A 120,216-nucleotide genomic window follows, 5' to 3' on the forward strand; every position below is an offset into this window, starting at 1 on the left:
GAGTGTGCACAGAAAGGAAATGTCAAAGCCTGTTATTTCAGAGGTGCAGAAGCAGGGAAATGGCCACAGCCTCAGAAGAATTGTGCTACTACACATACATAAAACAACCAGATTGCTCTTTACAAAGGTGGTGCTTAACCTCTAGCAGCATTCACAAGACAGGTTCTCTGCATGCCAACTGCACTCACCGAGCTTGTGTAACAGGGCACAGCAAGGTTCGTTTTGCATTGCTCGTAGTACCTACATGAAACCAGATGATGTTTACTGCAGCTCTTTGCATTGCAGCGTGTTAGGTAAGAAACCTGGTCTCTTTGTGCTGGCTGCAGTACAAAAAGCTAAAATCCTTGTGAGCAGCCTATTTCCAGTGGATGGAGTTACTTTTGTTTCCACTCCCCCCAAAGCCAGGGAGGCATAAACACCTTCCCTATAGCCAAGCACCAAACTGCTGCGGACCGGGACCCTGCTGGGGTCTGCACAAACAGCGTTCCTCTCAGACAGTTAAGGCTGGTTTTCAGTCAATTCTTTCTCCCTTCAAATCCTTTTAGTTTTTTCCTCCCTGGGAGCAAGGACCCCCCAAGCCACAGTCCTGCCTCGGGGCCCCTGGCTGCGGAGCCATCAGAGGGGGTCCTGCGTGGGTGCTGGGACCTTGGCGGGGGGGCTGCCAGAGACACCCAGCGCCCGGAGGGTCTCCAACACATCCAGCTCCTAACGCTCCCTGCAGACCTGACCCTGCCGAACGCTTTGCCTCTCACAGTGCAAATATGGCTGCAACATACAGGGTTTTCTGATGCAGGGAAAGCCTTTGGGTCCAAACCCTCCACCCACCCACGCCGTGGGGAAGTGCCAGAGCTTGGCAGGAGACCCGCGGTTCGGCAGCACCGGGCTCCGACAGCGAGCGGCTGGGGAGGCAGCACGGTGCCAGCCGGTGCCTTGGCGGAGGTCTGCCGTTGGCGGGGCTCCCAGAGCGCCAGACCCTCCGTCCCCGGTGGATTTCTGCCCTAACGCAAAACTCACCGGTGCGCTGGTAACGCGGGCGTCGAGCCCAGACTCTGGCGAGGACTCGCCCTACCGCGGCCGTGGCTCCCAGCCCCGCGCCTGCTGCTCGGCAAGGGCGGCTCCGGGGGCACGCGACCGTCGGCCTCGGTGTCCTGAAACCAGCCTCCGCAGGCCGCCTCGCCACCAGCCCCATCGCCGGTCCCCAACGCCTCTTCCTGCGGGCGCGCGGGTAACCCGCTCGCAGCCGGCGCGACCCGCGCGGGACGGCCCGGCAAGCTCAGCTGCTGCCGCCGGTCCGGAGCCGCCGTCCTTCCCGCAGCTCCCCGGAGGGCTGCCTGCACCCAGGAACATGCGGGCAGAGCAGCCTCTGGCTTCGGTTTTGCACCAGCAAAGTCGATAAAGCAAATGGCTTCTGTCTAGCCTGTAGGAATCCTACCGGCAGGAAAAGGATTTTACGCTTTCATTTTAGTTTTCTTTGCTCAGCGAACCATTTGTTTCTCTGAAGACCAAGAGGAAAGGAAAAAATTCATCCGTTATACAATCCCCGTGACTCATTTTTTGCTGCTCTTTATGTGTTGACACAAACCATGCTGGAGAAGGTGAAGAAAGTATGTTTATTTCTGGTTGAAGACTGATTACATCACTATCATGGATAATGTAACAGAATAATTTTATACTCTTGGGAGAAATCTAAGAATAAATATGAAAAAGTAAAATATTTTGTTTCCACTGTCTCTGAAGATGAGTGATGATTAAGTGCTGTATTTACAGGATAGTTATCATACTCTAGACTCTGTGCTGAATAAATATTATCTTGAAAGGGTAAAAAAATCCATTGAAATATTTTAACTCACCACAAAATTGAAAAAAAAAAAAATCCATGTATTTGTCCAAAGTGAAGGTTTAGTTACATGTTAATTATCGAATCCACACAGGATCATTGTCCAAGAAAGCATCCTCTCCTTGCTGACCAGTTCCTCTCCGCAGAAGCAGCCTCGGTGGTTTTCCTCGTCTCAGCTGACGCACTACTACTGGTTCTTCAGGCTGCAAGACAGAAACGAAGCAGAAGTCGCCCCCCGCCCTGCCGCCCCGGGGCCGGAGCTGGCTCCTGGGCACTCCCGAGGTCTGCCCACGCCTCTCTGCTTCCACCCGAGCCCGGGCAGCCCCAGCAGCACCTCGCTCCCCCGCCCCAGCGAACGGCACCCACTCCCCCCCCCGCCTTTAGCGGCCGAAGCTCCAGAGAGATCCAGCACTGAAAGCAGATCCTGGGCGAACTGGGGCAAACCTGCAGATTTTCTCCTAACGGCCCAAGAAATTTTCTATGTGAGCAATGAGGAAACTTCAGTTCTAAAGAATATATAAACAAACTCTTTCTACCCAAAACATATTTGCAATTTTAAGGACAGTTTTGTATTTTATGAAAGAAAATGGATGTAACAATTTGAAAAAGTATACTTTCTTTAGGTCTTCAGTTTAAACTTATTTAAGAGCCTAGCAAACCCTGCAAAACTTGCCTTGTTTTCAACCCAACACATTTTTGGCCGATGAATTTCTCATTCAGCAAGCGTTGGCGATCTCAGGTTTACACTTTGAGAAATCAGTTCAATGTTTATGCTTTACATTAGAATAATTAATCCGTACACCCGACATCACAATATGAAGCTGCACCAGCCATTCTGGGGCTTTCAAATTATGATCAAAACAGAAGATATCAGAGATATCTTTATTTTCACTTACGTTAAAAGGGAAGGGAGACAATTTAATCCTATAATGAGAGAAAGTATTACATGCTCTCTCTTCACAGGCAGTATAATTATTCAGCTGCTCTCTGGAACTGAAATAATGACAAATTAAAATGCCTTTCAATTCGATCTACCTTTTATAACTATTCATCTTCTGGAGTCATTATCACTCTAAAGGCTTCTTTATATTTTAGACATCAGCCACTACAGGTTACAGAAAGCACATGGAAATTGTTACTGCTACCAATAAAAGTTGCAGTCATCAAGGTAAGAACAAAACCATTTGGCTTTGTTGTAAAGTATATGGTACAACTCAAGTATTTAATGTAATTTCCTGAAATTTACTGGAACTCTTATATCAAAGGGTGCATTCATTCTGGGTGAGGATGCACAGGAGGGAGCTCAACCTCCGAGCGCCGGGGACGGGGGCTGGAAAAATCCGGGGGAAAGAGAAACAACATTTTGCATAAAATCTGACACAAACGAAGTCAGGCCAGGAACCGCCAAAGCCTTCCTCTAGTCCGGTCTCCTGCTTTTTGGCACAAACTTCCGCAGCCCCCCGAGCAGGGACAGCCGCAACTGGCGCCCGAGGAGGAGAGGCAGAGCACCCCCCAGCGACCCCCAGCACCCGCCCGCGGGGGGGGCACGGCGCTGCCCTGCCCTCGCTCCCGCTGCCGCGTCTGCTGCGTCGGGTACCGCAGCCAGCAACATCTCTCAGCCACAACAGGCTCTAAGTATTTGTTTACACTTTCTTAAATAGATTGAAAAAAATATGGAAATGCAATCATGCTGAAGGGTGACATTTCTCCAGGCACGATATTTACAGTATTTTGATTAGCTCCGATTTCTGAATAACCAAGCAGCTTATGTTAATAGATACCCTATTCCAATTAGACATCTGTGTTCTCAATCAGAAAAAAAAACCAAAAAAACCTCATAGGCACCAAGCCTGCTGTCATTTGCTCCTCAGCAGCCCATTAATCATCTGGGCTTTCACCGGGTGCAACCCAACGACGAGGTGAAGGGCTGTGCAGGACGGTCTTCAGAGCACACCTTCCAAACTAGCAATGACCGTTCTCAACCCCCAGACACTCATTTTGGCCGAATACTGCACTCCTTCAGTACGTTTAGATTTCTGTAGAATCGATTTTACCCCAACGACAGCTGCAGGATTGGGTTCCCTCTCTGCAAAAATCCTAAAATTAATCAGAAGGCATGAGTTTGAAAGGGAAACCTAGACATGTATTAGCATCTATGAACGTGTAAATGCGTGGTTATAAAACCCCAGAATACATTTGTGAGTTCTAGATGTGGCAGAGAGGTCTGGCTGATCAAAGAGACAAAATAAAGGCGAGAAGATAAAATTCTTCTTATTGGAAGTGGGAATCATTATCCCCATATAGTCAAACTTAATTACTAGGGCTGGATCTCAGCCTCCGATCGCTGACAGCCAGAACGGCAGAGGGCAGCTCACAGCTCTCGCGATCCAGCGCATTATTATAGCATTTGATGTATTTGCAACCGGCCCAGAGATGGCACTTACATCAAAAGTGGGTCTGGGCTCTGGTACTCTGCCAACAGCATCTTTGGTCCTGTCATCCGCAAGCCCCTGAGGAGCTACTTCAGACCTGGAACCGGGCCCTCCGCAGCATCTTCCCCAAACACAGCTATTTTCTCCCGGATGCAGCGATGAACACAGCACCCCGTCCCCAGTCCCAACTGCCCGCGGGTGCTGCTTAAGGGAGGGAAGCGATTTTGGAAAGCCCCAAGTTAATATTCCACACGAGCATTTCTTTGACCCAGAATCTGAATCTCCTCTGGCTTCTTTCACAACTCTTAATTCTCTGTTGTTTGTTGCAAATCATGTTTAGCAGCGATTCTTCATCTTTCCAGTTTACGTAAACCAGAAAAGAGGGAAGTTTTGCTTCTTTCAGCCTACAGTAAGCAGTAAGGAGCAAGGCTGGCACGTGATTCTCTCCCAATATTCCAGAGATAACGTGCCCTCATTCCTGCAGCTTCTCACCAGCCGGTGTTTCGGCTGCCACCGGTCCCCATAGAAACAGAGCTGCTGGTGCTGACCGCGGTCCAGCCGAAGCGGGCGCCGGCACCGCCGCCTGCCTTGCGCCTTGCTCGTCATTCTGCTGCTCTTCTGCTCCTTGCGGGGAGGAGGAAGGGAGAAGGGCAGATTACAAAAAAACCACTTCTATTTCTGGAAAGCAAGTCAAACAATGATTCAATCATCTCTACACAGTTCATAAATCCCTAATTAAAGGCTTAGTGCTCCTCCCCGCTGCAGATGTTCCAGAGTCCAGCCACATTTCAAGACCTGCTTCTGTGCCAGCGTGTGTGCATGCAGCCGCCAGCGTCGCTTATCAGAGCCCGAACTGGAGCTCCACTTTCCCAAGGCATTTAAAAGCAGCCCTTGCTCGGCTGCACTCGCGAATGCACGTTCCCGTCAGAGCTGTGATGAACACCGCCTGACCCCTGACGTAAACAGCCTGGATGCCACATTTGTGACGCCTTAAAAGAAATAGTCTCCTGTATCTGACTCTCGCCCCAATTCCTGACTTTATGACAGGATAAAAAAAGGATGCATTTTTCCTTTATTTTCAAACATACAGCTTAAAGTACCTGCACCCTGGAGAAAAAATGGGAGCTAGCAGACATTATCTTGCTTTGCATATTCATTGGCCAGGGGGATGAGGACTAGCTCAATATTAGCTACCTCCTCCCGCATCTTTTATTCAACACCAAAATACCAGCCAAGACACTTTCAGCTTTCCCGCCCAGCCCCCATTTTCCCCACCTTTTGGTCAAACAAATCCAGTCGGAAGCATTCAGGCAAGCCCCTGAAATTGCTGTAAATAACCAGCTAAGCTCTGCCCGCCAGACACCCCCGCAGGAAGAACGGGTCAGCTGCAGGGTACGCAGCCTTCAAGCCCTCCAGCACCATTAACGCCCGTGCTGAGAAGTGATGGAGGTCCAAATAACATGGCCTGCTAAGCAGTAGTTCAAGGGCTGCCTTACGGTGGGTTATTTAAAGCAAGTCTAGCAGTGGCTCGGTTGTGTGTTGCTCTCTGGAGAGCTCTCAAGAACTATAGTAAATATCCACAACTTGACTTATTCCTCCTAAAAGTTCTTCTCTCCTAAAGCAGCTTTTCAGAAGACTCATCTGCCTGGTATTTTTTGGGTGCTACCAGCTTCCAGCCTGCAATCACCTACAAACTGCTCCCCCTTTCTTTTTTTTTTTTAATTATGTGAAGTATGACAGCTACATAAAATGTTTTGTTGCCTTGGCAACTGCAATCCACTGGCTTCAGACTGAGTTACAAGGAAGAGGACGGTCTTGACACTAACCAACAATGACAACAGCAAAAGCCAGCGGGCAAAACACTCGCCAGGGTAGGCAGGAGGGCTGCAGGAGGGACGGCTTCCTCACCGCACCCCAGCGCGGAGCATGTTCACATCTGCTTCCCCCTGCACTTGAGAGCCAAGGGGCTGCGACGATCCAGCCTTGCCCTGGGACAACGCGGCAGTGGAAGCTTGGCAGAAGTACCAGGTCTGGATTTCAAAATTAACTTTCTTTGTATGGAAGAGGTAATCGCTTGCAGAAAGCTACAAAAACATTGATGCAGCCCTGTCAAAACCTGTTGTGCTTCTGCTGCCCTGCACGTCCCTTTGCGTTGGAAACAGGGTGAGCTGAGGGCACGTGTACCTTCAGTCCTCGTACAATAGTAAGACATGATGCAGAATAACTTTTCACAATGTATTCATTTACAACCCTAGAAATGAAGGTTTCTTCATCTTTGTCTGCACCATACATGATTTCTATAGTCAGGAACATGAGCCGTATGAACTGCTTTACCTTCCTGAATTCTTTTGCTACCTGCTGTTATCACAAGCACCCAACCTGTGCAGGCGGCTCTGTACAAACACCGTGTACAAGGTCATCTCTGTGTACGTGGCAAATAGAAGAACTACAGTCATGAGACCCCCTCGACTCATTCTGGGGCTGTATCTCTGGGTCCGGCCACATTTAGCAGTGTGCACGGCTGTTACAGACCCCTCAGACTGGGGGGGATAAAAGATATGGATAATTCATTCCCTCAGTCCCATATAGAGGACAATGAAGCTGCAAAAACAGCTTTAAACAAGGAGAGTAGAATCTGGTTACATACTAATTACAGGGTGGGAAGAGCTTTTGTTGTGCACAAGCCCAAGCTGCCAATCTATTGTCTCCCATGCTTCTGCACTTTCCTATAGGCGCTGGAGAGATCTGCGCTGTGCTCAGATACTTAGCCTCAAAGCAAATTGTGTAAGAATGAACAATGGATGGAGGAAATAGAATAATCAGAGCAATTTCCCATAGAAATTGGTCAGACGAATGTCTCTAATTGGCATTCCATTATTACATTTGTAACATACTTTCTTTGGAATTTATTACTTTCTTTCCTCTTGTACTGAATGCCCATGAAAATCTCTTGGGACCAGATTTAAGTCATTACGAATAAATGATAAGAAACTAAATTTAGGAAGTCTGATAAGAATATTAATTTGCAAAAGAGGAAGGACCTTAAAAAAAAAGCAGGAGTCCTGCAGGCCTCTGTGCCACTCTGGTGTTCCCTGCACAGGCTGGCACCGAGATGAAAGAGAAATGGGCCATCCCATCAATAATTCATGTGCTTTCAGAGCTCCGGAAAGCTCTGGGAACGCCTGCGAGTGCCACCGAGCCTTGACACTAACACAGTGCAATGCTGCGTGGCTCGCTGGCATCCCAGTGAGAAGGGCTGGGACACCGGGAGCCTCCACAAACCAAACCCAGCCCTCCCCGCTCCGCCTGCTGCTTCCTTCCCCGCGCCCCGGGCGTCTGTACCTGCTGCTGCATCACCACCCCCTGCTCCCTGGCATTTCTGCTCTGAGCAGTCGCTCTCGCGAGTTCGAGCGACTGCGGGAGGTTCTTCCGCCCAACAGCAGCAATGCCCCCGCCACGGAATGGGGATTCCTCATGTCCCCGCCCTACAGCCTGGCCTCCTGCCATGCACGCTCAATCGGCGAGTTGAGGGTCTTCTCCCCGACGGGCAGCAATAAAGGGATGTGAATTACTGTCTCAACTCCTGCTGATTCTTTACCCTGATATTCCCTTCAATCCCACGCTCTGCAGTGAATACACTCCCTGTTAGGCTCCTGCTCCAGCTACAGAAAGAGATGAGCAGAAAGATCCTTAGTCTTTGCCATTTTTGTCAGAGTATGTCAGAAGAAAACATTTGGGAAAGCAATAGATGCAGAATGAATTACCTTTCTGCAGAATTGTCTAAGTGTGGAGATGACAGTCTGCTAATTCAATCACCTCTGCAGGTGATTGAAAAACAAAAGCAGAAGGTGTGGGCATAAAACAGAGGATGTGAGGCGCCCTCCCGACACTGAAAAGAAGTAGCGCACCTTTTCTGCACATCTGTATTTCCCGTCCATAAGGCTGCTCTGATTTGAAATGAACTCCTTTATCCTTTGCAATAATACCAGCAGCAACAACAGCAATAATAACAGAAGGACTGGCAGGGGAAGGATAAATTACAGCTCTGTGCCCGGGCAGCACATCACAGCTGCTCTCATTCCAGGTTTCCGATGGGAAGCACTGTCAGCTCCGTTTTCCAGCAGTGGGAGTTTGTTGCACTGGGTACGGACACGGACCCCGTCAGCACCAGTACTCTGCTGGAGCCGGGGTGCACGGTCAGCTGGACGCGTTAAAGGAGAAAGGGAGATGAGGCAGGAAAGGACTTACTGAAGGTCCCAGATTGCTTGTGGCACAGCCTAAAACCACGTCTCGCTTGCCTGACCCCAGTCCTCTTCTCCACAAAACATCTAGACAGGTAGGTGTGCTGGATCCCTCCGGCCTCTCCTTCCACTTCACCCATCTTTGCAAAGGTGGGGGGGAGAATACCACCTCATTAGAAAGTCTGACACCATCAGTTCCTTCTGCTAATTGAGATCCTGAATATGACTACACACTCAGGTCCAGAAAGAGCAGCATTTGGAAGACATTCAAATGCTCCATGAATAAATAGGATAGAGCTAACGTGAGTAATACCGGGAATCTTTGAAGGTCTAACATCAGCTGGGGAAGGTCTGCATTCTTCCTTTGGTAGCTTAAGCAAAATTAGACATTAGTACTTACTGCTGGTTCTGATCATCCTGCCTCATCTTTCAGACTGCCCTTAAAGCTACCTGACTAATGACACCTTTCATATCCCTCTTCTAATCTGGGCAGTCCTTAGTGCTTCAGCCTGAAACGGTTCCCAAAGCTCACATGTAAGTGTATTAAGAGAGATTAGTTCATTAATCTACTCTCTGGTACCATGTATCTTTATCACTTCATTTTAATAATTTGTGCTAATTGACAGAGCAGACTCCCTCCAAGTCTCAAAGTTGGGTAATGCATAATTGCTCTAAATCACAGCATAAACACTTTCACTTGAGAACACCCAATCCCATTACACTCCCAGTGTCTCTTCTGAAAAAGAGACATGAAAGAAAGTGCAAACTCTGTATCATTGAGACAAATGCTTGTGGCATCAGGACCAGACATCGTTAATGTCTTGGGTCACTGCTGCCCACTTCTTCTTCTTCCGCCCCAAACCAGTAGGCACTGCTCAGTTTGAGAAGCGGATGGGCAGATATTTGGGTTCCCCAACATCCTCTGACATGTTTCAGTGGGGAGCAACAGCAAACCTATGACCTGGCTGAGGACACGGGGAAGAGATGTGCAAAGCTATAAGGTACTCTCTGCTGTAAATCCACATGGTGCTGTCACGAGCAGAAGTAAGGAGTGCTCCTGCCCAAGAGCCGACAAGCTATCAAGGACAAGCTAAGGACGAGGGGTGTCCCTGAGGACGTGCGGCATGACAGCCATATGGGGGGGTTTCCTGAGAAGGGGGGGGTTCCTGAGAAGGGGGGCTAGAGGAGGGGTCTGCAGGAGAGAAGGAAGATGTTCAGGAAAGCAGGACATCCCCGTAACACACTTCACCTCCCCAGGCAGGAGCCCCTGTCCCAGGACACCTGCAGGCTCATGACTCCCCAGCCCCGGCTGGGATTATCCCAGACCCTGCAGGCAAACCCTAGGAAACCAGGACAAACCTCCAGCAGCGAAATGCAGCAGGCTGCGTGGAAAGCGGGATGAGCTGACAGCAGGATTTCACTGGGGCATGCCGTGACTGGCAGGAAATTAAGAGCAAACAGCCCTCTGCTTCGGTGGGACTCCGGGAAGCCCACCTGGGCTCAGCCCTGCCTTTCTCAAGCTGGGGGTGCCTCTGACATCTGTGTTTGCAAAACACCCAGAGCTCCTCAGGTGACAGGGTTATCGGAGTGTAAAGCATTAGAATATATATATTCCTCTAGGCAGACACAGGCAGACAGGAGGCCACCGGGACAAGCACGAAGACACCCACTTGGTCTGATGTTTGGAGCCCTTCAGGTGCGCGTGGTACTGCTCTATCGAGTTCAGGGTGACGTTGCAGATGTTGCACGTGTAGCTGCGCTTCAGGCCTGCGAAGAAAACCCAGAGTCATTAATTGTGCACTGCCCTCAGCACCGGCTGCGCGTTTCGGTGTAGGCTGAGGGCAAGCTCAGGGCTGCACCGGAAGGAAAAACACCTTTGTGCCTGGGCTACAGACTGTTCAGAATCAAAATGGCAGCTGGAAAGTACAAATGAGTGAAAATGGCTGAAGAAAGGGGGGAAAAAAGGAAAAAAGAAGCATTAACCCTTGGGCCCAGCAAACTTCTAATTAATTAGACGGTACTCAGATCTCAAATTTCATTTCCAGTTTCCTAGACATTTCTCTTTACAGTAACCCATCTATTTACTTTTCCAGGCCAGGGTATCCAAGCATTAGCGAAGCCTAAAGGGATATTTTTAAGAGGCACAGACCGAGCAGGACCAAGCAGAGTTCAAAGGCAAATCCCTCCTGGAGACCACGGTCCCCGCAGCTCGTCAGTGCCGCACCCCTCTCCCACGGCTCTCTCACAAAGCATCACTGCACTCAGACTAACGAGCACGCGAGGCCCCGTTTATTCCTCTGTTTTTTTGGTAGCGAGCACAATTCAGGGCAATTCCTCGTTAGTGTATTTAGCAGCCAGATCACTTAGGAACCTTTTTTTTTTCCTCCAGAGGGATCAACTCTGATTTATCCACCAAAATGAACGGCCACGTTTGCTGAACAGACCCGCGGATCTCCGAGAGCCAGCGACTCGGCAGCCTTCCTCTGAAGGTCAAAGCTGGAAGCCTGGCGCAGGTACCAGCTGGCCATCCAAAAGCCGGCAGCCAGGAGCTCATTTGCCTGACGGATTTAGTCTTGGCTGCAATACCTGTCTACAGCCCCTGACCGCAAAGCAGCCCTTGCTTTACTAATTTTAGCCCTTCACAGATACAATAACAAACAACTATTTATAAAGCTATTGCTCTTGCTGCTGGCCAACTGAGTACACTGAACTAGAAATAACATTTCTACTGAGATGTTATTAGGAACTTTTGTTGTTGGTTTTGGTTTGTGGAGGCTTGGGGGGGTTTGTTTTGTTTGGGGTTTTTTTACCTTCTAACGAATCGCTTAGCTGCCTCTGCTACTTTCCATTTCATTGTTTATTTGATTGCCTCAGTTACAAGTGATTTTCCAAGTAAATATACTGCATTTTATTTTATTGCGACGCACATAGCAGAGAACATGATCTAAGCGCAGCAGAGCAGCTGGCTGAGCAAGTCAACGCCAGAGCCGACAGCGCCGGCTGTGCGGGACTCCAGAGGAGCGCACGGGTCACATGCACGGAAGGTTTATCCCCTGCTAGCAAACAGGAGACCAGTGGTGCCAGCAGCACCGAACCAAACCACACAAACACCCCCAGAGCGACAGAAATGGGGACTATGGCCCGTCCCGCTCCCTGGGTCGCAAAAGGGCAAAGCTGCCCCCTCAGCAGGGGCCACTGGACCCGCGGAAGACACCCCCGAGGAGCAGCACCCACGGCTCTTGCGCAGGAAAAGCGCTTGGTTTAAACAGCGTTTCTCTCCTAATTCACTGCTCTGCCTCTGGGCACAGATTGCAGGGAAGAAAAAACCCAGGCAATTAAGCAGATTCATGCACATCTCAGACAGAAGCTGCAAAGTAATTTATAAGCAAATTCACAGAAACAGTCTCTCGGCACATTCTGGAAAACACCCGACCTGAAGAACTAAACCCAACAAAATCAGCCTGTGCTTCGCCTATTCAGCTGAGATCAAACTTCACATCTCTGAGACATCCACTGCAGACAAGACGCTCGTTCACCCAAAGAGTGTGCATGCACAGAACAGGAACAGGAGACTGTAGGATTATAACGGCAGGCACTGCCGACGAGAGAACGATAATAAGAGATGAGCCACCTTTCTCTGTACGCAACTCAGAAATGTCTCCAAACTGTATTCCACTGATTGCCGTGTAAGGTGAAAAAAGCAAGAGACAGGAGATGATTTATGGATATAATAAAAATTACGTTGCTACCAAAGTTCAGTTTTTTACTGGAGATTGATACTCAGACTGGGACAGTTATTACGGCTTTTCTTCTGATACCATCCCTTCCACTCCATGTTATTTCAGACCTTCTAAAGTGAATTGTCCTGGGTGGGTCTCAGGCAAGGGGGAAGAAGGTCAGGGTTAAGGAAGAGGTCCAGCGTTACGGATGCAATCTCTGTACAGCACAGCCTGAGAAAAACAGTTGCCTGAGATGCCCAGAGAGATATAAAGAACGCTATTCTCAACACTATTTATTGTACTAAATAGGAAAATTATTTCTTGCTCATTTAACAGTTTGCATCTCGGAATTATAATTTAATGACTTAAGGCTGAGAGTATTTTCAGTGCTCAGCAGGACAAGGAAATCAAGACTTTGACGCCTCTGAAAAGCTGAAAATCTAAAAATAGGAACCCAGCAGACAGGCAGCAATCAGAATTAGAGGTGAAGGAGAAAAGGCCTTTTCCCAAGACAGAGTGCTGCCCAGTGGCTGCTGAAAATGGCCGATACTATTTTCGATTCGTGTCAGTTTTGCATTTCCTGGCAAAATGCAGAGTTTGGTCCATTTCTGAGGCATTTATTGTTAGTGCCCTGGTGCACTCCTCCCTCCCTCTGGAGAGGATATTAGCCTGCTTAGCACGTGATAGATCAAGCAATTATTTACACACTAATGTTCTATTTTGCCCTTCTAGACGGGTTTTCACCCAAAACATTCCCCAATGACTTTTGCAATCACAGAAGAACACGATGCTGCCGGGGAAGTTCCTCCACACCTGCAAAAGCTGCAAAAGCAGATTCAATTAGTTTCTTTCTCTCCCCCCACCCCACCCCCCCGCTTCTTTCTCCTTCCATAAGAAGTGACCTGGGCCAAGAGACAGCCGCTAGCTGGGTTCCAAATCTATTTTTTGTGGGAGAAACGAGAAGCCTCTTTTAGGAACTACGACAACAACAAAACCAGTTCCTTGCCCTTCTGCAACACCTGATGTTCCCAGTCCCCGTGCGGGGCAGCATCCCGGCCGCTGGCGTGCCCTCAGCCGGACCCTCGCCGGGCCAGAGGACCGGGCGGCACCCCAGCCCGAGGGACAGGGCCCAGACCCCAAACACACCGACCCGGCAGCAGGCGCTGGCGGCATCCCGGGGCTGGAGGAGCAGCCCACCCGTGCCGGCGCCGCGGTGGCAGAGGGTAAGGGGAGGGCTGCGTCCCCACGGCGCCCACGGAGGGCAGGAAAACAAAGCACTTTCTGGTTTCTACAAATGGAGCAAACCTGGCAACACGACAGGGAGGGTCGGTACAAACCCGAGCACGGCAGCGTCCCCGGGACAGGACGGGGCTCTCTTCTCTTCTCACTGCAGCGCAACTACAATTTAACTCCATTATTCTTCTACCTTGGGGAAAGAGTACAGCGGTTTCCGAGCAGGTTTACAGAAACAGTCGCTTCTCTCCTCATCTAACACGTCTTCACCGAAAAGACAGAGTGCGGCTGATGGTACATTAAAGGCTGCTCCCCTTCTGGACATCCCTGAGAGGGACAGCAATCTGAGGGCTCCTGCTCCTGGTACATAGGGCAAAACCTGACAGGAATTAAGCATATAAATGCAGACTTAAGTGTTTCCAGACCCTGATTCTGTTGTCTCCCTTACTATGCTGAGTGTCGGAGAGTGGTTTCTTCTCTCCTCCTCTTTTGTATTTTAACATCCTAATAATTCCCTTGGCATCACAGACTGCATTAGCATCGCTGACATTACACCTACAGTGGCATTACAGTAAACCGTGATGCTAAAGTAATTTCTGTCCTGTCCTCCTAGAAAAAAAGGGAATTGCAACTTTTAGAGTCTCTGCGGTCGGGTTTCTGCTTTGCACTGATTCACTTCCATGAAGATCTGAACAGAGCGCTTCAAGCTTAATTGAAGGGCTCAGCTTAAAAATACCACAGTTGTGGAATTCTTACCATGGGCTGCTGCGCTCTCAAGGAACAGTTTTAATGTACCATATAATAGCGTCTTTTGACTTCCCACAGCATTAGTTCTTTGCAGAAATTGTTAAAACAAGTCACATAGAACAAGTAACGTATGGCATTCTCAAATTTGATCACTTACCGTAATTAACTGCATAGGCGATATACACACTTACCATTCCCCAGCTGTATCTACAGACTCCCAAAAAATCACTTTGCCTTTTTTGAACTTCAGACACTAGCTATACTAACAGTCCCACTTTTCTCAAACACCTCATACATCTCTCACCTAGGAATTTGGTCCAACATGAAGTTAAACATCTTCTTTAAAAAAATATTTCAAAAATACTCAGATGAGCACTTGAAAACAGCAAGTAAGCAATAATGCAGAAGTATGTAAATAGGCACCTATATTTTTATGTGTCGTGATGTGGCATGAACAAAAATCAAATTGCAAATATGCTTATGGATGCTGTCCTTACTGAATTTATTCTTGATGCAGCAGCAATGGTTTTATAGTCAAACCCTCTCTCCACAGCTGGCAGCTCCTGTTTCCTTTATTAAGCCGACAGAAGTCAGAAACCACATACATTTGTGCCACAACATAGGGAAAAGGATGGAAAAGGCATTGCACGGCTGACATGGGCGGCATCTTGCTGCAGACCAAGCCCTCGGACCATGCCATGACCACCGCACGGCAGAGATCGGGACTGGGGAAGTAAGAAACTGGTAATACTTCAAATTAAGGCAATAAGGTTCTAATGCTCAGCAGCTAATTTAACAGCATACATTAACAGCAGCCTTATTGAATCTTAATTACTTGTGTAGGTGGAAACGCCATCAGCGATTACAGTTCCTAACTGGGGACACTGATTTCTTCCACCAGCACGTCAAGGCTGCTCATGACAATGAGCAAGGGGGAATCCTGTCCCTCCTCCCCGCGCCCAGCACGGGAGGGACTCGGCGCTGCTCCATCGCAGCGGCTCTTCCCGATGGCTGGAAAACGGCCGCAGAACGGGCCGATTCTGTGAACTCACTCGCGCTCAGCAGAATCACACGTCTGCCAGCACACACGGGAATGTTTTATTTGGATAGAAACATGCCGGGGCTGGACCGGCCGGTCGGGAAGGCAACAGAAGCCACACCGCGCCGTCCCAACACCGCGCCGCCCCAACACCGCGCCGCCCCAACACCGCACCGCCCCAGGGCGGCCGCACTCCCGCTCGCCTCGCGCCCGGGATCGTGGTTCCTGCGGCTGAAACCCGGCATCCTGAGATGGACTTGTACAGGAAAAGTCGTGAGTGTGACATGAACTCCACCAAAACGAGACATGGAGAAGGAAACGAGCCTCAGATAAACTGCAGGCTAAAACCACAGGCAACAATCACCTCCAGAGTATCAAAATTAACAGTATTTGATCTCACTGGAGCTTACTAAAGCTGCCAACTTGGCTGAAACTGTGGTTTCATAAAGTGCACCCAACCAAAGCTGGAGTTGAGTATTAGCTCCGCAGGCAGTCTGCAACAGGAAGGTGGTCCCAACCAGGGAGTCTGCGTTAGGCAGTGCTGTGCTCTGCCCGTATTCACATCTACTTTTGCATCCTCACGACACATCAGCATTCCCTACCCCGCATCATGACGTGCACTCATGTAAAATTGAATGTGCTCCTATATCCATTAAATAAAATATTAACAAGTAAAGTCAATAATGTCATTCTGCATAAAATGCATTAAAACACATTCCAGGGGAGTACTTGTTAAACCGCTTTTTACTAACCAAAAGTGACAGCACAGAACGCAAAGTATTTATAAGGCATACAAAGAAATTATGAGCTGAGAAGGAAAATGAAACTCAACTCTTTGCCTGATTTTTCAAGATAGCATCTGCAAGTGTGGCAATTTACCTGAAAATACAAAGGCTTCAGGTGACAACATCCCTGTGCAGCCATCCCGATTCTGCAGAGGCTGCCGTACTTTGTTTTAGGGATTCACAATGTAATCCCCTCGTGAGGCACCAGTCTCTGCTCCAGGGCCTGGTGCTTTTCTTGCTCCCCAGGGACCAAGTGCCCCGGGAAGACGAGCCACGCTCCTGCGGCTTACAGGGTCCCACCTCATCAGCTCCAGGTACACGCGGCTGGCCCTGAATCTGTCTCCATCGCAACGTAAAATTCAAGTTTCACTGGCAGGCATCAAAGGGAGCCCAAGGCGCCTTGGCAAGGCGTTTGTTGTCACGCAAAAGGCGCGGCAGCGCAGGGTATGAACACCGACGAGACGAAGGAGGGTCTGTCTCTACGTTAAGCCTTCTGCTCACTTCGTTCATTCAAAGGCGTGCGCGTAGGAAAGGAAAGGGCACACTGAATCCACTCAACGAAGCCCAGACTTTCAAACACTGCACCAGCCTTCAAAGAGAGAGCATTTTGCTGTGGGGTTTTGGCTCAGCACCAGCAATAAGCAGAGTCCGTTATTAATTAAATTCCCCATGAATGAGATCTGCCAGTCTCTGTCGCGAGGCCTCCGCCCCTGCAGAGCCCACCTGCGTTAGAGGAGGAACGAAAGAGCTCAGCGATGGATAATGCCAGATGTGAAGTAAAACTGGTGAAATGTGACCTGACGGCGCAGAAACGCAGGTCGCCTTCTGCCTGGCGCAGGCTGTGGGCAGGCGAGAGCCGCCAGACGGAGCCACACCGGGGCCTCCGACGGAGCAGCTTCTGCTCCCTGTTGCTGAACAGGCGCGAGCTGTCGGGGCAAGAGCCCAGGATTCAGGGTTTGTTACCGCCCCCACCGGTTTTTGCCTTTTTTTGATCTGCTCCAGGATCGGCTGGGGTGCAGCGGCAGCTGGAGGAGGCAGCTCTGCGGGAAGGAAACTCTTCGTTTCTTCCCCTCTCAGGGTATGTCCGCACGCTCTCCCAAGGAGTAAGCGCAGAGGGGTTTCCAGGCCGGTCCTCAGAGCGGGGAGTCCTGCACCGGCTGTGCTGGCAAGGCTGGAAAGCCGCACGAAGCTGCTCGGAGAGACCGGCTGGACCCTGCGCAGGGCAGCGGTGTGCGCTGCCAAAGAACCCGCACTGCGCCCTCCACGCGGCCACAGTGCGTGGACTGCATGGCTGTGCACCCGCATGGATTGCAACTTTAACCCAATACAGACTAGAGAAACGGTGCTGTTAGTGAGGTTTCTTTTTCCTTTTTCTCTGCTCTTTCTCATTTCTGAAACGAAAACAAGACTCCAAAATTGCAGGATGAGCACTTGGCAAGAAGAATCAATGCTTTTGTTTCCTATAAATATCAGTTGTCCAAAAATATATCTCTATTCTTATGTCTCCAAATACACATTCATATTTATCGATAAATATTTTATTATAGCCATTATCAAAACATCAAAGGCTGCTGGAATGTTTTACTTCAACCGGCACTGCTTGTTCCAGGCTCACACAATGCATCAAATGTTCGTCTCCTACAGTAGTCAAAATAGAATTAATATTTAAGTTGTGATGGGAGAAGCCACCAGGGGTAGCACGGAAAGGAAATGAGTTTGCATTCTAGCAAATACCGAGGTAGCAAAACAAGCGCAGAGCGAGGAGAGCACACAGCTGTAATCCCTGCCACGTCCTGTCGGACACCAAACCCGCTGGACACCAAAAGCGATGGTCAGACAAGACTTTGCTGACAAGCTGGGACAGAGCACCACTGCGTATCTCTGAACTGCCACTGTTATCATTTCTCTTGAGGTCAGATGTGACTTTATCTGCCAAGGTAAGGCTATTTTCTCAGACAGAAGGCAGATCTCGTTCTGTGTTGGCTACTGCAGAGATCTGCCTTCTGCATCTGTAGAGATCTGCTCAACGCATACAGAAGAGCACATCACATCCCCTACTTTAGAAAAAGTGTGAAAAAGAGGATTTCCCAGCCGTACTGCTACTCCAGCAGCAGCGGCAAGCTTTGCAGGACACCATCAGCAGCTCAAGGACATCTGCCGTGGCTCACCGAGCCTGGCTGCACAGCTCGTCGGCGTCAGAAAGCGCTGGGCACCCGTGAGCTGCAGACTCGGAAGCTGCAGACGGCCTGGAGGGTCCAAGCAGAGGACAGAGCTGGCTTCCCCGGTACCTGGGATGTGCACAGCCACGGCACAGCCCTGCAGTCCCCCTCCCCTGCGATCGATGGACGCTGGCAGGACCACACTAGATTCAGCTGCAAATCCCAACCATGCACAGAACCACCGTGAAGTTAAAAACCAACACGGGCTGATGAGTATGCAAAGCCCTCCAATTTCAACTCTCCTAGGCACAAGCTAAATGAATAAAACACTTCACAATTGATTTATTTACAGATAATGACATCCTCAGCCACTCTTGAGCTTGGCACAGTTCAAAGTACTAAACATTTCCATGTTATTGTCCCAGGTTTTATTTCCCTGCATATTTTCAACAGCGGGCAGTGACTCAGCCCCATGAATCATTTATGGCATTGTGAGTCACACTAGGTAGCACACGAAGGATCTGGATAACCATTACAAGGTTTATTTGAGATCAAGAAATGCACAGTATACTGCATAGTCGTTAGTATTTAACGGAAAATTATTTCATTTAGCAAGGGGAAAAAAAGGTATTTTAAAATGTTAATGCAATGTCTTGCTGGCAAACCAGACTTCTCTCCCCATGGTTTTGAAAATCAAACCTGCACTTTTTCCTCAGCCTACTTCAGTCAAACACACTGTGTGCGTACAGGATTATAATCAGGACCACAGAGAGAACTTTCAACAGGAGGCTCGTACCTCTCCTCCTGTAATTACACCTCTGTATTAAAAAGGCGCTTCCCTCACAGCTCGGTCTTGGCCGCATCCTCGGCCGGTGAAGTCAGCGCATCTCCACCAGCAGGCGCCGGGGGCCGGAGCCGCTGCCGGCGGGGCCACACGGACAGGCGGGCGGATGGACGGCTGCTCTCCCTTCCGCGGGAACATAGAAAACTTGTGTTTAACACACCCACAGCAAATGCCCGGTTCCTCTTCTCTGCTGCTGACCCAGGGCCATGGCAGTGTTTTACAAGCACTAATTAAATCACAACAGACAGCTAATGCCCGGCTCTCCATCAGGGAGGCATGGGGACTGCTCCGCCAGCCCCGTCCCCAGCTCCCTGCGGGGCTGAGCGCTTTATCGTGCCTCGGCTCACAGCGACAGCCCGCATTTGCTGGAGGACAGAAGCGTGCGCTAATGGAAGGGACTATTTTACCAAGAGGCAAAAGGAATACCTAGGACACGACTTTTGAAGGAGGCTGCTAAAACTGCAGACTGTCACCTTAGAGAAGGGGATTTTTTTTTACGGTAGCGGGAACCTCAAAGCAGTAAGAGCACCACGGTCTCCCCTGCACCACTTGACCAGAGCAACAGTGGCCGCAGCGGGCAAGGGCGGCGTCGCTGCGGTCACTAGATCCCGCAGGAGCAGGTCCTTGCTCTCCGCGTACCGGTGCTCTCACCTCTCAGCTCTCCCAGGTCCAGGGTCTTCCCCAGCTGCTCCAGGAGGTCGGCCCTGGCCGCGTTCTTCTTGTGCTTTTTGCCATCGTAGTGCTGCTGTGCCATCATGGGGTTGTTGAACCAGGCTGCGCAGAGCTGGCAGTATCTGTCCGAGTCTCTCCGCTGATGCGGTGACGGCACCGCGGGGGGACCATCCGCGTGCGGCTGCTTTAGGGAGCTCAGAGTGGTTTCTGTAAAAGGAAACGTTCAGACATGGGCTTTTCCAGGCTAGTGTTGCTGTCTGAGTAACAGCAGACCCTGAGGCAGCTCCCACATTAGACACGGGGAATAATTAGCAGCAGTTACAGGGTCCCACTGGATATTTTGGATGTACTGCTCGGAAATCTACCACTTCTCATAAAAAAAGCAGCATGAAAGGATAGCACAGGACTGTTCCTCAACTATCTGTGTTTCACTAGCAGGGAAAGGAGGATGCTCTCATTGCAGTTACACGTCTTATCACTGTTGTGACTAAACCTGCTGAACTTATCCTGCTTAAATTGCTACTTCCAGGAAAAATTGCCAGTGGAGAATAAACAAAACATGCAAAGCCATCTACTTCTCAAGATAGAGAGACAGATTTATCATTATCTCAGGATTCTTATTTTTCAATTTATTTGGTCTCGGAAAGAATAGGGAAAGCTGTAGTAATTGTAAATTGTCACAGACGAAAAAAATATTCAATAGTCAGTCCCCTCATTCAAATACCTTCACATTGGGAATTGACAGGTACCAGCAACCCACGACCTTCAACTAATTCCATCTCCCTTCAGATTCACCAAGAGGCCATTTGGGAACACAAACATGATCCCCAAATAATTTCAAAGGAAAATGGGTGATTAGTCTTTACATAATGGAGCTGCCCCCTGTTTGCCACAGCTTTCCTACTTTGTACAATATAAGTCACAAAGCCATGGAAAAACAGTTTAAAGTAAAATAAAGTTCAGATAACATTGGGATACAATAATATACAATGACTAGCACTTAATTATCACACCTCATTCAAAAATTCCCTTTTATGTGGTTTTCCTCTTCTTTTCCAGATGAAATGGCTGCTATCTAAATAATTAACAAACCACTCGCTCCGTGATACAAGAATAGGCAAATTTTAAGGTGGTGAAGAGGAGCTCGATCACTCGCCTTTGATCAAGCGGCTCCGTGCTATTGCAGCTGAGCCCTGATGAGAGCAGGGTTGGCAGGCGACGAACCCACCTCTGTCTGACACCGGGAATGGCAGCAGTGAGCAACACAGGGATATATTTAGATGTATAATTACGACTGAGGCCCACTGTGATTGACTCCATGGCTTAAGGAAGTTAATATTGTTATAAATCTTCTGCTGACCTGCTCGGGAAGGGATGTCTATTAACTTTCCGCAAGGAAATTGTATCTCCATATAACGTTACTTACAACCTTATCAATTTCCAGGGGTTTATAAGCTTCTATTGTTTTTGATGACAACTGCCAAGGTATCAGAGTTTCACGGCCTGGACGGTTGGTGGGGGCACCCCCCCCTCCTCGCCAGCCCGCCTCTGGAGAAACACCTGGAGAAGTGCGTCCGCGCTTCTGCTGCTGCCACCAGCGCGCTGCACGGCACGAGCAAAACGAGCTCTTTCGGGATTAGTTAATGAAGCGATCACACAATTGCCTCCTGCGGAAGATATTTCTTCTCCTCGTTCTGCTGTCTCGCGAACTGCCCGCCCGCTCGTTTGGATTCATTTCACCCCACCAGAGGATTCCGCTGCCTAATCTCTGCCCGCCCTCCATTTAACTAGCCCGGTTAGAAACCAAGCACAACGCCAGCAAAGAAAACCTTTTTCCTTTGCCCCGGGCCCCTGATGCCCCTGCAGTGCACCGGGGCCGGGGGCCACACTCGGACACGTCCCGGCTCCGCCGAGGCAGCCGAGGTCAGCGGCTGCTGTGCTCCCCCCGAAAAACTGCTCCTGGCAGCGCTGGCGGGCAGCAGGCAGGGCTCGGAAAGGACCCGGCTGTACGTCGCTCCTAAAACCAACATCTTTTCTAACACCTATGGTTCCAGCACACGAGACGCACCCCCAGCCCCTCCGAGGTGCCCGCAGCATAAACAAAAGCGCAAGTACACCGAAGAGCAGAGCCAGGGCCAACGATTTAAGACGAAAATTAGGAAATAACAATATCGTCTGTCCAAGCTAGGACTATGCAGACTTTGCATATGCTTGACTCATGAAAAGCAAGCGTAGCTTCCTATTCCTCACCCGCAGGCACTCCCAGGGAGCCTCCCTGCAGGGAGAGCCGGTGCCCAGAGCTGCCCGTGCGGGGATCGCCCAGCCCTGGGGACGCCGCGGGCACCCGGCGTGCGGCCACTCCCCGGGAAGGGCTGAGCAGCGCCAGGGCACGGCGAGGCACCGGGACTGGGCTGCAGAGATGTCTGGGCATCCGGACCAGTATAAATACCCAGTTATTAAGGCAGTCCGGGAGCTCTGAGATAGATTTGACTTGCTGCTCTCCAGGCCCCAGGCTATAAAGTTAAATCTATCAGATCTTTTGGTCAGCTTTCTCCTTGTTTATATGTTAGCTGCCGCCAGAGGGGAACCAGGGAGGCTGAAGTTCACGGAGCTCGTGGTGTCCGCAGGAATTATGTCTCCTGCTCGCTAAATACGACTGAAGCATCCTCTGCTGCTCAGCCATCAGCCAGACCGGTGGCCCCGCGGCTGCACGTCCGAGCCCCTCTTGATGAGGCTGGTGGCTTGTGCTCATCCAAATGCAGTGCAGGAGGGAGGGATCAGCAGGACCAGCTCTCCTGCTCCAGGGGATTGCACCAGAGCCCCCCATACCCACCGCAGCCCTGCGAGCCCACCACAACGCCTGGCTCCCGCCGACCCCGTGGGCTGCAGCCCCCACGGCAGAGACCCTGCACAGACCCAGCACCAGACCCTCTGCCCACGTCGCACGGGTGCTCCCCTGTGGGAGGGATTTCCTCTTAGCACACACAATTCAAAACATTTTCTTGTAAAGCCACATTCCTCAGGTTCCATTTACAACTACCACTAGTCCTAAGGCGTGCTGAACCCAGCCTGGCAATTAATGAAAACATCCCGTGTCTTCCAAATCCTCCTGAAAAGAAATAGATGAAAGTTGACTTCTCCGCAAATGTGGATTTATCATTTTGATATGCACTACGTAACTACTACAGAACAGAAAATATCATCATTCCCTGAGCAGCGACACGAAAATTAATAATAAACACTCACAAAACGTCAAATGTTAAAAATGTTTCTCTATCTAAAACACAAACATAAAAGCTGCTAGTTTGACTATTTCAAGTATTTCAAAATGCTAAATAGCTCATGACAGTCTGCCTTACGTTCCCTTTTGCTGTGGGAGGGAAGTGAGAAAGTCTTACTTTGCTGCAAGAAGCAAAATATAAAGTTAGAAACACTTTAGCACTCTGGCAATGAACTAATGTTTGACTTATTTCTTGCATGCAAAGCTTTTTATTCATAGCTGTATTTAAATGGCACCCAACTTTTTATCATTGCCACTCTCCAGGAGCTGAGCATGAGAACGGGAAAGTAACTGAGCCACGACAATGGGGCACTGGAGAAATTCAGTTTTCTTCACAAGACAAATCTGGGACTAAGGTAGACATCTCCTGCTGCTGGGCAGATCCTCGCACCCAAACCTGAAAGCCACTTACTCTGTCCCCTTCAGCACATCTGAAACGCAAACCCCACACAGGAACTAGAGAACAAGGAGGTAAAAAAGCCAAGGTAACTTTTCCTGCCGGCAAAATCACAGCCTTATTCCTCACCCCGAACGCAGGAGCCCGGTGCTGGCATCTCCCCTCGCGTGCTGGTGCACTCCAGCCCCAGCACCTCCCGGAGCCGGGACTCGGCGGCTGTGCGGCACTGCCAGTGCTGGGGGGCCCATCCCCACTTCCTGCAGCGACGCCCAAGGCACCCGCACCCCGATCAATGAAGGCAGCAGCTATTTCCCCCCGCGGTTCTCTGGTTTATAACTCATACTGATGACCGGGTGCAAGCTGTTGGAAATGACTAGAGAAATTCATCAGCAATAGTGGTGACATAAAGCCTCGGAGGGCTACAGCCTTGTACAGCAGGAGCAACAGAAAAGATCGCAAATATTTCACTGTACTGATGAGACATCGCTTCCCTGTTGTGAAAAACCCAACCGTTAAGGCACCGCTCCCTCTCCTCAAAACACCAGCAGAGAAATGAGAGATCTGTATTTCATTAAGGTGATAAAATTGAAAGGGAAGGTGTAACTCTGCAAGGGGACTGGGAATAGATGTAATTTTCTATGGGATTGGTGAGACAGAAAACCCAGAATATCAAGCAGCGGTCTGTTCGGAGGCAGAACGCAGTCGCCAACGCGTCCACATGCATCTGCAAAGCAAATCCGCGCCCTCCCGAAGGCAGGTGACGGATGCTGCAGCTTAAGGCGGCCAGAAAGCACATCTGGATTATCTGGTAGGAATGGGGGGAACAGAACTGTCAGGGCACAGAGTAGGATGTATGTTAATGTCTCGCACCACTTTATATACTGTGCAGAGCACGGCTTGCTTAGAGTTTAGGATTGATGTAACCTCCATGGTGACAAGAGGGAAGACTGTTCTTTACCAATTCAGCAGAACTGAGAAAAACATTTCACCTTGCGGCATGAAACTCATTGGGAAGCCCCTGAGCTGCTCTCAGGTACAATATTAAGCAGCGCTCTGGCACTACACTGCTTGCAGGGAAGAATGCTCCGCGCTCAGACACACGTTCGATGCCAGCAGCAGAGGAGGTACCTGCAGAAGTCCCTCCCTCTGCCGCTTTCCGGCTGGAAACGGACGCGAGTCCCGGGCGAAGCCGCAGGGCGCTGTGTTTGGAGAGGAGCTGCTCTGCAGAGGTGCAGCCCCAGGGAACTCCAGGTCCCATGGCAGCTTGCAGCACAGCGTGTTTCAGAGCCGATGCCTCCAGGAACAGAATTCCAGTTGCAGACATTTTTCAAATTTTCACCTTTGCTAAGAACATTACATATTTTTCAATGCTTTTTTTTTTTTACTGGAAAACACTGCTCTTCAAACAACTCAAGAATTCTTCCTAAATTTCCCCTGCAGTTTCAACTGCATTCATTAGTCTTCATTTTGTCCCCTAAATTCATTTTGTTACTATGCAATTTAAAGAGATGCTATGCTCCACAGAGGCAACTGTACGTCTGTGTGGATGAAATGACTCCTGCAAAGACAGTTGTGCAAAGAATTTCACAAATTCTTTCCTTCCTTCACACACAGACACACTAATTAAGTAAATGATCAACACAGAATTCCACAACAATTTAGGGTAGCAGAATAAATTTTTGTGCAAGGCTGAAAATCAGACATTGCAACCTGAAGGTTATTACCTATTTTTACTTGCCTATTGCCACTAAAATACCTTTTCAGATTAATTGTATATGCTTAGTCTCAGCCATAATAAGAGCAGTTGGAGAACTGAAAACATTTTAAGCTTTTTTTTTTTTTAATTAAAAGATTATGAGAGTTCAAATATTTGTATAGTCTTTCTCACTTTTTTTGATCACACATGAAAGTTAAAAAATACTCTTAAGAGCTTAGGGAAACACCAAATAACACATTCAACCCACTTAACCACCTAAAGGATTACCGCGTTACAAGCAGAATAGCAGCTTGATCTCTTTTGAAGACGCTAACCAGTTACACTGCAAGCATGAGCTCGTGCCTCCCGAACCACCAGCACCCGCTCCCCGGTCGCTGGGCTCAGCTTCCAGGCCCCCAGAACATCAGAAGCAGGGGGCCCTTCAGCGACACATTGGTGATTAGCAATACCTCTTAATTGCTGCAAGTTAGCAGCTTGCTTCTGAGCAGATTAATCCTATGTTAAATGTTATTTATCTCCCTTAAGAAAATCAAAGGGAAAACAAACCATGACTCGTCCCGCCAGGAGGTGACGGGGAAAGCGCCACGTCCCTGACCCGCAGCTCCGGCACTGTCAGAGGGGCTCTGGGACCGCGCACACCCCACAGCCACAGCAGGGAACAGCTCCACAGCAGCACCTCCAACCTCCATCACAGGGGTCTCAAAGCTGGCGCTGAAATGTTCACAGGCCTGCTGGCAATCGGGGCTTTGAGGACGACGTACAAGAGCCTCTGGAGTGCCCTTCCATGGAGCCGGGGAAGAAAAATGGCTGGATAATCTCAGTGATGAATTCCTACCGAAAACAGCACCGCCACCGCTCAAGCCCTGCCGCGCCGCAGCCAGGCCACGCTGCTGTCACAGACACACGTGAAGCCCCCGGGACGGGGCGCTCCTCCCCGGGAGCATCCAGCACGCTGAGGGCTGTGCGCGGTCGGCTCCCAGGACTCGTGGCACCGGAGCATCTGAAGCTCTGTCTGGGAGACTAAAAGCTCCCCAGTGCCAGCCCTGAAGGACTGGGAGAAAAATCCAGCAGAAAAGTGCTGGGCGGCTCCATAGGAAGCCCAGAAAAATGCTGTGTCCAAAGGCCACATTTCTGAGAACTACTGGAGAGCAAGGAGGTGCTTATTAATGTATTCCTGCAGCTTAGCTTCATCAGATCAAGTGTCTGGAAGAGTTGATGAGTCCTTGAGTTACTCTTCCCTAGTGATTACTACAGCTGAAGAGCCCATTACTCTCCAAGCACATGGTGCAGCTCACTTAGAGCCTCTGCGAGGCTGATCCAGATGATTAAAAAATCAGACAAAAACACGACGCCGTGTTGCAGCTCTTAGAAAGCCCTGCCTGGACAGGGCCCTAAGCCTCTGTATCCACAAGCAGCACGGCCCGGCTGGTCGCTGCACGGTCCAGCACAGACCTCACGGCAGGTCATCCTCGGCACCACTGCAGAGAGGTCTCTGACAAAGGAGAGGGTACGACTGGATCTCATCTACCTTTTGCCGGTCCACGCACATCTCCGATTTCATTAACAGAAACGTTGGTTCAGCAGAGTCCGAGATCTCCACCGGCACCTGCTGTGCCGAGATCAATTCCCTCCTGCCATCGACTGAGAACCACTGCCCACGGTTTGTGCGTCTGCCTTCGCACGCTCCAGCTCCGCAGGGAGACCCCGGGCTCCCGGCTGCTCCCCCTGACCTGCCCGAACAGCACCAGATCTGCAGGGTCCTGCCCGCGATGGTGGTCCCGCTGGTGAAAACAGCAACTCCTTCCCCGCTGGCGGGTGAATCCGAATTGTCAACTTACATGGGAATCAGTCCATGCACTATTCCCTGAAATCCAGCGCCCCTGTGACCCTCAGAAACTCACCTGGATTTGACCAGAAATTCCAGGGTTTGTGGCAGGTCCTTTGGTGCTGGAAGGCTGCACACAAGGGAGGGGGTTCTGAGCACTAATGCAAGCACTGAACAATTAAATACCATAAGCGAGTACATTACTTCTCTCGGTGCCCTTGTAATTATTTGCCAGCTGCAGAGAAGAGCCTGAGGAGTCCTAAAGTGAGTCAGCTGCAAATTATCACGTTACTTCATGTTAGATCCGTCCTGCTCGCTCGCTGCGGGGACGGTCAGGAGCTGCCAGCACCCCGCGGCTCCCGCGGGATTCACAGCCGGTACCCACAGCACCGGGCAGTTTCCAGATGACTCGTACCCACAGCACCTCAGTGACTCGTGCACCTTCACTCAATCAACCTTCCGAGAGCACGCTCGTTAGTTAGAAAAAGTAAGCCACCATCTAAAGTGTTTCCCCGTGTTCCCTCAGGCAAAGGCAATAACATTTCCCAAGCCAATCCTGGTAAAGGACAAGTGATATTCTATGCATCAGCATCCACAGTCTGTAAAGTTAAAAAAGCAACAAAAACACACGCAGAGAGCCAACCCCCCCTTATTTAATCACATCTAGGATTTATGCACATCGTGTTAGGCAGGATGTAAAATGCACAGCTCAATTTATATTCTGTTCTGACGGAAGTGCCGCTGGTAGTAATACTGAAATACATCTGTCTGCAGGACCACAGCCCAGTTATCCTCCCTGGTTAGCATGAAGAATATTTTGTTTGCGTATCCTCTGGCCAGACAAGCACAGTGGAAGTTTTGTTTCACAGTATATTAGTGGTTTGCAGGGACTTTATGGTTAAGCAAACAATAAGATGGGTAAATTATCCAATTCCAACATTTGACTTTTTCAATGTGAAAGTTAATAGGCTTGCATTATCAGAATCACGGTGAATGAAAGCATGAATACCCATCTGGGCAAAAATCAAAAGACAATCGATCCAACTGTTTTTAAAGACTAGATTTCCCTCTAAGGTAAAAGCAAATGCTATTCTGTTCTGTACAGTAACACGAAAGGTTTATTAAACATATTAGCTGAGCTGTTGAATAACTTCTGATAATTAAAGCGAGGCTCGGCTATTGGTGCCCAGAGGAGAGATTGTCTTCCACCAAGCAAAACGTTTCAGAAGCATGGAGCCAGAGACAGGACTCTCGTACAAAGGCCAGCCCTGGCTGATAAACCACTGATGTATGTGAACAAAGCAGACAATAATGAGCATCAGCAATTTTTAAAGGTTGTTATGACAGCAACACAAATGAGTAGCTGCTTCTGCTGGCCTTCATCACTCAGCTACTCATTTTCTGCCACGCAGGCACCGAGCCGGTGCCTCGGCCGTGCCTCCTCGGCACAGCGAGCCCACTCCGCCCCGTGCTGGACCCTCCTGCTCCGGCTCGCTGGCTCTGGACCTACCTGTGGCCTTTAATGCTGGTTGTTCACCTAGCAACAGTTTTAACCTTTTGGCATGGATTTTCCCTTGGTAATGCGATTCGGCCACCACTGCTGAGGTAAAGGACATGTTACATAGTGTGCAGCATTTGTTCTTATCCACTGAGTCACCATCACCGCCCTGGGTGGAGACAAAAACACAGACAAAAAAAGAGGTGTATAAGCCCACCAAGCAGAGTCACGGAGAAAGAAGAGAGAGGAATCCAGGTTGTTATGCCACGGCCATGGTTTCCAGTGGGTTTCCCTTCCTTGTCTCCCCCAGACTCGCTCCTGCCTGGCCCCAGCCCTGCTCAGCCTGGGGACGCCTCCGACCCCCGGGCGCTCACCAGCACCCAGCGCCTCCGCTTTCATTCGCGCGCTGGGAGCTCGTCCTGTCGCTTCGTGTTCCCCACGGCCGAGAGGCTCACCCTCCACATCCACCAGCCTGCCTCCCGACAGTCTTTATTCCTATTCTCTGGCTGAGGGAGTCATGCAAATCCGGTGCTTTCCCTGCCATCGGACACCAGCGTTTCCTCCTGCCACACTTCTGTAAGAGACCCCAAAGCAGGCAGGGCGGATGGGACGGGGGGTGGGCAGGCATCTCTGCAGGCGGGAGAAGCAAACGAACCAGTGGGACTCATGCGGGTCCCCCAGGAAGGATCGCACACCAGCCCCAGACACCTCCTGCCCCTCTGCCTTTGCTCTGCCATTCTCGAGCCCTTGGAGAAGACCCCCTTATCCCCCCGCCTCGTGCAGAGACCGCGACCGAGGGGGAGATCTGCCGGAGGGGCGGGGAGCCCCTGCTGCACCCCCTCTGCAGCCCGGGCGCCTGCTCCACCGGGCAGGAGCTCCCCGAGGCGCCTGGCCACCTGGGCTGCCCGTCTGCCGGCCCCTGCGGAGGAACCAGGCTCGTACCTCGCAGCAGGAACTTACCACCAGCTGCCACAAGAGAAACCTGAAGGCAAGAGCAGCCTCATGGCACACACGAAAGACCGGAATAACCGCTTGCTGCAGGGTTTGCATAAAAGGAAAAAAAGAGCAAAACACTTAAAAAACACATCTATGTTCTGCTCCTTTCCTAGAGGTGGATTCTGAGCTCTTGAACACTGCCAGATGAAAACAGGCAATCGTAAAAAGTCCAAGACGCTTTGCACACAATGGTAGAAAACATCCCAGAAACCATTGCTGCCTAAAACAAACTCGGAGCTGTGGCCCGTAGCCCTGTTTGAGGATCTGCGCAATGAAAGACCTTGGTGCGAAGGTGATGCTCCCTTGCGAGATCCTAGGTGTCAGCTAACAGGTGACTGGAAATTTTAAGAAGTTATGAATGTCACCATTCAGTATTTCAGTACCGGCAAGAGGCTCTTGTGGCTCTCAAGGGGCCGTTCTTCGCAGTTACTAATCACTGCATCTTTATTTTCTGAAGAAAATCCCCATTTAATGAGAATATTGTCTCCAACCTTCATTATGGTTATTTTTGTAGGAATAAAGGCCGGCGTGCCTCTGCCCAGCTGCGTAACTGAGCTTAGACCTTCTACTCTAAGCAAACCCCGTGAGGAGGAGTGGCTGTCGCTGAAGGCTGCCTGTTCCCACCGCAGCAGGAGCTGCACTGCTGCCCGTGCCGCCCCGCGTCCTGGATCCCGCAGCAGCTCCCGGCACGGCCCCGCGTCTCACCCAGGCACCCGTTACCCCGGGAGGCACCGAGCTTCCCAGCATTACCCTGATGCCTCCCAGCACTTCTCAGGCACGGGCACGTCTGCCGGGATTTCTCCCCGCTCCGACGGGGGGTTCGGCCCCTGCCCTGGGGGAGGCACAGGGAGGGCTGAGCAGCCAGGGAGGGTTTGGGAGAAGAGCTCACAAACAGCCCCTGGGCTGAATGTCTGTCAGAAAACACGACTGCTGCTGCCAGCAAGCGTTTACGAACAAACAGCTTCCACAGATACAAGGGTAAGTGTACAACCAACCAACAAGCAGGGGAAAAAGCACGTTTGCACCGTTAGTCACAATTAATTATTCAATCCATTCCACAAAGGAAATGGGAATCACATTTATGTGGTCATATATATGTGCCATATATATATGGCCTCGCTTTTCCAAAGATCTCAGTATGTTGTGTTGGCCACTGAGCACAATTTATAAATGATCTCTTTTGAAAATTCTCCTCTGTGCAGAGCAAGACCTTTCCAAAGCCGGAAAATGACCTGCTGCGTGCAGGTAGTTAGCATCCCGGTCCATTCCCTGGACAAGATGGTCAGATCTGGCACCGGTGCCAGGGTAAAACTCCCTCCAGTGACAAGCCATCTGCAGACAGTCGTGCACTTTTTCCTTTTTTTTGTTAAAGCAAGTATTCCAACTGCTGGTATGCAGTCAAAACAGAAAATAATCTGCTTTAGAAGCTGCCGTCTTCATTTCACAACAACTTCACAACAAGCTGTAAATGCATTCTGCAATTCATCCCTGTGCAAAGATTCAGGCACCGGTCTCGCGCTGGCTGTCCCCGCAGGACTGCGGGCCTGTGCGCACAAAGCACGTTGCACAGCTGGAAACGATGACACTGCTGAAGGGGCAGCGGGGGCCAAGGGAAAGCCAGATGCGGTCCAAAAGGCAGTTCTCCTTTTGCAAATGTCACGCTTACATTTGTACACAGAACGAAGGGCCCAGCTCTTCAACTCCCCCATGTAAATGGGTGAAGGAGCTCCGGCACGAGCACCCACCCCGCTGTTCTCCCAGCGAAGCCCGGCCCGAGCCCAGGCTACCGCAGCCGCCAGCCAGACGTCTCCAGCGCGCCCCGACCCCCCCGCCAGCGGCAGGCTCCCCCGGCAGCGCCCGACCCTGTGGCGGCAGCACCGGGCACACGGGCACCAGGGGAATCCGCGGGGCTGAGCCCCGAGACACGCCCGAGCCCCCAGCAGCTGCGGGGCAGGGGAGGGGATCTGCAAGACTTGGCAGAGCAAACTGACCACGCACTCCACACCCGACCCACTACTTAAGGTCATTTTCTCCCAAAAAATAAGCGCAATTAGAAAAAGGACTGATTTTCATCACTTTCTTCTGTTGTTGTTAACTATAAATCAACTTAAACATTAGGGAGAAATCTCAAGAGGTGATAAGTACTGTTCTGAGGGTAATTTGCACTTCTTTTAAATACGTTTCTCTCAAGATATTTTATATCTTCAAAGGGAAATCACTTGAAAGTTAAGAGCAGAGTAAAAAATGCCCAGACTCTATTGATCATCAGTGGTGGTAACATATAAAGAGCCTCCAACAGAGCTCATTCGAAAAGCTGTTACACTTCGGTGTTTACACACCAGGGTCTCTTCCTCTGGCTGGTCTGCTCTTCAGTGACATTTCTTCCTTTCCAACCTACTTTCACAGCCAGACTGCAGTTAAAAAAAAAAAAAAAATTAAACCCCCTCAGACACCTCATTTGGAGCCTAAGGTCCGGTTTATACCGATCCACAGCTCGCTGCACAGCTTATCCGAGTTCACCCAAGTCTCGGGGCGAGCGCCTCGAAGCCTGGATGGGGATTTGGCCACCCAAGCGGCACCCGCCTGCAGGAGAGGGGTGTCCCCAGTTTCCTGGTCGGTCCGAGAGTCCCAGCCTCTGCACAAAACACAACAGACCTTCGCTCTCTAACAGCCCGCCATTCTTCACACACTAAATGCTGCCCTTCGTTAGCAGGATGCAGGAGATATTTGGGCTCGAGTGTTATTAAGCATTTACCCAAGTCTGTAGCGTTCGCCAGCAGGACCGCGTCCCTTCCCTCCTCCATCACCCAAGCTCCCTGCACCGAGCCACCCACTCGCTGGAGGCTGGATCCAGCCCTGAAGGGTAATTATGTCTTCTCATTTGTCAGCAGCTGTTTAACCTGTAACCAGATGGGCTGGGGGGAACCCGATCCAGGTCTCTTTTGTCACTCGTTGAATGACACCGCGTTGACAGGATTGTGCAGCCAGCTGCTAAAGTAACATGGCTTGTCTATCAGGATGCCGGGCGAGACGGCCGGGTGAGCCCAGCCTGAGCGGGGCACAGGGCTCGGCCGACCCGCAGCCTGCTCGGGGCAGATGCCCGCTCTCCAGGGACACGCTGCACCTGTGTGTGCACTCATCCATCCCCAGGGATGCTCCGCACCTGCGTGTGCACTCATCCATCCCCAGGGACGCTCCGCACCTGTGTGTGCACTCATCCATCCCCAGGGATGCTCCGCAACTGCGTGTGCACTCACCCATCCCCAGGGACGCTCCCCACCTGTGTGTGCACTCATCCATCCCCAGGGACGCTCCGCACCTGCGTGTGCACTCATCCATCCCCAGGGACGCTCCGCACCTGCGTGTGCACTCATTCATCCCCAGGGACGCTCCGCAACTGCGTGTGCACTCATCCATCCCCAGGGACGCTCCGCACCTGCGTGTGCACTCATCCAGCCCCAGGGATGCTCCGCACCTGCATGTGCACTCATCCATCCCCAGGGACGCTCCGCACCTGCGTGTGCACTCATCCATCCCCAGGGACGCTCCGCACCTGCGTGTGCACTCATCCAGCCCCAGGGATGCTCCGCACCTGCGTGTGCACTCATCCATCCCCAGGGACGCTCCGCAACTGCGTGTGCACTCATCCATCCCCAGGGACGCTCCGCACCTGCGTGTGCACTCATCCAGCCCCAGGGACGCTCCGCACCTGCGTGTGCACTCATCCATCCCCAGGGACGCTCCGCAACTGCGTGTGCACTCATCCATCCCCAGGGACGCTCCGCACCTGCGTGTGCACTCATCCATCCCCAGGGACGCTCCGCACCTGCGTGTGCACTCATCCATCCCCAGGGACGCTCCGCACCTGCGTGTGCACTCATCCATCCCCAGGGACGCTCCGCAACTGCGTGTGCACTCATCCATCCCCAGGGACGCTCCGCAACTGCGTGTGCACTCATCATCTCTCCTCACCACTTCTCTTGCTCCCGCGCCCAGCTCCATCTAAAGCAGCAGCAGTAAATATGCACTATCATCTCAATTTAGTTTCCATAAAACCCACACAAAGAACTCTCTAACCCCATGCTGCATAAAGCCAGCCAATGTGCAAGGAATATTTCTACCATTTGTTTCTGCAGTCTTCTCCAGACGATCCTTTCTCGCTAACCTTTGCAGATATGCAGCACTGACAGGGGCGAATGGCCTCGCGTAAGCTGAAGCACGACAGAACACACCGTGGTCTCAGAGATAAAGCATCCGTTTCCCAATGCTGACATTGCTCATCTTTCCCCCACTCTGTAGCCATGCTGAGCCAGCCTAATTTACAGGGCTTCTTTTTGTAATATTATAGATTTCAAAGCAAGTCTCATACATCCAACAGAATTAACTTCAGTTACTCAGATGCCTGTTAACAAGCTGCTAAAAGGCATAATCCTCACACAGGGCCAGGCAGTTGCAGTCCTTTGCTGGATGTTCCTTAAGCAATCCTCAGGAAAAGTAAGGATTTCTATTCCACGGATACAAACCTGCTGTCTTCATTTCCTAGGTTTTACTAAGAAGAAAAGATTATACAAACCCTTGAAATATAGCAATATAAAAGACAGCACTCAAGGCACTGCAAATTACCTTTTAAATTTGAGTTAATTTTCTGTGCATGAAGAAGGTGTTGCTGCTAAAGAGCTATTTTCTGTAATGCTTTGCGTGAAATTTAGACCACTTCCATTTTGGAGCCTGTTTTTCTTGTGGTACAAGCACAGAGCAAGTACCAGTTGATGGCTATCTAAACCTGCAACGCTCCTTAATTCTCAGGGGATCTTGGGACCTATACGTTCCCTGAAGAAAAGCCAGCCCCAAGTTAAGTAAGGGGCATGTTTGACAAGGCAAGCACGCGTCCCACGGTCCCCGTTCTGGCAGGGACAGAGCCACAGGCAGCTCGGTGAGGACGGGGGTGACTCCTCAGCCGGAGACCCCGGCTTCCACCGCTCAGCTGTGGCTCAGCGGGTACTTAAAACCGCGCAGGATGAAGCCCTGGGAGGCGGGGAGGGCCGGAGCGCAGAGCGCAGGGCCGGGCACGCCGCAAAGCCGCCGGCGGGCTCTGCCCTGGGCCCGGGACGGGGCGTCCCCCCCGGCAGAGCCCGCCACGGCAACAGCAGCTCTCAGCCAGCCCCAGCCTTCTGTCGGACAATAAATTCAAGTCTTCCATCACTAATTTCTTTCATTGAAACCAATACTTGACCTTTTGGTTGAAAACCTCTGATCAGGTACAAAACACACAGTAAGAACGTTGGCTCTGAAACCAGACATTTCATCTTAGTTTCAGGGTAATCGCTGAAGATTTAAGTTATAGCATGCAGTAAATTTTGCACCAGAAGCTATAAAGACTGATTTCCTTGCTGATTGGGAACTGAAGCCGAGCCTCCCAAGGCAGCCGCCGGCACCACGTGTGCCTCAGAGAGGCACAGCTCTTAGAATCACAAAATCGTTTAGGTTAGAAAGGACCTTTAAGGTCATCAAATCCAACCATAAACCTAGCACTGCCAAATCCACCACTAAGCCATGTCCCTAAGCACCACGTCTACACATCTTTTAAAACACCTCCAGGGATGGTGACTCCACCACTTTCCTGGGCAGCCTGGTCCAATGCTTGACAACCCCTCCAGTGAAGACATTTTTCCTAATATCCAAGCTAAGCCTCCCCTGCTGCAAGATGAGGCCATCTCCTCTCGTCCTATCACTTGTTCCTTGGGAGAAGAGACCGAGACCCACATCTCCAGCGCTGCCTGGCAGGACATGCATTACCCTCAGCCACAAAATCTAATATCCTGCTATCTTCCCTCAAACAATTTATCCTTGCTATTATGACCCCCTTCTTTTTTCAGGAAGATGATGCTGGTTAAAGCAATTTACTATCTTACAGTACAAATAGGGCTAGAAAGAATTTGAAGGCTTTTCTCCCATCCCCAAATATGTGTTTCATAGCACATCAGAAATTTTCATCATGTGTGTCTTGATCACATATAGGGGTCCTATTTTTTAAAGGTAGTGAGAAAAGGCTGATTAAAACTGATTCACCAATCCTGGGACTTGAGGATATGACTCCTAACTTCAGAGGGGCCCTGACACAGGCTGCAACATTCTCAGATTACTTTCAGCTGAAATGCTAAGCAGAAATTTAAAATGAAAGGTCAACAATCCCTAAGTACACCGAAGACATGAGATTTTTCCCCTCCCCCACAAAAAATTAAAACAATAATGAAGAGCCCAACAACCAAGTCGTTATCCAGTGCAAGACTAATTGTATAAGCCTCATACTTCTTACTAGGAAAGGATAACGGGTGTTTGGGGAATGCAGAGGATTTTTATAGTCCTCAAACCAGCAAACACTACCCTTCGCCTCACTGAAAGGTCAGGTAGCAAATGCTCTCTCTAAGGCTACTGCATTGAGTATCTACAATGCAGCAGCTTCTTCCTATTGCCATTTGGAAGAAAGATAAGGTGTTTAGTTTTGTGGTCAAAAGGATACAAATCGAATGGCACACAGTCATGTAACAGTGCAGTTTTTGATGAAAAAAAGGCTAATATTCCCTTTTTAGGAGCAGATGCTTCTACACAGAAATTTAATTGGTTTTCACGTGTTGTTTCTAATATTCGTTAAAGTTGGTGTGCCATGGATTGACTAATACTGCCGGATACCCGAACCGGGCAATGCAGCTGCACTCTGTACATGGCAATGGTTATCATGCAGCATTAGAGATATCCTAAATACTTCTGTTCTCTTTAAATGCGAAGGCTTGGCTAATAACTGATCAGCAACAGGCCTACTTTGAGCTGTAAATGTTGGCAGATTTTCCCTGCTATATTTTTATAACATCAATAATTTTAGAATTTAGGTCTTGCATAGCCTATCATTCACCTAGTGCATAAGGACTTGTTAATTCATCCCCCACTAAGGGCTGCCCTTGGCACAATCAAGCATCAGCCAACATAGAATTACATTACTTCTCACTTGCCGTTCACAAAAGAAACGGGAAGTAGTTCAGCTTTGACTTATTCGAGGTCTGTGTGGTTCTCTGTCCACCATATCCTTGAGCTAAGGTGTACGTGCAGCTATGTGCTTTCTTTTAGATGTAATGAAGCTCCTTAGAGGACCATGTTCCAAGTCTATATGTGCATGTCCACTGTACCTTTCACATTCTGTAATTAATAACTCAGTAAAAATACCGTGAGATTCTGTTGTTAAGGGGTAGATTGCATCTGCAATTACCCTGTGTGCAACATGAAAGTTCCACTAAAATTTTAATTACTGTGTGAAGGAGCTTTCAGATTCCTTTGGCAAAATTTCTCCCTTTAATTAGAAGATATCTCACTAAATATTGATAGCATTAAGCCACAGTCACACTCCCATAGATCTGAAATGGGTTGGATGCTATTTGCTGGGAACCTCATCAACAGCTCTCACACCGGCCCCAGAACATGAGAAAGAGCTAAATGAATAATTCACTGTGAATCAGTCCCTTATAAATTTAGTCTCCTTTTATTGCCTGACAAATGGCTGTGAGCTGGTCCAATTTCCTCAGGTTTGTTTGTTTATTTGAATGCAATTGAGGAACCCGATCGCTATTTTTTAAAACTGCAGACTGACCACAAACCTTTGTGAGGAGCCTTTTGGACCGAGTGCTCCGTTTTCATCAACTCTCAGGAGAACGGGCTTGGAAGAGACCTCCAGAGGTGACTGCTCTCCAGCGACCCCTCCGCTCACCCGGGGGCCCTCGGGGGGTTTCAGCCACAATGTGGCGATGACACCGCAGGCATCCCCTGACCTCTCGCAGGCAGGAGGGCACGGCACCGCCGCGCTGGGTGTACACGCAACAGCTCCTCACACGGCACCGCCGCGCCGGGTGTACACGCAACAGCTCCTCACGCGGCACCGCCGCGCCGGGTGTACACGCAACAGCTCCTCACGCGGCACCGCCCTGCTCCCCAAATGCTGGCCAGGTGGCGAGTCCTGCCCTCTGCCCAGCGACCCTCGTCCTTGGGAACAGAGTCATGTGCTGAAAGCTGGTGAAGGGGTCTGGAAGCGACCCAAGTGCTGCTTCAAGCAGAGCAACTCCAAACCTCTGCCAGAGCCGCTGCAGAGCAGCCTTCACTACCAGCCCAACCGCCCGAAGGCGCCAGCCTCCTGCAGCCATTGCCCCACCTCGCCTGTGCGCCGGAGCTCACCAGCAAAACACTAGCCATTGCACCTGAACAGAATAAATGCTGGATATTTGCTATCAGCATATTTTTTTCTTATGAAAGAACATTCAAATAACTAAAAATGCAATTACTGTTGCTGATACACATAATATTTCTTGTATGGCTTATTGAAAATTATTTCCAGTTACTTAGCATTTCAGCTAATCTAAATGTTACCTCTGGGTACCTGATCATCTGTGGCTGTAACAGAAAAAATGTTGTAGCACAGAGTCAATGATTCACAAAGCAGCTGAGTAAACAGGGACTTAAATTATACCCACGTTTTCTGACCGGAGCTTTTTAGCTGGACAGCCTCCATCTATGGGGTGAAGCATATAATAGAGGCGAACTTTGCTGGCATGTTTCCGACTCTGAAAAAAAAAAGAAAAGAAAACGCAAGAAATTACAAAAAGCAAGAGGCTCTATTGCTGTGCATACAACACCCATCTGCAGTAAAACTTCACATCCCCTTGATATATGTATCCAACATGGGAGGAGAAAAGGGGGAAAGACCCAGGTGAGGAACATTTGCATTTCACGGAGGCTTCACAGAGCTCTCCACCAAGCTGAAATGAACTGTGGAATGATGATGACACCTGCCATTAGCAGGAGAAATGGTCCACCCTCGCCACTCCATGCTAAGTCCTGCTGCCTGCAGACCCTTGAAGATACAGCGGGAATAAAGGCGGCGAGAGAAGAGCAACATTTGTTATCAGACCATTTCCACAGCGGGAGAGATTGAAAATATCAGGGTTATTTAGCTTCAGGCGGAGACAGGATGGCATCATGAGGGATCAGATGCACACACACAAACAGAAATCCACAGTTCCTACACTTAGGGAAAAATAAAATATATAAGGGGTATAAAACCTCACTCTCTAGGAAATAAGCCAACTGATACCTGCCAAAGGTTTGAAAGAAATTTCTCCCATGGGTAAATTATCATATAATTGTGCATTATGAAATCCAATGCTTTCCTCGTACACAGCTGGTGCTGGCCCTGCAGAGAGGGGATGAGGACTATGTGGATCCTGAGCCCCTTCTCCCCCTCTCAAGCATTGCTAAGGGGACTTGAACAGTAAAACCTTCCAGACGGCCATGAAAACGGAGGGTTTGTGCTCTGGGTTAAGCAGTGCCAGCGGGGGAAAGCCCAGGCTCGACCTGGTGTTTGCTGCTGCAGAAACCAGCCCCAGGAGCCCAGGCACCGCTGCGAGGTCGTTCTGCTTTCCCAACTCCTGCCCAGCATCACCCTTCGCCAGCCGGGCAGAGGACGGATGCAGACCATGCTTTTTCCAGTGGCGGTCACCAGTCCCAAAACCCCTCTGCTCCTTCACGCAAAATTCCAGTAAGCAGCCCCCGCTCAGCCCGAGGGCTGGCTTCCCGCGGCAAAGCAGACCAGGTACTTCTCGTACTTTCTCCCACGGCAGGCATCGAGTGGGCACGTACTTTTCAAACGTTATTTATACCACAGGAAAGTTTCCAGGAGACCTGTATTTTTGTAGAGGGATCAGGGACACCTCAGAGATGCCTGGAGGAGATTCTTCCCGCGAGACACAGCGGGCAGCAAGGGCAGGTTTCACACTGCCGGGCATGACCGGAGCTTACCAGCAGGTGAGGATAAGGAGAGACAGAGAGATGTCCTGGTCATGCCAGCATCAACAGACAAAGCAATCCTCATGATGTGCAAAATGTAAAGGAAGATTTGAAAGCTTCTACAGCCGGAGCTCAGACATAAACCTTCAAGACACTGACTTACAGTCAGCTCGTCTTTCAGTAGATGTAAGGGGGGGCAAGACTGCAACTGCTAAATACCTGCATCCAGAGCCCAGACACGCATGGCAGCTATTATTATGCAAATATTTTCTCTGAATCTCTGTTTCTGATTGCCTCACAGAACAACGGCACCATAATATTATAATTTCAGATCACAAATTTGCAATTTTAAAATATTAAATTACCATTAGCATGTTCTGGAACATTCTTTTTCCTGAGGTGTGAACTTGGAGCTAAATTTGCAGAGAGCTATCTTCATATGCATAAATGTGACTATGCAATAATTTTCCTTAATGTAGCAAATCAGTCAAGATAAATAATGTCAAATATCTTTCCCTAACTTGTCTTCCTGCACGCATTCAGAAAATGTGACCTGCTGTAGTCAGAGCTAAGTGCAGGAAACCCCAAAAGCTTCATCTATCAGTGATTCGCAGTCCAGACAGCGATGGCGTAATTACGAAATGACAAAATAAACGTTTGAAATGCAAAGGACAGATGTGCGAAGTCAGTCTCGGAGTTTGGCGGCGTTCCTACTTTCTGCCTGAAGCGATGCTCGGCTGGTTTCACCTCGAGGAGGTTTGCACGCCAGGAAGCCCCTGCCCCAGGAGGCAGGCGACGGCTGGCCCCTTCGCACAGGACAAGCCACCACAGTCCCCTGCACCACGTGCTGTGGATGGAGAAGAGTCAAACACACCGTAAAGGTGACGTGGCCAGAGCTTTTCAGCTTAATTCCTTCACTGAATATTTACACCCCTTGGAGCAGGCAGCCAGCCTCAAGTCATCCTTCCCGCAGTCACGAGGCTCTTCCCCAGGTGAGTTAATCCAGCATGTCATGATGCCTACTCGCACGCGGCCATAGCCTGCTGAATTTAGAGGTTAAAAAGTTTGTGGGGTTTTTGTTGTTTTTTTGTAAGATGAAAAGGCAAGATTTTTACAGTAATCATTTTTGGTGTTCTTTTCCGTGGCACTCAGCTGTGCCATAAATGATGTCCAAACGTCTGCATTAAAAGGCAGCGAAGCTTCAGCCTTCTGCAAAACACGTCTCACCTTTATTTATGCATTTGTTTGGATTTATGAAAGCTAAGGTAAAGAAACAACTTATGTTTGGCGTAATTTAAAACTACATGGCTCTTTGTGCAGCCTTATTATCCTACGGTTATCAAAGCAGAGCTTAAAATCATCCCTGGCCTTTGCAAGTACGTAGTGAGCATCTCATTCCCTCTCAGGCAGCGGAGGTAGCACAGCCCATTTGTCACCCATTTTATCTCTGGTATTTTCTACATTTACATGTGTATTTATCATCCTAACACCACGGCAAGAGCAAAGTGATTATTCTTAGCGTGCTGCTCGCAAACAGCGCTGCGGGTTATCTTTTCTCCTCCACAAAGCAACCTGAAATCTGCAGCTCTGAGGTGCGAGAAGGGCAAGTGCCAGGGAGGGGGTGGCACAGCCCCCGCCGCCAGCGCCGCTGCCGCGCGGGAGGGACTCGCCACGCTCCTGAGCTCCCGCCGGGCTCCGCCGTCCCGTTCAGAGCTCCCGCGCGTTTGGAGCAGCTCTGGAGGACGCAGCACCGGGAGGGGTCTGGGCGCTGCGGGGACTCGGCAGCGAGCATGCCAGAGCTCCGCCGGCGCCCAGCCCAGGCGGGTCCCCGCAGGACAGCTCGCAGCCGGGGCTGGCTCGGCCAGCTGGGCGCCTGCCAGCAACCGAGTTATTACAGACACACGGGGAAAAAGGGGCCAGAGGAAGAACCACGTACAGGAGTCAGGAAATTGGGATAAAGTGGATCAGGGCACAGCCAGCTCCCATTTTGATGCATGTACAAGCATTCCTTTTCTAAGGAAAAGACAAAGCCTTGACACATCTGTAAATCCATGCAACAAGAACACTGCCGTCGGAGATACCTGCCTGCTCATCAACAGCCACCACAATTTTATCTTAGGGTGCACTAAGAGAGCGCCTGTGAATATTTCTTTTGGAGCTTTACAAAGCGTTACGCCAAAGGCATTTTCGCTTAAATTCTCTATCTCTAGTGTCTGGAAACAACTCCTTTAGAAGGGAAGAAGTCTAGGTTTATACTATATGCTTTAAAAACAACCATCTCTATGCAGGGACGGGGGGAAGCTTAGAAAGAGCTTGTTTTCACACAGGAACTGCAGACTTCTGCATTGCAAGCTCATGTGGTTGTGTGTAAGAAGGCTCATCAATAAAAGTAAATAAATGGATCATTTCTATCTGTATCAAATCTACTTTAATACACAGGATTGTGGCATAGGCAGCGGAGTTCTGGCAATTCAACCCTAAAACATAAAAGGGCAAAGCAGAGCTAAATTGTGCTATGAAATGCAATTTGATTTTGCATAAATCAAGTTTTGCAGCACACTTCTGCCCAGAGCGAGCAGCAGCGCGGCGAGAGGAGACAATTACGTCTCTGTGGGAGCGGCGGCAGCTGGCAGGACCCTGGCAGCCGCGGAAGAGCTGGTTTCAGACGCAGCAGGCCTGCTCGCCCTGGCTTATGGAGGGTTTGCTCACTGCCGTCATAACTTAACAGCTTCTCTGTACATTTACCAACGGCAGCAGCGTCCCTGGGGAGGACGGAGACACATCTCCCTTCACAAGGCCAGAAGTCTCCAATGGAGGCTTTAGTCCGGGGTTTGCGGGGCTGCACAGACACGCAGAGATGCCTCCTTCCCGCGTCTTGCCCCGGGATGCGGAGAGCCCTCCTGTCTGCAGGAGCCCAGCAGCCTGCAGCGGCACCGGGATCTGCTCCCACTTTGTGCCACTGATTTAAGCTGACCTGACAGTCTAACACGTTTCACCATCTTGTGAGGGACTTCTTCCCGTACCCCCAACCACCTCGCCAGGTTCAAATCAACCGTCTCTGCTGCTTTCCTCACGCTGCGCTTGCATCTGATCTAATTTCTCTACTGCCCATAGCTCCTTTTATCATCTGCTTGCTCACTCCTCTGCTGGCAGCATCACGTTTTCCATCGGTCTGCCTTTCCTCCCTCCTCTCTGCCCTGTTCTCCCGCCAAAGACCAGAGACCCACCGTGCCAGGGGACACGCGGCCGTGCCAAGCACAGACAGAGAGAGGTGGGAGATGAAGAAAGGAGCTGTAATGGTAGCCCAAATGGCTGTGGCTTCTTTTAGTTTGTAATAAATTATTTTTCAGAAGCCTGTTGGTTGGATTTTAATCCTTTTAGCATGTACTGTGTTGATTTTTTTGTATGCTGGCAGTTTAATTAAATTGCCATGAAACACGCAGTCATATGATTACACCAACTATATTATCTGTATTGGCCCCACTTGTAATCTCATCAAAAGAGATAAAGTTACTTTGGCCAGACCCAGTTCTCTAAACCTCATGCAGAATACCAATTACGTTGTCCTCCTGAAGCTACGTTCTCAGGGCCTGTTCTGCTCAGGAGCCGTGCCAAGCCGGGAGGGCTCTGCTCCCCGCGGTCGTCCCCTGGCACTGCCGTGCCTGGCTCCGCGCTCGCCTTCCTCCTAGAAACTTCCTCCACTTTCCGAGTCCATGAAGGATCAGTGATGGTGCAGACCGTGTGGCCAGCTCTTTTCAAGCACTTGCTTGCAAGTTACCAGAGCTGCTGACTCAAAAAAACAACATTCTAGATTCCATGATCGCTGCCTAACAAACTTCCAAATTTCTGCTGGAACAGAACCAATTTATTCCTCATTCTGTGATATAACAACATCCTCTGCTTTTTTTTTATATAGAGGACAGAAGTATTTTCAGCAAACGCCTTCCCTTTTTTGCCTCTTCTACCCACACAACCAGCAAACACTATTGTCAAGATCCCCGTTGTTCGCCACAAACTCCCGTCTGTTACTCTAGAGGCTGCTGGGTGCCAATGTCCTTTTTCTCCCTTTGTAATTTTTGCAAAGCCTCATTTATAATTTATGGTCATTTCTATCCACTTCCCCTTTTTCCTCTGTGAGTTAATTTTTTAAAAAGTGTCTACTCATGCTTGTGACTTTCTGGGCACACAGATACGTGTCCGTAATTCCCAATTGCACACAGCTGAATTTCCACCCCCATGAAAATGGCTTCTTCGAAGCAACAGGTAGACATACTACCAGTTTGGACATTGATTTGCTTACACATAAAGGCAATTACTGATGATCTATTCAGCCAAGCAACCCAAGCTAATTTCATTTTCTCTAAATCCGTGACCATTTCTCCCCGCTCGCCAAGCCGACCCTGAACGTGGACCCCTCACCAGAGACACCGACAGCCTCATGAGACGGGGGCGCGTGGCTGGGAGCAGTCCACAGGCCCCAGCAGCTTCTCCCAAATCTTAATCACTGCCATTTTAAACATGCAAAAACAAGACTTCAGAAGCTCCAAGTAAAACAAATCGCAGGGACCTGCTGCGCCCAAAGGCAGCGACTCGCAGGGAGCAAGGGGGGGCTGCCGTGTCTGCCGCTCTGCAATCGCACAGGGTCAACGCGTCCAGTCCAATCCTGACAACTTGAATTACAATCAACACTTGTTGCTTCACTCACTGCTAGATCCTCCTTTCCAGAGTGAGCTCGGAGCTCCCAGGGCCGCGTGAAAGGCGCTTCCTCCATAAGAGCTCAGAAACACCCTTTCCCATCCAACTCCCTCCGCTGCGCTTGAAATACTAAAGCTGCCAAGAGCCGGAGGGGCTCACGCCGCCAGCCCCAGAGGCCCCTTGAGAAAAGGGCTTCTGAACTGCCCTTGCTCAACGGAAAAGGAAGCACCACCTTTGGTTTCTCCCCCTTGGTGCAGTCCCCATCACACAGGCAGACGGGTGGGTGGCACCGGTTCCCTGCGTGGGTGGGCACCACGGGTACCCACAGGGCATCTCCCACAGCTGCAGTACCCGGGACCCAGCCTGCCCTCTCACAGCTGCCGGTCCAGACGGATCCGGGCTCGGCTCTGCAGGTCCCCGTGTGACAGACACCTGCCGACCTCCAGAACAGCAAGGCATGAATTTTCTGTGTCAGGAATCACCTTTTCAGCCTTGCGATCTTTAATTTTGCCACTTCCTATATTGATTTTGACTGTGGTTAAACTATCTCTTGTCCTACACACCGCAGCATACCCTGCAGAGAGGAAAATAACTCTCTTTACAGCCTGTTGCCGGAGCAGCGCAGCACCAGCAGCAGGGCTGAGCACCGGCTCGCAGGCTGCCGGTGCCCCGCGGACCTGCCTCCCAGCGCCCAGGATCCCCGGGATCACCCGCAGGCTTCTGCTCCTCCCCAAATGTACCAAAAGTCCCTTCTCACTTCACGTCCTGTATTTCTTCTGCGGGTGGATCTTACACCTAAGCTAATGCAACCGTCAATTTACTTTTCCATTGGTGCTTCAGGACTTTTTCCAGGCAGTGCACCTCCCCGTGAACGTGCCAAGGGAAAGGGGATGCAGGGGACGGAGCGAGTGGGGCGGGAACCTCCGAAATGCGCTTTGCTCAGCAAGCTAAACCCTTGCCGGAGCAAACTGACGTCAAGCAGCTGCAGTGCAGGTTTCTCAGCTCAGGCCACTCTGCCGTTGGGTACCGATGCTCGAGGTGTGGGTGAACTTCACTGCTGGTACAGAACTATCATCCTGGTATCAAGGGGGAAACAGAAGAGTTAACACAAACTCGACATCTCCTCCCCGCACGAGTCGCCCAGCACCACGCTCTGCAGAGCGGCACGCACAGGCAGCGCCGCCGTTGTTCCCGTTCTATCTTTCCATGTCTGAAACAAATCACTTTTAAAAGCGCATCAGTGCCAGTCACTTCTCAGAGCCCGCTCAGCCCCGGCGCAGCGCGTGGGCGGGTTTTGTCACAACGCACAACAATAACTAAAGACTCTGCTTTCAAACACCTGTAACCCAAATCCAAACACAGGTTGCGAGTTTAACACGTTAAAGAAAAGCAAGAGTGAATACCGGAACAAAGAGGTGCCCTCCTACGCATGGGGAGCAGAAAGGGGCTGCCGCGGGAAAGCGAGAGCTGCAGGGACTTCTCCCGGGGACGGCTTGGCCAGGTGGGCCTGTCTCGGGTAACAGAGCAACATTTCATCACTTTTATTCCACATAGGCTTAATGTGACATCCCTTGTGCCTCTCCATTATTGCTGACCTCAGGGTCTCAGCCGCGGTGGATTTTACCACTGCTCTGAAAGTACCTTTGAACTTCGGCTATTTTTAGCCAGAAATGAGACTCTGCATAGAGGTACCTTGGAAGGGAGCTGTACGAGAGGGCTTTATCTGCTCTGCTGTTGCTGCTATTTAGCGATAGATGTTGACACTGAGAGTGCATTAAAAATAATGTTCAGCCATTAATGTTGACAACAGCGTAGTAACACGGAGCCTTGTAAAGTATCATTTAATCTACATTGGTTTCCTGAAGCACACTGTGGTCCAGCAGCTAATACTGCCCTGGTGGGTATATACTCACTGTATGCAGAAAAGGGAAGAGGCAGCACGAGCACCTCACCATAAAACACTGACATCCACACAACTCTTTCGTATACGATGTGTAGCCATGTTTACCTCAACATATTTTAATTGCTGCTGTTAGACGGCACGACGTGAACTGGGTACCACGGCAATCTGCAGAAGGTCTGTATGTGCACACACAAAAACCAGAACAGTACTTTCGTCATCTTTGCAACTGAACCACAAGAAAGCTTTCTTTAGCCTGACTTTTTTTTCTCCCCAGGCCAAGGTTCTCCTACCAAACACCAGCACAATCTGCAGAATAAGAGTAATGTTTGAGCAGCCACTAAAAACTATACAGCACGCGTATACCACGGCAGAGCAGATTCTCAGCAGTTCTGGGGAAGGACATAGAAACAACAGGTAGGACGTCCCCTCCTCCTCCTCCATCCTCCAAAGTATTTACAGATTACTCTCAATAAAGCAAGCCAAAACTTGGCAGGTAAGTAGCAGCAATGGCAGAACATGCGAGAGAGGGCATTGCTAGCAAACATTAGCATTCCCTTCGATAATACCCAACTAACACCAGCAGCCTCCCTGACACACGAGAGCCCTGCGCAGTCTTTATTTCCAGCTGAAGTGCGTCCTTTCTGCTCCTCCATCCTGGAAATGCCTGCAGCATCTCGTGCAGGGAGCTGGCACCAGACACAGAATGTTCCAGCTCCTTGTGTTCTAATGCAGCATTTATTTTGTTAAATAGAGTATATGCTCTTCCACTGCATTAATATTTCAGACACAGGATTGCCTTTCTGAGCACACCCATCTTGATCCTTAAGGCACTAATGTGCCAATAGTAAACAATGTTTATTATTCCTTCAGACAAGCCATCATTTTATGCAGTTTCCCAGAGACGGACAGCCCAACTGGAAGCAGATTAACCCGAGCACCGCTCCAGCCCCACGCAGACAAGGAGTATTGATGAGGCTGTCAATACCGCTCGCCTGCTTCACTCCGGAGACAGGGTGAGAAATTCCAGAGAGCACTTGGCTCCGGAGACGAGCCAAAGGGCACAGCACTTTATTTGTTCTCCCCAGTTTCCCCTGCATTTGAATTTTAATACACTTTGCCTCTGCCCTCCCCCTGCCTCTCAGGCCCCACCACAAGCACTTAAGCATCATTTCTTCATCTCACAAGGTGAGCCAACGTTCGCATGACACCTTCCTGGGCTTCTCTTCCTACAGACCTGGCGTATTTCTTCATTTTAAATGAAAAAGCAAAGTACCATCTGAACACCTGAAGCAATAAAGATTACAATGGAGAAAAGTGTTATGGCAGCCTAAGGAGCAAATGTGGTGATGAATATGCAGCTCAGGGTGGAATCTGAGAGCAACTTTGCATATTTGGTAATTTTCCTGCAGGATTTTCAAGGAGAAACTTGAAAATAAATGGTAACATCTTCCTAATGGCTGTGAACACTTCTATATAGAGATGAGGACTTGGAGCTAAGAAAGCTTGGCATTCTAAATTTACGGAGCAGCTCACCAAAGGGACTGATACAACCTCTCTCAAAGACAGAGCTGGAAAAAAGTGCTGAATTACGGATGATCTAGAGAGTATCCAGCAGCAAAGAGGCTTCCCACTCCAGAGGAAGGTGGGATGCAGAAATACAGAGAAGGAAAAACTCGTCTCTGAGACACAGACTTTCAATCGCATTGCAGCAAGTACAGTACATTTTATTCTTCTTCTCCTCCTGTTTAGCAAGCTCTGTGGCACCGGCCACTTCCCAAATCACTGGTGCTCCCTGACCCTCTCCGATTCCTCCTACACTCTTCCCCTCGCAGAGGGCAGCAGCCCTTGCTGAGCCTATCAAGCAGCTGATAAAGAGGCCACACAACTGCAAGAGCTTCTGATCACAGGGCAGCAGCCTCAGCTATTTATTTGCAATACCTTTGAGGGGTGAATGCATTTGAATAGTGATGTTTTGTGGATAAAAGTCACAGGAGCCTGATGCGAGATGGAGCTGCTGTAGCACAAACCATGCGCTCTGAATCCCAGCCTTCTGACAGGCTCTCCCGACTCCCCAAAATGTGCTCTTCGCGAAGGTGCAGACGCTGGGTAGCTGCCTTCTGGTCTTCCCACCCACAGACGTCATTTAAAAACAAAAAAATCAAGCCTTTCATTTCAAACCTGTGCTTGAAAGACACACACTGTCTGTGCCATCAAAGCAGAGCAAAAAGGTCGATGTCTGCGAGACGCTCCCCGTCTCTGGGGCCGGCGCAGAAGGTGCCCGGGCGGAGGGCGCCGGCAGACGTGCCCCTCGCTGCGCTCCCCACCCTCCCCGCCACCCACGGCACCGGCAGGAGGTGGCCGAGGAAGGAGCTGCGGTGGCACAGCCCAGCATCCCTCTGCTCCACGTGCGCCGCAGGGGCCGGCCGACGCCGACGCCAATTAAAGAGCATCAGGAGGCTGGTCCAACCTCGCGCTGATCAAGCGCCCTGCCTGGAAGGGGTCTGCCAGTTGTCCCCCCACACCTGACAGCAGGCAGGCGAGCAAGAGGAGGCTTGAAATACCCTCCCTCCACCAGACAGCACCGCAGGTTTGGCCACCACCTGCCTGGCACGGCCAGCACTCGCCTGGAGTGTATTGCATCCTTCTGCCCTTTTTTGCGATTCTTTATCTAATCACTCATCTCGCTTCATCTTTGTTCCTCCCATGGGGAAAAGGGAGAGCCAATGCACATGAGGAGTGCTTGGCACATCACGGCAGCACAGCAAGCTATTACCTAGCAGGGATTTTATCAGACATCCACATTTGGATGTTTTATTCCAGTAGCAGAAATGGGAAGGGAGTTTTCTGATACTTCAGGGGACAAATTAAGATATTAATTTGCTTGAAGAATTAAAATATTTAAATGCATGATCTTTTGGGCATTGACGACAACAGTAAGATCCGTCTCATCTCTTACTTACCACTGCATGGAAGCTAACCGATATCTTTAAAGCAACCTCCTGTGATACTCAGCATCACAGTATGCAGAGAGCTTGTAAGGCATTTCCTCATTTGGGCACCTGCAACTTCATTACGGGTCAATAGCCCAAGGCCAGCTACTCAGATCAGCTCTGCCCCGAGGTGAATCCTGGACAAGAGAGCAGTACCTGGCAGTTTCACAGGGATGGAAAGGACAGCAAAGGTGCAGACGACACATCAGACAAAGCCATAGACACAGCTGCACAAAGCACATAAAATAAGAGCAGTATTTTGCTGTATGTCGAGTGGAAGCAAAAATATGCTGCAAATACTCTGATTCTTTTGTCATTTTTCCACTACACTTGCCCTTGGAAATAATACCGCTTAATATTGCACGACTGACATCAGATTATTTTTTATTCCTGGCAAAGTAGCGCAGAAGAAAAGAAGAGTTATTGGTTGATGATTTGGAGAAGGAAACGAGACAGCGATTGGAACTGACTATTCCTGTTTGGCAAGATAAAAACATCCCCCTTTCATACGCTGTTTCCCTCTATTTTCTTACAGAGAAATGTCTTATTTTGCATGCACAAAGGAGCCAAGATTTCAGTGCCTGGCACAAAGGCTGCAGATCTTACTCGGCTGCGCTAGAGAGGCAGCAGATAAATTCCCTTTCTCTCTAAACCCTGGCTCAGTAAGGGTAAGGGCACTGCTGACCAAAACAAACCAAGCCACAGAGGAAGATGCATTACCAGCACAGTCCGGGAGCTTGATATTGCTGGTTTCCAGTCCGGTCTTCTGCAGGTACCATCACCAGCTCCGAGCGTGAGGCTTGCTGTGTTCAGCGCACTGCCCGGCTTGCTCCGCACACCCCTTCACCCTGCTCCTCGGTGAAGGCAGAGCCCCAGCAGCGCGCCGAGGTGCACCAGTGCCGGTGGGCAGTGCTCCCCATCATCTGGTCCTCCTTCAGAAAACCGAAGGAAACAAATGCTCAGCAGCACGGGGGGATCCAGGCTGCGCAGGAAGTCTCCCCACGCCGCTCGCCTGACACCCGTGAGCACACTGAGCTGGGCAGAAGTGCTAACTATTCTGATTAAGCTGCATGCACCACATCACTATGGAATTTCCATTTTGCAGTGTTTCACTTTTCCCCATGAAGTTCAAGTCCATTCAAAATGAAAAGTTTTGCTCTTTGCAAAAAGTTCATTTACATTGTGGTTTTACTGTGTGCTTTGATATTGACAGTATTTTTTTCAATCAAAAAGCTGAAACAAAGCAACTTTAAAAGATTAAATGAAAATCTGCAGAAAATTTAGTCTTCTGAAGTTGGTATTTTCCCTATGAAAAGAATCAGTTTTGACCATAAGAGCGCTTTTTAAAAGACAGAACAAAAAAAAAAAAGAAAAAAAAAAGAAAAAGAAGTGTGAAAATTGTGACCAGCTACTTTTTGATTAGGAAGAAACAGTGAATTTTACATTCCTGCTATGAACTAATTGGCTTGCAGCAAGGCTTGGGAGCCTTGGGCAGGATGGAGCTCAGGTACGCTCAACACCAGAGTTTTGTACAAGAACAGTCATGTTGCAAATCCTGATGTTACACAAGTGAATATTCTGACCACAGACTTGCTCTGCTCGTCTGGCCAGGGAAGAGAAACACCTTATGAGCAGGTGCCTGGCAGAAAGAACAGCCTTCTCCCTTCGCAGGGCATATGCTCAGACCAAACTCCTTATGACAGCGTCAGAGCAAGAATTATTTGCAGAAATTATTCTCCAATAATTTTCCATGATTAACACACATGGGGAAATCGCATGTTGCTTGTCCAATGTCCGACTAGAAAAAGAGGCCAAGTTCACCCAACAAGTGACTCACTACAAGCTATTTGCTCAGGTCTCTCGAAGCCCCATCCAGCTCGCATCGGGAAGGAGCCGGGAGCGCTGCAGAGCAGTTTTCTGTTCACATTTGCAGTCAGAGCACATGGACTCAGGAACCTCCCCCGCAAGGCTCGATGCTGCACCGAGCTATCGGCAGCCCAAAGGTTTCGTGCATCAGCTGCGTGGGGGAAAACACCCGGGGTACAGCTCTGCTGCACCCAGCGCGAGCGCCTCGCGGGCACGCCTGCCACCCAGCACCACCCTCCCCGTAAAACCTCGGGGCAGACTTTCAGCCCTCTCACTGTGTCTGCAGGTTTCTTGGGACCAGGCTCCAAGAAGAACCCGTGCTACGCTCCAGAGCGGTGACCAGAGCAGACGCTCAAAGCGCCGAGCCTCCCCGGCGCCACAGCAAAGCGCGGCACCGCTGCGGGGCAGGGGCACCTCCAGCCTCTGGGGCCACCAGAGGAGACCCCGGCCGGGGCTGGGCCAGTCCCCCCGCCCGGCTCGCTCCATCCCTCTGCTTTGCGTTACGCAACCCAGCAGGCACAGTTAGGTAACGACATTATTGTGCCGAACGTCTACAGCATCTGCTGGGATTTCGCAGGGGATGACAAATGAGCACAACACCTCGCACTAGAAATACACAACAGAAAACCGTTTTGTTTTCCACATTTCAAAAACATCTGCTATGAATTAATGATTCAGCTCATACCTACAATTACAGGCGCAGAAGAAAAGAGATTGGCTGAGCACCCCATTGCTCACCAGTCGCTACTCCTGTTTCTGCAGCAATGCTGCTGCCTCCTCTAGACAAAATTTGGCATCCGCATCGCCCATTATCAAGACCTGGAAGGTGTCTCTACAACTGCAGCCTTAGACTTAGACTTCACAGCGGCTGCCAGGGATCTCTGCTGCACACCGAGAGCAGCCAGAGGAGCGTTTACAGGAGATGTCTTAAGAAATTCACCAAAACAGACATGTAAAGTGCCTTACAAGTAAATGCGCATTATTGTTCGCATTGTTTATTAATGCAGCACAGCATTAATTAATTAATTAATTAAGCTTCTTGTATGTCTCCACTGGCCACACTGAGACAAATGTCTCCCTGTACATCCATTGCTCGAATCAGAGCAAAAGCCTGGGGAAACTTCACCTTCCAGGCCTCTCAGCACAGGTTCCGATTTTGTTGAAATACTGCAGACACTGATAGTCGTAGTGTATTCAAAAGCAGCGGCAAAATGCAGCTAAGCCACGCAGCCCTCGTGAGTGCAGAAGTCCCTCAGGCCCAGGCTCTCCACATGCACTGCTTCTTCTCCTGGAGTCCTCCAGGAGACACTGGACCGTATCAAGGTCCTTCCTCCGCGCGGCACTGACGGCACAGCCAGTCCCCTGCCCCCTGCGCCATTAATACCATGCAAAGGGTGACCGCCTGCACTCTAATCCCTCGTGCACAACCATCACACAAAGTGATCCTGCACCCTTCCCTTCATCTGAACATGAATGAGAAAGTTTCTGTTCTCCTGTCGGGTTAACGCCGAGACAGCCCCTCACCACGAGGAGGATTTACACCACGCTGCTGCAGAACTGCTCGCTTCCCATGGCCCAGGGAGCAGGTGCCAAGACACGGACAGGCAGTGGGTTTCCTTTCTTGAAGGATTTCACAGCAGCATATCCCTCAGTAATTTCCCTTGTTTAACAGGAATTTATTTAATTTTGTTTTGAAGATATGCAGTGCTGTTAATTGCTGTTCTGACATGTCTCTAATAATATATCCTTTCTAATTGTTTATTGCTTGCCTACCTCTTAAGTGCTTAAATACATTCACAAATACTAATCTATTCTCTGCACAATCAGTGATTCCTACTCAGCAAAGCACAGTGCAGCACATTTAATATAAAAACTTGAGTCCGTTCTGCTGAACTCTTAATTGATCTCCTTGCTAACTATGTTTCTTTAAAAACTAGCTTTCAGTCTTGTTCAAATTGCAGCCTGACTTTGCAAATTTAGACAGAAGAAAAAACCAGACATGCAGCAGACAACGTTGCAGTGACATCATTTACAGAAGAAGACAACACCAGTAAAAATAGTCTTTTGAATCCTGACTTTTCAGAGAGGAACTTTAAATGCTGGTGTAGCTACTTGCTGGGAACGCAGCAGCCGATGCCACCCTGTAAAACACACAGCTGGAAGAGGCAGCGACGGAGGAGTTACAAACCGACAGAGCAGAGTTACCCAAGAGCATCCTACCTCGTAATGGGCCACGCGCTGGGACTCGGATATTAGCTGAGCGCTGCACACTTTGCAGTAACTTTCAGTGAATAATTCCTGGTCAATGTCGGACGATTTCATCTGTTCACGGCAGAGAGAAGAGACAACAAACAGCATCGGTTACAAAAGGCAGGCAGAACAGGACATGTTTGATGAAGGTCCCTACGGAGACACGGGCAAAGAAACGCTTGAGTCACCAACTTTATAAACCTGCAAATGCGAAACACGTACGGCCCCCATCACATCCCCAACATCTACAGTTCGCAGTCCCCGGGTTTAGGCACAACAGCCTGCGCCGAGCGTTCGGTCCTCGCCTGCCACAGCCCCCGCGCGCTGCTGGAGACCCCCCGGCCCCACCTCCCCGCTGCGCCCAAGGAGCACCGACCCGCTGAACGCCCTCGGCCATGGCAGAGATTCCTGTGCTGCTCTGCAGTCATACTTCACGTGTGAGCTACAGTTGTAAATGGCTCTTCTTCTCCATTTCCTTTCATATCTAGAAATACCATGTACATAACCAGCTATAGCATATATCCCTCATGGCTCGAAACACGCTTAACCATTTGTTATACGATATGAAAGAGCTGATAAAGAGTTTTCTATAGAATGCAAACATCATTACAACCTGGAGGAAGGTGTGTTCAAGCTGAAAGGCTGCTCTGCTATATTTCTCAATTCAGACATGGAAGGAAATGGCTTGGGTGATTTACTGGGCTGTGCTGTTCTCAAGCAGCTGTTTAAATATTTGTGCATTCCCCACAGCTTCCAACAAGGACACTTCCACTTACAAAAACAGCTCGTTGAGTGATCTGGTTCACAGGAATACTCTACCTCTCTGTTCACACCTTCCTCGTTACGCAAGCCATTACAGGTATCCAACTCTGAACTGATAACCAAGGTGCATATCAGGAAGTTGAGCCTTATAAAAGACTGAACCCAGGCAGAGCCAGAAACACCAGAAGTAGCTTCACAGGCAAGATATTTAAAAACAAAAAACCCCAGTGCAATTCAAGAGCGAAATAGAGGCCAATGCCTTCTGACTAATGCCAAGATAAACTCTATTAATTCACAATCATGACAAACCTGGGCATAATGAAGACTGATAATACAGGTTTTATAGAGTTTATTCCACCGATTGGGAAGAAAAACAACAAGGAAATGAACAAGTTACGAGACCAAGTGGAGAAAGACCTGCCATTGCCGGGCTGTGCAGCGGAGCTCGGGGCAGCGCTCGCTCCGCCTCGGGGCTGGGGACGTCCCAGGACCCCCGGACGCCGCCCTGGGCCATTCCCCTTGGGCGCGGGGAATGAGGCTTTCTGCGCACGCCTGCCCGCCAGCCCGCAGCACGAGCCGCTGAGCTGGAGGGGGTTGCACCGACCCCCAAACGTACTGCAGTCTCACAAGTATTAAGATCCCTGCACGTTTTATAAAAACAAGTTGACACCAGAGGCTCCCAGCCTGGAGAGACCGACTTGCCCCCAGCTCCAGGAAAAGGCTTATTCGAGTGTTCGTGGTCTACCAGACAAAAGACACAACTCTCGGAGCTCCTCTGCTGGTGCCCCTGCTCTCTGACTCTGCAAAGACACTTGCTTGTTTTCTCTTGCTATTTCTCTTGCTAGGTTTAATCTTCATTTACTCTGTCTAGAGAAACACTGCATTGAGGAACTTTCAAAGACACCAAAAGACCCTTTTAGGAGTACAAGAAGTGTTGCAAAATTGCATCAAAGGCAAAATAAAGCAGAGGGAAAAAATCTCACTTAAATACAACAGACTGACACAAGACAAACCAAAGAATCTCATTAAACCTCAATCCAGCAACCAAGACCGAGGCAGGTAATATTGCCCTCATGTGCATGCAGTCTACAATGCTCACAATATAAACTCTCATTGCAAAAATCAGAGTAAATCAAAAGCTGCTCAGTATTAGCTTAGCCCTTCATGCTCTGATAACAGATCCCAAGTCCATTCTGCCTCTAACATATGTGCATACGAATGGAGCTGCCTGTCCCCCCTTTATAGCAACAGGAGCTAAACAGCCTTATCCAGGAACAGGATTTAATGTCTTTTCTCTAAGCAGTAACTTCTGATACAGGTATAGGATTTGTTAGCCTCAATATTGCCTGTTAGGTTTTATATGCCATTGTTACCACACAAGGATGTAATGCATCGCAACAGGTGAATACAGTTATTATGCTGACAATGTGAATGTTTTGCAGCATGATTCATGTATTACTATTCAAGTTACCTAATGAAGTCTCTCTGGAATGGCAGACCCTCAAGTAATGCATCAAGAGCACAGTTACAGACTGCACGCGGCAGGAGCATCCCCAGTGTGCCGGCCCTGCAGGTGACCCGAGAACCAGCGGCTCCCACCCTGCTGTACAAGGCCACGGGAAGCAGAGCGTTAACAAACCGTAAACCCTCACCCCAACACAGCTCGTCCCCTTCGGCCGCAGCGCCCGAGCTCTGCGCTGCCCCGCTCGGGGCGGCCACGGGCCCTTGGCTGAGGTCAGGGGCAGCTCCTGGCCAGCGCTGGCACCCGGCAACGACTCTGCTCCGACTCGGGAGCACAAGCGGCACCGAGCGGAACGCCAGCGCCCGCAGGGTCCCACCAAGCGCCGACCCAGTCCCTCACTCGCTTCCGCTCAGGCTCATTTTCACGGCAACTGCCTTCTCCCGCCACCGCACACGGTCTGGCCCGACCCACACGGGACCAGCATTCAGCCACACGTGCCCGGTGCCCAGCACGTCTCCCGAAGGAAGAGCTGTCTCTGGCCGCGTCCCTTCCCTCACCCGCGCAGCAAACCCCGTAGCTGTGGCTTGGGCCAGCAGCTGCTTCGCTCCAGTTCTCCCGCCCCGCTCCCAGAACCGGGTGCATCCTCCACACCGGTGGGACCGCGCTGCTCTGCCCGGCCGTCACTTGAGCATCTTGGCAAGGAGCAGCTCGTGCCTGCCTTCGCCCCGCTCTCCGCAGCCAGGCACCAGGTTGCTTCGCCCTCCTCCAGCAGCTCCTCGGGTCCCACTGCTGCCTCTGAGCTGCCGCACTCACTGAACCGCTGGCAGGAGGACGGGGCGACCCTTCTCCCCCCGCTGCCGTTCGGGGACCAGGTCTTTTTGCTTGGCTTCAAGCACTGGACGCACAAGTGCGCAGCGATGCCGCAGGAGATCATGGTTCCCCGAAAGCTCTCCGTGCCCCTGGGAAGCGCAGCAAGCCCAGGATCACTGAAGCTTGCAGGATGGCAGAGTCCCCTTGTCAGGGAGCAGAAACATAACCCAGTGTCCCCCTCATACTTGGGATCCTGGCAGAGAGTCTCACTACTTGTTTTTGCATGCATTGCTTTTTAATAGTGATGAAAAGGACAGCAAGGCAGAGGAGTGAGGGATGGGGATTAGGGGGAACAGGAGAATAAATGGAAGCAAAGCCTCCTTCATGCTTTTGCATGAATATATTAGGCTACACTGTAGAGAGGATTCAAGCATATGTAAGCTTGGCTACTTAAAATAGTTAGAAAGCTCTGGTAACAATAACTGCTTTGGGCAAAATTTATTAAAAGGGTTTGACAAAAATAATAGATTCACCTTAGCAAGGAAGATTTCCACACAAGCAATCCATTATCAGCACCCATTTACACAAATCACCCTTGTGAAGCTGCCAGTAAAACCCAGACAGCCTGAGAACAAGTTTAAACTCAAGTACCACCTATTGACTTGAGAAAACAGACTTTTACCTGTCCCACATAAATGCAGTCGAAGAGCAGAAGTCTCTTCCCCTTCTCAGTAGCCTTCTAATTGTCTCTCTGCTGCTGGAGAGCCCCCATACAGCCTCACTTCCCAGAGCCCCTTCCTGAGGACTGACACTTTAAACTCGGCTGGTGCAACCTGCTGGCTCTGAATAAAGCTTTTATGTTTGGTGGCTGTTAGCCGGTTCCTTTGCTTTTCTTAAAATATATTTTTTCTGTACTCTTCTGTTCTCCTTTCTAAGATAACATGCTAGAGTAGTGCATCAAAAGGATGTCAAGGTAACATGCAGTGAAGTGAATGTGTGAACACGTATCTCCACGCCATGTGTTTTAAAGCAGGCTCTCTCACTGCCACCGGCCCCAGGGTGCCCCCGGCTGGTCTTGCCTGCAGACCATAGGAAAGGTCCAGGGCTGGTATTTCCCTGGGGATCTGTGCAGAGACCCTGTTACAATGCACGAACCAAACGAGGGACCTGTCTGCTTCCTACAAAAGGACTGGTACCGAGATGCTGTAACCGCAGCGAGGCAAATGCAGGTGGCCTGCTGATGGCATCTGTGCATAACTGCAAGGGCTCCCCTCTGCAGCAAGAGGCAGACTCCAGACATGAAACCCTGGGAAGAAGAAAACAGCTTTCTCGTGTGGGTACCTGACCTAAAAACAGTGCTTTTTCCTGCTCCAGAAAATCTCCCTTTTTTCTCCCCCTTTTGTCTTGTCTCAGATATACTTTGCATTATGGGGTCAATCCTAGCAGTGATTTATTAACTTCTTCCGCCTGCAAGTGTCATAAAGGGAGTTCATAAGCAATTAATATTTATATATTTCTAATCGCTTAATTCCACTCTGACTCTCCCTGCCTGCAAGTGCCTAACAGCTCCTAGAATTGGCTAGCCTTTGGCTGATCCTCACTACGCAGCCCGTCTTTGTCAAAAAGCAGAGTGGAAGGGGGGGCTCTTCTCCGGCACCAGCCTTCAGCATGTCATGGCTGCAAAGCACCGCATGCCTCCGAGACGCTCGAGGAGAACCGCAGATGCTGAGCAAGGAGGGACATGTTCCTTGCACGTTCTCAGAGGCTTTTCTTGCTGAGAGTTGAAGAATTAATGTGCGATTTGCAGCCTTGCCAGCTGGACTCAAACCGTTCAGTTGAGCAGAAGCCCTTGGTCTGCACACCAAGGTCTAAATATCTAAAACCCTTGGTCTCCTCCTCCTCAGGTGGGGCTTCCAACACAAATACTGACCGCTTTGTCCTCTTCCAGTGGAGTTTGCTATTGCCTCTTGTGCTGGCACCCCAGTGTCGGCATCCCCCCTCCCCGCTCCAGATCAGTAACCTCTGCACATGTCAGCTCAGCATCCCCAGGAATGGCAAACTGTGTCATAAGAGACTTCATTTTAAATACCTTGTGCCATATGGCTACGATTCTTCTCAGCAGTTTCAGTGACTATAACAGCTTAATGAAAATCCATTTGATGGGGCTGACTCCAGTTTTTGGCAACTGCTAGGAAGATGCTAACTAAGTTGCATTAAATTTTAGAGGACAGCAATCCACATATTGACATCAGAGATGTATTCAAAGCCAAATTCCTTTTTAAGGATATGCTTTGCACCAGCTGAATCCCACTGGACATGGACACGTGCTAAATGTGTACCTGTCACAAAGGAGAGCGATGGAAGTGCCCCTGCAATAAATGCTTTTGCAATCCAGACCCAGTCAGGCCAGTAAAACGGCTACAGGACCTCATTTCGGTCTGCAGTGCCAGCTGGATGGGTGTGAGTTGCAGCAGCCCTTTGGTGTTGTGACAGCCCTCGGGGTCCTCACTATCTGCAGTCACTGCTAGCAAGTACTTCCCATCATGTTGCTGATAAATGCTGTTGTAATCTCCTTTCCGGCAATCTTCCCTCTGCAAGCCGCTTCTATTTTTATTGTTGTATACCCCCCGTTATCAAGTTTATCTCCCCCTTTTATTGAGCAATGAGCTCAGTGAATAGGAAAAGAAGTTCTTTTAATAACGGAAAATTCACGACTGGTAGCAAAAGTTCCAGGGTACATGACAAACATGAACAAGACACAGCTTTTCTAATTTCAAGTTTTGCCTTTTATATCATTTCACAGGCTACCCTTGGTATTTTTCACTGTCAATTACTTCTATATTTCGAAAACAATAAGCAGAAAACCATGAAAACCCTGAGAAGCTGCAGAGGACTTCACGTCATTTCAGGGTAGGGAGTTTGAAAAATGCGGCACCATCCCTCACCTAACCAGCCTGTTGTCAGAAGCAGACGGCTTGCAGCTTTTCCAAACGCTCCTCCTGCGCTGCTCGCAAGCACCCGCAGATCCCACGGCACTTAGGGAACGGCTCAAGAGGGGACATGTTAAATAGAGACAGCAAAAGAAGGATCTAAATCGGAGATCAGAACCAAGTCCCTGGGTAACTGCTGTCTAAACTTTACAACACGTGCCTCAGGTACAAGGATAAAAGCTACAGGCAGACGTCCCAGAAGCTGCTGACTCGGCCGCTGCGACCGCAGACCCGCACACCCAGCCTCTTCCTCACCCAGCCGGGGCCCCGCAGACCCAAGACTCCGAGAAGGAGGTGGCAGTGACCTATGCGACACGTCCAGACGCCAGTGGGAGAGGCGAGCCCGCCTGCCCCGCTCCGGGCACTGCCGCGCCGCGCTCCGCCGAAAGTGCCGGCACGTGCAGGAGGGAAACTGCTTCCCACCGTCCCGCTGGCCATGCCTCCCACTCGTTGCTTCCAGCTACATTTCTGCCTTTCTGATTGAACTTTTTTGAATTTTTTTTTAAAATCACTGCTTCTCAGTGCCAAATTTCTGCCCCAGCCCACCCCCAAACACTGCTACCAGGTTTAGGGGAGCATCCCCCAAGCTACCCTCTGCACAGGGCTGCTCTCCCCGAGACAGCTCGAGCCCGCTTCCCTGCCTGCAACGACCACGGTCCCACGTGGGCATGGACCCAGAGCAGCCACACCGAGATCATCAGCTGACACAAGAAAGCTGTCTTTGCACCATCGTTTAACCAAGGGGTATCAGAGACCTTGGGGTACATCAGCCCCTCGGTCTGGCCCACCCGTGGCGTTGGGCAGACGCCAGCGTCCTTCACCCTGCGCCAGGGCTGCCCTGTGCGGGGATTCGAACGCCTTGTCCTGAGCCTTGCCACCGAGGTGCCCGTTCGATCACCTGCTTGTGGTGATGCACCAGGAATTTCTGCACAGGTTCATTTGTCCTATTGCACAACCAAGGACAAGGAACATGATGTGATAAAGCCCTGAATTCAGCAACTTGGTTTCTTCCAGTCAAGAGGAAAGAAAAAAATTGTGGTCCCTTATCCAATTTACTCTCAAGAGCCTTAATCACCTTTCCCAGAATTAACAGCTTCCAAAACCTCCGTATTGGAGCACTAAAGAAGTGGCAACTGAGCATGTGCATGAATGCCAAATGCAAACAAGCCAAAAATTAAATGTCCTGATTTTCACGTTATGAATTATTTGTGGCTTTTGCTGCTGTCACTCTCCCATGGATTAACATCTCGTGTAACACTTCCTGTTTTCTTCTGTTGTTTAATTTGTCTTGCAATAAAAAGAAAAAAAGTGTTTGCTAATAATTAATGTGCTTTCAGCAACTCTGTCACTGCACTTACAAGGCATTTGAAGAAATGCAAAATACTGCCTTTTCAAGTGCCTTATTTCCCAGCACTATCAGCATGATGGATGGTTGAGTCTGTTCCACGAGTTCAATTCTCCTTCTGCTTTTATCGTCTTGAGAGGAGTGCTCTGGGTGCTGGAGACCACCACAGGCTCCCGGCGCAGAGAGCACCGCCGGCTACCGAGAGAAAGGGCAGGGGATGGGGCAGCTCACCAGAGCAGCACGGCGCTGCCAGCTTTCCCCAGGGAAAACATCGAGCGGCAGACAGGACGGGATGCCCTGTCCCACAGTGACGACGGGACGCTATGCAGCCCGCCCTGAGCCTGCTGCAAGAGGCCGATTTCGCAGCCATGGGATCTGTACCCTCCGCCTGCACCAGCACCCGAATTCACCTGCTCTCCTCTGCAGCCCCTGCGGGGTGGGACAGGGCCCTTGCCAGCGAGTGAGGTGACGGAGCCCGGGTAATCCTGTGTCCCAGAGGTGACGCTGGTGAGGTATCTACCCGCAAGGAGCTTGCTACGAGCCCCATCCTTGGAAGACATGCATGCTATTTTCAGTTTTTCCTGTTCTCCTGCCAAACTAAAGATGCTCAGTGTCCCTCCAGCTGTGCTGCACATCTGCCATCTCTGCCAGGCTTTGCCTTCCCTGCAATTCTTGTTTGGGGTTTATCTGCCATCTCCCTACTCCCTCCATTCCTAAAATCCTCTCCAGAGGCAATTTGCTTCACTTCTGCATTCAGCCTTTGATGCATTTTGACACGCTTTATTGGAGCCTTGAAAATCAGAACAAGATTGTGTGTGCTATGAGCTGGGGAGCAGGAGGAACCCTGCACGTGTCTGCTGCATGTGTCAAAACACAGAGGAGAGGCTGTGGAGAGCAACACAGAGGAGACGGAGCCTCAGTGCAGACGAGAGTCTCAACCTGAGCACCCAAAATGCCCAACTTCGCACAACTTCCCCCAGTGTAAGCAGCCAAATTGCTCCTTTGCAGGGACCTACTTTGTGATGTTTGCCAGGACTAGGAAAGGGACACTTAAGACAGCAACAGTGTCTTCTCAATGGATGGAGATGATGTTTTTGAAAGGAGCCTCGCAGCTCCCACGCTGTGGGGGGAGAGCACCTGCACCGGTGCTCCTCGCCCCGCGCTGGGAGAGCACTGCCCTGCTCCCCGCAGAGGGCGAGAAACGCCCCACGGGACCACGAGAGCAGGCCCACGGGAAGAGGGACCGTTTGCACACTCCTCTGCACGGGATTCAGCCACAGGAGCAGGATCTCGCCAGGGATGTCTCGCTGAACTCCCCTGAGACTCGTGAGCGGGGGGAGCTGCCAGATGCTGCCACCTCCTCACCCCATCACAGGTGCCACCGTTTATAAATAGCGGAACCAAGCAATAAAAAAACTGATGAACGTGTCAGGAAAATCAGTGCCCTCTGGCCAGAGGGAAGCCACAAGGCGCGGATGATAGCTTCCAGGCAGAAAAGCAGCAAAGCCAAGGCTGGGGGTGCGCGGGGCTCTGCATCCCCTGAGCAGCACCACGCCACGGCACGGCAGGCGCTTGGCACGGGAGCAAACGGCGGAGATGCAAGCTTATGTGTGGCAGTCAAATCCAGCCCGTGCCTTTTTGACCTACAGCCTGTCTGAGGTGGGAACAAAGGGCGAGCCGAAGAAATTACAGGCACAGAGATTTAGAGAGCAAAGGAAAGACCTGCGCGTGCAGCAGAGAGCAAGCTCTCCGTGCCACAAATTGCCTCAGGGGGTGACGGAGGAAGGATGCTGCCAAGTTTAAAGGGAGCTACATTGCAATTTTGAGAGTGGCACCATCCCTTCCCTACAAATATGTGTATCCGGTTATACACATGAATTGTTCTAATTATTCACACTACATCGTATGGCAGGATTTAATTGCAAACATGGGCTGACTTGAATAAAAATTTATTTTAAAAAGGAGATTGATGCATTGTGACGGCTTTAACAAAGTTTGTGGGAAATGAACAAAGAGCAATCACATTTCGTGCCTCAGGGCATCAATTCTGCACCCTGCACACTTCAAGGACAGGGCTCTGGCACTCACTCCAGTGTGGCCGGGTGGCACAGCTCGGCCCCTTAGCAGCAGGGACAGCCCAGAAACGCTCCTGAAAGAAGGGGTTAAACCAGACCCGCGCAGGCTTCGGCAGAGGCTGCACTCTGAGATGGAGGGCTTAATGTAGTCAGACGGCAGAGGGGAGGGACTCGCTTCTGCTGGGACGAGCAGGGAGCTGGCATGGCAAGAAACCAGGTACCCTGGCCTGGGACATCTCTGCCGCTGGCACCTCCTGCAGAAACAGATTCCCCTCAACCAAGCCCTGGCCAAGTCCCCCCCGGGGAGGAAGCCTGGTCCCACACAGCCTGGCACCAGCTCTGGTGCCCGCTCCTTTCCCCCCGGCTCGCCTCCCCTTTTAAATCTCCCACCACTGCCCCTCCGTGCTTCTCCCTGCCGCCCGGGGCTGCATCTTGGCAGCTCTCGCGGTGCCCCCAGCACCCAGCTGCCCCAGCCTCCCCAGGACCCTGCACTCCCCCAGGGACCCCGCGGGGCGTCGCGGGGCCAGGAGTGCGGGGTGCGGCGAGGTGCCTTGCGGGCTCGCATGCTGCAGAGCCAGGGTTACCATGTGATGCTCGTGGTTGCTATGGAAACGGTGGTTTCTCACAAAAAGAGGCATAAATAGTCTCCGAGCCTCCCCGGAGCGCGGTCTGCACTGCCAGACTGCAGGCACCCTGAAAGTCGGGGGGTTGCTGCCGCCCTGCCCCTGTCCCTGCCCTGCAGGTCGGTGCCAGGGCTGTGCCGCAGCAGGAGCCGAGGCGGGGGGAGAAGCCGGAGAACGGCTCCCGCGCAGCCTTTCTCTGCAATTACAATCAGGACGCCACGTTTATTTTTGGATAAGCAGGACCTACTTTTTCCTGTGGCTCCCTAATAACGTACAAAACAGTAGGAAGTGAGTCAAGCTGAATCCCGTGCCTGCAGCTCGTAGCCTCTGGTACTTTGCATAATCAGGGCTTGTCATTCCCCATCAGCTTCAGCGCAGAAACCGAAGAGGCAAAGCCGTGTAAGGTGGCAATGAGCTTAGAAGAAGCCTTCAGAGAACAAATCTGTCCATCGCTGATAGGGGATTATTTTAATACCGGATTCCTTGATAGAAGTCTGCACGCCGGTCTGGCTGGCCAAGTTAAAGGACTTCTTACCAGAACCAGCTTCAGCCTTAAAACCACTAACCCCAAATCAGTTTAACGTCACTGCTTGCTCGCCCACAGCACTAAAAGCTCCCTGCTCAGCAAAGGTTAACAAAGTTAGCGACAGCAGAAGCAGAGATGCCCCTGGTTATCCTCGCTGTCATCCCGCGGGTGGGCTGAGCTCCTCTCCCCTCTCGTCCGCAACACATCCGATATTTGCCAGCCAGAGCTGCCTCACCAAATGCCACCCGGTGGGGATTTATAGGAGTCCAGGTCTCCCTGAGGCAGCCAAGCAGCATTGGCCAAGAACCCTCCCTACTTGTAATGATTGATGGACTCTGTTCCCTTCAGCTACAGCTCCCCTGCTATAGCAGAGCTTTTTGTAATCAATGAAATGATTTAGAAACAAGACACCGGGAATGCAAATGGTTTGTATCTAAGTCCCCTAGTTAGCATGGCACAGCTAAACCCTGGCCTAATTTAATTGCATATCCAAATTCCACATCCTCTAAAGAGTATCAGCAGATTTCATTAAACTTCTTCACATTATCATGTAATCTGTCAATCAGCTTTGTGTGCAACAGCAAACAACAAGGAGCTTTATCTTAAGTAAAACATAAAACATTTACATCCCTCCTACAGTTTTTTCTTTTTCTTTGCCCATCCATGATTTTAAAAAAGAAAAAAACACAACCCTTCTTTTGTTTGCATTTCTGTTCCTCTAAGAAGCAGGACCATCTCCCATGCTCATCCACACAGAGCAGAAGCATGCTGGACTGTAAGATTTATGTCAGACCTGCCTTGTATGCGGGTGCATTTCAGGAAGCCACTCGGATAATTCATGCTTCGTTTTCCCCTCTGGAAGAAAACCACAACACTATTCTCTCCCTTAACAACAGATGAGCAATGAGAAACGGTTCATCGATGCCCACTGTGGAACACCAGCTCTGCGTGTGAAAGGGTCTCCAGAAGTGCAAACTATTCTATTTCCGTCAGTGAGAAATTAAACTGCCGTTGCAGAACGGCCGGAGTTGGGCACGCTCCAGGCTGGGCAGTGACTGCTCCTTTCGGAGATCAGCTCTGACTCCAGGATTTGGGAAGGTCTCCCTCTCTCTGCATAGTCTGGGGACTCCTATTCCTACAGTATTTATTAGGCATCCCCTGTGGTACCAGAAGCAACAAAAAGGCATTAAAACAAGTAAATGTGTTTCATACAACATCAGTTTTCAGAGTGGGGTTTGTAAGTTATCCTTCAGTCATGGCCATCAGCCTTCCTCTCTGGCTAGAGAGGAAAAAAGGCTGAAAAATGCTTTTTGTATATTCTGCAAAACCAAAAAAACTCTGTGCTTTGGTGGGGGGGGGAAATACCTTTGCATCATGTGCACACAGATTCAAAACTTCTAAAAAGGTGCAGACTTCTCCAAAAAAGCAGACTGAAGAGATGTCTCAGTTATACCACCTACCTGAAACAACGAGGTCAAGACCTGGCGGTACAGGATTTCTAGAAACAGGAAAGCATTCATCGGGTAACACCAAATTCCCAAAGTAAAGCATCACCTGGCACATCAGAGCCAGATGAGAAAGAAACACTCGTTACAGCATGACTTACTCCTGAGAAGACTGAATGTAACGGGGTTCACCACTATCTGTGTCAACTGGCAGAGATGATGTGAAACAGCCCCATGACCTCCTCAGCACAAACAGCAACAGAGCTCGCTCTGAAACCGTAACAGACTTGGTAATTTGAAAAAGCCTGAAACAGCCTGCATTGCAGAAAGAGGCTGTGAAACTCCTGAAGAGTTTCATAACTATGAATTAGCGAAGGTAACTATAGATGGCACCGAGAACTCAGCTCCCTCCTGCTTTGCAACGTCATTTCTTGCCCGCTTTCGGAGCCACATGCTGCAAAGCAGCTCCTCGCGTCCCTCTGTCTTCACGGCCCGTCCCAGCACTACCCTGTCCCGCACGTGGGGGACCCCCGTGAGCCCCAGCCCTCGCCATGAGGAACCAGCACCCCTGGGAGCGAGGGAGGGCAGCAGCGCAGAGCGCGGGGGCCGCAGCCGGCGTTTCACGTCAGCACGGCACGCAGAAACCACAGTCAAAAAGTCTGACAATTAAAGAGAGAAAATAACAGGTCCTCACACTCTGCATGGCTCCCGTCCCTGCCAGACTCCTGTGAACTACAGTTGCGTGCTTGAAAATTAGACAGATTAATTATTGCTACAATTAGTAGTATCGTGAAGCATCTCTGGTGGCAGGAAATAATATTGTCATAAACTTGTATAATCGCTCAATATATTCAAATGAGCAGTTGGATCACAGTTATCATCTTGATGCTTTCATCATCATAGGGTGGAGAACACAAAATTGATTAATTAGTTTTCATTTTAAGTCAAGCTAAACTCTGGCGCTCTCTGCCACGTGCCGTCACTGAAGCCAAGACTCTGTAAAGCTCAAAGAGGAGGCAAGCGTGGATGTGGAAAGCACCAGTGTCCCGTGATGCACAGTTACAGCTGAGAGCAGGTGAAACGCTCCCAGGGTTCAGCCCAGCTCCGACGGCGGGAACACAACCGCCACTCGCGAGCACCGTGCGCGGTCTGGCGTCATCCCAGCGTGGCTCCGGCCGCCCCCTCCCACGCACCCGGCGTGGCCGCGGGAGGAGCCCGGGCTGGGCAGACCCGTGCCGGCTCTGCGGGCACCCTGCTGCTGCGAGACCCCACCGCGGAGCCTGCTCGGCCGACCGACGCGCCGGGGAGTGCGTGTGCACACCAACATTTCAACTTATTTTTTGCACAGTGAGAAGGAAAAATCCCACTAGTCATTCCAGCCTCCCACCTGTTCAGCAAGCGCGCGGGCACGTCCACAGGCTCCAGAGCACTTCAAGGCACGGGTGCGACGGGCAGCGTCTCCACACTGCGATCTGGATCAAATCCCGGGGCTCGGGTTGGCCGTGCTGCACCCACGCCATGCCAGCCCGAACACCTTAGCGGAGCACAGCGGCCACTCAAGTGGCTGCCTCTCTCCTAATACCATCAGCTCACATGTGCTTATTATGTTTCAAACAATAGAGGAGCTTGCACAGCATCCCATACAACGGGGGGTTTAACTGATTAATTTACGGCTTCAAAAGCAGTGGGTGTTCAATTCCATCCTGTTCCTGGGGCTTCTGACAAGCCACTCTGGGTGCTGCAGATCCAGCGCTCAGAGCTTTTCCCACTTTATGTAATTTTGAAACCAGTGCATGCCTCATTCACAGCTAGCCGCTGGGTGTCACATCTGTGGCTGCGTCCTTCAAGACAGCTTTAAATACCAATGTCTCACTTTGCCACCAAGTCCACCCACTGTTTTTAAGTGGCTGGATCAAATTTAGGAGCAGTTTTAAGTTCACAGTGCCGTTCCCTGGGTCTCCTAGCATTGATATCGCTTTTTGAGAGTCAGGCGTGCAGCTCCATCACCCCCAGCTCATGGGCAGCCAGGGTCATGTTCAGGTACCCTGTGTGATACACACAGAAGTAATACGCACATGATATATAAACAAGTAGGTCAAAGGGGGAGAAGGTGACACCTCCAGGGCCTAAAGTGCAGAGGCTGACATACTGAAAAGGTTTATTTATACTCTCTCACCTTGAGGATTTGTTTCATCAACAAACATGTATTGGCAAGAAGCAGGTCCAAGCTTAACGACATCTTCTACCCCATTTCTCCTTTAACAAAACAAAATAAATGTATTTCTGCTTTGGAATTAAGAGGAGCGATATTCTTCTCCCCTATTGCTTTCCAAATGAAGCTCCCGAAAGCCCTTTTTGAAGCTTCCCGGTTGCATTTCCAGACCTGCTCTGGAGAAATGGATTAAAACAGCCCTTTGAAGTGCTGCTGCTCGTGAGCCACTCTGGGGCGAGCTCGGCTTTTTGTCGTGTCCTGGAAGGAGGACAGCAACCACCACTCACCTTCCAATTCCCCTCTCATCCCGTAGATGCCAAGGGGCGACGGGGCTGGAGCCAAAGCACACCCCCAGGTGGGACACGGCGCTCCCCCACGGCAGCCCTCGCCGCCCACCTGCGGCCACCACCTCCCTCTGAAAGCGATGCCCAGCTCAAGAGCAAGCCCCTCGCAACCGGCACAAGCCCTCTCCCTCCTGCCGCGTCCCCCATCCTCTGCTCGGCACGAGGGCAGCACCCCACAAGCACCCCGTCTGCCCAGGACCCTGCAGACACACAGGCACCTGCACTAACAGCCTGGGGGGACCGACCCTACCATACTCACAGGCCAACAGACCCTTGACTCGGTATCACCAGACCTGCAAAGTCTTGCAAAAACTCCCAGGACCAAACCTGGCACATACGGGCAAAATGCTGTCATGGGACAAATGCTGTGCTGCACGCATGAATTCCCTTGCATGGAGAGTCTGACAGCCAACGCAGGCTAAGCCACCGGCATCCCCTGCCAGCACATTAAAGGTCTAAAAGCTGTCAAGCATTGCACAACAGGCAAGTTTTAATATTGAGAATATTCATCTCCAGCCATTTCTAGTTAATGGAACAAAGCAAACTGTCGAGAAAAATGGGAACATTACAGTAAAAACAACAACAAATTAAACTCTAATGCAATTAGAGAGCAATTAGGGATCTATCCTCTGGGAGCATTTTGGAACTCTGGGTCTTTCTCAAAATCTGATCTCTCTGCAACTTTATTTCTTTCCAATTAATAAATGAAGAAGTGAATGGCATGGCTCCCCCCCAATCCCCTGCAAAATGCCATCTCCCTGCTCTGCAGGAGCAGAAGGTGGTGGCAGGTAGAAGCGTTCACACCTCCGAGCTGAGGAGAAATGCAGCTGTCAGCAGAACGGGGTGCAAAGGCAGGGAGAACAGAAATCGCCGCCTGTGTCTGTTGCAAGGTGAGCAGAAACGCAAAGACCCAAATGCTCTCGTGCAAGAGCCACGCTGAGCAGGCACGAGCAGACAGCGGAGCATGAGTGACCCTGGAAACCCCTGTTTTCCTACACACAGCTCCCACAAAAGCCAAGCCCAGAAACGTATATATTTAATTCCTCTTGACTTTTTAAACTTACCCACGTACATGCCTATAGATAAGCACCCACTTAACCAAATTGCTGAAGTATGCTGCAGAAAGGAGTAGGATGCCCTTTGGGCATCAGTCTCTGCTGCATCCTGGCCAGGGCATGAGGAGTCTCCAGCAGCCTAAGGTGGCACGGGTGCCCCACGACCTGCACGCTGTCTGGGCTCACCTCTCCGGCACCCCAGCAAGTCTGGAAAGGAGTGTTTGGCACGTCCTTCCCAGGAGGGCAGGGGACATTGAGCGTAGTGCCAACAAAGTGCCCAAGAAATTGCACAAGAACTGAATCGAAGGGACAAAGCTGCACCGTCCCATTATGCCAGTGCCTCTCATCCACAAGCTGCCTGAAGGTCACAGCTGCAAAACCGATACAGCAAAGCCTGGCTCTGTCCAACCTTCCTTTAGTGGATGCAAACACAGTAAACGCTCTCTGCGGAGGAGAAGATGGCATGGTGTGGAGGAAAGCCTTCCCCCTCATTTCCTGAAGCTGCTGCTATTCCTGGGGGCAGCCCCGTCTGCACTACGCAACTCCGGTACTCTTCAGCAAGGGCTGTTTTTCACACTCTGTAAGGAATAATAAAGCTTCCATATGTCCTGCTACCTGTCCGGCAGCCGTCAGGGAGACGACTCCCTCCGCGTTCAGGGGAGGACGGCACCTGTGCAATGGAGGGAGGTGGGAGCTTTGACCTTCATCTGTTTCCGTGCCCAAATCCACCCTTGGGAACACCAGCGGCCCTGTTTTGGCCTAGAAATTGGCCCAGTTCTGATCTCTCAAACCAGTTCTGGATCTCAAGTCACACCTCGTTCCTTGGAGTGTAACCCAGATAAAGCGAGACACCCAGATCTGACAGTGCCTGGGCCACCCGGTGCAAGGATCAGCCAGGACCAGCCCCAGGAGCCCCAGCCCTGCCCAGCCGCCTCGGACCCTGCAGTGATTTCCAAGGGGCTTCGGGAGCCCTCCCAACTCTGAAGAACACCTTGCAATGAAAAAAGGTCGGATTAGAGACTCACAGGACTGAAAAAGATGCTGACTTTTGGTCAAAAGTTGCTTCTTGCAAAGGAATAATTCTCAAAAAGTCCCCACTATTACTGTCTACATTTGATCACTGACGTGGGGGAGGAGGGCTCTTTGTTGGTGGGTTTGGGGATTTTTCCTCCCCTCAACAGCAAAACCCCTGCGGGGGGGGGTGATAAATCCATAGCTGGACCAGACTGGCCATCAGCGTTCCCGGGTAAATCTCTGGTCACGAAGAGGGTGAGTTAGGTGGTGCAGTGCCACATACACCGAGCCATACACTGAGCCATACACCGAGCCATAAAGCCACCTCGAGAGAGAAAGCTGGGCTGCTCGCTAGGAGTAAGGCGCTAAGTCAGGAAGGATCAACTGGCTGCACCAATTCCTTTGCAAACTGGAAGCAGCAAATAAACCAGATCCAGGCAAACATCAGCAAAACACCTCCGTACATAGACAGCACCTTTTCAAGAAGGGTTAGTCAGCAACGCTGTGAATAGCTGGGGAGGCCTGTCAGGGGTGTAGTATGTGCTCCATAGCACACCCGGGAAAGTGGAAACGCAGCAGCACTCCACCTCTGGGCTTTTCAGCACAGGAGAGGGCAGAGCAAGGCAGAAAAGCCTGATGGAGGAAGGCTGGATGCAGGAGGAAAGTTAAGACACTGCAACTCGGAGCCAAGGGAAGTGACTTCTGAAACGTGCACACCCAAGTCGGCCAGATGCACTCACAGAAATGTGGTGCAAACCGCTACGTAGGGACAAGGATTAATTATTTGGACTCAGAAGTGACTAAGAATGATCAGATAAAATCAATTGGGGGGTGGGGTGGAAATCAATCCGAATTTTTGAGCAGTCCCACCCCAGGATGTGGCCAGAAGGCAGGATCCTCTCCCGGGAAAGGGATGCAGGTGCTGGAGCAGGTGCAGGGGGCACTAGGATTAGGAGGTTTATAATCGACAGGTCTACACTGCTCTGGGAGTAATAAAGGATTTCTGCTCTCCTATTTCTGATAAAATCGGGGGGAAAGACCCGTTTTTACTCTAGAAAGCTCCTGTGCTGCCCCTCCCTCCTGTCCCTTCCTACAGCAGATGAGTCACTGTCTAGCAATCTTTATCAAAATACCTCTTACAAAATTGTTTATCAAGTCCCTGCCATTCCCCGCCCCACAGCACAGTGCAAGCAGAAGTGACAGGAGATGCTCCAGGTCACTGTCCCTTTCCTGTGGAACAAGGAGAGCCCTGAAGCTGAAACTCCTCTCCCCAGCGTCCTTCCACGCTGCCCCTCTCCAGCAGCATCCCCCTCCTCCCCCGGGCTCACCGCTTACATTCCAGAGCCGGTTATTTGTGTTTTGCAGATGGATTGCACGTGCTCATGCGAGAGCCAACAGCACAATCTCATGCAGAAAATGCAAACTGGTGATTTTTAACCGTCTCCTCAAGGCTTTGCAAACCTTGTTCTTTACCCAACGCTGCATGCTAAGGTCACTCCAACATCAGAGGAGGGCAAAAGAAGCGCGTGGCTGCCCGAAGGGCAGCAACTGCAGCATGTTTAACATCAGGAACTGAGGGGGCACTGCCCAGGTCTGGTACCACTAACCAATGGATGTGGATCGCCAGCAATTCCGATGGCTGAAGGGTCAGTTACTAGAGATCTTTCACGCAGCCCAAAACAGCAGTCACCTCGCTCATGCTGTGTAGGGGTCAGCTTTTGCTTAGGGTCTCAGACCCATGGATGACTCCAGTGCAACACATGGGGCCAGCCAGCCCCACGGAGATGCACAGACCGATCCCCCTTCGCCGGTGCGAGCGGCCGTACAGGCTGGCAGCTGCTTTCCCCACAGATGCTGCAGTGAGTCGGGTCAGGGCTGCCCCCAGGGACGGCAGCCCAGCCCCTGTGCTCGGCTGCCTCCCTGGAAGCGTGCTTTTGCTCTCTAAGCGGTGCTGACTTGGGAAGTTCTCCAAACTTCCCGAACAACAGAGAGAATAGGCTTGTTTTCCAGCATCTGCAGACATCCACGCTCGCATCCCGCAGCCCTAGGAGCTCCCGTTCCCGCGCTGGACTGTGGGGACGCCTGCACGCAGTCCCCTCAGTAAAAGCACCCCGCGCCCCCCGACCGCCCGGCACAGGGGCTGCCTCCCGGGGGATGCCCGCAGCGAGGGGCCTGCCCGGCTGCGGGCACCGGCCCACAGGTGGATGCAGCGTCCCGCAAAAACTCCACCGGAGAGCACTCTAACGGCCGGCACGGGGCCGGACCGCGCGCACCGCCACGCGGGTCGCCTCTGACCTCCGCCGCGGTCCGGGGCCGCCCGGCCGGCGCAGGCCCCAGCTCCCCTGCAGCGGGCGCCGGTCGGACCCCGAGCCCGGGCGGCCCCTCCGCAGCAGCGCCTGCGGTACCAAAGCCGCTCCGGCGGCCCCGCCGCACCCGGCAGCCGATCCCAGCGATCCCCCCGCGCTGCTCCCCCCAGACACCGCCACCGAACAGCTCCGATCTCCCAGTAAACTTTCCTCCAACTCCAACCAGCAGCTCCGAGCAACAAGCACCGCGCACGCCGGCGGCGGCGGGTCGGTACCTCCGTGCCGCCGGCCGGGCTGAGGCGCCGAGGACGGCGGAGCTGCTCCAGCGACGCTGCCAGGGAAGGCGCCCACCGCAGCCGGGGCGCGGCTCCGCTCTCCCGCTCCGGCTCCTCCGGCAGCCCGGGCCGACTGCGCCGGGCGGCGCGGGGCGATGCTCCGCCGGCCTCCGGCCCCACCCCTGGCAGCAGCGATTGGCTCCGCCGCGCCCCGCAGGGCTGCACCGGCCCCGGCAGCTCCCTCCGCATCCAGCGCCGGCGACCGGCAGCAGCTTCCCCGGGACCGACTCCCGCGGCCGAGCCGGGCCCCGGTCTCGGGCAGGGGGAGGCAGAGCTGCCCGACACGGCCTGGATCGGAGCACCCGGGAGGGATTTTCCTCGCTGTGGAAACAGAAGGACGTGCAAATCTGCTTTGCAGGGCAGAGGCTGTGAAGGATATCACAGGCTCCAGGGAGAACGCATTTACTTCCAGATTCACACTTTTGCAGATGACGCACTTATTTTAATACCCTGGATTTATGGAGCGAGCACGCCTCGCGCTGCAGGCACCCGCCGCGCGCAGCGCCGAGGGACAGCGGGAGGCAAGCCCCCCAGCCGGGGATGAAGGGCAGGAGCAGCTTTCTCAGAGCAGTGGCCAGAGGAGAGCAGACACCAAAGGGAATGGGACAGGTTCATCTTCAGCCGAAGGGTAGTCATGGCCTCGCTTAGGCAGGACTGATGGGACGCAGAAGCCCATGAACAGGTGCCCAAGGCCAGCGGCAGAGCACAGGAGGGCAAGGCAATAAACAGGGGAAGGAGAAATCGGGGGAATGAAGACCCCTGCAAACCATATGCAATGACGAGACACCCCTAATACAGCACCACACACACATGACCAGGAGTCCACAATGCACAGCCAGGCTTAAATAAAACCGATCTCCTCACTCTGAAATCCAGTAACAGCTCAATCCAGAAAGAGAGTGGACTTCCCTTATTTTTTGTGCACAATATCCTCCAGGCAAAGCCTCTTCAGAGTTCTGACTGAAAGTCGTGAAAACCAGGGTGTAGACAAGCACAATCCCATACACCTCCCCTCTGCCAAATCAAAACTTCAGAGGCAATGTCATCTCACTGCCCTCCTTTCTGCTTTTAACAAAATAAGGAGGGCGAGGACCGGCTTGGTACCACGGAGAGTTTCTGTCCCAGCTTTGCTGAATTGGCAGGCACCTCATTTGCCAGCACATGAGCCTTACTGCTTGCAGGTTAGGTAAGAAATGGGGACATGATGGAGCAGGGAGGTTGTGCTCCAAGCCTTGCGAGGTGATATTTCCAGCCTGTGATGCACATGCAAACAACAAGGAGAAAGGCCGTTAATCTGGCTCTGCTCCGCCTCCCCCTATTCCCATAACGTCTCTCAGCAGGGCTGAGGGTGCTGGGTCTCTGCAAGGGCGGGGAGATGTCTCATAGGTCTTTGCAGCTCAAGGCAATAGGGGGTTGCACCTGGAGGATCTGGGGGATACTCGTCTTGCATGCTGAGATGTGGAAAGGCTCCTTTACGCCTTCACTTCCAATGCCAGGTAAAACGAAGCACGCTTCATTGCTCTTCTGAACATTTGGCTAATCAAAGCCATTACAGGCCTCCCCTTCTTCTCATGAAAGAGCTCTGCTGTCTAGGTATCACCTTTGCCAGAGCCTGGTAAAAATGCTGTATCTTAAGCAATACACCTTATTGGAAAGTGTATGTCGCATACATAACAGAGTAATAGCAAAATCTGACTGGTACCTTGGGTGAGAGGTCTCCAGGCACTTACAGGTCAGCTATGGCTGATGGTCACTACGGGGGTGTGTCTGGAGTATCTTTAAGAAGTGAGTCTATTTAGTTTGATTTGTTTCTATTAAATATACTTTGCAGACAGTCTCAGGGATTTTGTTTACGCAAAGTTGCTGGCTGAGCCACACTGCTGCACTTTTGCTACCAGGTATCTGGAGCCTCACCTAGGTGGTGAAATGGGCTTTAAAATCACTCTCTATCACACAAACATTAGAAAGAACAGAAAAGACTTCACCAGCAATTTTTCCATTTCCAGCTTAATCTGCTTGATAGCGGTTTTACAAACTATCTGAGTTGTGATGCTTCATGATCCTCCTTGGCTCTTTAGCTGTAAAAAAAATAACTGCTAAGGAGCATTTAAGCCATGCATTTAAGCCTCCAAAATTGACAGAAACTCCTTAGAGCTGCCACCTGCAGCCTCAGATACTTCAGTGCTAAGAAGGGCAGATCAGACAATATTTGCAACGATGCAGCTGCCATCCAGGGAAGAGATACTTCTTAAATCTCTTCCTCACTTTTTTTTTTTAGGACTATATAATTCCCAGGAGCATCCCATGCTCCCTTGTAATGCCAGCATCAGCACAAGAAATGTTGGAAATAACTTAGAAATTAATAAATCCTTTAAAATTTTTCAAGGTGCACCCTCTCACCATCTAGCACACTCACTCCTCTGTCGCAGAGCACTAGCTGCCTTTCTTCACGTTTGCCTGTGGCTCCTTGACCCAGTGAGCATTTCGGGATGCTGCCTGTTTCCCAGCCACCAGAAAGGGATACGAGGGTGTTCACACACTGCTCCGTTGCTGGAACAAGCTCTGTGCCAGCGTCCAGCAGCAGCTTCAGGGGCACTCAGCTGCCTTGCTGAATCGGCTATGGGGCCAGACCACCCTGTCACCCCAAACACATGCAGCTGGGGAAACCCCAGGCCAGTCCAGAGACCGAGCTCTGTGCTCCCAGCAGAGAAATGAACGGAGATAACCAAACCCCGGAGGAGCAGGCAGTTCAGCTCCCTGCCGCCCGATCCCCACCGGCCAGGAGAAAGCACGCCGGCCATGCAGAGGCTGCTTTTACCATGAGGGGACCAGGAACCTGTCCTCTCCCTGGGGCTGTAAAGCTCCAGACGCTCTCCGAGAGCCTGGCAGCGACCCCACGGTGCCGGCTCAGCGTGCCAGCACGGCACAGCTCCGGGGAGCCCACACAAGGCTCCCCAGACAAAAATGCCTCCGAGCAGAACTCTCTTTTGCAGGAAATAATGGCGAGAATGAGTAATTCGTTACTGCCCTCCTTTGTGCCAAACAAACAGGCTGTCCCATGGCTCTCCCCGACAGACTTGGGCAGCCTTGGCTTTACACAAAGTGCAGCACTGGAAACTTCAGCTTTTGCTCCATCCCAGCACCCTGCCAGGGCTCAGGAATGTGTTTACTGGCCCTGAGCTGGGCTAACTTTGGAACAACCTGAAACACATCAAAACATGGAGCTGTAAAGCAGCAGCAGTGATTGATTAATCACAGTCGTGAAGCTGAAGGGTTTGATCATTTTCAAAAGCTCTTTAACATCTTATTCTCCAAAGGAGGAGAGGTTACCGCAGCCACGGAACAAAGCAGAGCACAAACTGGAGCCATTTCCTCCTGGGAGAGGCTCTGGACAGGCTGTGCTGCCTCGTCCGGTGCCTCGGGGAAGCAGGAGATCAAGACAGATGAGTGAAGTCGCCCAGCTGCCACCGGCTGGGAAGGAAACGGTCTGACTGACATCTTGGGCCAGGTTCTCGAGATGCGCACGTGCCACCTGCACGGGGAGACCGCTCGCCAGCGTGCACGGCCTGATCCTGTGCAGGCTGCAAGCCCTCAGCGGCTCTTTACATACCCTGAGCCAGCAAGGGCGTTTTTCCCCCTCGGAGTGACCCGGTGAGGTCCAGCCCGTTTCCCACGGTGGGCACTGTCTGGGAGACCTCTTTGCTCTCATACCTCATCACCACACGTCCGCGCTGCTGGGACCAGAGCATGCACAGCCCCCGCTATAAATCCCAACCCGCCAAGGGCATCAGCTACTCTCTGCCTCGAGAGGGAGGCACAAACCTTCCTTCGCTTGCAGGTAGATGTCGACAGCCCTGCAGCCAAGTGAATAATTGAATTTCTCATTCAACCCCCTTGCCCAGAGGAAGCTTACCCTTCCTCTCACACACATTACGGCTATGAAATATTTCAGATTCCTTGTATTTTTATGGGAACACTACATTTTTCCCTTCCAGAAAGAAAAAATCCATTTCTCTCTAATTTGTCTCTGGTGGGCAGTCACATTGATTAATTTGCCTCTTCCACCAGCCCTGCTTCCTCCCAAAGGCCGAGCTAAGCACTGTCCATAGCGAGCACATGGTGCAGTAACCATCACCCCACAGGGCTGTTCAGCGAAGTATTTTTCAACCACCAATTAAACACAGAACTGTTATCTGGTCAGCAATTTATGGCATAAACATCAGGGTGCGCAGGGAGCCAAGCCCCCCGCAGCGGTGCAAAAGGAACAGCTCTCGTGCAGTACGCAGCTGCAGCACCAGGTGGGTCCAGCTGCACAGGGAGCCTGCAGCCCCGTGGCAGCAAACAGACCGATGCACCCGCTGAATCAGGGCCCTGCTGTGCACGGACAGCAGCAAGGACAATTAAACACACAGGCCCTGGTACCCAGAGGCTTTGAGCTTGCATCCTTGCATTTGCCTCTGCACTGGCAACAGGAACGCCTCTTTCCAGGTGGATTTCTCTCTGCATCAATGCTCTCAGGATACAAGAACCAGTCACTCAACTCTTGAATGTTCTCACTTGCTTAGGCGTGTCAGACATGGTCATGCTGGTCCAGCCTAAAGCATACTTAATGAACATTTACATGGCATTTACATGGCATTTCATGCTTCCAGCCTGGTGTAAATACCTGGAGTTCTGCAGCAACCTTTGCAGTGCTGAAGCAGACTAAAGAGACAGACAACATAAATGCAAAAGCCCCAGAGAAGGGAGAGGTATGGCCTCGAGGTGTTCAAATAAACCCCCACCCTTCACCTTCCTTCTCACCAGAGAAAATGAGCTCCTTGCTCTTCCAAAGACCCCCACGCAGATCTCACTCACGCAGCCAGGGGACAAGGGGCAGTCCCCATGCACGAGGGCGGGCGGGTGACCCCGAAGCCCAGAGCCGCGAGGCAGGGCATCTTCTGCGCCGCGTGAGCATGCGCAGCGGGGGCTGGGCACCTGGGATGCTCTGCTCCCAGCGCTGCTGCTAGACTTGGGACCTGCCAGAAATGGAAACCAGATTTTCCCCAATGAAACGCTGGGTCTGACTGCTACTGATGTGCTGCTTTGCTGTGACAATCAGCTCCTGAGGCACTACATAGCTCGGCGATAATTATTAAAATCTCCAGAAATAAGATTTTTGTCACAGCTGTAAGCATAGCTCCATGTTGCTTTGCTGCCCAGGAGAACACACCATTGCTTTGGTTCTCCTTTGTGCTAAGAGCACCCATTAGCACTATGGCAAGTGTAGCTTGTGGCACAATGTGGCCAGAGGATAAATGAGAACCAGGCCCTGCAGGACTATTAAGCTGCCCTTGGTGCAAAAGCTCAGTTTACCCCCCTTCCCCAAGGGAGGAAAGAAAGAAACCTGCTATCTTCAAAGCCATTTTCTTAATTAGCAGTCACTGCACAGGTCAAGGGGCATGGCAAAGGCACTGCGTGGAAGGAAAATAAGCAAAGTAAAATTAGTCCTTGGGTTTTTCACAAGGCAGAGGCAGGCCCAGCTCCTGTGTGCATTCACAGCTCAGTGCCTGCACACCAGAGCATGTCAAAGGACATAGCAAAATCTGCCCAAGCACATCATAACCAGGACTAGCTAGGTGTAGGTCACCTTGTCAGGCAGAGGGGGGATTGCTGGAAGTAGCTGCATTTTGCACTTTAAAAATCTACTTTCTGTCTCATTCCAGTAAAACAATTGACACATGGCGAATGCCACGTTGCCCAGGGGACAGCAAAGGGCATCGTTCCAGGCCTTCCCCTGAAACGCCACTAATCGGATGTCAGCCTGTGGATTCAGAGCGAATTCTGGAGAGAGGATAGATGATGCTCTACTGTGCAATGCAGCAACATCTGGTGTTCCTCTCAGTGTTTCCTATTCCCCTTCCCTCCCTTGGGCTATACTGTGCTATCCACGTTCCATTTTCTGCGTTGGCAGGCATGGGGGAGCGAAGAGGAGAGGAAACCAAAGGCAAAGGCACAGTCACCTGCACATTGTTTATGAGACATCCTTGCAGCAAACTCTGCCTGAACTGGGACCTCATTTCCAATGAGACATGGGACAAACAAAGCTGCTGGCACTCCCCCTCCCTGGTGTGCCACCGGCACAGGAGGCTGCAGGCAGGTGAAAGCTGCTGCACTTGCCAGAGAAGCTTCCAGCCCTGCTGCCACTCCTCTCCCAAACCTAGTTCCCATTTCCGATTAGAGCAGAGATCGCAGACTGATGCAGAGCACAAAGCAGCACTGGCTCAGGGAGCGGGAGCTGCTCAGCATATCTGGAGAAAGGAGACATAGGCTTGAGCAAAGCTTCATCTCAGAGCTCACACACCCTGCGGCCATGTGCACGCAGTACGAGGCTGTTCTTTTAGCAAAGCTAAAGTAGGGCAAAATGTTACCCTAATTGTGCTGCCCCTATTGTCCATCTCCTTCAGCAGTAGAGGATCTGCTCTGGGAGAAAATGCTTTGGTGTGACAGTAAGAGGCTCGGGCTCCAAGACCAGCACACTTGGGCTCTCCAGACAAGCCTCTGCAGTCCCCATCAGAAAGGGCTGTGCCTCGACACAGGGCTTGCCCCACACGAGGCTCTTTCCGCTCTGCCCTGCCCGCCCTGCCGCTCCACAGCCGCCTGCAGCCGCTCCCCGGCTGCTGCCTGGCAGAGCACCGCTGCTGCAGTCGGTGGTCTCGCTCGGCTGCCGCAGGCGCAGCGAGGAGCCCACCCCTCCGGGCACCGAGAGCGGCAGCAAGCAACCCTCCTCGGACCTGAGCTGTGCCCACCCCTTTGAGACGGTAACAACTCAGAGTCTCTTCTGAGGCATGACGCCCTTTAGACTTCTCCTTTCCTGACATTCACCAGTGAAATTAGAGCAGGCAGCAGCAGGTTCTTTGCAAAACAAAGTTTGCTAAGCGTGTTTAAAGTACTACACGCTGCTTCACTGAGGTTTGTGGGCCCTTCTGCCAGCTTGTGCTGTTTGAAACAACCTGAACTAGTGGCTGACCCTGGCGCCGTCACACGGTTACACATGCCTGCGGGATGTCCCTAGATAGGTTACTTTGATTTCGTTAGCTCATCCTCAACTGCAGTTTTTAATCCTCGGGATAACAAAAGGCTGAACTGTAGCCGCCTTCCAGGATCTCAGACTCTGGCAGAGCATCTTTAGCTCTGTGCATACGAATTGCAGCACCCAGGGAGCTTCAACAAAGAGCCCCAGGCAGTCCCAGCCTGAAACACTGGGAACAATGCCATCATTCACAGATAGGGGAAGACGTTTGGAAATGCAATTTCCGAGGTCATCTTTTATCATCCAGGCAAACCATAGGCACAGCAGAGAGCCTGAGCACTGCTTTTGTCAGCCAAAGCCAGCACTGGGGACTTCCCACAATTACAAGAGAGCGGTCTCCACATTTTCAACAGGTCTTCTCCCACCTCCCTGGTGCACGCTCCAGCAGCTGAACCCCAGATGAGGCGGAGGGAAGCCAACTGCCCACCAGGACTCTTTGCAAGCGATTTCAGTCCTATCCCTGAGGACGGAAAGGCTTGGTCCACTAATCTCAGAGGCTAAAATAATTTTACGCTTTCTTCTGAGAAATCCTCGCAGCAAAGCCTGGAAGATGCAGTGAGCCCAGACAGAAACATATTTCCCCTGTGGTTACCCTGATGCCTGACTGCCAGCACACAGACATGCAATTTGTGCCTCACTACGCAAAACCCAGTGAAGTGTTTAACTTGACAACAGGAGCATTTCTCTGAACACTACCACCTCAACTGACCCCAGCACAACATCACAGGCTCCCCCAGCACCTCGCCAACACGCACTCCTGCAATGCTCTTCCCAGCGATTGTTACCTCTAGACCAGTTCTGCAGGCTCCTCATGCACCATTTAACATCCAGCAGTCCTTCACTGCACCCTCTTTTTGCTGCTTCAGAAAGTTTGGAGTTTCTCCCACCGCTCTTCAGCAGACTAGCACAAAAGCCGCCCTTGTGCAGGGAGCCATCAAGTGGGCAGCTGAGGTCTGGCACAGAGGGCAAAGCCTAGGCGCTGGGAGACAGCACGGAGATGGACCCCCTCAAGCGGAAAGCCTGGCAGAAAGATTGGCTCTTGCACAGGGAAAATGTGGACCTCAGCCCAGGCTGAGCTGCATCTCGGAAGCCTGTAAATAACAGCTTTGCTTGGCCTGTAGCTCACTAAGCATTGCTAATGCCCCAGTTTTTCCTCTGGCTTAGAGACATGGGGACCAATCTCTCTGCCCACACCACTAGCATTAATCTAGAGTTAGAAAGTGATAACACACAGAGTGGAACAGATACGGCTGTCGCAGGAGTCCCTGAGTGGGAAGAGAGTGAGTAACAAACCCTTACCTGCAAAAGCATCCTGAAAACTCGCTGATGGCTGAGACCAGGCGTGAGATGGTGGGTGGCAGCTGGGCACAAGCTATCAGCCCCGAGCACAGATGTAGAGGCGTGCTCCCAGCTTGCGCTCCCTGCTCTGTTTTCTCCTGCCTCCCACTGCTGCAGCGCTGCCGGCACAAGGAGCGGTGGGGCTGGGGGAAATCAGGCCAGTGGCTATCAGTGCTAGGGCAGGACAGCCCACAGCGATGGCAGATGCAGACCAGCTGGGCAGGCACCCACATGAGCCTTCCTCCCAAGAAAGCCCAGCAGACAGCACGCCTGTGCTGGTCATCCTGGCTGCACCTGGGTGCTCAGGACTGCACAGGAGAGGGAAGCCTGGGTGCTAATTGCTTAAATGGATCCCAGTTACCCTGTAACTGGTTACCCTACACAGGCTGCAGCACTGCTGGAGGATCACCCCACAATGGACCGGCAGAGCTGCCTCAGCAGAGAGATGAGGCAACCTGGTTAGGATGGGGGCACGTCACATCATGGAGCTCTGCCCACAGATCCTTCTGTGCAAAACCTGACATCAGCTCTGCATGCACTGCACTGCTGCAAAGGCCCCTTCTGTCACTGGATCATCAGTATCGGTGTTTTCCCAACACCGAACAAGGCTTGCCTGGACTTCCGTCACTGTAGCACAGCACGTTGCTTTACAAGCAGCCACACGTAAACTTGCTCAAGCGTTTACCAAGTTTATCTTCCGCGTACCAGTTGCTAAGGGTGCTTGCTGCTGTCTAACACCACTTAAACCAGTGGACAGGGCTCTCCAGCTCCATGGACAAGAGATGAACACATATCAGCAAACAGCCAGCCCAGTCCCAAGGTGTAGGTATTAACAACAGGCTGTCAGATACTGTTTGTCACTGCTAATTTATCAGAAGGGCCATTTTGATTGGTTTCAGTGCTTTTCCCCAGGGACACTGAGGAAAAGGAGAGCTGAGTCGATTCATTATTGTTCCTTGACTGAGATCTGCTCCATCCCTGTGCTCGGCACAGGCAGAGGGGCCCTGTGGAGACAGGCAGGACAGGACTCCCACCAGGACCTCAAAGCCTAGGGCGGTGACAGCCTGCAGGGGATGTCCAAAGTGATCCCCTGTGGCAAGTCCAGAGGATGATACCTTGGTCACAGTAGACAGTTTGCATCTGTCTGCACATGGCCAGAAAGGGAATTTCCCTCCCAGAAGCAAATTACTTTCTCTGATTTGGGACCCACAATACCTGTGGCACCAGGACTAATTTCCATACCCACCCTAGCCCAGTATGCAGGGTACTGTTTGTCTGCCTTGCTATAAATAGTTTCTAGCACTGCTGAGCAAGGATTAATGACTTTTCTAATTATACCACCATCAGTTGGTGACAGGGGAATGATACTGTGCAGATGTCTGAGCCCACTCACCCAATGCATGGCTGGATTCCTCTGTGCAGAACATACCTGTACATCATTTCATAATTCCAAGGAATATCAAGTCACAAGTGCAGCAAAGCAAAAAAAACGTATTTCTTAATATTAAATAAGACACATCTGGAAACCATATCTGCTCCAAGTCACTAAAAGGAATCCTATCAGTTTCGGGTGGCATCTCAGAGAGCTGCATTTCCATGTAAACATTATCTGTGATTTGTACCACTTCAAAGTACCACTCCTTCTGAGTATACAGAAGACCAGTTTCATATCAGCTTCCCAATTAACGCTTGATTTTAAATTGGCTTGCCTTATTTACTAGGCAACTACCTTCTTTGTCCTATTGAAAAGGAGTATTTTTCACATGCCTGCACTACCCAGGCCACAAGACTGATCCTTGCACCGTTACACAGCTGCTCACGTTTCACCAGCTTGTGGCAGCCCTTGCAGACCCGAGCTGTAAAACCAGTAGGCCTTTGTCCAAACATTCCTTTTCCACATGACTTGCTAACAGTGCACACAAGAATTTCTGTAGAAGGGCTCTTACTTCAAAAAATGCTAATAATAGGAAAGCACATCTTGCAACACCTGATGGTAGTTTCAGTCCACCTTCTGCATTTTAAGTTTTCCTATTTTATGACAGCATAAACACGATGCAGTTTCAGAAGGGAGTATAGTATTTTGGTGCCAAAATAACTCTCCATTTTCTGAACGGTTGATGGCTATGGCAAAAAATGTTTTCTCCTGAGGCCATGGCAGGTGCATAATTTGCCTGAGAAAATTACTGGAAAATTTAACAGCCAAGGAGCGCTTCGTTCAGCAACTGCAGCACTGAAAGTTTCAATCTGCAGGTCCCCAACAATGTGGCAGGGGCAGACAAGCCCGGCTTCCCTCTGCTGCCTGGGCTCCAAGAGCAAGATTTTCCATCCACTGTACTAGAGGCTAAGCACCGCTCAGCAGACTCTGCTGGGCTTCTGAAATAGCATTTCTTTGCAAGAGCTATCAGAAGGGAAGGGATGAGGCAAGTTATTTTGCCCAGTCATTTGGAAACAATACAAGTCACTCCTTGCAGCAGAGACCCTGCCCTTTGTTGGGTCTAATTTAAGGCGATTCTATCAGTTCCACAAGGCAAGACCTTAGGTCCTGCAGCTCAGGTTAAAGGAATTGCTGTGGATTTCAGATGTCGGCACAGGGAAGTGGTCCCTGAGGTCCATGCGCCTGGCATCGCCCTGCCAGCACCCTGCGGGTGACACCGCCGGGTCAGAGCAGCCGGCATGATGCCGGGGAGGGCCAACGCAGCCTGGGAGAGCTGCACTGCTCAGGCTTCAAGGCCAGCAAGCGCAGGGGCCAGCCATCCCACAGCCTTGCTCCACCGCACTTCTCGTGCCTTTCCCGGGAAGCTGTGACGCCGCCAGCCCCGCTGCCACCGACAGGGCTCGGCCCCATCGTCATATGGCAGCTCCGGTCCTCCGGCTCCGAAGCGTGCTTTGTTTCTGTTCTACTGCCAACCGTGTCAGAATGCCCCAGAAACCACTGCTGCTATTTTTAGAGGGCTAACAAATACCTCTAGGAAAAAATAATCCATTGGTACATGACTCCCTTTCAGTAAAACGCTCAACAATCGGGCCCAGCATCAATCCAGTAGCTGTAAAGATGAAATGCCAACTGATGAACTCCATCTCCCCCCACCCACCTGCCCATAGTGAATGAACACGAGAAAACAACTAACCTTCTATTTGGTTGCCAAGGTTTCTCATTTTTATGTATAACTATGTATATTTATAGTGCCCCTTGCTATCAAAAATGAGCAAAGGGAACAGCAGATAAGACAGCCCGGAAGAATTGTTTCTCAACAGAATGTTTTTCAGTTTTCCACGAGGCGTCAGCAGCTCTTTAAAGTCTTTTTATTACATTCTGCGTTAGATGCAAAATCATATTTCAAAGACACTTTAACTTTGAAAAAACAAAATGCAGATTCTGTACTGTGGCACCTGTAAACAGCAGAGCCATGACCCACATTAGAGAGAAGCTTCTAACGGAGGGAGGGAGCCTTGCAGATGAGACTGGGCCACTTAAAACACTTTAAAAATAAAAGGTCACAGGGAAATCGCTGCCTTCCTAATTATAGTATTCACTCTAGTGTTACCATGCCACAACTCAGGTTCCTAATTTAAACTGTCATTAAGCCTTGCTGCAGGCTCCATAACTTAATGACTTTTGGTATGATAGCCTGTTCTCCACCAAGGAGATGAAGAGTAAATTCATACAGAGACGGGGTGAGGAGAAAGAACACACAGAGCTAAATAAGGATCAAAATCACGACACATCTCAGGGGCTGCCCTCCCTTTTCCACAGAGACTTAATTCGATGCACGATACCCACATGACAAGCTTTTTTCCTCGTCTGCACTCATGGCCTCCACAGGGACGTCAGAAGAGCACGGATATTCAGGCACGTTACCCCAGCTACATGTCAAGCTTCACGGGGATGGAAGGCCTGATCCTGCCTGGCTTTGGGGAGGTGCTGGAGACGGCTCCAAAGAGGTCATCCACAGCGGGACAACAGCCACGGTGGTGCGGTGGCCTTGGGCACGGACTGTGATTTCCCCTCACGCCACAGGAAAAGGCAAGAGACTCCAGGAGAGCCGGGCGCTCGACTCGCCTGCAGTGGACGAGCTCAGCAGAGGTTGATCACCCGGCTCGGCGGCCACGGGACCACCGTCTGCCCTCTGCCCACCCCGGGCGCAGGCAAGGCGCCTGGCAGGCTGCTGCCGGAGCCCCGATGGGCCGGGTGTTCGCAGACACACCCCACTGGGACACCAGCCCCGTCCCCAGCTCAGGGCTCCCATCGCAGCTCATTTCGTAACGGCACGGAGCAGAAACCCACAGACTCGAACAGACGGCACCGGTCGTTGCTCGTACTTTTAGGGGAGACGGACGCATAAAACGGCAGACAGCTTGCAGCTCCTTCACGTGGTTGCCAGCAAACACCCAAGTCACTACGCCGAGCCACTCCTGGGCCTGGCCAGGCTGCGGGCGAGGCGTGCCCCTGGCTGCAGTATTCCCCCTTTCCCAAAGGACCTGGTTTCCCTGTTGAGCACCCTGCTCTCTGGGGCAGGCCCTTGAGGCCAGCACCAGGCAGACGACGCCGCTCCTCATCCCTCTCGCACTCCTTTCTCCCGTGCCTGCAGGCCAGCACCGCTTCGCCAGGGTGCGACGCTTCCCAGGGACGCCCCCGCTGCGGACACCCCAGCCGTGTCCTTCCCTCTGCGATACGATAGGGAGGTCTGCAGTTACCATGCAATTAGCATTTAAAGCCACGTAGCAAAAATTAACCAACTTGGATTTTCTGTCAGATGTTAAATCAAACCAGCAAAGCTTCCGTTATTTTTTGTTCCTTCCTAATTAGTTTATTAGACCACAAATTACAAATCAAAAATCTTCTCATCTCCATTCCTTCTAGCATAGAGACTGTTACCAATTTCTGAATTTTCTGGGGATTGACTTTTACCTTTTTTTTTTTAAAGTATGAAAAGCTTTAACAGCCACAAGCAATTAGTGAAATGAATAAAGAAGCAGCTTTCATGTCCAGATTGGTTATGCCATAAAGAGGCACCATCCTAATTGGACCAGAATGGAAGCTTTTGACTGCTGCACCTGATACTGCAAAACAGGAGATGTGCAAAATTCAGAAGCAATTTCTCACCAGCATCACAATGCTCTCAGCATAAATCATTTTACACATTGTTATCTAGGCAGAGGACATGCAAAGAGCTGCTTCTAGCATTTTGACTTATTCTTTAAAAAAATGCAGTACTTAGGGCAAATGAACTTTCCCAAGATTCTCTCAAGAGCTGCAATTAAACATAATAAAAATTTAAAAAATGTAAGCAGGCCAAGCTGAGGAGAGAAGGGCTCAGAAGCCCCTGGCTCTGCCAGGCCGGGATGAAGGGGATCCCAGCTCCCCGTGGATGCGTCCCTCGCCTCGCGGCGGTGCTGCGCCCGCAGCTCCCGGAAAGCGACGGGGCACAACCCGGCAGCAAGAGGCCTCGAGGCGGCGCGACGGGACACGAGGGGACCGGGACACGAGGGGACCGGGCACCGCTCTTGCCGGCCGGGACACGAGGGGCCCGGGACACGAGGGGCCGGGCACCGCTCCCGCCGGCCGGGACGCGCCGTGGGCCGGGACACGAGGGGCCTGGCACCGCTCCCGCCGCGATGCGCGTTTCCGAGACAAACGCGCCACCCCGCGGCGCGCGCGGGCCGGTTTGGGGCGAAAACCCGGTTTCCAGCAGCCCGGCGGGGCAGGGACGCTCCGGGGCAGCGCAGGCAGCAGCTGCTCGGCGGGGGGCCCGCGGCACCCCCGGGAGCGGGTCCCCCCGGGAGCGCCGGCAGAGCCCGCAGCCGCTGGGGAGGAAGGGGCGGCTCGGCCCGGCCCGGGGCACGGGAAGGCCACCCCCGCCGCGGCAGCCGCGACTCCCGCGGGCGCAGCCCTGTCAGCAGGAGGCACCAGAGCCTAAAGGAAGGCCTAAACGTGGAGCATCTCCGCTCCTCCGTGGAGCCGCAGCTTCCCGGGGGACGGGGCGCCCTCCAGACCTCCACCCACTCCCACCGGAGCGGCTTCGAAAACGGGGAACGGCCGCCGCAGCAAGGTTGGCGTCAGCTGCAGCTGGCTGCGCGACGGCCGAGTGCAGTCTTGCAAGATGATACGGCAAACTAATAGAAGTTACAAACCAAGTTTCCAGTCTCTTTGCTTAAGTCCTTAAACAGATCTCTCCAGCGGGATTTGAGAGAGTCAGGGGTGCTGGCCAGAGGTGTGAGTGTCAAAGTCCCAGCTGCGCAAGGGATCCGAGTCAAAAGCTGCAGGTAAACCACATTTAACTGCTCATGTGCTTTCCTGCTGTTAAAGAATTCCTCCTCCTACATGCCTTAAGCAAGCAAAATTGCATTTTGGAGTGCCAAGCATAAACTAGAGAGTTTGGGGCATTCTGCTTTAGTGCAGTTTACCAGCTGCATGCTGCTCATTCCCCTAGCAGCTCACCCACAACCCAGCATCTGCTCCCAGCCAGCCAGCACCCTGCCAGGAGAAGTGTCTCCGAGCTCCAGGATCACTCTCAGTCCCAGTGTACAGCTCCAGCAGCATTCCCACCTGTTTTTTCTCAGCACAGGTACTGCAGGAGGAGCTCCTCTTATTCATAAAGTAAGGTGATCTGCAGGGAATTAATTTTGGACTCCATCCCAAAGCTGAAAGTAGGAGCAGATCAAATTTTGTACCGCTCTGGAAAACACAACAGTGCTTTTCTGAGACTGAACTGAAGAAATTTTAATACCTGCAGGCAAACAATGAACCTCGTTCATATTTTACGTGCTGCTGTCTGTCTTCCCTTTAATTCAGTCATGTAATTGCAGACAGTTTGGTTTCTAGAGTGTAATCTGATATTTGCACAAAAGCGATACAACTATTCTGCCATTAAGTCCCTTTTACTTTGAGGAAACAGTTCAGGTATTATGAGATGCTTATCAAAGAGCAGGACCTCTGGGTTCCCAGCTAGAGCTAAGCTATTCTGCCTGAAGGTCCAAGGACCTTGTTCAGATGGGGAAGGGCATTTGTGTGCCTGCCTGAATAAGCAGAGGATGCCCTGCTCCTTTCCAGAAGTATCTCAGCCTGTACCAAACATGCGCAGCAGGAGCCAAAAGAGCGGTACAAGGGCACTTAGGAGAAACTGCAGGCAAGACAGGATGACTATAGACAACGGAGAAGGTGTAATCAACAGAATGAGAAGCTTCAAGGATCAGATGTGGCTTGGGAAATATACTATAGGGATTTTGGAAGCGACTCAAGTTCTCAGTTGGACCAATCTGTCTGCTCCTGCCATATATCCGTTATCAGACTTACTATTTCATCCCTGAGTGGAACAGAAGGACCACTGAAGAAAAACAGGGTGGTAAAATGAAACTGGGTTTCAGTTCTCCCATTGTACAGCCTTCTCAATTCTGCAAATTTCTGAGAAGACAAGCACCAGTTTCACAAGAGTGGAGAAGTATTTTGAGCACAGAGGTTAGCAGAAACAATGCAAAACTTTACAGTCATAAACAGAACAAGAAAATCCATAGCTCATGCTGTGCTGGGACTTGCACAGCCATTCTGTCAAGGAGAGAAACAATAGCTTGTAACTGGCCAGCACATTCCAGAATTCCAGACTGCCACCTGGGAATGGTCACTGTGCCGCCGACTGTAAACAGCTACAGAGCGAGGCTTATCGGCTGAAAACTTTCACCAGCCATCTGGGAGAACGAGCGCAATGCATAGCTTCTTACTGCATGAGGGAAGAAGCAAAGATAACGTCCGTTTTCATTTAGTTTGTTATTCAGTCATCTCCAGTCGTATGTTCCAGGTTGCAGGAACTGTACTGGGACAAAATGGGAATTCCTCCTCGGCTAAAGCGAGGAGGGTGTGCTTTGCGTTGGGGTAGCACCTTGCGTACTTATCTCTGCCATTCTTATCTCAGCGGACACTGCTATCCAAGCAAACAAGGCATGGTTTCATTGTCCTGGCTAAGTACAGAAACACCCCTGTCCTGGGGAATCTGCATGTTGTATAGATGTGTCAAAGGGCGTGAGAAAGATGCATTCACAGCAAGATTAGGTACTGGCTCCACGCTGGACAGGAAGGAAGCGCTTAGCAGAAATGGAGTGGAGCACAGCTCCTACTTACATCCAAGATAAAGGGCAGAGCCACCATTGAAGGTTTAAAGGTGATGCTGCATTGTGCTTTCAGACACGAAGCAATCCTATCCCCCAACGCTCGGTATCTGGTGAACTTAACTGAGCCCTGACTCACAGCATTGCTGCACCAGCTTTGTGTAGGATGTGCTCGTCAGGGTCTTTGTGAGCTGCAGGAAAGCTGCAGGAAAGCTGCAGGAAAGCTGCAGGAAAGCTGCAGGAAAGCTGCAGGAAAGCTGCAGGAAAGCTGCAGGAAAGCTGCAGGAAAGCTGCAGGAAAGCTGCAGGAAAGCTGCAGGAAAGCTGCAGGAAAGCTGCAGGCACACGCCCCAGCCATTGCTTCTGCCAAGGAAAGGACACTACCTCCTCCTCTCGCCTTTCCTGTTGCTTGGCCCTGATTTTACCACCAGTAAAACGTCAGACCAGTTTGAAGTTAGTCTGTCATCCCAGCCTTGCAGGGTGAGGATTTCATGCCTCAGCATAAAGGTGATAAAGAGGATTCTGCGCGGGGCACGTTGGGTTTGGTTATTGATGATGCACATTCCAGCTTTGGGAAGCCTGGTGTTCATATTTCAGTTGAGATTTATATCCAGGAAAACAATGCTCTGTTATAGGAGGGCTTTGCTCTCCCAGCCACGCTAGTAATTCTCAGCAGCTTTTTCCTGAGCTCTTTTCTGGCTTCCCACTTAGAGTCATTGTCTATTGTCGCACATCTGTCAAGCGTAACAAGGAAAGCTGTGTACACGCCTCATCCACTGCAAGGGAGTTTCTTTATGCACTGAAATTTCAGTGCTTGGCTCTCTTAACCCCTACAGTGCCATGCACATGCGTAGGAAAACCACGGTGAGAACTGAAGTAGGGCAAGTAGACATTTCCTTGTCTCCTTTCCACAGTCCTTGCTTAAAGGTAAAATCCCTTAAAAGGCATTAATGTGCTCATACAGCACATTACTAGCTCAACCGGAACGTGACAGTGTGCAGTGCATCTACAGGGACAGATTCCCACCGGCATCCCTCCGAGCGGACAACTCCGCCTGGTCTGATCCCATACACTGAACTCACCGAACACAGCATCTGCTGCGTCTTGCCACACCTTTTACTAATCCCGGCCAGAGCTTTGTTTGACATTTGGTTAAACACCAACTTGCTCCCATAGTTTTAGAAACAAGCTAGGGGCCTCAGCAGATTTATTGGTATAATTTATGGGCATGGTTCATATAATTATTATAGCAGACCTCACATGACCATTTCATTGTACTTCTCAGAAAAAGCTTGTCACTATTTCTAGGCAGTTCCCTTTAATGTACGTGCTGTCAATCCTTGACTGTGTATTTTCCCCACTGCCCTGCACTTCCCGTCCTGGCTGGGAAGGACCACATGGAGCGAGCTGTAAAGCCTTAGGCTTCAACAGTGACTGGCTTCAGCAAGGCTTTCACAGACCAGCCTCCTCGGGAACAGGGCTCAGTGCTAGTGCTGTATCTTCGGGACCCTCTGCCCCGGGTTTGCTTCAGAAACAGGTCTCTCTCAGGGGTGTCAGGGCCCTGTTGAGCTCTACAGAGGGCTGGTAGTCTCAGTCTGTGCAGGCGAACTGGGCTCTTTCCACGGGGAAACTGCAGTACAGAAAGAGCCTTGGCATTCCCCTCCTTCAGCATGCAGTTCTTTCCCAGGATCAGGTAACAAATCAGAAATTAAGCTAGAATAACCAAGGCCCAGTCTCACAGGACCATCCTTCCTCCTTAGCTAGTTCATATCTCAATCACTTTGTTCATACAAGGTTTTATATGGCGAGCTGGTAACCGCACCATTTCCCAACAGCACTCCAGGAGATTCTCATACAGCACCTATGTTTTCTGACAAGTACCAAGTATAATTTCACTGCTACTGACTTTTCTCCCACTTGCACCATGAGAATTAGGAGCCACCTCCTCGCCAACGCACACTGGGTTCCCAGACCTTACTTGCAGCCAGTGAGACTCCCACCAAACCCAGATCTCATTGCAAGGATCCCACCCCCAAAAGATGGGGATTTGGCTACTTGTCTGTAGAGAGGTGACGCTGGACTTAGAGCCCAAAGCACTTACTTGGCTGTGGAAGGGTATGACAAACATTGCAGCTCCATAACCCAAAAATGTATTTCCAGGCCTTTCTGAAGGTACTGTATTTCAGTGGTTCAAAATAGGCTTAGCAAATACTTTCTCATGCAGAAACATACTGGCTGTAACGTAGCTGCTGACATTAGTGCATGGAAGGTGACCGTCCTTCAGAGAGCAATTTGTCTCCCATCTTTGCACAGAATCAATCTGAAATTTGTCCAGAGCATTTGCCTTGTCACAAATGATGCTCCAAAACCAATTGCTTCTCCTTTTCAGAGTGTTCATTTTCTTCTCCCATTTACCTTGTCAGAAAGAAACCATGAGTTCAGTCATTATGGCTCTCTTGTTTATGGTGTGCATTCAGGGTTTTTTCCTCCTCCAGAGTCCAGCTCCATGCCCTGCTTGCGCTGCCCAAAAGGGTGGGGACCTTTGGTGGCTCAAAAAGAAAAGTCTGCCAGGACCCCAGTCTGCAAGGAGACCCAGTAAACTGCTTGCCAGGAAACATCAACTGCTCTTCAGAGAGCAGAGCGCAGGAGAGCAGGTTTTTGACAAGTTTCCCATTGCAGAGAGTTCCCTCGAGTCAGCCCCAGGCTCAGCCTGGGGTTTAATGGCCATGTCCCCAGGCCCCCGCAAGTCACCGCAATGCCAGAGGTGAACCTGTGCAATCGGCTGCTCCGGCTCAGAAGGAGCTGGGGGGATCTGTCTCATCTATAATAAGCAGTTTTTAAGGAGGGAATTACGTACAAGCAGTAAGACTTCAACACTGAGTGAAACCCTAAGAGAAGTTAACAAAAGCCACAACAAGAGCCAAGCTATTTCAAACCAGGCCAACGCTGCTTTCCAAAGGGCACAGTCAGGTGTCCCAGTTCAAGCAGGGCCTTTACTTTCAGCCACTTACAACAAGGAGGTGCAGTACATCAGCAGCCAGGACACTGTCACCATCCCTGCCTGGCCGCGGGACGCAGCTACACCTCACATCGCTGTGACGGGTGCTAACGGAGCAGAGTCCCAGGGGAGCACGCAGAGACCCCGGCACTGCACCAGCAGCACGGCTAACAGCAGCGGGAGTCCACGCTACTTTTATTGATGACGGACTGTGAGAGGGAGTTTAATTATTCCAATGCTGGCTGTTTTACAGCAAGCAAAAGGGATCCAGGAAAATGTTTTCCTGTGAGTAAATGATTGCGAGAAGCTGGCTGTAAGCACAGCGCTTGGAGTCCAAACAACACAAAGCCGAATGTTACCTGTCACGATAAATTGTCAGCCTCAGCCTGCATGTTCTGCGAGGAACTGGCTGGGGGAGCAGACACCTGGCATGCTGTTGTTTGGGCAACACAACCGCGTTAATTCTCTAAAGGAGGGGAGAGACTGCAGCCCTTTGCTATTTGGGAAGAATAACACGCAGACAAATCACAGAGCTTTTCTTAATGCTACCATGATATACAAATAAGAGGCTTAAGTATAATTATAGGTTGTATAATCAGTGTGAATAAAGAAATATGTAGTAATTGATGCCATATTTTATAAATATCCTAACTGTTTAAGAAACTGAAAATGTTTTCAAAAGAAATACTTTAGCGTAATGATTATAAAGCCCTTTAATGTGAGTGAGCTGCTTTCTGAAGCCAGTTTTAGATTCAGTCTCATGAACATAAATAGAGTTAATTGCCCTTCTGTGCGAGCTGGATGTTAGCACATTCCAGCAGAGTGTGCATTTTCCAAAGTGCCAATTCCAACACATTCCATCCCGTGCAATTTCTGCCTTTTTATGCACAGCACATAAAATGCACGCACATCTGGGCAAGGGTAAAGTTAAGTGCTTATAGTAGGGAGCCTTAGAAATGGATTGAGACATCAACTGCTTGCCCATATGTTGTTTGGATATTCAAGTGCAAATGTGGCTTTTCTGAATTCACCCCACCAGGGAGAGCACATTGATGTGCAAATCGGGACAGTGGGGAGAAGGGATGCAGGGTGTCCGGAGGGTGCAAATGGCTCGTTCCCTCTTCCTTTTCGAAAATAAGCAGCTGCACCATGGGGGCAGAGCAAGGGGATGATGCTCGCTGGTGAAAAGGGGAAATCCTTTACCAGAGACAACTCCTCAGCTGAGCGACTCCCCAGGGCAGCGTGCCTGCAGGTGCAGGACGCGGACACTGCTAGGAGAGGATGCTCAGGGAAAACTGCCAGGTGCACGCTCTGCCTCTTCCCTGGTGCATCCCGCCCGCCCCGAGCAGTCAGCAGGACACGGCCCCGCTGGCATGGGCTGCACCCAGCCATGCTGTCCGCCCCTCTGCCAGGCCGGTTCTCCATGGAGCTGCCAGTCCTGCTGTGATCCCATCCAAGCCACAGTAATAGCAGTGAGGGACATTCCTCCCCCCAGGCCATGCACACTCTCAAACACAAAGCTCATTTTCTCTATATGACTCACATACTGAGTTATACATGAAAAATGCAAATGAAAATACAACACAACTCTATCAAGAGACCTTACAGAAACAAAGCATTTACATCTCCAAAAGTAAATACCACCTCGGATTTGGTCCTACAGGATGAAAACAGGGGCTACTCTGTAAGTAATGCTAAAAATAATAAAAAAGTCCCGATCTGGACATGGCTTCAGGGCACAGCACAATGTGCATTCACAACTGCCAAATCGCAGCTGCAGAGGAGTTTGTGCAGATGACCCGCTGCAGAGGGCTGTCTCAGAGCACGGCACTCCCCAGCGTTTTGGGTTTCTGCCTTTAATGAGCTGGTGATGAGTGACCCCTCCCTCGGCCCTCCTTCACTCCTGGGCCTTCTCCTGGGAGTCAGGCGGAACAATTTTAAATCCAATTTCCTCTTACAGATTTTCTGAGACTAGGGGTGAAGCGCTCTGCTGAGCAAGCAAAAGTCCTGGCTCCGCACTGCAGCCTCACCGCCTAATCCAAGTGTCTGTCACCACATAGGACGGACGCGTGCAGCGGTGGAGTGGCGTTTCTGCCCCATTACAAATCCCAACCCCACCGCCAACCCAGGACCTTGTGAAGGCCGTGTTTTCCCAGGGCACACAGGCTCAGGGCTCTTTCTGGCATCAGGCTCTTTAGCAAAGAGCAGGGACGGCCACTGCCACCAGGCTCTCGGCACAGGGCAAGGTGCAGCCTCTGCTGCTGGCCGATGCAGAGGGAAAGGCAAGAGCCCTGCACCTCCACAGCCACTCTGCTCCTCGCGAGCAACCTGTCTGCAGCGTGGCAGAGATGGGCCAATGCACCAGGGGCTGGCTCTGCCAATGGCCTGCAAACAGGGACCGGGGCAGCGGCGTGGCAGATGGGGCGTGCTGTCCTCTGCTTGCCTTGGTTCAGTCCACTTCTGCTTCCCTGCAGCTCCGTTTCAGCCCAAGGCTTCCACCACCGTAACTGCCAGACCCATTACAACCTGCTGCAATTCTCTTTGCTCTTGCAAAGGAGATGTACTGGCCGTTCAGGCACCTCCTCCCAATCAACATTGCATGTCTCTGGCATGCTCTGCCACACCCCCTCATCCACAGGGGATGTGCTGAAAACAGCCTTGTGCCCACTAATTGCTTTGGCATGTGGGCAGTGAGAAAACAGCCAGGCTCTGTGTTGAATTAAACCAATACTCATCTCTCCTTAGAATCACTTTCCTGTCTCTGTGCCTTCACAGTAGCCTTTCTGCAGCAACGCACGAAGGATTCATTGCTGCATGGTACATCCCAAGTGCAATGTCTGCTGTTCATCAAAACGGAGCCAGTCTCCCTGTTCCTAAAGGCCACAGTATAAGCCAGGCCTTGGTGCGGCAATACAGCCTGGGGCCAGAAGGGCCTGGCTGGTTGCAGTGCCTATTTGCATTTGCATCTCTGAGCACCTTTCTCAGCCTTCTTAGACATGACGCAGTCAGCCTTTTCCTTGGCCCACAAAAGCCTGCAATGCCCGTTGGCAGGCTGCTGAAACCACACCACTCCTTCTGCTCCCTTCTGTTTGCGTAGTGCACGAGAGGCTTTGAACTCTGACACCAGCAAATGCAGGAGCCTGCATCAGGACAGCAAGGTCGTGGCAGCCTCCAGAAAGCCACAGCTCAGCTCGTAGCTCAAGTTTTGCTAGCCCTCCAAAACTAAACAGCAGGAGCGCATTCCATCCCAGGAGGTGACAGGCCTCCTTCCAGACACACAGTGGTCCTGCTGACCACAGGAGCCAGGTCAATAACTCTAGCGCTGCAGGCACATCCCGAGTCTCAGGGAGACTATGGTCCTGTCCTCCATCCACCTCTTGGCTCTACTGCCAAGGAGGATGCTTTGCTGGTAGCTGGGGCTGCAGTGGGACTCGGGCTAAAGGAAGACAAAGTGAGGGCCTATCTCCGCTGCCATCAGACTACCCAGTGCTAACTAGCAAGAGCTCACCATGGGCCAATAACCCAGCCTTTTTCTTCTTTTTTTTGGGGGGGGGACGGACAGGGGGGGAGCTCAGAGTGTAGCAGCCTATGGAGAGTCATGATGCCATAACTGCGCAGCTAAAACCACCCTCAAATGGGCCAGCACCAGCGGCTATCACTTGACTGCAATGTAAATACACATTAAGAGTCTGTGCCGTGAAACGATGCTGCAGCAGAGCTGAAATGCAAAGACACAGCTTGCACTCCAGCTAGGTCATGCTCTGTTTATAGCCAGGCTCTTCTGGACCTGAACAAGAGTTTGTGTTCTCAGTCATCAGCAACCCTACAGTTTGGGAAGGACAACATTACATTTGGCTCCATGCCTGAGCTAAACGCTGCCCCATCCATCAGCAGTTTGGCTTCTCATTCATATGATGGGCTTGATCTTGAAACCATCTGTTTTCCCTCAGCTTGCATCCAGTTTTCACTTGGACAGCAGGGCCCTTTCCAGCTACAGCCCCTGGGCATGGGGGTGGGAAAGCCACTTCACTTGCTGCTCTCTGCAGCTAAAAACCACGTTTGACTGGAGACACACACCAATGACCCTTCTTTTGCAGGTAGAGGTGAGACTGGAAGGACTTGCTAGCAAAGACGACCAGAGAAGTAGCCCTGGGATAGAGCTCAGAGAATGCAGTTGGGTCTGCTCGGGCCGGATCCTTACAGCAGGGCAGATCCCATGCAGCTTGGAAACAGCCGGCCCATGTGGACCCTGCAGTGCATGGGAAAGGTGTCCAGGAAAGAGGTGCTTGGTCCAGCCTAGGACTCCAGGAAAGGAAGATGCTCTCAGCAGTGAGAAGAAAACTTCAGCAGTCTGAGAGCCTGTGATGAGTAGTTTCCTTCTTGTAATATTTGTTTTAACCTGTCAGTGTATTTTCTGCTCGCAAACAAATGCGGTCTGGATTCTGTCACCGGGAGGCTCCGACTGCGCTGGTTGTGGCTTGGAGCTTTGTTTCTTTTCCAGGGAGCAGAACCAATGTGAACTTCGCTGAATTGGTCCTTCCCTTGTTCTCCTTGGGATGCTTTTGCTTTATTTCAAGGTTGTTATTAACTGACAGGTTGGTGTAAACACACATTTTGAAAGGCGCTAGCAGACAGCAGCGCCTCTCTGCACTGCACATGCAGCACTTGTGCATCTCTGCAGCAGAGATCACAGTGACGATTCGTCGTGTGCCCTGGTCAGCGGCTCGCAGCTCCAGCATCCAGGCGGGGAGGAAGGAGCAGGGCTCTGGGCTGCACCTCTCGCATGGGCTCGCCTGGGACAGAAGTGGCCTCTGGGCCTGCAAAATGAGCCACAGGTAGCTTTGCCTTCTGACCACTGCCCTGTGGTCCCCACCTCCCCGGCCAGATCCGACCTCAGCAGCAGCTGCAGCACCGCACTGTCACTGGAAAGGCTTCTGGCACCACGGAAAAGGCTGATCTGCAGGTCCTGGGGAAAGCCCATGAGCAGAGGACCTGGTACGCCTGGCAATGCTTGATTAAGGGCCCTCTCCTTCGGACTGGAGCTTTTTTTGAGCCCAGCTCCTGAAAGCCATGCGGCAGAGCAGGGCAGAGGGAAGAAGCTGTGCACATCCATCAGCCAGTCTCCTTGCTTTGGACCAAGCAGAGTCTTGCCAGCTGAGCTGCACGAGCCAGCTCTAAAATCCACAGAAATGAACTGTACAACCCTGTGCACTTCTGCTGCTGCAGGAGGCAAAAAAGAGCATTTCCCGCAGATGTTTCCCATTTACTGGGCCAAATCTAGACCTGGCATAAGCTGGAGCAATGCACAGAGGAGCTGTATTAGAAAGAGCCTCCCATGCTGACGCCCAGTGCAATAACTCCTCTCCAACCTGGTGGGGTCACCATGTGATACTCCTTCAATCTCTCAGTAGCTTATGGTGCCAAATTTGCAAGAGCAGGTGAGGTACCACATAGTGACGATAATGAAAACCAGCTGCCAAGGAAGTGTCTGGAGACAGCAGCAAACTGTCAGGCTCAGGATAAGTGCTGTCTCCTAGAGCATGGAGACAAGATAGCTGCATCTCTGGGAGGGCCCTGCAGAGGTCATTTAGCAGGAATGGATATGGAGGAGATTTTCATATTAACCCCTTGGTTGACTTGAAATTGCATGGTTAAAATCTTGATTGTTGCTGCTGAGCCATTAAAAGTTCAGCTGCTAAATGCCGTCCACCCAAGCCCTCTCCTCACGGAAAAACCCACTGGGGATTGCACCTGCAGTCATCCCCGATGCATTGTAGGGTGCATCTCCATTCTCGAGGGAAAAGCAACCGTTAATGCAGAGCCTGGGGCTCAGGGCAGCGCTCTCTGTCTGCTAGAGAAAGTGCCCTTTCCAACCAGCATGGTCCCAGCAGCAGGGGACAGACCGTGGCAGTCCTGGCCTGCAGCGGACACGGGCAGAGGACCATCTACTGCTGTTGAGAAGCGCGGAGAGGTGGGCTCCGGAGGGAAAGCAGAAGCAGCTGCAGCAGCAGAGCCCAACCGCACCACGGCGCGAAGGCGCTTCTCTGCCGCGGGCGCGGGGCCCGCCCCGGGGGCGAGGGGAGCTGCTCCCCAAGGGAGGTATCGGTGCGCTCGGGCCCCCCGCCCGTTCCCGTTCCCCTCCGCCACCGTGAGATGGCACCCGCCTCCCGCGGCTGCTGCGGCCGGGGGGGAACGGAGGGGGGCGGGCGCGTCCCCGCCGGCGGCGGGCGGGGGGCGCATCGCTCCCAGCCGCCGGCCCGGCTGCCTCGCCAACGTCCCCAGCAAAGCACAAACCGCTTTTCCGCAGTTTACCGCTGTTGTCAGAGCTGAAACCGCTCCAACTGCCTCCTGCTAGACAGCACCCCGGGAAACGCTATCCCCACGCAGGACCGCTTAATCCTCTTTATTGTTCCTCTGGTTAAAGCTGGTGCGAGTTTGCGTATTCTGGCTCCTGAATCTGATCATAATGGGAGCAACTACTCAAAACTCTGCTCAAAAGCTCCTCTCCTCTGCTTGAATTACCTTTGAGGGGACTTGTGTGAATCTCCTGTAACTCCAAGAAAAAAAAAAAAAAAACAAAAACGGCACACACTTTCAATCTCAGGCATAGCCCGCTGGCAGGAGGCACCCAAGCCATTAAAACTGCATTTCTGGGAGCCAAGAAACACCTTAGGGGAAGTGGGAGCATCTCTGCTCCTGCTTAGTCACATATGTTGAATCCAGGTGCTTGGAGAACACAAACCAGGACATCCAGACTCAAAAAACTGACTCAAAATCCTGGATCCTCTATATTTTAAATTCATCTTTTGTCCTTTAAGCTTTGAGTGACTTTGTTCAGCTTTCCTAGCCCTCCTGCTAGAAGAGAAGTTTCCTCCATTAGGAAGCAGAGAAAATAAGGAGTTTCTGCACCAGATGCCTGCAACAGCTGAGGCACTGGGGGTTCCCTGACCAAACTTGGGAGGGTGACAACAGGACAGGCACATACGTTCGCAGGGAAAGGCTGCCAGAGTGCCACCAGCTGTCCAGTCAAGGGCATGTCCAGCCATCTGTCATCTCTCTCTGCATCTTCTCCCGCAGCTCATCTCTGCCCCGAGCACAGCCGCTGGCAACGGAGCATCCTGCAAGGGCTGACTGCGGGAGGGCACGTCAGCAGAGAGCACGCAGGCATCTCAGCTAGTAGCCTTAGCACCAGCAGCAAGCACATCAGTTTAACATCTCCAGTGCATTAGAAAAGCAAGCTCAGACATTTACCAAGGAAAACCTAGGGGTTGAAAAGTCTCTTCCTTGGGCCAACCGAAGTAAGCCTCCGAGCTGAGACGCCAGGACAGCAGCCTGGAGAGCCAGGTGTGCTCTGCCGGCCGACGTGCTGCCTTGGGAACGACATGTTGTCTGCACAATACACCAGCCCAGACAGCCTCAGTGAAATACATTAAACCAGTTCCTTTGTGCTTAACCTCCCGTCGAGATAAACAATGACATTTGCATCCACTACAAGCCAAGCAAAGCCAGAGAGTCTGCCAGGAAAGCAAAAAAAATTGGAAGGGCTGGGCTGTATTTTGGGTTAGGGCTGAATCCCACCTGACTTTCCTTTCAACCTGTACAAACCTGTGTGTGCTCCTGAGGGACTGGGAAAGGGCTGCTCATGAGAACGCACTTGCTGCATGGTACCTGAAGGGAAGCCTTTCTGACTATGGTAATGGCAGAGAGCTTGTAGGAATCTGCATGAAGCTTGCCTGTACAGAAGGACTGAGATGCTTAAGCCCAGAAGGCAATTTACAGGGACACATAAACTGGGCATTTTGGAAAGACACCGTGCATTTCCAACAGGATGATAACATGCTATCTAGGTCCCAGCCCTTAGGCTGTTTAATGATCTGTGTAAACAGCGTGTCAGGCTCTCTCAGCAATGGCATGTAATGGGTCTTCAGGTTGCCGTACGACACAAGGCCATGCTGAGCTCTATGTCCAGCTCAGAGCCGGGGGTTCAGCCACTCCCGAGACTTACATCAGCATCTAGGAACCCAATTGCCCATTTAATGCCTCCCCAACCTTCCTAATGTTCCCACACTGCTGCAGGAAGGCAGAGTAAGCATTCCATCCTCTTCAGCAGATTTTGGCCTATGCAACTGAAAACCCTCGTAGTTCAGGAGGAGTAAGATGTTTCCTTGTGCGTGTACCTGAGCACCCAGCACTAAATACCCAACTTCAAAAGCTGACAGGCAGCCAGAGGCCATGCAGAAAGAAGTGCTGGCCAAGCAGGCTGGCATCTCATCCATCAGTCAGCGCCATCCTCTGAGCCCTGGTCCACAGTTACACGTGATGTGGGGCACAGATCTCCTGTTGCACAGGACCAGCCCTGCAAGTCTGAGACTTGGTGCTTTATGCTGCCCTCTAAGTTATTGCACACATTTGTTGCTGATAGGCACTTTCAATCCCAGCACAGCACTGTCCCCATTTAACAACTCAGGACAGCTTTCAGCTTAGATGTGCTTGTTTCCGCAGCTGGTAGGACAGCTTGCTTTGCCCCAGACACCCTGCCAAGCTCCCCGCCACATCCCTCATGGTCCCATGTCTCTGCAGCAGCCCCATCACCAGCACTGTGCCCCCCAGGAGCCAGCGTTCAGCAGGATGCTCCAGGCCACGCAGTTTCCAAGCAGAGGAGGAATGAGGGAATTAAAAACTGAGAAATATTTCTAATGGGCATGAATAGCCTCATTGAGAGAAGGCAGGCACGCGCTGCCCCTGATCTGGCTGCACTCAGCACATCCCTGATCCCATCCGTCCTCCCAGTTGGGCTCTGTGGCGACTCATTTGGGTTTGCCAGGGCTTTCAGCCCCTCTCCCCTCTGCATTTGACTTGTCACCATCTCATCGACACTCCTCAGCCTAATCTTGCCCATCTGTCCCCAGACCAGCCAGGCCTTGTTGGCCACTTTTCCGACTCCCTTGTCCTGCACCATTTCCTTCTCCAGCCTGCAGCTCCCCCAGAATAGTTCCCGCTCCGTCGATCCCTGGACACTGCCAGGGGCCGTGCGGCTCCTTCACCCTTCTGTTGCTCCCCAGAGGTATCCAAAACACCACAACATTACTGCAAGGACCTGGGGCAAACCACAGGGAGCACCACCCTCCCTCCCCAAAAACTGGCAGTCATCAGAAACACTCAATACATGAGCAGAAAGTGGTGCAGATGATATTTTATAAGGGGGAAAAAAAAAAAAACAAACCAAAAATCAAGTGTGAAACACAGGGTTATTGCATTTTAGAAATGACTAAAGGATTGTTTGCTCCGTGTGTAGTAGGAAATGTCATCACTAGAGTAGCTATTTCTAACTGTAACCTGCAAGGAGTAAAAGCAATTTATGCCACTGATCCTCGACTTTATGGCCCAAAGTTGGGCAAGATCAAACCATGGAGAAAGAAAACACTGAACACACATTGCTTAGAGCCAACAACAGGAGGAGAACTACCAGTCACCAGCTAATTATTGCAGAAAATTTTGTGTGAAATTACCAATGAGAAGATCAATACGAACCAACTAGATTAGTTGCTTTTGGGCACTGTAGGAAGCTGGCTGGCTGAAACTCATGCATGCTTTCCATCTTCTGCCTTTGTATCTTGCTGTAGAAAAGCATTAAAATATTTTTTTGTAAACAGGTCAGTGATGCTGAACAGAAATAATTATGACCAGTGAATCACAAATCAATGTCGTGCCGTTATTACACACAAGACAGCCCAGAATCCTAATGCTTCTGCTCTCATCTGAGTCCTGGGGGATTTATGACTCTGACAACAAAAATAACATACTCCTTCAGGAGCTCAGTTGAGAGTTTTCAGTGCTGCTGCTGGAAAGTCTCCTCACTGGCTTATTACCACATCGTCTATGACCTGGGCAATTTGAAAAAGTCAAAGACAGGTGGTGAAGAGCAGAGTCTGCATCAGCTCTCTTCCCACACACAGTCGGTCTCGTGCCAGCGGGACGCTGTCTGCAGAGCCTTCTCCAGGCTCACGAGAATTTGCCAGTGTGGTCCAATAAGGCTGATGCCTGCTCGCGGTTAGTGACGGCAGAGCCACTCCACGCGGCCGTGCTGATGCCTGGCCAGACGGGTACCCAGGAGCAGATTGGGTCACGCAGTCCCACTGGCTGCAAGGCGGGTTTTTGGCCACAGATTGTGTTTCCGTGGATAGGGGAAAGGACAGGAGACCACACAGCCTCCAAGCAACGTTGCACTTCAGAAGCTTTTACAGAAAGGCTCCACTGCAAATATCCTTCTTAGAAAACCATCTTTGTCTTAATACAGAAGTGCCGCGTACATGCTGCCGAGCCGTCCCCTCCTCTCGAGAGGAGGACCTGCGACACAGTTGCTTCCCACCCCTTGCTCCCACTCACTTGAGTGGAAGTGCTCTCCCCTGACAGGTCCCATCACCATTCCTGTCCAATAAGGCCCAGCAAAGGCAGCAGGGCAGCACTCGCTGGGGCTCAGGCAGCCAGGACAAGCTCAAAGCCTGCACACACCCCCAGACCTCGCTCTCTGCGGTCCAGACCCGTCCATGGTGCCTGGCGGGGTGACAGCCCTCTCGCCACCCTCCTCTTCTGCAGCACCTTGCTCTGCAGGGAGCAGGTTCCTCCATGGGACCCAAATCTGCAGGCGGTGCCAGCGGTGTCCGGGGAAAGCTCGGGGGCCTCGAGGTGGGCAGGGAAGGGTCCCACCACCACGGCTGCGGCCGGTCTGCGGGGACCATCCCAGCATCTGCAGGGAGCTCGGGATGCTGCGGGGCATAAGGCACATTGGAGGACAACATGACGTAAGGGACAGGGCCTGGCAGGAATTAGCCCCTCCTCATTCATCGCCTCCAATAAGAACAACCCTTGGTCAGCACAAATTCTTTCATGTTCACTTACAACATCTATTTATAATATCAACAAAACCACAGGACATAACAGCCTCAGACACGCTCGAGAGCTTCCAAGACCTTCAGACAGAAGAGGGTTTCCACCAGCACCAATTCCCCGGCAGAGGCGAGAGGGTTTTGTCGTTCGGGCTGTGGACAGAGGCGCAGAAGACCTGGCTCAGCCCAGATGCCGTGGTGGCCCCAGCCGTGCTGCGCTGCAAGGGCTGCACGCACCACGGCCCCGTCGCAGGGACGCGGTTCAGGTGGCCAGACGGGAAGGGAGCCAGTCTGCATTGCCAGGGCACTGCCAGCCAAAGCCACCACCTCCACCTGCCCAGGCAGAACGCAGCCCCAGCATCGGCCTCCTGCCTGCCTCCCTCCCCTGCTCTGTTTCCACTGGATCCGGCACCAACAGCTTTTCCCCGTCTCCCCCCCGCCCCTTTCTTTACACGTCAAGTAGTAATAATTTGAAAATGTCTCGGTCTTCTTGGAGCCAGAGGTCTCTGACTGATGGCTGGGTTTAAAGCAACTCCTGTATCTGCCAGACCCTATGGAGCACCCAGATCTTTTCAAGAGTCCTACCAAAGCTAGGGCACATAGAAGCGACTTTAGTCACAGAAATGAATGTTTCCTTGGAATCCCTGAGCCCAGACACAACCAAGTTCCTTGAGGGTTTTAGGCCTGGCAGGATTCCTCCCTGCATTTCACATTTTTGAACCATAATATTGCATTGCTTTGATGTATCAGTGGTTTTCCAGTGTCTGCTGGAGCCATGAGCATTCACAGAAAGGCACTGCCATTTCTCCTCTAGTTTTGCAGCAGTTGCTGCCTTTCCAAACCAGCAGCCTACATCCGCATCATGAAGCCCTTGAGTTCGGTCTTTTCTTGCATCGGCTTTGTCTCTGCACAACGGCACTGGCAGAGCGACAGGGAACAGACAACCTTCCTCACCGAGGGATGCGAGGGGAGCACGGCTCTGGATCTGGTCCAGCTGTTTCTGTTTCAGCCAGACAACCTGCAAGGTGGCACATGTTCTCGAGCTGCTGGAAACCCTACCCTCGTCTGAAGACACTTCTCCTTGTTTCTCCTTGGTCCCTGCACCTCAGAGCTGGCGGCAGTTGTCCTCAGCCGTCGGGTGAGCGTGAACAGCCCCTGGGGCACCTCAAGGTCTGTATCGCGAGGCAGCGATGCTGGGCTTCCCCAGAAACACACTTCTTTACCCCCAGATGCATTTGGGATCATCCAAGGGGCTGCTGTTGGGACAGAGCTGGGGGGTTTGGCAGATACAGCTCTAAAGAAAAAGAGGGGGAAAAAACTGGTGGAAAAATGTCCCCTCCAGCCCTCTTGTTGAATTAAACCACATGTATATTTTTAAAATACAGCGGAAAGGAATGACTCTCCAGCACATGTTCAAGAGCAGAGTCTTATTTCAGAGATTTCAAAAAATTAGTGGCTGAATGCTGAAACAATATAGCCTTTAGACGAGGGCATTTGGAAGTGATTAACGAGCCTGAACTCATGCGTTCAAAATAAAAAGTTAGTACCTCACGCTGGTAACAACTGTCAGCTACTAAAAATCCAAGGAGGGGGGAAGAAATCAAACTCAATCCTGCATAATCTAATGTTCCAAATCAGCAGGAGACCACTAGCAAGTCTGCCAGCCTGCGCCTTCCGTGGGCACATCGCCTCCAGACCTCCTGCTCGGCCCCACCGGACAGATGAACACCCCGGCCCTGCTCTGACGGGAGGGCTTGGGGGGCCGTGCACCCCAGACCGTGCAGCCCCGTTTTGTCGCCTTTCCAGGGCGAACAGACCGAGTCTGGCAGCCACGTCCCACGGGAGCTGCTGACCGACTCCTGCACAGGGCACAGCCCCGGCAAACCACCACGGGAGCAGGCGAGGGGCTGAGCCATGAGGGCTGGGGTTTGCAAGGAATTGTCTGCTTCTGCTTCCAGTCTTCCTGTCTTTTAAATGATAAAAAAAAGAAAATCTGCCCAAACCCGGCTACTCTGTGCCTTGAAGGAAGCCCTGCCGGCTGCGCGCTTGGGTGTAAGCAGCGCAGGAGAGCGCTCACAGTCCCTTTGAACATTAAACCTGCCCTGCTTTCCAAGGACTTTTCAGCTTAGCAGCAAAAAACTAAAGTGATCCAGCGCTGTGTTGGTGGTATCAAGATCAAACAAGCTCAGGAAGTCTTAGTTAAGCAAAAATCACACCTCATGTTATAATGTAGAAGCTGCTTCTCGTGCCCCCAAATCTGAAGTGATTAAGAAGGACATTTGTCCTCTGTGGCAGCCAGCCCCAGCAGCGACTGCCAGCCCAGGGCAAAGGCAGCCCCAGGGCGCCCCGGGAGCTTGGCCCCACTGCAGGGGTGCTCTGAAAGCTTCGCTTTGCTGGTGGGGCTCTCCCGCACCTGTACGACCAGCAACTTCCCCAGCATTCGAAAAAGATGCAAAGCCCAGAGCTCTTGGTACATTTTCCCTCTCTGTATAACTGAGACCAGGGTGAATTCCCACAGGAGCAGCGCTGCAGGTGACAGCGGACTACATTGATAGCACACCAGTGCCACCGCACAGAGCACCTCACCCCGCTCCTGGTGCTGCCGGGAGGGTGGCTGGAGGACGGGGACAATGGGGAGACCCTGCAGTGGGAACACCCCCAGATAGAGCCAGGCCCCCACTTGCAAGCCAAGCTGCAGGGCCAGGCTTGCAACCTGGTTCACAGCCACATGGGGATTTGGAGAGCTGCAGTCGGAGGGGACTGCGGGGGGCACGTCTGTCTGAACTCCACAGATGGGCTGCAGAAGTAAGAGCCAGCCAGTCTGCCAGAGCTTGCTGACCCAGCAGAGATGTTTGTGTGCATCCCGGGCTGCCCATCCCACCTCGGAGGCACCCGGACCTGCAGACCCCGTGCACAAGCCAGGGAAAGACAGTCTGCCCCAGAGAGGGATACCACAGCACATCCCTGCCAGGCCAGAGCCGGTCTGCGTTTTGGTTGGGAGCTATACAGAAATGAACTTCCGCATGTCTCCTGTCTGAGAACTTAAAGAAAAATAGATGTTTTGAATTTGCTTCAGTAAAAAGAAATGTTGGTAACATGACCAACATCTGGGAGCTTAAAATGAAACCAGACTGTTCCTCCTCTGCAAGGAGCAAACGCATCCTCAGCCCAGGGAGCCTGGCAGCCCCCCTGTCACACACAGCTGGACCCAGCGGGTGCACCAGTGACGTGAGCCCCGGGCTGAACGGCTGCTGTCCTCTGTCGTGGGACAAGGTCCTGGACTCTGCCTGCGGCTGACTCAGGCTGTGTCCTCTGCCATACATTTTCTCCCTGCTCTAGTGAAAATTTGGCTGTTTCAGCAGCACCCAGAAATTCATGGCATTTTAGAAATCAGCCCAGTAATTTCCACCCTTCTCATTTCTTTGTTTTGATCTCAAGTCTGTCTGAATCACATGCTGCTTCGCTGGTTTTTCCTGGGCTGGGCAATAGTCAGGAGCTAGCGACAGCGCGTGCGTGCTTTCATACACATGTGCACTGGTAGTGCCATTAGCTGAAGAGTCCAGGATATGTTTCACATCCCCAGAGCAGACCAGATGCTCTGGCAGAACAACCCCAAACCCTCACTAGCTCAGCCAGATCCAGGTCCCTGAAACCCCAACCTGCCCCCATCCCCGAGAGCTTTCTCAGGACACCTCTCGACACCGCGCAGCAGGAGACCCCGCTGTGCTGAGCGGCCTCTCCTGCTGTCGAGGGGTTCCTCGTGGTCCATTCTCTCTTGCTCTCCAAGCCTGACAGCTGGCTCCCTCCAGCCCACACTTGCAGACACAGCATCTGGTGTCCTTCCCATCAATGGGAACGTGCTGCAAATGCAGCCAACGGGCCAAGCTGCAGCCCCTTGCCAGCCCCACGACCAGGAAAGCAGGGGACCAGAAGCACAGGACGGCAGGAGGGACGCTCTTGCACACTGCAGGGGACGGGCACAACAGATCTCTGCAGCACACTCAGAGAAACAGCCGCCTGCACAAGAGCAGTCAGCCTTTCCAAGCTTTTAAACCCAGCTGTACCGTGCTTTTGCCCAGTGCTGCAGAGGTGCAGCATGTGTGTCTGCACAGGGCACTCAAAGGTTTCTGCAGTCAGGCTCCCACTGGACCTTTTGTTCTGGATATAGAAAAATACAACCTGACAGCAGCACACAGTACCCGCTGCTTCTATCTAAGAGCTGTTCATACAATCCTTGCACTGCAGCACACCTTTTGTTACGCCAGCCCACACATTGCGGAGCTAGGCTTAGGTACCAGCCAGGAGGTAGGAAAGGAGACGTTTCCGGCAACGAGACACAGAGCAACAGCAGCCACGCACAGCACGCTTCGTGTCCACACTATGGCACAGTTGCATCCCCTGTGCTCTAGATCTGCCATTCACTTTTGCCTCCTGCACTTGCCCCAAAATTTCCCACTGAAGAGTCTCATCCTTTGGGCACAAAAGTTGTCCCAGGGGAGGGTCTCAGCCCCGTGTTAGTTATCTCACTGTGAACACGGAGAGCATCTCCACATCAGCAAGGAGACCAGCTGCCAGGACCTGGACCTCACGACCTCTCTTCACAACAGGTATGTCTCTCTCTCCCACACTCACAGAACAGACCCACCGTCTCTGCGGTCAGACACACCCCTCCACGCCTCCCCAAAGATGAAGATCCACGTCCAAGCAGAGGGTGTACAGTGGGAACAGGAGTTGGTGCTGCTAGGAGGAGAGAGCACAGAAAGCTCTCAGAGCCAGGGGATGCGGCCCCTGTTAATGTGCGAAGGCTGAAGCATGAATAGCTTTCTTAGCCGAAAGGCATTGAATGCAATTCTGACTCCACTCGGGAGCATTCCTGAGCACAGATCATTATTATTATTATTATTTTCTTGTTTCTTTAATGATGTTGAAAATGCTCTGAGACCCTTAATCACAGAGATTACAACAGATTCCCGGAGGGCTGACGAATGGGCTGAGGAAGGCCAAGAATAGCTGCGCTGACAGCACGCCCTGCCAGGAGCAGCCTTCGAGGGGAGATGGAGGGATCAGGGAGGGGAGCAGCCCCTTCCCCGCACCCCAGGCAGGAGGCTCCCACCCAGCTCCCTCTGCCCCACGGAAAGGATGGCAGGAGCCCCCTCCAGCCTGCTGGGTAGCCCGTGCTGTGACCACAAGCCTGTCCCAGCCTGTCTCGAGTTCCCCGAGCTCCCCTCCCCGGGCACCCGCACCGCTGCCCGCAGCGGCCCCAAGTGGGCGTCCATCGCTTCCACCAGCACCGGTCACTCTGGGGCTGAGGAAAGTGAGAATGGAGCATGTTGTTCCCACGGCTGTTCCCGCAGCCGCCGGGGACGTGCCAGGGTGCTGCAGGGGCTGCCCCGCCAGCTCGGGAGAGGTGCTGGTCCACAGCAGCTCGTCTGCAGCCGCTTGCCCCATCTAACAGATTTTGGTGCTTTGAGCACTGTGTTGGGGGCAATTTTCATGTTTCGGAGCATTCTGTAAAGCCAGCAGCAAATCATTTCCAAAAGGATTTGCACGTTGCAGAAGGCAGCGAGCGAACGGCTTCAGAGCTCTCCTGCTGCCCAGACCGGCCCTCGCCTGCTCAGAGGCTTTCGTGTGGGAAAGCCAGGACTCGCTCTACGCAGAGCACAAGGCATTTTCCCTTGATATCAATCTCATGGTTTATCCTTTAATTTCGTAAAATAAAAAGATGAATATTTTAAATGAAATATATTCCTTTGTATGACACAAGGAATTATGAATTGATAAAGATTTCCTATTATCTTATAAAATCTACCACGCCAATCCTTCAGCAAGGCCGTGCCCATAATTGCAAGCAGATGTCTTTCTCTGCTGACACGTTAAATAGAAGCAGAAAGACCCGCTGCTATCTCCCATCAACAATTTGCACTAAAGCAGAGAACAGATTTTCACAGAACAGGACTGCTGGAGGGGAAGGGAGATAAAGTTCCTGCAGACCAGGCGTCTAAGCATTACAGCAAAACAAGGCAGCTCGGGAAAACAATGAACTCTAAACAGTCCCTAATCCCAGAGTAACCAAAAGCTTTTGTGAAGGAAAATGAATTTGCTGAAACTAATACTGCCAGAGCCCAAGGAGAGCTCGGAGACTGAGGTAATGCGCCGCGAAGGCGAGATTATCCAGCTGACAAGTCCTCATGTTAGCTCTCCACGTTCGCTGTCTGTGCAATATTGGCTTTCGGATGTCTGTATTAGCACGTGTAAAACCAGGCGGGAAAGCAACACGACCCCAAGGATAGCGCAGCCGCTCGCCCTGTGCGGCTGAGGCTTCTCCTGCCCCGGGACGCGCACCGGGTCCCCGAGCCGCCCAGCGCAGACGAGGGTGCACCGCCCCAACGCACACCCGCGGCACCCTTTGTCACGGGCGGTTGCGCTCCCCGCCGAGCCCAGCCTGCCGGACCCCGACAGCGCAATCCCTAATCCCGGGAGGGTCTGGCTGCTCCAGCCTCCCCATTCCTTCTGTTCCCGGTGAACACTCTGGCTCCCAGGCCCAGGGGACGGAGATGCGCGGCTGGAGGCGGCCCCGTCCTGCGCACGGCTTTTGGGCAGAGCGCAGAGCCCAGCTATTCTGCAGCAGCCCGGGAATTATCAATAGAAGTGGAAGTGACAGGGTGTTTAGCAAACATTAAACCCAGGAAGCTTAAAAGGTCTTCCAGGATTATTAAATAAACATTTAGGGTGAGTGAGAGGAAAGAATATGAAATGGTGAAGAAATTGTAAACACTCTGGAGCAGGCGGTTAGGGGCTACACTAATTCAGCTGGGCAGGACAACATTTAATAATTTATTTATATTTAATAATAATTTATGGGTATCACCCATAATTATGCCTCAGCTCTTCGACAAGCATTAATTCAAGGGGAGGGACTTATAAACATTTAGCCTGATATTAACATTTCATTAAGACCATTTAACATGCAACTTTAAACACGCCATCCCAGCCTGGCCGCAGCATACCAGCTCGGCGGAGCAGAGTCACCGGCAGCCTCTCGTGGGCCCCGGCCTCTCCCCGCCGTCCTGGGCTGGGAGCGCAGTCGTTAAACCCAGACTCAGCTCCGGCAGCCCGCGCGCACTGGGGTCAGCGGTTCCCGTCCCAGCCGCTCACCCTCCCGCAGCAGCCTCAGGACGGTACGGGGATCTCCGGGGGGGGCGAGGAAATCCCGTCCTTCATGGGGAAGAAGCAGGGTGCTCAGCTCACAGCCCGACAACCGGCCAGGATCCCCTGCCAGCTGGCACCACCAGCTTGGCAAGGACAGCCTGGCCATCACTATCGCGCAAGCCCTGCGAGAAGGTACACGCCCACACACAACCACACGCTAAATTACTTTGGAGCTTCCACAAACAAGCTCAGCCTTCTCCAAATCGGTTATTTACCCTTGCTGTACAATAACTAGGGAGACTGACTGGGCTGGGTGTGATCACTCCCTCTTGAGGATGACCAATTTAAAGGCATCATGTTCGCCTAAAGGGGTTGCAATTCATTATTTGTGGGTTTTAACGTAGTTCTGAGTACCGTACATGAGAGACTCTGCACGTGCTCGCTAGCCTGCCAAAGACAAATGCTCTGATCTCTTCATTTCTTTTCAAGTAACAGCAGAGATACTCACTCTCCACCATCCTTCTGGGGCTATAATTTATTTATACACAATATTACACCTACTAGTAAATTAATCGCTCAGCCACATTAATAACTCAAGAGTTTGGAGAAAGACAGATTGAAGTACTGAACTGCAAAAGCAGAGGTTGCTAATAGCATAGTGTGCCTGAAGCTGAACTAAGCAAAAGAAAAAACAGAACAGTTCTAGTAACTGTACCGAGGTACCTTCGCATTTTGGGTTCCTGGCAATGGCTTCGGAGCAGCACGGGGAGCAGCTGCTTGCCAGCAGCACTGGACCCAAACACGCACACAAGCAGCCAGACAACCATCTCTAGTTTTATCATCTCTCTTTCCTATTACTGCTTGTGAAACACCCCATGTTGTGGCACAAAGTGCCCTTTCAGTATCTGCTCTGTGGCATATGCCCCTACCCAGAATATGGGCTGCAGTCTCAGAACAGCCCATCCTGGCCATAAAGACCCATAAACTTGGATTTACAGCTCAGAGCCCACAGAAAAGGTCAGCAGTTCAGTCATCCGAAGCACAAGTCAGGCCTGGCACTGAGAATAGCTGTGGGGGGGATATTATCTCAGTAGGTGATGCCTGCAATCAGATGCATTCCCTGCCTCAGCCACAGCACTGTATCAGGGTACAGGTTATCGTTTAGGAGGCAGGTCACGATATGGCCACATCACTTTTTGCCCACGTTGCAGAGAATGACACCCTCAAACAATCACGAGATCTCACAAATGCAGTCGGGACAGGCAAGCCAGAACGTCTTTTCCAGGTACACACTGGATCAAGGCAGAGCACGCCCACGAACATCACTTGTGCAATGTGCCACCCACCATATCATCAAATGCTACTTTCTATTGCCCCCAACAGACCTTTCTTCTGTAAATTGGGTCTAACATGCGCCAAGCAGCCGCACAGGATCTCAAACAGAGCTGCTCCCTGCACCTCAAGGATGGGAGCGGAGAGCTGGATCCCAAAGGCTGCAAGCAGCCCCAGCCCGCGCTGGCTGCTATCAGGTATGGCTCCTTCCAGCCATGTCCTGGCTTTCCTCCCCCTCCTTTCTAGAGCAATGGCTTGGCAAGCATCTTCTGTTTGTCTCTAAAGGAAAAACATTACAGACAGCAGCGAATTTCCAGGCTGCGCACATTTCTGCAGAAAAGCGGGACTGTTTGCTGCCTGCTCGCGGCTCCCGGTATCTTGGCAGGCTGTGAGCGAAGCCCGCTGTGCGGCAGAGCGCCGATGCCCCCGCGCTGGTGAGCGGAGACAGATCCATCACTCTGACGTGCCGAGAGGAGACGGGGCCAGGCCTCCCCCGGCGCTCGCGGTCCCTGGCACACCCTGCACCCGATGGCAGGGGCACAGCAGACCCCGCTCCCGCCACGCAGACAGCATTCTTGTGGCAGGCTGCCGGTCCAGAGGAGATTCCAGCCTCCGCCGGGAAGGTCTTGAAACAAAGCCCTCATTTTCTAAAGGCTGGGAGGCTTCCGCGGAGCGGCTGGCCACCCTGACAGATTGATCTGCACTCCCTCCCTCGCGGCTCTCCGGGATGTGGCTTTGCTTAGGAAAGCCACGTGCTGCAGAGCCCCTGGACCCTGCACGTGTGTCTGTCTGCAGCACGGGCGAGAAGCCTCGCAAGAGCAGAGGAGCCAGCCAGCTCACCCTGCTCTCCTTCCAAGGAGGACATTCGAGCATGACTTGGACACCTACGGACTATCAAAGGCGAGCAGCCTAGCCAACGGGTAGCACGCTTAGAGGCTCAGATGGGATTAGCTGGAGAAGAAATAATAATACAAAAAGGTCCGTTCCTTTGCAAAACAGAGATTTTAAAAGCACTTGCTAAAGATGCTGGAAGACCTTTTTTCCCCACTTGATCTAATGGAGGCCTTTCTCTGTGGTGGTGCCACGCGGCATGCGCAGGGCTTGGCTGGGTATTGCTTGGCTGGAACGGAAAAAAAGAGCCTCTGCGTCAGGGAACAACGGTTTCCGAACGCAGCTCTGGCCTTGGGGTGGAGGTTGGCTTTAATTACATGTGTGTGCATGTCCTTTTTAAGGGTCATCCAGCACGATTCAGTGAGAAAGCCGGAGCAGCCACTGAAACACAGTGGAGCATTTTCTCTGCAATGCTACTGGGGTTGTGGGGGGAAAGGAGTGTTTCACTGTGGCTTTGGAGACATTTCAGAAGAGACCCAAAACTCCCCTCAGAAGAGATCTCCCCTGTTCACCCGGCAGCCCATCTCTTTAGCCGGGGGGGGCTCAGGGGTCCCCCTTCACCCGCCCTGCCAGGCACTGCACCCCGCACAGAGCAGCGGTCACTCTAAACGCAGCTCCATCTGCCAGTGAAAGGAAGGAGCTTGTTCTTTCTGTTATTACTCTTTCTGTTATTTTTCTGTTATTTCTGCTATTATTACTGCAGGATCCGGGTTACCTGTTTGCGGAAAAGCTGATTAAATAGGGAACTTGCACAGAATGGTGGATGTCTGGCTGATGAGCCCAGATCGCTGCCTGCAAGCTGATGACAAGCCAACCCAGTCCCAGACTTAGCTGGAGAGCCCCACGGTGCCCTTGCTCCCAGCTCCTGCTGTTTCCAGCCCTCGTTGTGGCTCAGCTGATGCTGCCAGCAGATTTACCCGCAGATTCACTCCCAACAGCAAATCCTCCACTATCCAAGTGCAACATAGCTGCCGCACAGCTGCTACCTCCAAGGCAGCACATTCCTCCTGGCTTTCAGAGGGATGAGCGATGGCCAAACACAGGTAAGGACGGCTGCTCGGGTTGGGACGGAGGGCCCTCGTCCACCTCCTGTCCCCAGCCATGCAGCAGTGGACGGCGGGGGGGAGCAGAGCCAGCAGTGGACGGCGGGGGGGAGCAGAGCCAGCACAGAGCAGCACTTCCCACGTCCGCGTGCCCTCCTGCGGCTCGGGGGCTCACTTAGCCAGAGGTGGGACCTTCGCATCCATCTGTTCTTGATGGATCTTTTTTCCACAAAAGTGTCTGAAAGGAAAGGAACCATTTCTCTCACGCTTCCTGCTCTGTTCATCATCTCAGGACATTACAAGCTCCCTGCTCATGTTCTGCACGTCTCTCCTGGTCTATGCTTTGCATGGCCACGGGCAGAAAGACACCTCCTGCTTTGCAGGGGTTTATCTCCATATTAGAGCATAAATTTTCTGATTGTGAAAACGATCTACAGAGCTCTCTGCCACTCCTGGAGGTCATTAGATCCTCAGTCAGGAGCGTGAAAAGGGAGAGTCAGCATTTTGCAGCACCGGGCTGCAACACAAGCACGTGTCCTAGCAAAGGCTGAGGACCTCCAAAAGGGAAGAGGGCTTTGATGTGAATTACTGTTAAGCCCTGCTGAGAGGGCAGCAGCTCTGCTCTGGGACCAGCCTGCTGCTCACAGAGGAGCAGGTAAACACAGGAGTCATTTTCCCTTCCAGACACTGTCACCAGGCTGCCCGGAGCAGCTGGGGTGTGTTACCCTCTCGTCCTGCACAGTATCAATAGAGCTCCACATCAGACACAGCAGGCTGGTATCTGCTCTTCTCCAGGAGAAAAAATCCTCCCTAATTGCTCAACTGTTCTTTCTAGCCTCGCATTTCCCAGCAGGGGTCAAAGCAGAACGCAGACTGCTAGCAACGTAAAAAATTAATTGACGGATGGAAGATGACTTTTGTATAGCATGAAAGAAAACTGTATTTGCTTATAACTTAACTAAAAACTGGAGGCCAGAAACTCAATTAACAGGCGGTACTCAACAGAAGGAATACTGGAGCAAACAAGATAAACATTATTGGGAGGATAAATTGAGTCACAAAAGGACGATGGTTTGTTTTATGCGAGATTCATACTTCAGACAAGCCCAGGCTGCTAGCAAGCCTAAGCATCCTTGTCCTCCCAGATTAGCTGCTGCAACCCTCACACAAGTCAGAAGCAGTTTTCTATGGGGGACGATACATGCACTGCTGGAAGTCCCAGGAACCTGCAGAGTGGCCCAGAAAGACCCAAGCATCACCAAGTCTCACTCTCGGCCTCCTTGAGTACTGAAACTTGTTTCAGAGTCAGGCCTGGGACCTGCAGAGCATGGGAGCCTAAAATGAAGTGTATTCAGGGTTCAGTTGCAGATCAGCAAAGAGCTGGAGCTCTTCCCCAACTTTAGGCATTTCTTTGTACCCCCAAGAGTTCAGCAGGATCCAAGCACACACCGTGCTTTGCACACCCATAATGTCCCCGAAAGTATTCACACAGGCGGGGGTACATAATATATGCATTAAATTCAGCACCCATTTATTATACAGCAGAGCTTCAAAAAGCAGCAGGTACTTCCAAGACTATACAATCAGAGTATCGCATCCCACAGACATCAAGTTCCCATCTCTCAGAACACCCTACAGCCCCTTGTGAGGCAAAATTGGAGGTTGTCTCCCAGCAAAACAAGGCATGTCTTAGTTTAGACTGCGCATTTACGCAAATGCTTGTAACTTAAACTAGAACTCGTTGTAATGAGTATTTGAACTATTTATAATGTGAAATGTACCCATGAACTGCACAAACACCAGTCTTTCTGCTCCCGGGGAATGCTAAGTCAGCAGACACCCAATTTCTGATTTAAGCAGCCTCTCATACTTTCGTATTTCAGTAAATGTCTGTTTGCTCCTCCATACAGCCCTGCACAAGCATGACTCCAATCTCTCAAGTGCTTTCCCCAGAGATTACACTTACGTTTCAGGTTTCAGTAGACTTTTCTTGTCAGAGAGCAAAACAACAAATATAAGGACAGCAAGTGCACCCACGTGCAAGAGTTGACTGTGAGTCTCACTTTTTACATGACCTAAAAATACTTCAAGGACTGGCAGTTCCCTTTTCTAGACAGATATCACTAGAAGCTAGTAAAGGAACTGAGTTTGTAAATTTTCAGTGAACACATTGACTAGCTTCCTGCATCTCTTCAAACCTACTTGATGCTCATGCTTTGGTTAGTAACTACAGAAGACCCAGCAGTAAAATGCCAGCAGCAGGAAAGCACAAAGCAAAGAGCAAGCCTTCACCCCAGCTTCCAAACTACCCCAGGCACCAGCTCTGAACTGGGAAAAGAGGGAGACCTCAAGCAACAGACCCAAGGCACTGGCCTTACCTGCTCTCACGGTGATAAAGCTGGTGTAGCCGATGTCTCTGGCCGAAAGTGCTGTAGAAACAGAGCTTGCTGGTTCTCCTGAGCTATCAAACCTCCCATGTGCACCTGGGACCTAGCCCCAGATGCAACACATTCACACCACTTGGCCATTCCTCACCTGATGGGTAAATTACTTTGATCAAAATAACCTGAGAGCTGAAGCCAAGACTGGCTGGCCGGACAGGGCGGGAGTTTTCCAGCAAGCATGCCTGCTCTCCTTGCAAACAGCTACAGCAAAGGGAGACTTTCCCTAGGAGGTAACAGAAGGCAATTCCTGCAGACAATACAGTTTGCTACAAGGGGTTCACTGCTTTCCTTTCTTTGCATCGGTGTAAGCTAAAATGAGCTTCAGCTAGCCGGTGTACAACAGGGATATTTAGCGGGGAACAACTATACGGATAAAACACTGTAATCCAGCAGTAGTAATTTGACAGTAGACTTTTCTGTCTCCAACACTGTGGATCTAAGATTTGAACTTTCACATCATCCCTTGCTAGGCAGCAATGGCGAGATGCTGTGTCTCACAAGGAGGCAATGCACTGGGGCCCTGGGATGTCAGCACTACATGGAATGAGTAATGCAATTGATACGGAAAAGGCAATAATAAAAACAACTTTCAAAGAAAAAAGGCATTTTATTGAGGGGTTTCTTGTTCCAATCACAGAAGAGAGAAAACAGAAGCCATAATGTGTTTATATCAACCACAAGTTTAAAACAAAGTAAAACAATCAAACACAGATTTCTTCATCAAAATACACTGTGAGAAAAGCAAGCAGTGCTCTGCTGTAATAGGCGTTGCGGTCATGCAAGAGGTTCCCACAGACAGCAAGGTCTTCTTGCTGTGCTTGCATGCTTGTGCCTGCATTGAGGTGCTTACATATCAGCGCTCCTTACCAGGGCCTGCGCGCTTCTGTGCACTCCATCACACTTATATTTTGAGTATTTGCCCTTCAAGAAATACTTTGCATGTAGCTTGGGCTGTTCTTCTCACATCTCTGAGGTAAATGAAGTAAGCAAAGCCCTTAAATCAGAGCAGAGCTCTGCCAAGCGCGTAACAGCCCCTCCGCCCCTTTTATTCCCGATACCCACTGGTGCATTTGTACAGACTAGACGTGTTAGGGGAAGCAGGGCTGTTCCCCACGCCCATGCGATCCCGTTCCCTCGCTGCCCTCCTGCCCCTGCCTGCCTCTGTCGATCTCCTCCCGCACGTTGGTCCTGTTTGGCAGTGCCTCCCCTTCTGGTGCAGTGCTGGGAAGCCAAGTACTTTCCCAAAAAGTAAAGTAGAATGGCAAGCCCCAAAGCATTTAGGAACGCAGCTGTCCTTTACTCACTACCCAGGCTGCCCATGTTGTTTCAGGAAGACAGCCTTCGGGCGAGTTTGCGCAGTTCCCTCTTACCTAAGCTGTGCACGGCAGGGACCCTAGGCGAGAGTGGGAACCTGCCTCCCCCCGCCCCGCCTGTGGCAGCCTGCATCCCGCTGCGCTGCTCAGCAGCCCCGGTCCTGCCCCGCCAGCTCACCCAAGTGCCTTCCTCCCTTCTTGGCTGCTCCACTGAAATTACCCAGCGCACCAGGTGCAGCCAGAGACGCAAAGCCACCGCAATCCCACCGCACCGCGATCCCGCACTCTGCACGGCCGCGCAGCAGCGACAGCAAGGTGCTGAAAGCCGGCACATGCCAACTCTCCACACGGTAACACAGCTCTTAACTGTGGGGCTCCCCTTGTTCCCAGCCCTGTGGGACCAACAGCCTTCTGGGGTCTCAGCCCAGCACACCCTTGAACCAGTCACTCTGCAGCAACCCTCGAAAGCACCAATGCAGGTTAGAAAACATCATCTCTTTATAAAAAGGGGGAGTGGGGGAATCACGCTGTAATTGATTAATTCAGCAATTTTAGTTAAGTGAATATTGATACATGGAAGAAAAAGCATTAAAAAAACAGAACCGATATTAGACTTGAAAATAAATGTAAGTCATAACATCAACAACTGCTAAAATAATGTAACGTGATCACACTGCTGGAATTTGTTGGTTAAAAAACAAGAGCACTGAACATCTTCACAGTGTCTGAACTTTATACACATCAGAGAAGTGGAAGCTGACACCGATTTCGCAGAGTCAAGCTTGTCACCGAGGGCCTGAATTAAACCCACTGGTGCAGGGGGGTCTGCGGTGCCCTCAGGGGTGCAGACTAAGGTGTGTTGTAGCCATGGTAGGGGCTTGAGGGGTCCTGGGCAGCAGCCGCAGCCCCGAGCTGAGCTGGCTCCTGCCCATCCATCGAGGCATGCCGGTGTGCATCACTGGGCAGGCATCCACGTGTCATCTGTCACTCTCAACATATCAACAGATATTAACTAATTAACGTTTCCTAAAGGAGACAGAGATGTATTCTGGGGAGCGTGAAACTTGCTGGACATTTTCTCTTAAAGCTTCTTTTCTTGGAAATGGATCTGCTTCTGCTTTGCCAGTGCAGCAGTCACCTAAACACGCAGCGCACGTCCATGCCTCCGCAGAGGGAGCGCTCACCAGGGCCGGGCCATGCACCCTGCAAACACCAGACCCCATTTTCCTCCAAACTCATCAGCGCGCGCAGGGTCTCCTCCTGGTGCCGGTGCTGGTGTTTCAGTACCTCTCTCTTACTGACTCTGCGTTCACCTTTCCATGAGGTGGCCATTTCACGGTATCACCCACCAAACCTTCTCATTGCAACCAAGCTCCTCCTGAAGTGACAGGACAGGGAAAAAGCTCTATTTCCAGACATTGAGCATGTGCTTCCACGCTAGATTTCTTTTCTAGAGTAAGAGCTGCGTTAGCCTTTGTACTGCTAATCGTTATATCTGTCAGCCTTTAAAAGGTGCAAGAATATTCATAGAAATAAAAAAATCATGCCAGCTACAGTAATGGAAAGCCTCATGCTTTTGTTTGCTGCCCAGAGAAGGCTGTTCTCTACAGTGCTGATTTTCACTGGTCTTTTACATTTTCTCCTTCTCAAAACTTCCAAACAGAAACACAGTCCCCTCTCACCTGCCACATTTTCTAAATTAACTATCTAAAATAACATTAGAACAAAATGTAAAGATACCTTAACTGCTTACAATGTGATGTTACATCAAACGCATTTCTTTTAGTGCTGTTATTTTTATCAAAAGCCTCCACATACCAAGAAAGCACGAGGGAAGCGGAGTGACAACCGGTCAACCTACCCGCTGGATCCACGCAGGAACAGCTGGCAGATCACAGAGCAGTTTGGCAAGAGAATGGTAAAATTACTTTCCAGCTACATGGAAATGTCCGAAATACCATGTCTGAAATATGACGTGCCAATCTGCTCAGCAGCCATGATCGGCTTTTCAAGGACAAACATACAGGGTCAGAGGGCTGTTTGAAGTAACTGATAGAGCAACTAGTAACATACAATTATATTATGCTTTAAGCAGGTAATTACAGTGATAATTTGTTCTTCCCACGGGTAGCTCTGAGGTGTGGGGTTTCTTCAGCCCCGGGACACAGTCTGAAGGATTGCACAGTCCTCGCACGACGTCTGCCACACGTCCCGCTCCAGAGCGTCCCCGTGCTGCGCTGGCGCAGGCAGGGCTCTCCGGCAGGCTGGGCCAAGTCCATGAGACGATGCACAAAACCGTTACAAAGAGCAAAACGCATCACTCGCGAGCACTCTCTTGCTACTAGTTTTTCTGAACTACTCGTGCAGAAAAAAGCACCAGCGGTATCAACAAACTCACGTACATCGTTTCATGCTCTGTAGTGGAGCGAAGGAAAACAGGCCACTGCCCTGTTCGCTTCCCCTGCCCCTGGATCCAGGCTTTCAGGCTCAAGATCCGCTGGTGGAAAGCAGGCTTTCTGAGCAGCGAACGCTGCCAAGGGCTGAAAGTGGCTCTAAGCACACGTGAACTGGTTTGCTCTTTGATTTGATGCTTCCTGATGAAATATGTATTTTTAAAACAGTAAATCAACAGCCCGTTACACAGCAGGTTTCTAGAGGTGGCCAAGAGGACAGCCACCAGCAGCCTGGGCGATAGCATGAAACCCCCGCCCAATTAAATGTCTGAGCATCTCTCTCATGCAAAACCAATTCCTCTTCCACATTGCCGCCCAGCCGTGGAAGGAAAGCCGGTGGGGGTGGAGGGTCCCTGCCCCGGTCCCCGCGGGGCTTCGCCGGGCGCTGTCGCTGTAGGTGCTCCAAGGTAACCGGCCTTTCAGCTCAACGTGTCCCGACTCTGGGCCACGACCTGTTTCTGACAAGGCTGGATTTGTCAGCCTTCCCCATCGTTTCACCTCATCAATCTGTGATGTTAAAGCCTATGGTTTATTTATTTCTTTAATTCACTGATAAAGCACATTATCTACAATGATTAATTTTGCATTAAAGAAACAACACTACTACAAATGGTCGTCTAAGACAACCTAGTGGGACTTTCTACAGAGTTCACATCCTGAATCCATCTCTCTGTTAGCTGTGAAACATCATTCCTCAGCGCGCTTGGCTTCTTCCCGGAATTCTTCTACAATCAAGTCCGCGGCTCTGTCCCCATGTGGGGAATAAACAGCACTCCCAAGCTAAAGAATAATCAATTTACCAGCTTTGAGTGGGGTTGGTTTAAACCTCAAAAATGAGGATTTGTTATTTCACTTAACTGCAATACAACAGGATTATCTCAGATTGCAAGATATTAATTCTCTCAGAGTAACAGTGATTGATGAGAACACTGAATGGAAGCAGG

General features: G+C 51.3%; 1 protein-coding gene across 2 annotated transcripts; it reads right to left on the minus strand.

Moving 5' to 3' along the window:
* Nucleotides 1-1,088: 1,088 nt before the first annotated feature.
* On the minus strand, nt 1,089-72,350 carry ZMAT4 (zinc finger matrin-type 4). Of its 2 annotated transcripts, XM_075174944.1 has the most exons (7): nt 72,195-72,350; nt 52,921-53,022; nt 37,935-38,024; nt 28,438-28,594; nt 19,688-19,915; nt 10,181-10,277; nt 1,089-2,040 (listed from the first exon to the last, which is right to left on the minus strand). In XM_075174944.1, the coding sequence occupies exons 2-7, from the start codon at nt 53,020-53,022 to the stop codon at nt 2,025-2,027; spliced, it is 690 nt and encodes a 229-aa protein (XP_075031045.1). In that variant the 5' UTR covers nt 72,195-72,350; the 3' UTR covers nt 1,089-2,024. The 2 variants fall into 2 exon arrangements, with proteins under 2 accessions (XP_075031045.1, XP_075031046.1); XM_075174945.1 differs by lacking the exon at nt 19,688-19,915.
* Between the last annotated feature and the right edge of the window lie 47,866 nt (nt 72,351-120,216).

This window comes from Calonectris borealis, chromosome 27 (genome assembly GCF_964195595.1).
Source record: "Calonectris borealis chromosome 27, bCalBor7.hap1.2, whole genome shotgun sequence".
Taxonomy (NCBI): domain Eukaryota; kingdom Metazoa; phylum Chordata; class Aves; order Procellariiformes; family Procellariidae; genus Calonectris; species Calonectris borealis.

What these genes read in the sequence shown, in the direction of transcription:
- ZMAT4 (XM_075174944.1), bottom strand. Translation starts at nt 53,022, where the DNA reads ATGAAATCGTCCGACATTGACCAGGAATTATTCACTGAAAGTTACTGC. An exon ending in AAAAGCTCCGGTCAGAAAAC is followed by an intron (nt 28,595 to 37,934) that starts GTGGGTATAATT and finishes GTCTCCACCCAG; the next exon opens with GGCGGTGATGGTGACTCAGT. An exon ending in GGACCTGGGAGAGCTGAGAG is followed by an intron (nt 10,278 to 19,687) that starts GTGAGAGCACCG and finishes TTTTCTTCGCAG; the next exon opens with GCCTGAAGCGCAGCTACACG.